This window comes from Pempheris klunzingeri, chromosome 24, assembly GCF_042242105.1.
Source record: "Pempheris klunzingeri isolate RE-2024b chromosome 24, fPemKlu1.hap1, whole genome shotgun sequence".
NCBI classification, from domain to species: domain Eukaryota; kingdom Metazoa; phylum Chordata; class Actinopteri; order Acropomatiformes; family Pempheridae; genus Pempheris; species Pempheris klunzingeri.
Window position 1 is genome coordinate 740,506 of NC_092035.1, and position 126,577 is coordinate 867,082.

The 126,577-nt window shown below is 45.9% G+C and overlaps 2 protein-coding genes across 2 annotated transcripts; one reads left to right on the forward strand and one right to left on the reverse strand.

Annotated features, from left to right (window-relative positions):
- Positions 1 to 3,481: 3,481 nt before the first annotated feature.
- Positions 3,482 to 5,623, forward strand: gbx2 (gastrulation brain homeobox 2). The gene is made up of 2 exons (XM_070855873.1): positions 3,482 to 3,986; positions 5,088 to 5,623. Exons 1-2 carry the CDS (start codon positions 3,482 to 3,484, stop codon positions 5,621 to 5,623), a joined length of 1,041 nt encoding a protein of 346 aa, XP_070711974.1.
- An 8,806-nt stretch (positions 5,624 to 14,429) lies between these two features.
- Positions 14,430 to 120,970, reverse strand: agap1 (ArfGAP with GTPase domain, ankyrin repeat and PH domain 1). Its single transcript, XM_070855667.1, has 19 exons — positions 119,788 to 120,970; positions 94,191 to 94,249; positions 93,876 to 93,963; positions 89,528 to 89,542; positions 85,268 to 85,353; positions 83,735 to 83,876; positions 82,296 to 82,430; positions 73,498 to 73,625; positions 71,263 to 71,418; positions 70,602 to 70,694; positions 56,604 to 56,708; positions 51,868 to 52,036; positions 49,925 to 50,089; positions 46,407 to 46,568; positions 33,716 to 33,870; positions 32,044 to 32,134; positions 31,335 to 31,557; positions 15,330 to 15,585; positions 14,430 to 14,761 (listed from the first exon to the last, which is right to left on the reverse strand). The coding sequence occupies exons 1-19, from the start codon at positions 120,968 to 120,970 to the stop codon at positions 14,552 to 14,554; spliced, it is 3,621 nt and encodes a 1,206-aa protein (XP_070711768.1). The 3' UTR covers positions 14,430 to 14,551.
- Positions 120,971 to 126,577: the final 5,607 nt, after the last annotated feature.

The following is a 126,577-nucleotide window of genomic DNA, read 5'->3' on the forward strand; positions in this document are numbered from 1 at the left end:
ACCCCAACCAGCGTCAATTTACTTTTGTAGACGTTTAACGTATTTCATTAAAACCTTCCTCCAACAGCCTGACAGCTCTGTGCGCTTTCTGTTTCTTTACAAGTGTGTGTGAGTAAATGTGGCCTGGCATTTAGAGGCTGATGAAAAGGTTGATACCGCCACGCCACGCCGCTCTGCTCTGACTGAATCGTGTCGAGCGGCGTTTGGCGCCCGGGGCGACGTCCCCCCCTGCACCCGTCCAGGCCTGCGCTCCTGCCCCGGCTCGGCTCCACAGCTGCAGCAGGCGTCGTGTAATTGCTTTTTCCCGCCACATCCCCTCCACTTTGCGCCCGGCGACGGTAATAGCAGCAAACTCCCAGAGATTGCGCCATTTAGCTTTAGATTTAAACACACAGGGAGGGGGAGGGGGGGCGGCTATTCTTTCTTCTTCTTCTTCTATCAAACTGGTTTATTTCCGTAAACGCTCCTCGGCCATTCGGAGGCCTTTTATCGCCGCTTGTTGCAGCGGCTGATGATCCCACCAGGTAAGCAGCTCCTATTAGAGGAAGCTTCATTTAGTGCAGTGTTACACTCCACCCCCCCCCCCCCCACACACACACACCTCCAGCCCCCCCCCCACACCACCACCACCACCACCTCCTCCGTCCCATAATGGATGAGCGCGGCGCTCGGCTTGCATGCAGGAAAGGTTTAATTAAATCATAGTCCAATCATAATCCATGTTGTTAATTAAACTGGATAATTTATAAGTACAAAAGAGGATATTTATTAGCTGCTCCGTCGAGGTGGCAGCGCTCTCACGTGCACGCTCCCCGTGCACGGACACTTACACTGGTGCGCCCCGCCGCCCCCTCCCCTGCCTTACAACCTTTTACTATTGATGCCCCCGCATGATTGATAATGAGACAGAGACTGCTGTACTATTTGTCTAATGGCCGTGCAATTAAATTCCCTTGTAAATGACCCATGCCTCATTTCATCCTAATCTATGGAATTTTGATTGAATTTGTCAGCCCTAATTGAAAAATACTGCTATTTAATGTCTGCATTGCAGTTGCAGATCAGGCCGCCTTTAATGAGATCGTGTCCCAGTGACCCTGAGGAGGAGGAGGAGGAGGTGAAGAAGAGGGGGGGGGGGGGCATCCATGCATGCCCTTGACTCAGCCCAGGAGGGGGGGGGGGTCCACTGGGAGATCCACGCAGGGTCAGAGGTCACCTGCGTCCTCTTTGGCTACATATGACGGTGTGTTACAGCAGCAGCGCCGGTGGCATCGACGTGGTTTGTATTAATTGATGAGGAAGCCATTACAGGATTCATTAGAACGGAGCTTGATGCCGGCGCAGGAGCAAATATTGTGATTTAAAGCTTGGAGGTTTGGAGGAAGATGAACCGAGGGACGGATAATCGCCTGAAAACGCAAACCAGGCCGCTGAGTCTGACTGCTGCAGCTGCTGATGAAGACTCCGGTGTCGGATCCAGATGTGGACGACTGCAGTTTCTCTGCAGCTGAATTTATCTGAAGTCACAGCTGATGTGAATGAGCATCAGGGTGAAGTGTGGTTTTTAACTCTTAGCTCCTCTGCCAGCGTTGGATCTTAAAAACCTGAACAATTTCTATGAAGTTTGGTGGATCCTCTGATTAAAATCTTAAAAACCTGAAGAATTTCTATGGAGTTTGGTGGATCCTCTGATTAAAATCTTAAAAACCTGAAGAATTTCTATGGAGTTTGGTGGATCCTCAGATGTTTTTAGCTCTTTAGTAACGTCAGACTGCTGATGAGTTACGATTCAGAGGAGTCGTTTTTATCAGAAAGGGGATAAAACGGTAAATTAAGGAGGTTTTACAAACATTGTGAATCACTGCAACTACAAGAAGTCGTTCAGCATCCAGACAGAATAGTGTTCAAGAAATCAGTCATTGAAAAGCAGTGATTGTACCTGGCAGGACAGTGGACTCTGTGTGACTTTGGTGTTTTAACATCCTAGTTTGGATTCAAAATAACTCTTTTAAACACTAAAGTCACGCAGTAACACACCAACAAACTGATGCAGCAGCAGACCTGCAGCTCCTGCGTTCTCTCAGGTAAAATTAGTGGTTTTTTGAATGGAGTCTGGTGGCTTTGAAGGGAGGTCTTTGCATGTATGAGTTCGTCGTGTTTCTGGCATTTAGACATCGTGTGGAGGAAGATTTACAGAAAATATAACAGCTGTTATATTGCCAGAAATATAAAGCCACCAGACTCCATTGACAAAAGCAGTCATTTTACCTTGCACAACAAAGGAGTTGTGGATTTAGTTGCTGCGAGTTTGGTGTCATAACATGTTAGTTTGGATTCAAATTCATCCTTTAAAGCACAATAAGTCACAGCAACAAGACAAACACACTGACTGATGGAGGCAGCAGCAGAGCAGCAGCTCCTGAGTCCTGTTCTCTAAAATCCCTGTTTTAGTGAATGTAGTCTGGTGTGTGTGCTGTTTGTGGTTAAACCAAAAGGATCTTCCAGGTCTCTCTCTGTAGGGATCCTTTCCATGATGCTGTCACACACTTAGAATAACACTCTGAGCCTGTCAGTGGATCAAACAAGCTCTTTTAGTGGACGTGCTCTAAAAAAATGAAGTATTTTGAGTTTAAATCGCTCGTTTAAAGCAGAAGTCAGTGTTTTGTTGTTGGATGTGTCTGGTTGTGTTGAAGATGCTTCACTGAATTAAACGTACAAACTGAAAACAGATCAGTGCGCACACACACACACACACACACACACACACACACACACACACACACACACACACACACACACACACACACACACACACACACACACACACACACACACAGGAGCTGAGGGGGTTCATAGAGCGATTATTTACTGAATATATGCAGCTTATTATTTACGATGATGTGTTTTCACATCCTTAAATGGCCTGTGGTCCCAATTTGTGTAATTGGCATTCATCCAGGAGTCCAGAGGCGACCTGTCACATCATCCCAGCCGGCCAATCAGGGCCCGGAGCGCGGAGAGGGGGCGGGGCCGGCGCAGAGAAGGCAGCGCAATTAAACCGAGGGGAGCGCAATTTAAATCCAAAACACCTCTGGACGCGCGCGGAGCGGGGCAGGAAACACACACCACACACACTTGACACACACACACTCTCTCTCTCTCAGAGCCTCAGCGGGTGAGAGGAGGAGACGCGCCCGCCGCTGTGACACCGGAGTCGGTGAAGTTGAAGCGGAGGCTGCCGGGACGCTCCGGATGGTTTGACTTTTCAGTGGGGGAAGTAAAGAAGAGGAGGAAGACCAGCTGAGTGTTTCCTCTCCTGCCTCTCTCTCCTCCGCAGCACCGATGGAATGCGCTGCTTTAATCGGATTATCGCACCTCTAAACTCCGGTTCCGCCGCGGCTCCGCCGGGGCTCTCTGGTCCCTCTGTAGCCGCACACAGCGCCTCCTCTCCGGGCTCCTCCGGGCTGCAGCGGTCGGTCATATGAGCGCAGCGTTCAGTCCGTCCTTCATGGTGATGCAGCGGCCACTGGGAAGCACCACCGCCTTCAGCATCGACTCTCTGATCGGGGGGCCCCCGCAGCCCAGTCCGGGACACTTTGTCTACACGGGCTACCCGATGTTCATGCCCTACCGGTCGGTGGTGCTCCAGCCGCCGCCCCCTCCGCCCCCGGCCCTGCAGCAGGCGCTCCCCGCCGGACACCACCCGCACCCGCAGATCCCCAGCCTGCAGAGCGGCTTCTGCTCCAGCCTGGCGCAGGGCATGGCGCTCACCTCCACGCTCATGGCGTCGCTGCCCGGCGGCTTCTCCCCGTCCCAGCAGCACCAGGAGGCGGCCCGGAAGTTCGGCTCTCAGGCGCTGCACGCGGTCTTCGACAAGGCGCAGGAGCTGCGGCTGGAGGAGGACGGGAAGGGCTTCCTGCAGGGGAAGGAGCCCGCGGGGCTGCAGGCTTTCCACGACCCGGACGCCGCGGTGCAGACGTCCACAGGTAGGCCGGGAGGGACTGAGACGGTCTGAGCCAGAGACCAACAATGTGGGCCTGAAATCAGCAGATCTGATCCTCTTTTATATCCCAGGAACATTTACATTTAATCACCTTTTCAAATAGCTTTCAAATGTTTGCATTCACATCTGAGGCGGAAACAAGTGTCCACACGGTCAGGACGGTTCTACGGCTTCAGTCATGAAGAAGATTAAAACAGAAAATATCTGCTGCAGCTTTTGTTCGTTTCTCCAAATTAAGTCACGTCTGAATTTTCTAAATAACTTGTGACATCATTTTATTTATAGTTTCATGGAGCTGAAATGTCCTAATTATTTTATTTTACAACTAAAAGACTAAATAAAATTAAAACATCATCCGGATCTCTGATAATTTGATTAAAACAGAATCAGATTTTAATTCTTAAGTTGTCTCATAAATAAATAAGATGATAATTAATCTGTAACAGCAGAAGAGACTTTCAGGCCTCAGGTTACCGGATAAAGAGCTGAATAAAAACTGTTTTCCTTCCTGATTCTGACGTCAATTTTATCTAAATTATTTGATTTATTTATTGGAATAAAACTCTTTGATGGCCGAAGTCAGCTGCAGTTTTCTCTCTGAGAAGCTCGGGCTGTTTACGCGGAGACGCTTGGTGCGTAATTACGCGTGAAAAATACCCAAAAATTCCCCGCAGAGCGCGAGCTGCTCTGATCACTGATCTGATGATGGATATTGACACGAGACAGGACGGACCCCCCCCCTCTCTTCCTCACCCTCCTCCTCCTCCTCCTCACAGATGTCACATTTCCTGTCAAAATAAAACTCTTTCCGCTCCGTTTAAACTGTTTTAATCCTTCAATCTAAACTTTATTTAATTCTTCTGATTTAATTTGACTTTTTTTAATTGTTTTAAATGTTCTCCAGGAGGCCGAGGGCAGCTTCACTCTCCTCTCTAAGTTATTAAATTATCACTTTAGAATTCTGAATCAAATCTGGAGGATTTCCTAAAAAAATAAAATGTTCAAACAACAGTTTTTCTTCTTCTGGACTTTCTGTTTGTGGTGAAGATGAAGGCTGACCTCCTCTTCCTCCTCTTCCTCCCAGTCAGGGCACACAGTAAAGAGGACTCCAAGGAGGAGGACTGCGGCCGCAAGGACGAGACCTTCTCCATGGACAGCGACCTGGACTACAGCTCCGACGACAACCTCACCTCCATGTGCCACAAGGAGGACGGGGACGGCGGCGGGGGGCTGGACGACGGCCCCCACATGCACGGCTCCTCCGGCGGCGGCGGCGGCTCCGGCGGAGGAGGAGGCGGAGGAGGAGGGAAGAACCGGCGGAGGAGGACCGCGTTCACCAGCGAGCAGCTGCTGGAGCTGGAGAAGGAGTTCCACTGCAAGAAGTACCTGTCGCTCACCGAGCGCTCCCAGATCGCGCATGCGCTGAAGCTGAGCGAGGTGCAGGTGAAGATCTGGTTCCAGAACCGGCGCGCCAAGTGGAAACGGGTCAAGGCCGGGAACGTCAACAACAAGTCCGGGGAGCCGTCCCGGAACCCCAAGATAGTGGTCCCCATCCCGGTGCACGTGAGCCGCTTCGCAATAAGGAGTCAGCACCAGCAGATGGAGCAGACCAGACCGTAGAAGAAGAAGGGGCCTGGAGGGGGGGGGGGGGGGGGGGGGGCACGAGCCGCCTGTCCGGGGACTGAAGCCCGTGTTGATGGTTTTATCCGGTTCCACCAGCTTTTAAAATCAGCCAGTTTAAGGAGAAAGAAAAGGTCTTTTCTGGGAACATTCGGCTTCTAAAGTCCAGCTGAAGACTAATTCAACTATTAATGTGACACTATTGATCCACTTGGGCTCAAAGCTTGGTGAGAAAATGTTAAAAGCAAACAGGGAATAATTCAGCAGCGGGCCGCCGAGCTGTCCGGGTTTATTTCTGGGTAATTCGAACCATAATTGGCCGCCGTGTTCCTGCACAGCACTTCTGATTAAAAGAGTCTAAAAAGGAGATTTTACTGTGAAAGAAAATCTGCTGAACTCCTTTGTAATCTTAGTTGTTTTACGGAAACTCTAAAGTTTAAAGTGAGTTCGTTTTTATCAGGAACAAAGAGGAAACATCTCATGAGCATGAAAAGAAAAATCAGAAAATTCCGTGTTAAAGATGGAGCTTTGTGAAAGGTCACATTAGTGAATCCTCTCATTAGATTTTCAGTCTGACGGTGAAACTACCGGAGAGAGTTTAGAAAATACCCCTTTTTCTAAATGAAGTTTGGTTCGATCACTGAAGATGGACGTTTTTGAAAGGTCACATTAACAAATCTTTTAACTATATTTTAGAGTCATTGCGAGCAAAATGTTACAGTGAGTTTATTAAATTCCACTTTTTCCCAACGGAGTTTGGTTTTAATCACTAAAAAAGCCGTTTGGATTCCAGACTCCCATTGAAAATTAATCAGATTTATTTGGTGCGGTGAATCCAGACCTTCTTCTCCTTTACAGGAAATTAAAAAAGGTGAATTTCAAACCTCAACACGCGGCTCAGTGACTCGGTGAGCTGGACTTTCACCTGGAGGACGAACCGCAGAATTAAAACCCCAGTCTTTTTTTTTTTTTTTTTTTTGGAGCGACACCAAAAACTGTGCGTAAAGACGCGCCGCTACAGACTAAAGAGGAGGAGGATGAGGATGAAGAGACAGACTGACACCCACTCCTCCCCCACGTGTAAATACGCCCACGGGACCAAACTGAGGACCTCACGTGTAGATTTGACGGCGCGTTGTTTTAAATTTCTTCTTCTTCACCTCCAGTTTTTGGGGTTTTTGAGCCCCTCGTGTCTGTGCTACTGAAGACTGTGAACACTCTTCCTCTCTGCTTCATCCCATCCTCTTCCTCTCCGTCTGTCCCCCTCTTTTTGGACGAAATGACGCTGCTAATTTATTTATATAAAATTGTGCTAAAGTAACTAACTAACATTCCCTGAAGTGAAGAAGATATAAAGTGTGAATTAAAAGATGAAACTGATCTGCTCCCACACTCAAACACCTCACTGCTTATTTCTACTTCAGCTCCATGCACATCCTCCAGAACACACACACACACACACACACACACACCTCACCTGCACCAGCACACACCTGGCAGGACGCTGTTTCAAGACAATAAAAGCCCAGATTTCTTTGGTTTTATTTTGAAGGCCTGATGTTTTTTTTGTTTTTTAAAAAAAGGCCACAAATCCTAAAATCTGACAGAAATTAAGCACAAAGGTTTAAAAATGTAGAGATTTTTAATCTGTTTTATTTTTAAACTCTAAAATATAAAATATTAAATAATAGGATTCATTTCTTTTATTACTTGTTAATTAATTTTTACCTGAAAACAGCAGAAATGAGACTAAATCAGCTGTTTTATTTCCCCGTCGTCATGATGATGATGTGATGAAGGTCAAAGGTCACATGGGGGGTCAGGGGGGGCGCGCGCACTGCTTAATGAACACTGAGGCCTCAGGTAGGCCGCGTGCGCGTCAGCTGTTTGTCAATAAAGTTTAGAGCCGGATGTTTTTTATTAAAAGTGCTTTTAAAGGTGTGACTGAAGAGATTCAGCTTCCGGTGGGAAAGTTAATTAAAACATTAATTAATCAGGATCATTATTCTTCTCAGCAGGTAAAGTGAATATTTAGGGATGAGGATGAGGATTAAATTGAGCTCCTCTTCATCCTCAGAGGAACCTGACAAACACCTGAGAGTCCGGACCAGCTGTGTCCAGGTGACCGGGCTGACTATTATGGGCTGGTTATTAAGAGTTCACGTGTTTTCATCATCATTAAGGAAAAACAGAAGAGATGCAGAAACTCACCTGGACTCAGGTGGTCTGTAGTGACGTCAGTCGGCGGGTAAAGATTCACCTGAAGGGAGAAAAAGAAGCTGAGAAAAGTCCAGAAAACCTCCAAATTATCTTTAAATGAACCACAAACGTCTTTAAATGAACCACAAACATCTTTAAATGAACCACAAACATCTTTAAATCATCGTTAAATCTGTTACCTGTATCTCGTGCTAATCAAACTCGGCGCGACCGGAAGTGAAACAACCCGTTTTAAACGTCGATTTTCTTCTGTTACAAACAAAATAAGCTTTTCGCTCGTTAAAATCACGCAAACGTCGCACGTTTCGCCCCAAAACGGAACGTTTAAGTCGCTTTTTTAAGGTTTAAACTCGACAGAACATTTAAGCTAGCTGTTAGCTCAGCGCGTTTGTTTTCCTGTGCTCGGACGTCCTGGACGTGATGACGCAGAACGCACACACACAGCACACACACACACACGCAGCACGCACACACACGCAGCACGCACACACGCAACACGCACGCAAGGGACGTTCCGTTGTCATGGCAGCAGCTCTGTCCCAGTTTAAACTTCTTTTTAAACGAAATTAAAACATTTAAAATCTATATTTTCTGGAAGTTTAACTGGATGAGTTGATCGGCAGAAATTAGCTTTTTATAATTGATTAATCTTTTAAATAATTTATGAAGCAAAAACAGTAAAAAAATAAAAGCCTGTTTTAAATGATTTAAAGTAAAAATCTTTGGCCTCTCGGTGGATAAAAACACACATTAGATAAACAACTGATAGATTGATTGGAAAAATAATTGATGAAAATAGTCGCATGTTTCCATTTTCAGGAGAGAGAAATTAGACATTTAGAGTTTTAAAAAAAAATCATTAAAAAAAAAATCCCCTTTAAAAAAAAAAAGTACTTTTTAAATAGAAGATTTGACGGGAGATTAAAGGGGCATTCCCCCCAATTTCACACATTAAAATCAGCTCACTGGGTTTGCAAAAACAGTTGGCTCTAATGAGAGATGCTGTCCACTTGCATCATGGGAAAGGTAGTGTTCCTGCAGTTTGAAATCAATAAATCTGGGCCTCCGCTGCTTCAGTCATACATGATAGAAAAACTCCTTCCTGAGGCCTCCAAATGGTTTCTTCTTCTCCTCCTTCGCTCTGATTAATGCTCCTTTTTAAATGCTGTGTTTTCTGAATGGACGCTGGCTGTGAGTTTACAGCAGAACACATTTAAAACCACAAATGGAGCCAGAAATGAACATTTCCATTTCTTTTTTCATATTAAATGTGTTTTTTCAGCCAATAAAGAATCAGATCTGAGGGACAGAAATCTAAATTTGTGGGCTTTAACCTGCAGTGTGAGCAGAGATGGGGGGGTCAGGGCTGGTCTGTGTGCGGCTCTAATGAATTTTTTTGCAAATTGTAATCAAGCCGGGCCGTCGCACTCGGCTGATAAATGAGACCCGGGGGATCGGCCTCAGCCAGGGCTCTTCACTGCAGCGAACAGCCCCCCCCCCCCCAAGATGAACTCCTGCTGATTAATCCTGACGGAGCCACGACGATGCTGCTGCAGCCAAGTGTGTGTCACCTTCTTCTTCTGTGGTGGTTACCTCTGCTGCTGTCAGGAAGGAGATGGTGCACACGTCAAGTCCTGCTTTTAAAACAAATGTAGTTTTATTAAATCTGGCGTAATTAAAAGGTTTAAATCCCTGAAGTTAAAATCCAAAAATGTCCCAAAGAATTTAAAGTAATTTCTCCCATTCCAAACTCCAATTAAAAAATCATCAATTTTACTTTTCAATCCCACTAAAAGTGACAAACATGAATTTTTGTGCCCTAAAAGCTTCAGAACAAGCTAATAAGTGGACCTTGAGTTATCAAACTATTTAGCAGAAAAAAACCTTTTTATTCATGATGTTTAAGCAGCGCAGCCAAGAAGTCTAAACAGTCCCGACAACGGTCAAAAGCTCAGGAAAAAGCTTTTAATAGATAAAAGGAGAGTTTCGTCTTTTTTTCACTGAAGTTTCAGCTCAAATGTTTTGCAGATTTTGGTCCTCCTGCACCGACCGAAGCAGCTCCATCTGCTGCATCTGGACTCTATTGTTATTTAACACACACACACACACACACACACACACACACACCCTTCCTGTTAAACACGAGGTTCAGGAGGGATTAGCGGAGTATTATCTAATTACCAGACAACAGCAAACACAGCCCGCACACTGACAGACTCAGGGATGAAAACTACTTTCACTCTAAAAACCCTAAAAAAATGAACAGAGTTTGGTTTGTAGAAGGACCAGCAACACTTACCTCAGAGGCAAATAGTTTAGGGAACCAAAACTATTACTCTGCTGTAAAAATCCTAAAAAAATGAACAGAGTTTGGTGGGTATGTTTGTACTCAGAGAAAAAACAGTGCTGTGAACTGGAACTATTAATTTAATTTAGATGTTTGTATCCTAAAAGAATTGTGAAAAGAAAAGCAAAAGGCCAAATGCAAATGTTTTTGATTATTATGACTAAAAAAAGATCGGATCCTCTTTACTGGTAAAATAACAGAAATATCACAAATATAAAGTAAATAATAACTAATAATGACAGTTTAAAGCAAAACTAGTGGACGATGTGCTGTAAAAATAAAGAGCATGAAGACGTGAAGTTATATTAAGAAGCATTATTCTTGTCTTTATTGAAAAGAGACACATTACAGTAGAAGACTCTGTATTAAGTAAAATTTTTCAACAACATACTGTACAGCCAACAGAAGGTCAATAACAATAATAATAATTAGAATAATAATAAGGACGATAGTGTGTCTGGATGAATCATGACAACAATAATAAAATGGGAGAAGTCGGAGGAAAATATACAGAAACGTAGGTTTGACGGGGAGGGTGCGTTTATAAATAATGCGAGGACAGCCCTGGTGGGTGGGGCTTAGGAGGGAACACAACCAGACAAACCAAACGTTGATCATACGGAGTCGTTTTTTTTCTTTATTTTATTGTTTGCAGTCTATGTACAGGTGTGGCGGCGAACGTTGAGCGGGAATGTTAGCGCCGATGCGGTTTCCTCGTTTCCACCAGAGGATATATAGCGCCAAGCTAATGTCTGTTAGCTGAGGTTAGCTAACTGACCGCTAGCTGCGACTGGAAACAACTTCTCATGTTTAGTTTAGAGGATAAAGAGCGAATCTGAACGACTTGAGGAGGGAAGAAGTAGAGTTAGCCATGCTAACGTGCAGCTAGCTTCAGTGGCAGATGACTCAGCAGTTTGTCAAAATTTAGCTAATACGTAGTCGTGCTTTTCCCTGTTAGCTGAGTTTAGCTTATTGATCGCTAGCTGCAGCTTGTAAAAGTACAAACTGTACAGTGCTGCCATGCTAGTTAGCATTAGCGTTATCCCGTTGACAAATTATTTCTGCCAAGTAACATTGAAAAGAAAACATTACCGACTGTTTGAGCTTGTTTAAAAGAATATTTCTGACATTTTCCCAACTTTTCTTGCTCGGTTTAGTCTCAGAATGAAAACATGCTGCTAGCTAGTTCACTGCTAGCAGTTAGCGTCATTATGAAGCGTCACAGGTTATTTTAGTGTCTACGATTAAAGATGTTAGTGAGCTTTCTCTGTTCATGTGAGCTTCAGTCAGTTTAGAGGAAACCGCCAGAAGCCGCCAGCGCTAACGGAAAACGCAAATGTCAGTTCATGCGAATATACGAAAAAAAAGAAAAAGAAAATGTAGTGGAAAGTTTTAAGACGGACTGAATCAGACTTAGTGCATTTCTGTCATAAATAAAAGGACGTCTTTGCCCTGTCCTGACGCGGGCGAGTCAGATAAAAACACAAAACACGCTTTAATACCTCTCGGTTTAACGAGAGATCGGACGCCATCTTTGAGATGACAGGTGGGGGGACGGGGGCGTGGCACGTACAGTAACAAGGTCGGACGAGGTCAGGAAGGCAAGCGCATTAAATAAAAAAAAAAAAGGCAGAAGGATGAAAGGTTTAGATTTAACGGTTTTTCTTTTAGCGTTTTTTTACATTTTTAAAAACAGCGTTTGTGGTTAATGGGAATATTGCAGCGATGTCGGCGAACGAAGTTACGATGTGTTTATGAATATTGCTCGGATACACAGTCGGGTTGGCGGACGATCCTCGACGTCGGCCGCAACCGTAAAAAACTCTGAGGACGAAACGGTAACGAGAGCAGAGACGGACGGTTGGCGCTCAGCGTAGCGTGAGAGGTTAGCGACCATCGCACGCTGAAGTTACGCAGCTTCTTTCCTGATCGGTCTGAGTCAAACCTGTTTGTCTTAGTCTGTCTACATGTGACCACACCTGAAACTAACCTGCAGCGATCAAGTGGACGTTTAGACCAACGGTTCCCTCAAGTCCAAATCAGAAACTTCAGCTCTGGACTCTAAGTTTACCATAACTGGACTCTAAATTTATCACATTCTCGATTTAGTCTGGACTAAATCTTGACCGAATTTAGGACTCAATCTGGAACTGGTCTGGACTCTAAATTTGGATTTAGTCTTGACACAAACTTGACTGGATTTTGGACTCAATCTGGACCAAAAGTCAGGTCTCAAAGCCGACCACATTTGGACTTGATCTCCACTCTAAATGTGGCCTTAGTCTTGACACAAACGTACCCAGATTTTGGACTCAGTCTGGACTCAAAACCAGCATTAATCTGGACTCAATCTGGGCTATATTTTCTAATTTTGGACTCTAATTTGACCTCATAAAGACTCAATCTGGAACTGGTCTGGACTCAAACGTGACCACATTAGGACTTGACTGGATTTTGGACTCGGTCTGGACTCAGGTGAGACCTGGTTTGTCCTGTAAACCTTCAGACTGGACCAGGAACCGCTGGTTTAAATCACCCGCCGAGAAAACACACAAAAGCGACAGTCAGTACTTCCTGTGTTCGCTAATTTACACGTCACCGCTGAAAGAGAGAAAAAGTGAGTTCATTTATTTACAAGAAGAAGAAGAAGAAGAAGAGGAGGAAGAAGAAGAAGAAGAAGAAGAAGCCCTTCTTAGTGATTCGCTGAGCAGTTCAGGGGGACCGTCTGATTGGACGGGACGGGCTTCAAACGTCACAGACAGAACTTCATTCACAGAAAGGCTGTTTTAAGAAACTCTCAACTTATTCATAACGTTCAGTTTTAAAGTTTCAGGTGAAGTGAAAGAATGAAATCGTCTTCACTGTGATTGGTCGGAGCCGACAGCAGGTAGAAGAAGAAGAAGAAGAAGCAGCAGCAGCAGGTGAATTCCCTTTTCGCTCCCTTTGTTTCTTAGCTGCTTCTTTGTCTTTTCCATTTTTTTTAATACAAGTTAAACAATAAAACTGACTTCAGGGACATTTTTAAATTAGGAGTTTTTTGACCAGACTCTGGTTTAAGACGCTCACAGTTCAGTCACTTCAGATAACAGACGCGTTACAAAATCCAACTTATGAAGAAGAAAAATCCCCAAAACAAAAACCTTTTTAACCTTTTTGTCAGTCAGAGCCGGACGATAAACCACATCTGTCACATTACCGACGCCATGAAGCGTCTCCGTGACCCCATTTAACCCTCATTTCACTTCATAATCAATAAATAATCCAATATAGGCAAAGTCAGAGCCGCTTTAAGACGCTCAGTCATCTAAATAATCCAGAATATTTGGGTAGTGACTTTCTAAAACAGTCTGATCGCTAACGCTAATGCTAACGCTAACGCTAACGTGGAACAGGTGAGGAAACATCTCCCTTTTGAGTTTCTGGGTGGTTCGCCGGAGTTCGTTGAACTGAGCGACGCGAGCGCAGGTCAAACCCCGAGTCTGGTCTCTAAGGACGGAGGGAGCAGACGCCATGTTGCCATGACGACATGGCGGACAGTCTCCGGTCCCTGAGCCCGGCAACAGCTTCTGTACATTTAATGACTTTATACACCCGAAAATAACCAACCCAAACAGAACAGACCCCCTCCCCCACGCTGACACGTTTAACGATTGGTCCAGCAACGCACATCGAGATACAACAACACCGTCCAGGAGAAACGGCTTAAATTAAAATCCGAGAAAAGCAGAAAGTGTCTAGGACATGCGATCTATCACTTCTTTTTCACCGCTAACATCTGATTTACTTTCCTCTTAAACATCGAGATATTTTTCACATTTAAAAAAAAAAAAAAAAAAGCGTGAAGGCAGGAAAGTTCACAGGATCAAAGATCAAATAAAACAACGCCAGGCGAAGCTCTGGCGCCGCGGTGACGAGGACGAAGGTGAGGACGAAGGTGAGGACGATGAGTGTACGTGCTACGAAGACGCCCCCCTGGTCTGACGATATGTCTTGGCGAGGCAGATTTCTGGGGATGCTGATTGGCTGTTGGCCGTAGTGTGTGTGTGATGAGGTATGACGTCCGCAGAGCTTCGTGCTGGCCGTCATTGGCTGTCATAAGTCATGTGACTATTTCCCAGAATGCTCTGATGAGCCAGCGGCGATATGGAGGGTGAGCTTGGCCGACTGTGGCCCACATTTCCCACCATGCTTTGGGGTTTTTCCCGTCGAGGGTCCTTCCAAAGAGACACGCGGACACGGCGTCACTGGTCATCAGGTGAGGTGGGCGGAGCTTAGAGTCACAACAGGTAGTGGTTCCCCAAATAAACGGTCAGGATTCTCCCAAAGCGGTGTCCAGAAAGTCTGATGGCGAGGGCTGCTCGTCATATGAGCGCGGCGCTCCCGGCGCTGCTGCAGCTGTTGTTTCGGTTGGTGTTGCGGCGCGACAGGTTGGGCGTGGCCATGAGCGGGTAGCGCTCGTCGGGGCAGCCGTACTGAGCCAGCACGTCCACGCACTCCTGACTGCTGGCCTGCCGGGCGTACGCCATCGCGCTGTTGCCGTGGGCGTCCCTCGCCATCAGGTCCACGCCGTACTGAGGGGGGGAGACAGAGGGAGGGAGGTCAGCTACACACCAGACTCAGCTGTTCTTTAAGTTATCTATCAAACAGTCGATAATAAACTGTAAAGTAATAAAGTGTGTTTTTATTTTTAACATTTTATTGAATCAGAAATCACACACCAGACTACATTCACTAAAACAGTGATTTTAGCTCACAGGACACAGGAGCTGCTGCTCTGCTGCTGCCTCCATCAGTCAGTCTGTTGGTGTTGTTGTGTGACTTTGATGTGTTAAAGGGTTAATTCAGATCCAACACAACATCTGTGTAACACAAACAGACTAACTGATGGAGCAGCAGCAGCCTAGTAACTCTGTGATCTGAGAGGTAAAATGACTGTTTTTGTGAGTGGAGTCTGGTGGCCTTAAAGAGGGCACGGTAACACTATTATATTTCCTATAAATCTTCTTCTTCATGCTGTCTGAATGCCAGAAACACGCCAACTACACGTGCTCCATGCCTTCAGGTGAACCCACTCTGACCCTCGTCCACCTGTCGGCCCACTGATCTCCATGGAAACAGGTGTGACTACCCCGTCCTTACCCAGATGAGGAGCTGCGTGATGACCACGTTGCCCTTGCGGCAGGCCAGGTGCAGCGCGTTGCGTCCGTCTCCTTCCCCGCAGGTCTCGTTGACCTGCTGTCGGGACCCGTGGGCGAGCAGCAGCACGACGGAGCGGAGGTCCTCCTCGGCCGTGGCCCTCAGCAGCTGCTGGCCCAGAGACAGGTCGGCGCCGGGCAGCGACGCCACGAACAGACGCTGCTCGTACTTTGCCCGGATCCAACGCTCTCGCTCCTCCCTGACGGAGAAAACAGGGACTTTTACAACATGGAGGTCACAGCTGGGACTGACAGGAAGCTCCTAAAAGTGAATCTCTGTGGGGTTTGGACTTCTGGTCGAACAAAACAAGGATGTTTGACGTTTAATAGACTAATCTGTACATATTAACCACAAGCAGCCGTTATATCGCTCTCTGCACACACACCAGACTACATTCACTAAAACAGGGATTTTAGCTCACAGGACACAGGAGCTGCTGCTCTGCTGCTGCCTCCATCAGGTAGTCTGTTTGTGTTAGTGTGTGACTTTACTGTTTTAAAGGGTTAGTTTGGATCCAAACTAACATGTTAAAACAGTAAAGCCACAGCAACTACACCATCAGCTCCTGTGTGCTGTGAGGTAAAATGACTGTTTTTGTGAATGTAGTTTGGTGGATTTGAAGAGAGCGACATAACAGCTGTTATATTGTCTGTAAACCTTCATCTATGTGACGTCTAAATGCCAGTAAGTTGGTTCTGTGTCATAATAAATTGAGTATTTCAGGGTTTTGGACGACTTGTCAGACAAACAGACATCTCATGAGGACTGACGGACACTTTCCACTGATTCCTGATGTTTCTGACTCCCCTTTACTTCCTGTGAATCCAGGAAACCGCTCCAGTCCTCCGCCGGCGTCCCCAAACCGCCCGGCCAGAGTAAAATAAGACACAGAGCACGACAGAGGGACAGACGGGGTGAAAGCCGAGGGGACGTGGACACATTGTTGGCCAATCGAGTGTCATTAACTGCTGATCCGTCTGATCCACACATCTGATCGCTCTAATCTCTGCACAAATCCCTCCGTGTAAACAGCGGCTCATTCAGCCCGCCGGGATTAGGCCGGGCTCAGGGGGGACGGGGGAGGACGGCCCGGGGAGGGGGGGGAGATATTGAGCTGTACCCCCCCCCCACCCACCTCTTAACAATAACAACACCTCCTCCAGGGGGTGAGGCCGCAGGAAATGGAGAAGGAGACACAACAGAGGCTTCTCACAGGTCGCTACTTCCACCATGAAATGACTCCAGTGTGTGTGTGTGTGTGTGTGTGTGTGTGTGATTCAGTGACACACACACACACACACACACACACACACACACACACACACACACACACACACACACACACACACACACAGCAGGAGATAAAATGAAACTTCCTACACTGTGCTGCTTATTGAACCTCAGCCCTGTTTTGGGGCCTTAAAGGGACAGTTCAAATTATATTATTAGAATCTACCTACAGTAGAAGGCGGTCAGCACCCCCCCGTTTAAGTGCACACAACATTTAGAACATTTTACCCCCTTTTCATTGTCATTTAACAGCCCTTTTTGATGGGAACTGCAGCCGTTCCCTCTTTCTCTTCATTTGCTTCAAAGCCACCAGACTCCATTCAAAAAAGTAGTAATTTTACCTCACATGACACGGGGGTTTGCTGTGCTACTGCCGCCTCAGTCCATGAGCTGACACCTTAAATTAGATCTGAACTAACAATTTTAAACATTTAAATCACAGAATAAGACACACAAAGAAGCCGACTGAGGCAGCGGTAGACCAGTAACTCCAGTATTCTGTGAGGTAAAATTACTGGTTTTGTCAGTGGAGTCTGGAGCATCTCCAATGTTTGTTTCATTTTCACCCCAAAAAGTTGATTCAACGCTTAAATTTAGAGACTTTTTTCACACAAAGCTTTTCTTTACAAATAAAAAGAGGTAAAATAAAAGCAGGGTGAGGACGACAGTTGGGGTACTGAGGTGCATGATGGGAAAAGAGGATGAAAAAGTGCAAGAGTTAAAGAAATAGTTTTGGGACGGTGTGGGAACCTGGAAGAATCTCATTAACTCTCTTCCTGGAGACCACTGTGTGTGTGTGTGTGTGTGTGTGTGTGTGTGTGTGTGTGTGTGTTGTCGGGGGTGTGGCGGTGGCGGCGGCAGCAGCTAGCATCACGGAATGTCCCGGGGGCTTTCCCTTCCTGCCGCGGCCCAGGGAGAGAGTGTGGAGGCTGGGCACGAGACTACGGCCGACAGCCCCCGGACAAAGCCTGGAGGTGTCACTGAGTGTGTGTCTGTTTGTGTGTGTGTGTGTGTGTGTGCACTCAGCGGGGCTCTGGCCTTCTGTCCTCCAGAGGACGGGGAGGAAATGTGAGGCCACTGGACCCAGGAAACGCATGCCTTCCCCCGCCGCTGGAGTTGCTAAGGGCCTGGATCTAACAGTGTGTGTGTGTGTGTGTGTGTGTGTGTGTGTGTGTGTGTGTGAATATATCAACTTGTAACCTGGTTCTTCTTTGGACCAGAATTGTCAGACAGCATTAAAGATCCTTTTGGTTTAACCACAAACAGCCGTTATATCGCTCTCTGCAAACACACCAGACTCCATTCACTAAAACACTAATTTAACAAGGGAGCTGCTTGTCTACCACTGCCTCTATCAGTTAATTTATGGTGTTACTTTGGTGTTTTAAAGGGTTAGATCAGATCCAACACAATATTTGTATAACACACAACAACACAAACTATTTGATCGTACCGGCAGTGGCACCAGCAGCTCCTGTGTCCTGTTCTCTAAAATCCCTGTTTTAGTGAATGTAGTCTGGTGTGTGTGCAGAGAGCGATATAACGGCTGTTTGTGGTTAAACCAAAAGGATCTTCCAGGTCTCTCTCTGTAGGGATCAGGCTCAGATTGTTATTCTAAGTGTGTGACAGCATTATGGAAAGGGTCCCTACAGAGAGAGACCTGGAAGATCCTTTATTTAAACCAAAACAGCTGTTATATTGCTTTCTTAAAAGTCACCAGACTCCATTGAAGAAAACAGTAATTTTACCTCACAGAGGACAGGAGTTACTTATGCTACTGCTGCTGCCATCAGATAATTTGTTTGAGTTCTTTTGTAACTTTGGTTTTAAAAAGTGAATTCAAATCTAAACTAATGTGTTTAAAACACCAAAGTCACAGAAACTACCCCAGCAGCTCCCTGCTGTTCTGTGAGGTAAAACGGCTGTTTTGTCAATGGAGTCTGGTGGCTTTGCAGGGAAGTGTCACAGGTCAGTCTTTGTCAATAAAGCTTTGAATCACAGGTGTCCACATACTGTTGTCCACATAGACACGACAGACGTCCTTGGTTGCATGTTCGTGTGTGTGTGTGTTGCAGTAAACATCATCACGAGCTAACGAGTCTTGAAAACACACAACGCACACAGCTCTGGACAGTAGAGAGGCTAATTGCACTAATTAACCACACAGTGTGTGTGTGTGTGTGTGTGTGTGTGTGACAGTATGTGTTAACATGTGTCTACTGAGCACACACACTCATATTTAGTGTGTTAATCTGTGTGTGTGTGTGTCCCTTTTCACATCCCATTAGACGAGGAGCTGCGCTCCAGCACCAAAGCATGCTGGGTAGATAATTAAACACGAGTCCCGGTGAGATGGTTTGTGACAGGGAAATACACACCCCACCCACACACACACACACACACACACACACACACACACACACACACAAATATGTCAACAGGAGCCCAGAGGGGTGAGGGTGTGTGTGTGTGTGTGTCAGTTAAATTAAATGATAGAAATTACACCAGCCAGAGGAAACAAACACACTTCACTTTCATTATACACTGATCCTGGTTCTGATTCTGCTGATCCTGGTTCTGTTTCTGCTGATCCTGATTCTACTGATCCTGATTCTGTTTCTACTGATCCTGATCCTGATTCTGTTTCAATTGATCCTGGTTCTGTTTCTGCTGATCTTGATCCTACTGATCCTGATTCTGCTGATCCTGATTCTGTTTCCATTGATCCCGGTTCTGTTTCTGCTGATTCTGGTTCTGTTTCTGCTGATCCTGATCCTACTGATCCTGATTCTGCTGATCCTGATTCTGTTTCCATTGATCCTGGTTCTGTTTCTGCTGATTCTGGTTCTGTTTCTGCTGATCTTGATCCTACTGATCCTGATTCTGCTGATCCTGATTCTGTTTCTACTGATTCAACACAGGTGGATTCATCCGCCACAGAAAATAGTCCCGATCAGATGCACCACTTCCTGTTTAAAAACTTCAGCGAGCCCGTTGATTGACAGCTCTGTTGGTGGTGTTGTGGTGTCCGGTTGTGGTCGCCGTTGGAAACAGCGGCGTGGAATTTGTGATTTTATTTGGGGGGGGGGGGGGTCTGATTTCCTGCCTGTTGTTTGAGGTGTGTGTGTGTGTGTGTGTGTGTGTGTGTGTGTGTTCCCCCCGAACGACTGCTTTGTCCGTGTGTGTTTACACACACACACAGTTTCCTGTTCGTCCAAAGCCTGAAGCTGACTGTGTGTGTGTGTGTGTGTGTGTGTGTGTGTGTGTGTGTGTGTGTGTGTGTGTGTGTGTGTGTGTGTGTTAAGGGGGTCGTGGACGGACGACCCCCAAACAAAGAGCTGAAAGCCGGCACACACACCCCGCTAATCACCCCGGGATAATTACCATAATTACCAAAACCAGGAAGTGGAGACACCGACCTGATGTCACGGCGCCGCGTGAAAACGGCGTCTTACTTTTTTACGTGTTCACGATTTTAGCTTTTCACGTCACGTCATTTTTACGCTGTTTTCATTCCGTGAAAACACAAATATACAACTTCCTGATATTCTTTCAAAATAAAGCTTGCTAATAAAGTCACACTTTCAAAATAAAGCTCTCTGAGAAACAAATTCTAAACACTTTCAAAATAAAGCTTACTGAAAAACAACGTCTGAACACTTGAGGACGTGATTCTGCTAATTACTGACAAGGAAGTCCTTTCAAAATAAAACCCAAGAACAGCGATGTTTGCAAAATAGATTAAAATAAACTAAAATAAAGAAATAAAAGTTTAAAACAGAAAAAAAAACATGGATTCTCCAGTTGAGTTCAGCCTGAAGCGCTGAGCTGAGATCTATGAGCCAACACACTGCTGTTAAAGCCCATCATTAATTACAGTCTGGAGGACGGTGTGTGTGTGAGAGTGTGTGTGAGAGTGTGTGTGAGAGGTAATGAGCGGTAGGAAACGGGGTTAAGAGTGACATGGTGTCAGTGGCTTCTCCTCTGGCCTAATTAGCCCTCTAATTAATAGATTAATAGACAGATAGAGCGTGGATAAGAGCATCAGCTAACTGACCGAGCTAATGTACGCTAAGATGAATCGCCGTCACGCCGTCACACGGTCGCGTCTCAAACAAACGCAGCTGCGATTCTGCTTTAAAAATCACCGGTAAAAGCTAAAAGCTTTGTTTTTTACTCGATCTCACGGCGAAGAGGGGATGAGAAGACAAAAGGAAAGAGGAGGAGAAGAGGCTGAAATCAATTAGCCTTTCCTAGCGGGTCGTTAGCTGCCCTTGGATAGGCACAGATAATTAAAGGGAGGGTGGTGGGGTGAGGACGGTCTGGGTGAGGAGGCGGAGGGGGGGGGTGAAATCAGCCATGAGGCTCCTGGACCGGACAGAGATGGAGGGGTTAAATCGGATAGATTAAATATAAAAAAAGGAGGATGCAAATGAGGAAAGGTGGAGGAGAAAGTGATGGAAACTAAACGCTCCGGCGACGCCACCGACACAGGAAGAGCAGCAAGAGGAGCATCTGAGATCTTTACAGCAACTTTATGATCAATCAGGGAGCCACAGATCTGAGGTCACATTCATACTGAGCTGATAATTAACTGTCGGACCAGGAGAGTCCCAGAGGTCCACAGTCCCTCAGGACGGGATGATGTCACAGCACGCTGCTCAGGACGCCCACACACCTTCATTCACAACATCACCCACAAGAGTAAGGAGCCTGAGAGAGATCAATGGTTTAACCCTCTGATCGTCACACTATAGACCTCCACTACACACTGACTAACACACACACACACTATAGACCTCCACTACACACTGACTAACACACACACACACTATAGACCTCCACTACACACTGACTAACACACACTATAGACCTCCACTACACACTGACTAACACACACACACACACTATAGACCTCCACTACACACTGACTAACACACACACACACACACACACACACACACTATAGACCTCCACTACACACACACACACACACACTATAGACCTCCACTACACACACACACACACACACACACACACACACTATAGACCTCCACTACACACACACACACACACACACTATAGACCTCCACTACACACACACACACACACACACTATAGACCTCCACTACACACACACACACACACACACTATAGACCTCCACTATACACACACACACACACACTATAGACCTCCACTACACACACACACACACACACACTATAGACCTCCACTACACACACACACACACACACACACACACACACACACACACTATAGACCTCCACTACACACTGACTAACACACACACACACACACACACTATAGACCTCCACTAACTTCTGGACCTGGAGCTCAGAGGTCAACGGACCCCTTTGAAAATGTCTCAAGTCATTTGTCTGTTGTCTGATCCATTTAACAGGAGCATGCTAACATGCTAACATGCTAACAACACCTCCCATGGCGAGGCGTGGGGGGGTCAGAACAGCCTCCTGTCACTGATCTGAAGGAGGAAACAGCAGCTGACAGCTCGGGGAGGCAGCCATTGACATTTCCTACCAGATTATCAGGATGCAGATGAGTGGACCTGCCTCAGTGGGGGGGGGGGGGGGGGGGCAGGGTGGTGGTGGGGGGGCAGGGTGGTGGTGGGGGGGTAACACGGTGACAGGGTGAAGAGGTGAAGGCGACAGACGGCCACGTTAATGAGCGACCGGACTGTTGGGTCATCAGCGAACAAGAAAAGTCTGGTTCCAGCTGTGGACTGACAGCGATTAGGGGAGACCGGGTTCTGTTGGTACGCTGTTTACTCTCCTGTGAGTCATCATCATCATCATCATCATCATCATCATCATCATCAGCTGATCAGACGTATAAAGTTATGAACCATCAAACGCTCTAAACAGGGCGAACTGTCCCTTTAATCATCAGCAGGACTGTGATTCTAAAACCACTGGATTCTGTTCTAGTTAACCAGCTGAAGGTTTTTCTGTTTTCAGCAGCAGGTTGTTATCAGACTAGACAGAAATAAAACAGATAGATGTGTCTGACTGGTCTCTACAGACTGGAGCACAACAATAATAAATAATAAAATATAATAAAATATAAATATAATAAAATATAATAAATATAATAATAAATAATAACAGACAATAATAGACAATAGTAATAATAAACAATAATAAAATATAATAATAAATGATAATAAATAGAATAAATAATAATAATCGACTATAAACTGTGAATATTGTCTGTTTTCTGCATCTTATTCTATATTAGATGGGAATAAGCTCAATATTTTAGACTTTCTATAATCTAATCTGATCTTCTATGTTTAACCCTTTAAACATGGAGGTTATTCTAGAAGGAACCCCCCCATCAGACTGAAGTGTTCAGGGCTCGGAGCTGCAGACAGCGGTCCTCCTGCTTCTGTCCGTCTGAAGCCGAACAAACATCTCAGAGCTGTGAAGGCTCAGACGCAGTGGACGGACTGTTTCCTGACTGTTTCCTGACTGTTTCCTGACTGTTTCCTGACTGTTTCCTGACTGTTAAATGTTCACCAGCCGCTCGCCGCTCGCCGTGGACCCATTCAATCCAAACACATTACCGCAGAGCGCCAGGACAGCTCTGTCGGCCACGGCCTCCTCCCCCGTCCTCCATTTTCTTTATTCTATGAGCAATTTGCCGACTGAGCCAATTAGCCGAAGGGCGGGGGCGAGCAGGGCGAGCAGGGCGTTCGGATTCATGTGTGCTCCGGGAGCCGGCCCCCGCTGGAGGAGCTCGGGAGCAGAGCGAGGCCCGGCGAGCGGGAGAGGCCGCACAGAGTCACGCATGTGGGCAGTGTTATTTATTTCTTCATTATTAAAATAAGAGAGGGGGGGGGGGGGGTTAATCTGATGACTCAGGCATAAAGAATGTGCATTTAGTTTGTGCTTTTAGCTCGCATTAGCATAACCTCGCCGCCATGACAAACGATGAATGGCCCAATGATTGGCTCGTGTCAGCCGGCTTAATGTCAATAGTAAATTGGAGGGCTTGTTAGGAGAGTTGGGGGACGCGGTTACGGGCAGCGGCGAGGCAGTCATGTACAAAATAATGTCTATTAGGACTAATTTAATCAAGGCCTCCCTTTTACAGATGAATTAGAATGTAGGGGCCAATTATTTTTCAACGTTTGCACTGGCCCTGCCTGTCAGGAGGCTCTCCTCCTCCTCCTCCTCCTCCTCCTCCTCTCAGTGTGTGTGTGTGTGTGTGTGTGTGTGTGCTGTTTAAAATGCAGGCCGTGGGGCCGGCTCATATCAGCGGGGGCTGCAGATAATGGCGGAGAGATGATGGCAGGCGGGATCAGCTAGTTAAACGACGCAGATGAAACGGAGCTCGGCTCAATCTGCACACACTGGATCACAGGCAACACACACACACACACACACACACACACACACACACACACACACACACACGGATACATACACACACACACGGATACATACACACATGCACATAATCCCACAAAAACACACGTACAGGCAGACAGACAAGACACAAGCACTGTAAACCAGACCTCATTAAAAAATTCAGCAATTTAAGCATTTATTTTAAATCCTCTTCCTGATGTTGTGGGCTGAAGCAGGCCAGTAAAACATGACCACAAACCTCAACCCTGGTGTCTCACAGCTCAGATCTCTGCAGGTGACGCTCCTGTGCCTGTTTCAAAAGTACTTCAAGTAGTAAAAGTACTTTGAGGGTTCAAGTACTAGGCTGTGTACAAATCCTACAAAAGCAGATGGAAGTTCTGTACTGTGCTCAGTCACACTCTGTCTCTCTTAGCTGTATATATTTATCAGTGACACTACCTGGTAAAATAAAGGCTTAAATAAATACACAGGAGATATTTTTAGGTATATTAACTCCTCTCTAAACTGACTTTAAATGACTTTTTGGAGCATTTTTTGTCAAATTTTGCCTTTAAAAGTCCGTATCAGATAATAAACAATCATATCTTGATATTTAATTCAAAAATCTTCAACTAAAATTACATTTTAAGGATAATACAGCGTCAGTCGAGTTTCCAGTCATTCTTAAGGGAAGACAAGGTGTCAGAAAATGAAGGTTTGTGGTGAAAGTTTTACTGATTTTAGAGCAAAAAAGGCTTTTAATAATATTTAGTTTTTAGTAGCTAACCCCATTAGCCTAATTAGCTTAACATGAGGCATAATAATGAAATATGCTAATTTAAATGCTTCAGCTTAAGATGATGAAAATGGAGAAGCAGGTTTGTTTACAGTGGAATTGTGGGTAAAAACAGGTATAAAAGGGAGGCGAGGCCGCTAAAAGGCCTCCACGAGCTCCGCTGGGGCGTCATGGCGGCTGACAAACGCCACTTTAAATCGCTATCTGTTCACGGCGCTCCCTCGGTGCCGGGCGGCGGGCGGCCCGGGTCACGGCGGCCTGATCTGCGTTATGATCACAGTCAGGAGGGGAGGGCGGGTCCTCGCGGCTGACTGATACGAGTTTGGGTTTTTATGGGTTGCGAGGACGGGCCGCCCCCGCCACTGCCTCCGACCCTGGGGGGCAATTATCTTGTAATGTGGGGGCCCCCTTTGCCCGCCCCCCACCCCGGTCGCCCCATCTGGTCCCCTGAGCCCAATCCCGCTGCCGTGTCGGGGCCGCCGCCACACCTGCACCCCCGGCCCAGATTAAAAGCCCCCGGTCTAATTTTAAATCTGTTAGCGCTGGCCTTTTCTGAGGGGGGAACAAGACTAATCTGTTCCCATAAAGGGCCGCGTCCCCCCCGACAGACCTGCTGCTGAATTATTACTGGCCGAGCATTCGTCATGTGGGGCCCGCTGTTAAGTGTGTGGCGGCGGCGGCGATACGTAGCCCGGCGCTCATCCTTTAGCCGCCGAGTCCTGCTCATTTCTCTGCTGTCTCATTAAGGTGCGGCGCCCCGTCGGCGGCGTCCCTCCACCTCGTCCTATTGTTCACCTACGTGAAGATCAGAGCTAAAATCAGCGCCATCACACCTGATTTAGAGTTTTAAAGCTGCTGCAGACGCTTCAGTTCAGCTGCTCTGACAGGAAACAGACCTCTTTCAGGTTTTAGTAAATCTACCTGGTGACAGGAGGCTTCGTCCAATCACAGCTCCCCTCAGAGAGAGGGAGCGCTCCTATTGGCTGCTCTACAAACCTTCAGGCTTCGTTAGCTTCTGTCATGGAGGGAACGTTATTATCAGACTGAGAACATCCACATGGTGGTGGTTCCCCAGGAGAGCAGGAGAGGAGCGGCCATGTTGGATGGTGCTAATAGATTAGCTTCCTGCTAACCGCAACGTTAGCCAAATGCTACAAACAGCCGTTATATGGCTCTCTTCAAACACACCAGACTCCATTGACTAAACCAGTCATTTAACTTCACAGAACGCAGGAGTTGTTCAGTCCAGCTGCTGTGACTTTGGTGTTTTAGCACGTTAGTTCAGGTCTGAACTGAGCTGCTAAAACACCAAAGTCACACATTAACACAAACACACCAACTCATCAAGGCGGCAGCAGACTGGTGTCTGGTGGCTTTGGAGAGAGCCATATAACGGCTGCTTTTAAACCAAACAAACAAAAACGAAATATTCCTTTAAATGACATTCAGTCCACTTTTAGCGGATCCAGCAGAGAAGAAACGGATGAACAAAGGCTGTGGCCGAGGCCGAGACGCTGACCCTCCACGACAGACCGCCAAAGGTCAGTCGCCGGCAGGAGGGACGGGTGGGAGGACGAGGACACAGGAGGCCCTGGGGACGGAGGCACGTGGCCGCCAGTCGCCTCCCCGGCCCGGTGGCCAGGAGGCCGGATTAGCAGCGCTGTCACTCGCTGTCCGCTCAGGCCCGCTAACGCGCTGTGTCAAACCGGCCCGAGCAGGCCTTTGGGTGCTGGTGTTGATGCGCCGCTCGACAGATAATTAAAACAATGAGCCGCGGCGCCAAGAACCAAGCACCCAGGGTGTCGCAGGCCGAGCCAGCGAGCCCCCGTGGGCGCGCCGCGCCGGGCAGCGCGCCCAAACTTAGCAGCCCCTTCAGCGGTGGCATCAGCTGGGCCGCGGCACCGGGCGAGCGCGCCAGCTGAGGTGATGACGGCTGACCGCGGGCGGCCAGAGGTTAATGGGAACGTTTAGAGGATGGCGGCGTCTTTTTGTGGTTCAGGGAGAGAAAACAAAAAAAACACCTCCAACAGGACCCCCCCGGCGCCGCAGAGCTGGCACGGCTGGTGTTCGTCCACGCCGTCACTGCGAGGGACGCAGACCAACAAGTACCCCCCCCACGCCTCCATGATGAAGCACCGTGGTGCTGAGCGGGCGTGGCGAGACGATTAGCGGCGACAGCGCCCTCGTCCTCGCTCAGACTCTGACGGTAACGAGACCTGGACCGGCCGTCGCTGTGGGGAGGGCGGCGATGAAGACGAGAGGGGAAGGGGAAGATAAAGAGATGATGACAACAGTCGGGGGTGGCGGGGCTCGGCCCTGTCACATCTCTCATTGGACGGGGCGGCGCCGTGCGATCTCTCTGAACATAATTCCTCCCCGCGGTCCGACGGGGGAGGAAGACACGGAGGTGTTTCACACCGACGGCCGGACTAACGCACCTCCTCTTCCTCGCCGTCCCTTCATCACATCCATCCTCCACATTTCCGTCTTTTCCCGCTTCCTTCACGCCCCCCTCTTCTGTTTTCCTTCCCTCCTCCTCATCCCTCTCTCTTCCTCTTCCTCTCCCAGTTTCCCTCCCTCTCTCCACCCCCCTCCCAAACCTCCAAACAGGACCTAATTGGGAGGCGGAGTGGGGGGCCAGACCTTGACAGACAGGAGGTCAGCGTAATTGCTGCTGGCCATATTTAACATTAAGATAATCAGGCCATTAATTACCCTTTGGATCATTAAATCAGCCACTTGCAAAATGAAATTTCGGCCTCTATTACTCACTTGAGAGACCACGAGGGGAAGGCATTTTTCCATCCATCAGCCCCCCCCCCCCGGCCTCCCACTCCCATCCCTCCTGCCGCCTGGACAAAGCCCCCCCCCCGGCCTTTCCCCATACCTCAACCTCAACATATTCTTCTTCTTCTCTTCCCTCTTTTCTGCAGGTTTCTGTCGCTGCTCTCTTCAGTAAGGAGGATGTCGTGTCACCGTAGCAGATTACAGTTTGGAGTAATGATGCACAGAAGAGCTCGATTGTGGATGTTTAAACTGCTAAATTATTAAAGGAAAGAACATTTTCTGCAAGTAAATACACAAATCTGTTCATATCCTGGCTGGAAGATACTAAAAGTGTTGGAATTGGTCCGAAAGTAGGTGTGTGACAGCATCACACCTGGAAGATCCTTTTGGTTTAACCACAAACAGCACACACACCAGACTACATTCACTAAAACAGGGATTTTAGAGAACAGGACACAGGAGCTGCTGCTCTGCTTACTTTGACTTTGGTGTGTTAACACATTAGTTTAGATTCAAAATAAGTCTTTAAAACACCAAAGTCACACAATAACACAAACAAACTAACTGATGGAGGCAGCAGCAGAGCAGCAGCTCCTGTGTTCTGTGAGCTAAAATCCCTGTTTTAGTGAATGCAGTCTGGTGTGTGAGCAGAGAGCGATATAACGGCTGTTTGTGGTTCATCTTACAGGTCTGTCTCAGCCCTGCAGAGTCCAGTTCCACTTGTATACCATAAATAAGCTTTGTTAAGTCAGGTTTAAGTCTGGTAGGGTGAGATTAGGACAGCACACTTCAGTCTAGCTAATTCGACTGACGCTAACGTTAGAGCCTGAGTCACAGTTTATCATCTCAAAGGGCTTCACAGGCAAAGAAAACAGGATGGTGGTTCAGGTACACGACGACGTCTTTAGGATCACAAAATCTGGCATTTTTTCCTGCAGCTTTAAGACCAAAAATCCTGATTATTTGATTTGAGGCTTTTTACCGTCTTGCAGAATCCCTGCAGTTGAAAATATAAATGTTTTTCAGCTTTTTTGTGTTTTTGTGTGAAGCTACGCTCAAGTTTTTAACGCACAAAAAGGAAAAATGTGCATGAAAAACAGCTGGACGGAAGCACAGCGACAGACGGCCGGAGAGGGAGGGAGGAAAAGGGAAGGAGAGCAACACAAAGAGGAGACGACAGGCAGAGAGAGAGACAGAGAGGAGGGATTTATGGAGGGGAAACGACAAACAGCGAGCCACTTAAGGAATGGACTGATAAATGCTATCGACAGGACGGGGAGGGGGGGAGAGCGGGGGAGGGACGGGGGAGAGATGGAGCTGCAGTGGAGCGTTGCAGGTTAATTGAGATAATATTGACCTCCTTCTCTAATCTCTTCAGGGGGAAACATGCTTCAGATTCATAAATAAATAGGAACATGAGCAACAATAAAAGCATTAGTGCTCTGACGGAGGAGGGCTAATGGCACGTCGATACTCAAAGATCGCTCTGTGTGTGTGTGTGTATGTGTGTGTGTGTGTTCAGTGTCAGTGTGTGTGGACGGATGGTTTTTACATTTGCATGCATTTTTTTGCACAGTGACTGCAGCCTCTATGTGTTTCTGCTACATGTGCACACGCTCGTGTTTGTGCCATCAGTCAGGAATACAGAGTCGGCTCATTATCGTCATCTAAAAGTGCCTCTTTTCTCCACTGCCAGGCTCAGAGTGTTATTCTAAGTGTGTGACAGCATCATGGAAAGGATCCCTACAGAGAGAGACCTGGAAGATCCTTTTGGTTTAACCACAAACAGCACACACACCAGACTACATTCACTAAAACAGGGATTTTAGCTCACAGAGCACAGGAGCTGCTGGTCTGCTGCTGCCTCCATCAGTCAGTGTGTTTGTCTTGTTGTGTGACTTTGGTGTTTTCAAAATGTTTGTTCAGATCTCAACTAATGTGTTAAAAACACCAAAGTGACAACAACTAGTCTCAACAACTCTTGTGTCCTGCAAAGCAAAATCACTGTTTTTGTGAATGGAGTCTGGTGGGTTTGCAGAGAGCGATATAATGTCTGATCAAAGCCACCAGACTCCCTTCACAAAAACAGTAAATTTACCTCTGTACTTTGAGTGAGTACTTTTAATCTGGATACTTTCCATTTCTCATATTTCAGTACTTTTTAAATGCAGTGTTTGTCAGTGTGGTGTCAGTACATGTACTGCAATATTTACTGTCTTGTAGGGTTAAAATGTGTGTATGTGAGCATATCTGTACACGGTGTGTGTGTGTGTGTGTGTGTGTGTGTGTGTGTGGTGGGGGGGTCATGTGGGGAGTAATTATAAGGTGCTTCTGTTGACTAATGAGCGTTGGGGGGGTGAGTGCAGGGGGGAGGACGGGGAAGTCGATCTTTATGCGGATGGCAGTCAGCTCTAATTTGTTATGATGGCTGCTGGCTTCCCAAAGCAGCAACGGCCGATAATTACACACACACACACACACACACACACACACACACACACACACACACACACACACACACACACACACACACACAGGTACACACTGATCAACACTAGCGTCACGCTAAAGTTCACCGATTTGTTGTTATCCCCTGTAGTCCACAACACACACACACACACACCCTCAGTGTGTGACTCCGCCCCCTCTCTGCAGCGCTGAGTACTGCACCTCAGGACTAATAACTGAGGTACTTGTAGTATTTCCTGCTCTGTACTTGTACTTCACTCCACCGCAGAGGGAAACTGTCAAAGTACAGCTGATCTATTTCACAGAAAACTGATCAGAAACTCCTGCGATCATCATTAAAGGTGATTTTTCTGTAAAAACATGCATCATGTCACACTCAAAACAGACGACAAACCTCCAGGAAGTAGAAGATAATGTTGGTGTGACCTGTAGCTAAGTTAGCCAGCTAGCTAGCAGGCGGTGTGTATCACTCGTGACGAGAGGATTTAGCTGGCTACCACAAACCACACATCAAAGCACCGCTAGCATCATTAGCTAGCGATAGCAGCGTCATGTGACATCAAAGTGCTTTAAATAAAAGAACGGCTACATTTCTCTGGTCTGTAATTTTAAGATGTGTGTGACACTTTGAAATGTCATTTAAGTAGCGTTTGTTTTATATATCTTTGCTAATGTACTCAAAGCTAATGCTAACCTTATTAGCCTTAGCTAACGTGGTTGTTGTTAGCCTACCGTTTTCCACCACAGCCATGACAGTACATTATTTCTGACATGGTTATTAGTAGCTTTACTCACATGATCAGCAGAGACGTCGGGGTTATTTTCTCACTATCAGACAGTGTGTATGTATTGATTACCCCTAGCTAATCATATCTATGTCCGTATAAAGCACCTCAACGTTAAGCTACGGTGAAAGCAACCAGGTACTGATTCATGGTGATAAAAGAATGTTATCTTCTGTTATGGATGCTATGGTGGCTAACGCTAATAACACTGTTAGCTAAGGCTAATCAGGCTAACATTAGCCTTGAGTACGTTGGCAAGAATATATGAAACAAACGTCACTTTACTGACATTTCAAACTACGTCCAAACAGATATGGACGAGAGAAACATACGTAACTTTATTTAAAGATGCATCATGACAAGTAACCAGGAAGTGTTCGTATTGCCATCAAACATAATTCAGACTCTCTCAGGTGTATTTCCTCCTACCTGCTGGCGTCTGGTGCAGGTTTGAGGCGTCCCTGTGCGTTGGCCTCCCACACGCTGTTGGCGAGCTCGTTGCCGATGGCCGACATGACCCTGATGAGCTCCAGCGGCCACTCGTCCAGGTCCAGGGAGCGAACCCTGGACAGGTGGGTGCCCAGGTTCCTGTGGATGCCCGAGCACTCGATGCAGATCAGGGCCCCGAGGTTCAGACTCGCCCAGTCCGGGTCTGAAGAGCGAAGAGGGAGATGTTTGAGATAATTAAAATTTTATCATGTTTTAACTTCACACAGAAATGTAACCAGAAGCAGCCGTTATATCGCTCTCTTCAAGGCCACCAAACTCCATTCACAAAAACAGTGATTTAACCTCACAGAGAACAGGAGCTGCTGGTCTGCTGCTGCCTCCATCAGTTAGTCTGTTTCTGTAATTGTGTGACTTTGATGTTTTAAAGGGTTAGTTTGGATCCAACACAATATTTGTGTAACACAAAATGACACAAACAAACTAGTCGATGGATGCAGCAGCAGAGCAGCAGCTCCTGTGTCCTGTTCTCTAAAATCCCTGTTTTAGTGAATGTAGTCTGGTGTGTGTGCTGTTTGTGGTTAAACCAAAAGGATCTTCCAGGTCTCTCTCTGTAGGGATCCTTTCCATGATGCTGTCAGACGTGGACATCATGGAGATCATGTCTCTTAGTCTTGTGTTTGAAACTCACTCTGTGCTTCACAGTCGACACAGCGGCCATTTCCTCGGATGCCCCTGATGGACTGCAGCGCCATGGCCTCCGTCTGGCTGGTGAGACGAGACTGAAGCAAAGACGACAGACAAGTTCTTTATGTAGACAGGATTGATCAGGATTGATCAGGATTAATCAGGATTGATCAGGATTAATCAGGATTCGTTACCTGAACTCAGCCTGAATATTCACACACAGTTTAGCAACTAATTTAAAGTCGTCTTCAACTCAACATGATGTTCATTTGGTAAATTATAGACAAAAATAGACCAGGAAGGGGGGGCTTTAGGGCGGGACTACCTGACTAACCAATCAGAGGAGGGTCCTGACTGAACCTGACCAATCAGAGGAGGGTCCTGACTGAACCTGACCAATCAGAGGAAGACTTTGTGGAATAAACACCACTTCTGGCTCCAAAAAAACCAAGATGGCGTCGCCCGTAAAGCCGAACTCTAGGCTTCAAAATCATCGGGTTCTGTTATATAGTTCATAGTAATAAAATAACATAAAATAAAATATTTAAAACACAGAATATGAGGAAATATAATAAAAAGGACAAAATGTTTTTAAAAAGGAAAAACTGTGAATGTGCAAAGGTGGCGTTGTTGAGATGTTAATGTAACGTGTAGTGTCTATGGGGGGGGGGGTTGGGTCTGGATCGGGGGGGGTCCAGGTCTGGCTGCCTCTCTGAGACTCACTCACACTCTGGACAGATGAGAGTCTCACCGCCGCAGTCGAGCTGCTGATGTCGGGAAATGAAGTAGAAACATGGCAAAGAAATGGAAGAGGAGAGGGAGGGGGGGGGCGGCCTTTTGGGTGGGACGATATGTGTGTGTGTGTGTGTGTGTGTGTGTGTGTGTGTGTGTGTGTGTGGGGGGGTGAAGCGCTGAGAGCCTGAGGCGTAAACACGGCAGGCCTCGACTGGGAGCCGCTGTAAAATGGCACAGACGAGGCCGAATGTGAGCGGCAGTAATTGGCATTTTGTAATTATGTGAATGAAAGTGTGTTTGTGTGTAAGCAGGTAAGAGTGTGTGTGTGTGTGTGTGTGTTACTGTTTGTCATCATCTTCATCCATTCGTACTGTTTCTGTGATTACAATTGGATTTTAATCGTAATATTTTCATATAAATGCTCATTTCTGTACATATTTAAACAGCTTATAAGACGTTTATTTAATTTTTTTCTTATCGGATCCTGATAATTATCTCAATTTAGAGTCCGTGTTTTAGCATCTCTCATTTCATGATGAAGACAGTGAGATGGACCTAAAAGCTTTAAAAAGACCAGCTACACAGTCTGTAGTAAGTATTTTCTCCTCTGTGTCATACTAACTCTAAAAAATGGTGCTTAAGCTGTTTTAGGACTGTAAGGAGCCTTAGACCAGACTTCAGTCAAAAAACTGCTGATTTAACGAGGGCAGAGAACTCCAGTTTACTGGGTTCACATGAGGTTTATGTTTTTAAACTCATTTAAGTAAGTTCCTCAAATGTAAACTGTCCCTGTTATATATTTTTCCAAATACACATCAGAGTATTTTCTCCTCTCTGTCACTCTAACTTGTACTTTAGATGTTTTGACTATTAGGAACTGTGGACCAGACTTCAGTCAAAAAACTGCTGATTTAAAGAGTGCAGAGTTTGGCACCGCTCACCTTGTTCTTGCTGCTCTCACAGGACTGCAGGCTGGCCAGGATCTGGCTCTCGATGACCTGCACCCAGGCGTCTCGCTCCTCGTACGACGTGGCCTCGAAGTGCCACGTCTGCCCCGTCAGCGACACGATGGTGAACTCAAAGTTCTCCTCTTGTTCTGTTGGGAGAGAAAATACAAAATACATACAAGATTCAGCAGGGGAACTTAAAACTTTACACTCAGCCATGTTTCCTCTCAGCCGTTTGGTTCACGCTGTTCTCCAGAAGCCTGTTTGGCGTCTTGTGTGAGCTAGCTTTAGCACGCTAACTATGACTAGCTAGCGCTGTGTCGTACAGCAGTGAACTTTGGGCGCCATGATCGAAGCCTCTTCCCTTCTGCCGCCATCTCCTCTTTGAAACGACGGGAGGCAGCAAGTTAGCGAGTTAGCATTTAGCTAACGTCTAAACGTTATTGTTAGCTTAAAACGTCGTTAGCGGTGTTACGTCGGGCCGCAGAGCGTCACGTGGTGCCATTCTCCCTGCTACAGAGTCGCTGTGGCTTTGACGTTGAAGTTTTTACCAAGTGTTCGGTTTTTCTGGAACAAACTCACGAAAAGCTCGTAAAAAAGTCGTCAAGTGTTTCTGTTTGCTGCTCAGGTTACATTCAGTGACACCTGTTCGCCTCCACGACCACCGGCGACCTGCGTGACCCCGCCCCCTCAAGCCAGGATGTCACCCAAATTAAGGGGCCCTCAGCCCCCCCCCCGAAAGGTCAGTCATTACAATCAGGGCCTGCTGGAGGGGGGGGGCATATGGATCTATTACCCAGAACCCCATCAGAGGTTAATTGGCCAATCAGGACTCAATTAGACTGTGTGTGTGTGTGTGTGTGACTGAAGCAGCTGATGAAAGTCAAAGTCCAAGTTTGTGGGCGAAAGGTCTGGAAAGTGGTCCAGATTATTTGGTCTAGAATGAGCTTCAGTGCTCCATTTACTGGATTTAAGGGTGAAATGTCCCTTTAAGAGCAGAAATTAACTGTGAAATTAGAGGATTTTAGAGTACAAGTACTTTTACTAGTACTACTACTACTTATACTACTATTACTACTAATACTACTAATACTACTACTGTTACTACTAATAGTACTACTGTTACTACTAGTTATACTCCAACTTCTACTACTACAACCACCACTACAAGTACTCCTACTACTACTATTGCTAGCAGTAGCAGTAGCAGTAGTACTTCTACTGCTGCTGTTACTACAGTGAGAACAATGGCTGTGATTGATCACAGTGTGATCGATCACAGTGTGAGTCGTATAATAATGACGACACCAAACAGAACTTCCTGTTCTGGACTTATTAATAGTTTAATATTTCAGTGAAATGCTGGAATCGGACATTCGGGGCTCCTTCTGTCGGTCGTAATGAGGAAGAGGAGTCCAGCACCGCCAGCTGATGAAGGCAGCAGCGCAATGCATTCTGGTAGTTGTAGGATTTGTACCTTTTGAGCTAAACAGTTGTTAATACCATCGTTCATGCACTTGGAGCACATGATCCAGTGTGGAGGCAGCTCTCAGAGGTCTGGGGGTGTTGGCGGGTAGTTGGCGCTCACATTTGGAAACTGTTAGAGAAAGGATGGGAAGTGGAGGTGAAGCGGGGGCACGGCTGGAGCCGGTATCATCGCGGCGGCAGATCAGACAACAGCCACCTCCTGTTTACAATTAGCCCCCGTGAGGAGGGAGGGGATGAAGAGGGGAGGGGGGGATAATTCCCAGGATTCCTCGGTTTCTGCTGGTCCGACCCTCAACGAAAGCACGTGAAGCGCTGGCACGTCCCAAAAAATGGTGTTGTTAGGAGATAAAGTGTCGTGTACGGGCGTCCGGAGCGAGAGCGAGCTGAAGAGCTGAGCGAGCGGAGGTCGATAATCACTCATGACACTTTTAGGGGAGCGTTTCTGGGAGCAGCAGTTTCATGACGTGTGCCGGGAGTGAAGCAGCGAAAAAGATGAGGGGTTTAATCAGTCGGAGAGCGGTCACGGCCGGCCCGCGAGGGAACGACCATTTGCTCTTCCTCAACTCCAGTCATTTGGCTAATTGGGAGCGTCTCAGAGCACCGGAGCTGAAGTTCCCCTCCGGCTCGGCTCTGGATAATCAATGGCCTTGTCCGAGGAGAGGAAGGACGGGAGGAGAGGAAGGACGGGAGGAGAGGATGGAAGGGAGGAGAGGAAGGACGGGAGGAGAGGATGGAAGGGAGCGCCCCGAGGCCCGGCGAGCGCCTGAGAAACCCTTCCACTTCCAGGATAAAGACACCGAAAACACCTTCACACGCCAAAGCTTCCTTTGCCGAAGACAACGGAGGATCGTGTTCGTCTCTGGGGGGCTCCGGGCTAACGACGGGCCGCCTCTGATTAGTTGATGTTAATTAAAACCACTGTTTACAGGAGCTGGTTCAGGGCTCAAGGTTAAACCAGACTTTGGTTTTAAATTGGCGGCAGAATGAGCCACAAAACAACAAGCCGTCATTTCCCACAAAGAAAACAACTCAATCAAAGGTGAAATCGTTGAAAATCAATCTTATGATGTTGAACCTTTCTGACCCACAGAGAAAACAAGATGAAAACTTTTAAAAACAAAAGCTCGGCTGAAACTGTTTGAATAAAATGTGAGGAGAAACAATTTAAAGATGATAATGACCAAGAAGTTTAGCAGAGAGCATGATGAAAAATAACTTTTACAACAAAACAAACATCTGTAAAAAAAAAAAAAAAAAAAAGACAAAGACGAATAAAACAGCTTGAACTTGTTCCCTTCTTCAGACTCTGTAATATCTCAGTCACTTTATAGGCGTAAAAACATACATGCTTTCAGTTGAAGAGTATCAGTAACTTAAAGAAATGACAATAAGTGGTTTAGTTCAGGAGCATTTATCCAAACACGTTTATTAGTGGAAGTCCTTCATGGTATTAATCACCTGTTCAACAACTTTAACACACCTGAAGGCTCAATCCGCTCCAGTTAACGCTTCAAGCTCCCAAACTAACGCAAAAGAGAATCCACTCAAGTTTTCAAAATAAAAGCCCCCCCTGCAGACTTTCAATGGTATATTCCATCAGTATTTCCCTCAGGAGGAGGTGGAGGAGACCAAAAACGGAGCGAAAAGAGAGAGAATACTGGACTTAACATTCATCAGGTGACACAAGAACGAAGTTTCTTTGTGTTAACAAGCAGCTGTTTGCTGTAGTAACTTTAACAAGTATTATTCTCACCTAACACCTGAACTGAAATGATCAACATCTGTCTACATGAAAGGAAACCAGGCTTTGGTTTATTCTCCTCCACCATGACTTCCTTCTCTTCCAGCACACCTGCCGGCGTTGCTAAAAACACCCGATCAGCTCCGAGTCATATGATTCCAGTGGTTCTCGACCTCCAGTGTGACAAATATGCCGATCGGCGACCAGAAATGATCAGAGTCAGAGTGTAAGAGAAGCACCTGCTGCAGCCTGTGGTTTTTTAGGAGTTTGGGTTTTACGGGTCACGTGGCGTCCTGCCTCCAGACCGAAGGATAACGGCAGAAATGAAAGCTGAGTGTTAAGATGTGATTACTGAAGGGCGGACTGGAGATAATTTAGTGTGTTTGGAGGCTCCTGGGTCTACACGGGGTGCGTCTTCGCCCTCAACGACAGCCCACCCATCAAGCGCCGGTTGAGCCCTGCAGGGTCAAGAGCAGGGATCCCATCATAATTAAATTCCCATGATTCTCTGTTTTCAGGGGGGGTTGGCTGCTTGACAATTATGGAAACCAACAATCCAGAAAGGCCCGGCCTCTCAGCGACATAAATTAAATGCCGTTTCTGGATTTAAATGCTGCACGCTGACCCACTGCGCAGCGGCGGCGGCGGCTAATGAATAAAATGAGGGGGGCATCAGGCTGTGCAGCTGGAGAACCACTCCCACCTCCCAGAAAGAGTCTGGAGGCCTCCAGATGCTCCTGACGGGCAGCAACAGTAAACTATCGTGACGTTTAAAGCTGTATCATTACATCAACAGCAGCTAACATGACAAAGAGAACTTAGAGAGCCAGATGTTTCCCTCAGGAGGAGGTGGAGGAGACCAAAGATGGAGCAAAAACAGAGAGAATACTGGACTACTGCTGTAGTAACCTTAAAAAGTTGGATTATTGCACTATTATTTTCTAATTTATTATTTTGTAGGACGACCAGAGGATCATCTGGGATGGAGAAACACTCTGACTGTGACTTTAGCTGCTGTCTGTAGCTGCAGCACAACAAAGCAGGAAGTACATCCAAGAGACACATTTAAAGCAGCAGAAGAAGAAACGCAGCCGTTTGATCCCGTTAGAAACACATTTAAAGCAGCAGAAGAAGAAACGCAGCCGTTTGATCCAGTTAGAAACACATTTAAAGCAGCAGAAGAAGAAACGCGGCCTGTTTGATCCTGTTAGAAACACATTTAAAGCAGCAGAAGAAGAAACGCGGCCTGTTTGATCCCGTTAGAGACACATTTAAAGCAGCAGAAGAAGAAACGCGGCCTGTTTGATCCTTTTAGAAACACATTTAAAGCAGCAGAAGAAGAAACGCGGCCTGTTTGATCCCGTTAGAGACACATTTAAAGCAGCAGAAGAAGAAACGCGGCCTGTTTGATCCTTTTAGAAACACATTTAAAGCAGCAGAAGAAGAAACGCGGCCTGTTTGATCCCGTTAGAAACACATTTAAAGCAGCAGAAGAAGAAACGCGGCCTGTTTGATCCCGTTAGAAACACATTTAAAGCAGCAGAAGAAGAAACGCGGCCTGTTTGATCCCGTTAGAAACACATTTAAAGCAGCAGAAGAAGAAACGCGGCCCGTTTGATCCCGTTAGAAACACATTTAAAGCAGCAGAAGAAGAAACGCGGCCCGTTTGATCCCGTTAGAAACACATTTAAAGCAGCAGAAGAAGAAACGCGGCCCGTTTGATCCCGTTAGAGACACATTTAAAGCAGCAGAAGAAGAAACGCGGCCCGTTTGATCCCGTTAGAAACACATTTAAAGCAGCAGAAGAAGAAACGCGGCCCGTTTGATCCTGTTAGAAGCTCCAGCATCAGTTTGAGTCTGATCTGAACTCTGATCGGAGGTTTAGACGTGAATTAAAAACTCTTCTATCCTCTGGAAGTTTGTCGGGACATTCTAGTCCGAACAAAGTGAGCGTCGTACATTTACATGATTTTTGTTTCTAAATGAATCAAAAATGTCCTGAATGTTTTCTAAAGGTCCTTTCAGATCCACAGAAGTCTGTAGGACGGGACAAACGTATGCACGGGAGCACAAACGCTCACAAACACAGGCCGACGGCGAGTCAGCCGCCCCGTATTGGTAATTACCGCCACCGCTCTCGGCTACTGTGGGCGACATTCGCACACAGAGAGGTGGCGCCGAGGCAATTTGTGAACTCTGACACCGGTAACCTTTAGCGGCAGAAACAGAACAAACCAAATATACAGCATTTACAAGACGCGGCGAGGGAGGAGGGGGGCAGGACATGCATACGAGCCTATCATCCGGGGCGGGAGGTGTCGGGGAGGGGGTGTGTGTGTGTGTGTGTGTGTGTGTGTGTGTGTGTGTGACAAGCAGGACGGTAGGTGCAATGAGAGGGGAGGCGTGAGGGAGACAAAGGGGGGCCTGGGGAAACCCAAATTAAAAGCCTTAAATGTCACCGCACACAGTATTGCTTTGCGACACAGGTCATTACTCCCCATATTATTCGCAGCCTTTTACAACATTAATAACCTGGAAAATATTGCAGCCGATTGTTCTGAAGTCTCTGAAAAAGAAATATGTAGGTGTGTTTTTTTTTTAAAAGGTTGGAGACTGATTGAGATGATTTACCCCGTTTTGTCGCCTCCATGCAGACAAGACGGAGAAACCGACACTTAAGAACACAGTTTGGCCGCCGTGGTGGATTTTAAGGATATTCAGGTTCAGTAAAACAGGAGACACATCAAAAGATGCATCCGAACAACATCCGACACTCACTGGACGTCACGGTTCAACACCACCTGCACAACGCATGCTTCCACACAGGTCAGGTGACTCCTCCGTCACACAGGTGAACCACACACACACTGACATCACACTGGTTTGGTGATTTGCAGGTCAAAAGCAGTTTTGGCTAAAAATGGGCAAAAAATGGCTGAAAATTACATTTTGATTTTAGACTTTTAGCTTAAATCAAACTGTTTGAACGTGTTTCCATGTTGGGATACTGTTGAAGTGAAGCTGTGACGCCGGAGCTGCTTCAGGAAGTCAAATCTATCCTGTTGATGTTACGTCACCGTCAGTTGGAGCTTTTGTTCCGTTATTGATTTGTTATAAAACTCTCCTGGTTGATTCATCAGCCCAATACGGTGAATTATGAGACATCTGAGCCGATTTCAAAGCAGTTTAATGCTTTTAATAAATCAGATCTGACCAGTAATACCAAACTTTAGCACCAGTTATTTCCTGTGATTAGCATCTAGACTGCTAAACTTAAACTTTCTTCTTCTTACATATTAAAAAAAGTGAAAACTAAAGTAAATTTTGGCAGCTGAGCTCTGTTTGTAACATCAGAGGCTAACATTGCTAATGTTAGCATGTTAGTCTCATCCGGTAAGATGTAACCAAATAAAACCTCGTACAGAACTCCATCTCTCCGTCTTGTTTGCTTCTTTAACTTTGAGGTTTTATCTGGTGACATTAACTGTTGAGACCCGACCAGACTTTAGACGCTGCGTGTGCATGCTAACGTTAGCGTGTTTAGCTCCCGAGGCTAAAGCTGACACCAGCTGCTAAAATCCACGTTCTTCACGACGTAGTTGAACAGAATTGTTTTTAAACTTTTAGGTTAAACTGCAGAAGAAGAAGAAAATTGTGTTTCAGCTTCTGGATTCCATGCGACACACGACAGACGCTAAAGATAAAGGTTAAAGTAGTTTCACTCAGGCACTGGTGTGGCCTAGAACATAATATTCTGTTAATCACATGTCACATTGTAAAGTTAAGACTCGTCAGTGCAGGTCGTCGACTTATTAATTAGCTAGAACGTCTCATAATGATAACTGCCAGTTAGCATAAAATCAATAAATGAAAACTGAGAAGTCAACTACGACTCCCAGAGTGCATTTCAGCAACAAGCATCCAATCACAGAGCTTAAAATCCCTCGACATGCTAAAGGATGGTTATCAGCCAGATGTAGCCCAGTTTTAAGCTCGATGTTCGGACGTATTTTGACGCTAAAAATCACCAAACGTCTCCATCCCTGCAGCGGGTGGGGTCAGGGTGGGGTCGCCGGGTGTCCACCTGTCCCCCACAGGTACACCTCAGCAGTGTTTTTACCTTCCGAGTTGAGCAGACTGTTGGTGTAAATGCTGCGAAGGCTACCGACACGACTAAGTTTCCACGCTTTACGTTTGGCTGCGTCCCCCGACGGCAGGAAGAGAGAAAAAAAAGGCGGGAACGAAAGAGGAAAAGACAAAAAAACAGAGGACGGAGCGAAGGAGAGAGGAGGAGGAGGAGGAGACGACACGGACGGGAGGAAACAGAAGAAGAAGAAGAAGAAGAAGAAGAAGAAACAGGAAAGGGAAGAGAGACAGGCGTCAAAAACAGCAGCGCTGACAAGGATTGGTCCATAAGCGAGGGGGCGTGGCTTAGTGAGGAAGTGGGAGGGGCCAGTGAGCACCATGAGGGGATGAAACAAACTCACCACAGCACACCAGACCTCACACATCTGGTACAAACAGGGTAAAACATCAATAACAGGCAAATAAAAGCTGCTCCCTCATCAAAATAAATAAATAAATACAGAGTTTATAATCTCAACACTTCCTGCTCATTTTTCACATTAAAGGCCGGAAAGGAGAGCTTTTAATGTGAAACAGTTTTATCTGTTCTTAATTAAACAATCATGCTATTTAAATATTTAAAAAAATATTATTTCTTCTTCTGGTGCAAATTTTTAATTGATATTTATGGTCCTTTATTAAACATCTCTAATAATTTGAATAAATAAATAAATGTAATAATTTTGATTATTTAATTTGATTTAATTTTAATATCGTCACCTTTTTTAATGTTTGACTCATATTTAATCTATCGGGTGAGTCAAAGGGAATAGAAGTAAAACAAAGATGTTGACTAATTAAATTAAAAACCTCTCCTGATCAGACCACCTGGACTCTCCGCCACACTGGCCCCTTTGTCTCCCACCTGCTTGACCCCCGCTGACCCAAATTGACCCGTGATGGCGAGCGGAGCCCATCTTCCTCATTAACCCCGACTTTAAAGGAATTCACGCTCACAAAGAACCAGTCAGAGGCGGTGGCGTGCTGCAGGTGCTCCGCCGAGCGCCATCGACACACAGAGTGAGTGAAGCTCTTCAGCTGACACACACACACACACACACACACACACACACACACACACACACACACACACACACACACTCTCCACCTGTTGTCAGAGTTTGCTGGTTGAGGAATCAAAGCCGCTGAAAACACAAAAACTCTCTTCGCAAACAAGGAATGTGTCCAGCAGCGTTCCTGCTGTTACCTGTGAGAGGCCACTTCAAATATCCCAGAGAGTGTGTGTGTGTGTGTGTGAGTGTGTGTGTGTGTGTGTGTGTGAGTGTGTGTGTGAGTGTGTGTGTGTGTGTGTGTGTGTGTGTGTGTGTGTGTGTGTGTGTGTGTGTGTGTGTGTGTGTGTGTGTGTGTGTGTGTGTGTGTGTGTGTGTGTGTGTGTGTGTGTGTGTGAAGGTATTTTGCAGGTCAGCTTTCAAAGCTCCAGGATGAAGGGAGGGTATCAAACAGCAGCTAGTTAATGAGAACTGGAGCTGATGTCGAGGCTGTGATCAGCAGGGGTTCACCTGACACAGGTAGGTGTGTGTGTGTGTGTGTGTGTGTGTGTGTGTGTGTGTGTGTGTGTGTGTGTGTGTGTGTGTGTGTGTGTGTGTGTGTAGTTACAAGAACAAGGTCTGGTTTTACACCTGTGTTGTGAGGACTACTTGTCTGGTCCTGGTTTTACAGTGAAGGTAAAGGTTAGGCTATTAGTGATGGTTAAGGTTATGGTGAAGGACTGCAGAGAGGATAGAAAGGTCCTCACAACTGTACAAAGAAAAGAGTGTGTGTGTTTCACTTTACACCTGATGAGGACTTCCTGTCTGATGAGGACCTCCTGTCTGATGAGGACTTCCTGTCTGATGAGGACTTCCTGTCTGATGAGGACTTCCTGTCTGATGAGGACCTCCTGTCTGATGAGGACTTCCTGTCTGATGAGGACCTCCTGTCTGATGAGGACCTCCTGTCTGATGAGGACTTCCTGTCTGATGAGGACCTCCTGTCTGATGAGGACTTCCTGTCTGATGAGGACTTCCTGTCTGATGAGGACCTCCTGTCTGATGAGGACTTCCTGTCTGATGAGGACCTCCTGTCTGATGAGGACTTCCTGTCTGATGAGGACCTCCTGTCTGATGAGGACCTCCTGTCTGATGAGGACTTCCTGTCTGATGAGGACCTCCTGTCTGATGAGGACTTCCTGTCTGATGAGGACTTCCTGTCTTATGAGGACCTCCAGTCTTATGAGGACTTCCTGTCTGATGAGGACTTCCTGTCTGATGAGGACCTCCTGTCTGATGAGGACTTCCTGTCTGATGAGGACCTCCTGTCTGATGAGGACTTCCTGTCTGATGAGGACTTCCTGTCTCATGAGGACCTTCAGTCTTATGAGGACCTCCTGTCTGATGAGGACTTCCTGTCTGATGAGGACCTCCTGTCTTATGAGGACCTCCTGTCTGATGAGGACTTCCTGTCTGATGAGGACCTCCTGTCTTATGAGGACCTCCTGTCTTATGAGGACCTCCTGTCTGATGAGGACCTCCTGTCTGATGAGGACCTCCTGTCTGATGAGGACTTCCTGTCTGATGAGGACTTCCTGTCTTATGAGGACCTCCAGTCTTATGAGGACTTCCTGTCTGATGAGGACTTCCTGTCTGATGAGGACTTCCTGTCTGATGAGGACCTCCTGTCTGATGAGGACTTCCTGTCTGATGAGGACCTCCTGTCTGATGAGGACCTCCTGTCTTATGAGGACCTCCTGTCTTATGAGGACCTTCAGTCTGATGAGGACTTCCTGTCTGATGAGGACCTCCTGTCTGATGAGGACCTTCAGTCTGATGAGGACCTCCTGTCTTATGAGGACCTCCTGTCTTATGAGGACCTCCTGTCTTATGAGGACCTCCTGTCTGATGAGGACCTCCTGTCTGATGAGGACCTTCAGTCTGATGAGGACTTCCTGTCTGATGAGGACCTCCTGTCTGATGAGGACCTTCAGTCTGATGAGGACTTCCTGTCTGATGAGGACCTCCTGTCTGATGAGGACCTTCAGTCTGATGAGGACCTCCTGTCTTATGAGGACCTCCTGTCTCATGAGGACCTCCTGTCTGATGAGGACCTCCTGTCTCATGAGGACCTCCTGTCTGATGAGGACCTCCTGTCTGATGAGGACCTCCTGTCTCATGAGGACCTCCTGTCTGATGAGGACCTCCTGTCTGATGAGGACCTCCTGTCTGATGAGGACCTCCTGTCTGATGAGGACTTCCTGTCTGATGAGGACCTCCTGTCTGATGAGGACCTCCTGTCTGATGAGGACTTCCTGTCTGGTGTAGCTGGTGTGTGACCACGCCACATGTTTGATACCGACGTGATGAGCAGTGTCACCCCCCCCCCGCTGTGGGAGCAGACCTCGTTGGTGTGTGTCGGCTACCTGGGGGAGCTCGGCCTCAGAGGGCGGTCCCCCCTCATGAATTACGCCGAGCCTCGCGCTGACACGGAGATACTTCACCTGCCCGCCCGGCGTGACAGGCCGGCGAGGCGGCGGCCGGCCGAGCGCTCGGTGCTTAATGGCTAAATTGGGAAGACTGTTACTAATCGCTTATTGAATAATGAAAGTGACACAGCTGATAAAAGATTTCAATACGGTGGATTATTTATAATATTTCACTTAAGCCTCTCCGGCTGAGTAATAACGGGGCGAGACGGAGGATCAGGGGAGGAAGAGGAGACGGTCCTGACGGAGGAGGGAGAGAAAAATGAAGAGGGGGGAGAGAGAAGGAGGGAGGAGGAGGAGGGAGGAGGAGGAGGGAGGAGGAGGGAGGAGGAACATTAAAGACAGAAGAGAGTAAGAGAAGGAAAAGGAGACAAAAGGAGGGAGAGAAAATAAAACAGGAGGAAAAAAGAAGATGGAAGACGGGAAAAACAAGGAGGAAGAGGAGGAGGAGGAGGAGGAGGAGGAAGAGCAGGCGGAGCGTCCATCAGTCACTCGTTCCTTCTCAGCTGCTTGATGGAGACGAACATTAAACATCTGCTGCTCCAACCAGCTGTTCAACCAGCTGGAGACAGTTAACTAGTCTGTGTTCACTAGTCTGTTAACTAGTCTGTGTTCACTAGTCTGTGTTCACTAGTCTGTTCACTAGTCTGTTCACTAGTCTGTGTTCACTAGTCTGTTCACTAGTCTGTTCACTAGTCTGTGTTCACTAGTCTGTGTTCACTAGTCTGTTCACTAGTCTGTTCACTAGTCTGTGTTCACTAGTCTGTTCACTAGTCTGTGTTCACTAGTCTGTTCACTAGTCTGTGTTCACTAGTCTGTGTTCACTAGTCTGTTCACTAGTCTGTTCACTAGTCTGTGTTCACTAGTCTGTGTTAACTAGTCAGTTCACTAGTCTGTGTTCACTAGTCTGTGTGTTAACTAGTCTGTGTTCACTAGTGTGTTAACTAGTCAGTTAACTAGTCTGTGTTCACTAGTCTGTGTTCACTAGTCAGTTAACTAGTCTGTGTTCACTAGTCTGTGTTAACTAGTCTGTGTTCACTAGTCTGTGTTCACTAGTGTGTTAACTAGTCTGTTAACTAGTCTGTTAACTAGTCTGTGTTCACTAGTCTGTGTTCACTAGTCTGTGTTCACTAGTGTGTTAACTAGTCTGTTAACTAGTCTGTTAACTAGTCTGTGTTCACTAGTCTGTGTTCACTAGTGTGTTAACTAGTCTGTTAACTAGTCTGTTAACTAGTCTGTGTTCACTAGTCTGTGTTCACTAGTCTGTGTGTTAACTAGTCTGTGTTAACTAGTCTGTGTTAACCAGGTTCTACTGACGGCTGACTGGTAACCAGGTGAATCAGTGCTCCTCCTGTGACTGCAGGTATTTCTTCTGATTGATTGATTGATTGTTAATCAGGTCAAAAACAAACACTGAAGCTTCGCTGTTGGCTCCTCCCACCAACCAGGTTCTGTTATCTGATCAACAGGAGGAGGAAGAGGAGGAGGAGGAGAGAGAGGAGGAGGAGGAGGAGGAGGAAGAGGAGGAGGAGGAGGAAGAAGAGGAGGCAGACCGACGGGATGAAGGATGAAGACAGAATGAGAGGATGAGGAGCTCCGTCCCCACAGGGGGGGGTCAGGACTCTGTGACATCACATGACTGCGTTTCCCCTCCCCGGCCCCCTGGTTACCAACGGCAACCGGCTCAGACGCCACAGACAGTTATTCAGAAGGACTCCAGTCCACACCTGGAAGGATTCACCCAGGTACAGGAAGTACTTCAACTGTGCCGCTGGACTTGTTTTGGGGGGGGGCAGGTTTGGCGGTCGGACCGGGGCGGGGAAAGTGTGAGGTGGGGGGGTTGATGGCGTTACCTTCCGCAGTACCAGAGAGGCCGTCGGCTTTGAAGTTGCTGGTGCTCTTCTTCCTGCGGTGCTTCTTGCGGTTGGCGTGCGGCGACGGCGGCGGCTCCATCTTGGGGCTGGTGGTGCTGGAGATGCTGGGGCTGGAGCACACCGAGTCGCCCAGACCCGTATCTGCACATTCACAGCATATATCAGTACATAGATACTTGACGTTATGTTGCTTTCTTCAAATGCACCAGACTCCATTGAAAAAAACAGTAATTTTACCTCATGGAACACAGGAGCGTGTATGAATTTGGTGATGTGAGGTAAAGTCACTGTTTTTGTCAATGGAGTCTGGTGGCTTTAAAAACCACAGCTGTGTTTACACCTTCAACTCCTGTGGCCCAAATCAGATTTCCACCTGAGAGCGACCCAGACCTGATGACATGGAATTAAATTAACTAACTAGTCGGTACAAAAACTCATTCTGAAAGCTACCAGACTCCAGTCACAAAAACAGTAATTTTACCTTAGACCAGCATCTCATGTGTCCAATGAAGTAAAACAGTTTTTGTCAATGGAGTCTGGTGTGTTTGAAGAGAGTGACATCCTCAAAGCTTTTTGTCTCCATGGGGACGCCATGACAGATTCACCACGGAGCTTTGGACAGGAAATAAAGTCCTGTTTACACCCAGCTGCTGCCGAGTTCGTAGCTGTGAATGGATATAATTTATACCCTTGAACAAACCAATCTTATTTTCTGAATAAACTAATTTTACTTTACAGAACACAGGATGCATTATGGAGAAGATCTTTACAGAGATAAACCTGGAAGATCCTTTTGTTTTAACCACAAACAGCGGTTATATGGCTCTCTTCAAACACACCAGACTACTTTCACAAAAACAGGGATTTTACGTAATGAAACACAGGACTTGCTGGTCTACTGCTGCCTCCGTCAGTTAGTATGTTTGTGTTATTGTGTTACACAACTACTGTGTTGGATCTGAACTAACCCTTTAAAACACCAAAGTCACAAAATAACACAAACAAGCTACCTGACTGAGGCAGAACTAGACGGGTGGCTACTATGTTAAATTAGTGTTTTTGTCAATGGAGTCTGGTGTGTACCACAAATCAGAACCAGCACCTGAAAAGGACCTGTACCTGTCCCTGTTCTGGTGCAAGTATGCGTCTTGAGGATGAGGATGTGAGGCTGGGGGGGGGGGGGCAGGGTGAGCGGGTCTATCAGCAGAGGGAGTGGAGTCTCTCTCTCTGCCCGCCACTCTTCACGGCGGCCTCTGACAGCTGTGACTAGCGGCGGAATAAAATAACATTCAGCTTCCATCAATATCACAGCGTGGCGGTGACACTGACACGAACGCCGGTGTGTGTGTGTGTGTGTGAGAGTGTGTGGAGATGGAAACACATAACACACGTGTACACACAAGCGCTCACTGGCCGCCGCCGCCGCCACTCGCCCCCCCCAAACGGCAGACAGCCCCAAGGACGGCCATAACTTATTTTACAATCGTTTAGTCTCAGCTCAAGTGGAAAATGTGACAACTTATCTCTGCTGACAAGATGCCATCCCCGAGAGTGCAATTAACCGCCGTGGATTAACGGCCCTCCCATCTGCAGGCCGCACTCCTTCCACGCCACCCCCACCCTCACCCCCACCCTCACCCCGAGCCCCAAGACGTCCCCCTGCCTCACTTTCTCCCCGTCCCTCCCTCTGATCGTCGTCTCTGTTGGGTTTTCCATCAACTCTGAAACTCATCAACAGTTTGGACGCTGCTGTCACCGCTCCGACCACTTCTGACTTCCTGTTCGCCGTCAGGTGACGCACAGTGGCCTCTTTCATTGGAGGCCACCGTGTGAGCCTTGAAGGGAAACCCCTCTTTCATCTAAGTCTCATATTTCAGTCCGTCACACAGCTGATCCTCGTCCAGATCTTTGGGTTTAAACTCTGCTGGTCTATTTTTTCCTCCTACTTGCAGCTATGTGGCTCCCAAACAGGTAAAAACTACATCAAACTGATTAACAAAAGAGTGAAATCTGTTTAAAAGTGATTCAAAATAAATGCTTCATGGTTTCAGAGCGGCCTTGTGGTTGTTTTGACGTGGCACATTTAAATAAATCAGTGGTTGACTGATTCAGTACCAGTTTTACAAACAAACAGTCTTATTAATTAGCACCTGACAGAGCAGAGAGAGCATGAATCCTCCTCAAAGCCACCAGACTCCATTGACAAAAACACTAATTTTACATCTGAGTTCCTGGTCTACTGTTGCCTCGATCAGTTAGGCTGTTTGTGTTATTGTGTGACTTTGGTGTTTTAAAGGGTTAATTCAGGTCAAACCAAATACTGATGTAACAAACAAACTGACTAATCGAGGCAGCAGAAGACCAGCAACTCCTGTCTTCTATGCGGTAAAATCACTGTTTTTATGAATGGAGTCTGGTGTGATTGAAGACACTGAGGGCCCAGGTTTAAACATGCAGAAGAACCCTTTAAACATGGACCTCCTGGTCTTCAGGTCTGGGTCTCTTTCAGGTTCAAATCTTATCTGGGCTTCACCAGCTGAAGGTGTAAACAGAGCTGCTATAAGACGGAACAAAGTGTAACTGAACTGACTTGTTTAAACTCTGTGTGTGTGTGTGTGTGTGTGTGTGTGTGTGAGTGTGTGTGGTGTGTGAGTGTGTGTGTGTGTGTGTGGCCCCTTAGGAGTCCATTGAAAGCATTTCACAGCTTTAAACGTTATTTCAGGAAAGCTGGGGGGCACAACACTGACGAGAGAGCTGTCAGTCAAGCTTATCGTCACAGCAACACACACACACACACACACACACACACACACACACACACACACGGCCCGACAGCTGTCAGTCTTCTCGCTGTGTGTATGTGTGTGTGTGTTTATAAGCTGTTGGATAGGGAAAACTGGCACCTAACACTCAACTTATAACACACACACACTCACACTCTCACACACACACACACACACTCTCACACACACTCTCACACACACTCTCACACTCACACACACACACACACACACACTCTCACACACACTCTCACACACACTCTCACACACACTCTCACACACACACACACACACACTCTCACACTCTCACACTCTCACACACACTCTCACACACACTCTCACACTCTCACACTCACACACACACACACACACACACACACACTCAGTGCCCATTAGCTTGACAAACAGTTAAGGCTGCATTAGAGGTCTGGCAGGTGGATCAATGGGAGACAAATGATAGACTCTCCCACGGAGCTGCGCACTGGGACCCTGTGAGCCCCACCAAGCAGGCTCCCTGTAGCGGAGCTGCGCAGTGGGGCCCTGTGAGGCCCAACAAGCAGGCTCCCTGTAGCGGAGCTGCGTGTGTGGACCCGATCAGTCGGAGGCAGCTGCATCCAGACTCTTAAATAAAAACATCAGGACCGAAAGGTGGCTGGCCGTGGAGCTTCACAGGAAGCTGCTGCACAGAACTTTTATTTTGTCTGGGTGGTTTTTTACCGGTGCTAACTCCGGAGTTGGCGATGACGGTGGCGTCGGTCCACTGGTCTGCGCTGGAGACGGAGTAGGAGCGCTGGTGCATCCCCTCCAGGCCGCGGCTGTTAAACGACACCAGGCTGACGCCGCTCGCCATCTGAGACACCGACGAGCTGCTGGTCACCGAACCTGATGGGGAGAAGGAAATGTTATACAGGCTTTTATTTTGGCGTGAAGCATTTTTCACAGATACGCTGACAGCCTGCAGAGGAACTCCTGTACCTCTGCCCAACTCAACGTTGGACAGGATTTACAGTATTGTTTGTGTTCTTGTGTTAAACTGTTGGTTTTATAATCTATGTAATATCTTTGTAACAGAACATTTGGCAAAACAGGAAGTAAAGAGGAAGAAATCAGGAAGTGAACAGGAAGTACACAGACAAAATAGGAAGTAAATAGGAAGTAAACAAACAAAACAGGAAGAAAAACAGGAAGTGAACAAACAAAATTGGGCGTAAACAGGAAGTAAAAAGACAAAACAGGAAGTCGACAGGAAGTACACAAACAAAACTGAAGAAAAACAGGAAGTGCACAAACAAAACAGGAAGTGAAGAGGAAGTAAAAAGACAAAACAGGAAACAAGGAAACGAAACAGGCTGTGGACCGGATCATTATTAAGAACAGGGACTTGGCTTCAGCCAAAATGTCTCCTGAAAACAGAGATTTAAATAAGAAGGAGCTGGATGGAGGTTTTGTTCACAGGCTCTCACACAGGAACATGAGGGGACCCATAAAAGGCAGCTTCTTACAAGCTGGCTGCTTAAATCAAACCCTTGAGTTGGTAAGAGGCCGCGTGGTCCAACAGACGGGTGAATCATCCTCCCTCGCTCCCTCCTCTTCCTCCCCCCTCCTCCTCTCCCTCATTCTCTCATTACAGCTCATTTCTTGGTGCTGGCTGAGTGGAGCCAGGACTCTGATTGCATTAATATTCATGACAATAATTAGTACATGGAGTACGGCTCACTGAATATTCATGCTATTAGCTCGGGCCTCCTGGATCCCTGTGTGTGTGTGTGTGTGTGTGTGTGTGTGTGTGTGTGTGTGTGTGTGTGTGTGTGTGTGTGTGTGTGTTCAAGCAGCCGCCTCATAAGAGCTGCTTTTATGTGTGCCAGTGTGTGTTTTACGACATCTTCCTTCAGGTGGAAACAAGCGTTTTGTGCGTTTCAAGGCCTGTTTTTTTTTTTTTCTTTATTCAAACCCCTCTTTGAATATTCAACCTTTATTGATTCACGAAGGACAAAAGATGCTTGTGTTTATGATGAGGCATCAAGGGGAGCAATTAGTGGCACGATTAAAAAACAAATGCACTCACGTGGGTGTAATTGCCGGTTATTCATCAACATCTTTAAAGGGTAATTCCACTATTTTTAAACTTACGCCCTATTTGTATATATTTTGCTGTCTAAATGACTGGTAGGTACAAATTCTTCAGAGTGTTATTCTAAGTGTGTGACAGCATTATGGAAAGGATCCCTACAGCCGTTATATCGCTCTCTGCACACACACCAGACTCCATTGAGAAAAACAGGGATTTTACAGTGTAGCTTCTGGTCTCGATCGGTCAGTTAGTCTGTGTTGTTGTGTGACTTTGGTGTTTATTTAAAGGGTTAATTTGGATCCAACACAATATCTGTTTAACACACAATAAGACAAACTAACTGATCCAGACAGCAGTATATCAGCAATGTCTGACTTTCAGTGAGGTTAAATTAATGTTTTTTTCAATGGAGTCTGGTTGCTTTGACGAGAGCGATATAATGAATGTTTATAGTCATTTCTAAAATATGTAAAAAAATTATTTAATGGTTTGATCCATATGTGATGTAATTATGTGATTATTGATCTTAAAGCACAAATCAGGCCTTTACGATGATAATATCATGGACCAGGTGAACCCCCCCCCTCACCTGGAGCCTGTCCGAGCTGCAGGCTGCTCATGTCCTTCGTCAGGCCGTTGGTTTTGGGACTCGGCACGGCGGCGCAGGTGGACACGGCACGCGGCGGCCTCTTCCCCGGCACCTTCACCGTGGTCCTCAGCAGGTCGATCTCCTTCCCGTGGACATTCTGCATGTAGTCCTGAGAGGGGAGGGGGGACGGAGGGGTGAGACAGAGAGGTGAGAGACTGACCCGAGGACGCCCGATCTTTGAAACACGGTTAGAGAATAAAGAAATCTTTGGCGTTTGGTCTCCAGAGGAAAAAACAACATGGCAGCCTAAAATTGTGCATAAAATAAACAGGGTCTGGTGTGGTTCAGTGATGTGTGAGAACTGTTTGGATTTAAACTGACGCTTTGGGTGTTTTAGAGCGTAAAGATCATAGAGAATGAAAACTGAGAGAACAAGGAAGTAAAAGCAGCTATTGACCAATCAGGAGGCAGACTGCATGATTAGATATATTTCTGAGCAGACTTTTAAAAAGTGAATTTAAAGGGTAATGCTGGTGTTTTCACACCTATTTTTACATAATTAGGTTTTGAAATGACTGGTAGGAACAAAAAGCTTTCTTTGAAAACCCACCAGACTCCATTGACAAAAACAGTAATTCTACCTCACAGAACACAGGAGTCGCAGGTCTACTGCTGCTCTGATCAGTTAAACTGTTTGCGTTATTTTGGGTTACAGAAATGTTCTGATATGTGTGAACTGACCCTTTAAAACACTACAGTCGTCCAACAACACAGACACACTGACTGATGGAGGCAGCAGCAGAGCAGCAGCTCCTGTGTCCTGTTCTCTAAAATCCCTGTTTTAGTGAATGGAGTCTGGTGTGTGTGCAGAGAGCGATATAACGGCTGTTTGTGGTTAAACCAAAAGGATCTTCCAGGTCTCTCTCTGAAGGGATTTAGAGCTTAAGATTCAGAGAACATTGTTTTTTGTTGTGATTGTATAAAATCACCACAGACTGAATACAAAACAGGGAAAAAGAGAAGAACAGACTGAGCTGCTGCTCTTCACCATGAGTGTGTTGCTCTTCGGTGAAAAGGATTAATCCGGATAATAAAGCAGCTAAATCCCTAAATCGCACAACGGAAACAAAGCCTCGCTGATCCCTCAAAGGGGCGCTGAAGTGGCGGACCACGCCGCCTCTGATTGGCTCCGCCCGTTCACCTACACACCCGAAAAACACGTCAGAGCGCCGTCGGACGCCTCGGCGCTCCGAAAGAGGCGGATCAGAGGAGCGACTGAAAAGACAAGTAGAGGCGTTAATGACGGACGAGAGGCGCTTGTTAAATCTGCCCCCCCTTCCCTCTGAGTGTCGGCGCTGACCCGAGCGGGGCACGGCATTGTGGGAGGTCGGCCTCCTCTTCAACATGAAGGAGAAACAAAGCTCGCACGCCCCGCTGGGCCGGATTAAAGCGTGTGCTGCTGCCTCTGTGAGGACCGCCGCTTCTTTGACAAGACGGCGAGGACGTTTGGGACACTTTCAAAGAGCCAGAGGACATTTGTGAGGGGTGACACTCGTCGGACACGGCGCCTGCGACCCAAACACCCGTTTAGAAACACCTGTTTACCTGTTCGGATCACCTGAGCGTTACTTTAAGATCAACCCAACCACAGGCTTCAAGCTGAAGCAGCTCAGAGAACAAGTCCTCATCCTGCTGCTCTGACACTCTAATTGGTCCTCACAAGGATGGAGCAACACACACACACACAGAAACACACACACACACACACACAGAAACACACACACACACACAGAAACACACACACACACACACACACACACACACACACACACACACACACACTCTCAGTGTTTCCCGCCTCCCTCTGGCAGCTCGGCTGACAAAAGGCCAATTCAAAGCCAAGTGCTCTCGACGGCGTCTTAACAAGCCACCGGAGAGCCCTCGAGCCAGGGGCCCGCTGGGTAAACCCTCCACACACACACACACACTCCCACACACACACACACACACACACACACACACACACACACACACTCCCCTCCGACAGATTGACCGCGGTAATTGAGTCTCCATTTGCATCGGGGAGCTTTCATCAACGGCCCGATCGTCCACGCCACGCTGCGACGTCCAGGACGGATGTGTGTATCGACCAAACACACCGACAGCAGGTGGTGTGTGTGTGTGTGTGTGTGTGTGTGTGTGAGAAACTGTATCTGCATTTGTTAGTTTATAAGTGTCGAATAAAGGGAGTGTGTTTAGAGCTGAGTGAGTTTAAGAGAGTGTGTGTGTGTGTGTGTGTGTGTGTGTGTGTGTGTGTTAATGGATGCACACGCGGCGGCGTCAGTGTGAAAAATGCAACATGAACAGAGAGCTGAATACTGCTGACACGGAGGGAAACGTGAATCCATAAAGAGCGAGCTCGCCCAAAACACGATCGATGGAGGACGAGACGACAGCAGATAAAGGAGGAGAAGAAGAAGAAGAAGAAGAGGCTCTGCCGTCAGACAGGAAACATTAAAGGGACAGTTTGGATTATTTAAAGTGTATGAAGAGACTTATCCACAGTCACTGTATTACCTACAGTGAGGGTTGTTCTCTCTTTCGCTTTGAGGGCACCAGACTCCATTCACAAAAACACTCATTTTACCTCACAGAACACAGGAGTTGCTGGTAAACCGCTTACAAGGCAAATGATTGATTCCTTTCAATAAGCAGCCACGTGCCGCATCACTCTGTCGGGGTTTGTTTTGTTTTGCATTATCCCTTAAAAGACACAAACACAAACAGATCTAATGACTGGAAACAGCCGTTATATCGCTCTCTTCAGAGCCACCAGACTCCATTGACAAAAACAGTGATTTTACATTGGCAGAACAGAGGAGTTGCTGGTGTACTGCTGCCTCCATCTGTTAGTTTATGTCTGTTAATGTCTGACTTTGGTGTTTTTAAGAGCTACTTTGGATCTAAACTCGTGTCTTAAAACACTAAAGTCACAGCAATGAGACCAGCAACTCCTGCATCCTGCCAGGTTAAATCACTGTTTTTGTCAATGGAGTCTGGTAGCCTTAAAATGAACAGAGAGAGAGAACAGCTCCAGTTCAGGTCTGATGGAGGGAAAATATTAAAATACTGTACTGTCCCTTTAAGAAGGACGTTATAATGGTGAGAAAATGAATAAAAGAGAAGTTGGAAAAGTTGGAACGTTTTGAGTCGCTGTTGATCGTTAGTGTCCAGTTTATTAGGAACGCCTCTCAACCGGCCCCCATGAACCGGATCCAGCTCTCCTGGTCTTCCTCTTCGGAGGAGCCTCGTCTTCACGGCGAGACGGCGTCTGACGCCTTCGTCTTAATTAGCGGCATTAATGTGATTTCTTTGCACATAGTCGGGCAATTAGAGGCGCTGATTGAGTTTCATCCGATTAGCCTCCGCTAACAGGCTAATTGACGGCTGAGCTGCAGATGCAGCGCGTTCAGGAGGACCTGGTTCCTCAGGCTGGAGGGTGTGTGTGTGAGAGTGTGTGTGTGTGTGTGTGTGTGTGTGTGTTGATGTGTGTGTGAGTGTTTGTGTGTGTGTGTGTGTGTGTGTTGATGTGTTAAGTGATGAGTTTTAGCACTAATTTACTGCATCAGCTGCTCTAATCAGTGATGGACGTGTGCAGTTTGGTGAAGAGAGGAAACATCCAGAGGGAATCAAACCAACAACCCACCGACCCGCCGCCCGCCCCGCGGCATGCTGGGCCTGCTGGGCCTGTTTGAGCCGATCAGGAGCAGCAGATATTGATTAGTTTATCAGTTTATCAGTTTATCAGAGAAACAACTGGCAACGACGTTAAAGGTCCCACATTCTGCTGGTCTGAAAGGAAACAGGACTTCTTTTTCTGAAGGTCTAACAGTTTGGTGGTGCAGTAGTTTGGTGGTGCAGTAGTTTGGTGGTGCAGTAGTTTGCGGTCTCTCAAACCTTCAGGTCTAAATGATGAATCAGAAGATGATAACTGATTATTGATTATGCTGTGGATTGATTCACTGATTAACAGACTAATAACTGACTCCTTAGTTTGGGAACATGTTCTAAAGCTGGACTCTTATTGTGAAAATCTCTGCTGCACGTCTCCACAGCTGAATTAATTTAATATTATTCATCTTGTTATTATTGATTTGTTTTAAGGTGATTAAACACCCGATCAGGTGACCGGAGACGTTATTGATCAGCTGAATTTACTGAAAAAACTGAACCAAAAAACGACTGGAGCTCAGATTAGAAGCAGGAAGACAGAGCGTGTGTGTGTGTGTGTGTGTGAGTGTGAGAGCGTGTGTGTGTGTGTGTGTGTGTGAGTGTGTGTGTGAGCGTGTGTGTGTGTGTGTGGTAATAAAGCAGTGTCGGGGCAGGATATTGTGCCAACAGGGCAGCGAGCCGGGGCAATTAGCAGAGACATTACAGCTGATATTCACATCATCAACGCAGACGTGGGCAAACAGATGACGAGTCCTAATTAATACACAAGCCATCAACACTGAGAGACTGTGTGTGTGTGTGTGTGTGTGTGTGTGTGTGTGTGAGTGTGAGTGTGTGAGTGTGTGAGTGTGTGAGTGAGTGTGTGTGTTATGAGATCACACACACACACAAATAGATGTCAGTGCAGGCTGGCAGAGAGCTGCAGCCTCATAAGTAATCAGAGAGGGTTTCTGATGAGTGAGTGTGTGTGTGTGTGTGTGTGTGTGTGTGTGTGTGAGGCTCACATGCAGGCTGGGGTGGTAGGTCAGCAGTCCGTTGTCACACAGCGTCACGTACTTCTTCTTCCACTCCTTGTTGAGGGATTTGCCGCTTCGCTTCAGCAGCATGCCCTGACCACAGAAGAAGAAGAAGGAGGAGGAGAAGAAGAAGAGTTCAATAACAGTTCAATAATAATTTAATAATAATTCAATAATAACAGGCGTGGAACATGAGAGAACCTGCCCCCAACACATTAATAAGATAAATACAAAATAAACTACATAAAAAGAATCAAACGTTGAAAAACAGATAAAACTGAAAAGATGAATAAAATCAAACATACAACAGAAATAATACAAATAATGATGTTAATAAATATATTGAGTAAAACAAAATAAATATATAGAAAATATAAAAATTAACAAAATAAAAAATGTTTAACTAAGTAAAAACAATAATAAAATATCAATCAAATCAGTCAATTCAATGAAAACATAATAATAATAAATCAATTAAAAACTAAATACATTAATAATCTAAAAACGATATAAAATAAAGTAATAACATCAGTGAGTATTAGTAATACTAATAATTAATAATAATAATGAATAAATCAATAAAGATAAAATAAAAAAACACATGAATAAATTAATAGATGAATTTAAACACTTTGAATAAATAAAATAAATAAATACATATGATGTGGTTCCTGTGTGTGTGTGTGTGTGTGTGTGTGTGTGTGTGTGTGTGTGTGTGTGTGTGTGTGTGTGTGTGTGTGTGTGTGTGTGTCTGAGCACTTTAGGATAACGAGGAGCAGAGAAGATGAAACAGCCCAACCAGCTCTCTGCAGCAAAGATGGAGGCTGAGCTCTGATCTAACTGTCCCCTCTTCCTTCCCTTTCTCTCTCCTACGCACATCAGCTGCGGCTGACTGACCGTTTAGGCCGCCCGCTCGCCGCTCGCCGCCCGCCCACACTTCATTTGAGCCGGATTCATTAGGCTGGAGAGAGAGAGAGGGAGCACGAAGGTCACAGAGGAGGCGAGAGAGAGGGGGAGACATGGGAGATAAAAGAGAGAGGGGAAGGGGGGAGAGGTGGCGGCGGGGGATAAAACTGTCCACTGATTAGCAATTACAGCCGTGCTGCCACGCGTGTCACTTCACTGGACCTCTACAACATTAACACTCCGACAGAGGATATTAATAGAGTCCAGCCGTGAAGGGAGGAAGAGGAGGAGGAGGAGGAGGAGGAGGAGGGGAGGAGGGGGAGAGATGGACAGGCCGGCTGATGGACAGAAGCCTGCTCTCCGCTCAGCTTTCATTAAGCCGCTCGGTGGCGGTGGGACACGGCGGCGGGCCCCGGGTCACCCTCGCCGCCAGTGACGGCACATTGGGTGTAATTGGCGGTGACATGACGCCAGAAAAAGGGAACGCCTCACGGTGACAGAGAGGGGAGGACGGACGCCGGCAGTGGTGGCGAGCCGTGGAACAAATGAGACGAGTCTGTCAGCGGCTGAAGTCTCCTCCTGGAGAGGCTCCAGAGTGAGACGCTTGGTGGGAAACCAGCCGGTGATGAGCAGGGAGACAGGACGGGGAGTAAAAAGAGCAGTTACACTGTTTCTGAAGAAACACCAAAACATGCTAGAAACAGGAGGTTAAATCAGTGTTTTTCTGAATGGAGTCTGGTGTGTGACAGCATCATGGAGAGGATCCCTACAGAGAGAGACCTGGAAGATCCTTTTGGTTTAACCACAAACAGCACACACACCAGACTACATTCACTAAAACAGGGATTTCACAATGTAGCTTCTGGTCTCGATCGGTTAGTTAGTTTGTGTTGTTGCGTGACTTTGGTGTTTTAAAGGTTTAATGTGGATCAACACAATATTTGTGTGACACACAATAACACAAATAAACTAACCAATAGAGGCAGCAGCAGACCAGCAGCTCCTGTTCTCTGTGAGGTAAAATTAGTGTTTTTCTGAATGGAGTTTGGTGGCTTTAAAGAGCGATGTAAAGGCTGTACACAGATCCTCTCCATAATGTTTTCAGACACTCAATCTGAGTCTGATCCCTACAGAGATGGACCTGTAGGATCCTTTAGGTTTAACCACAAACAGCCGTTAGATCGCTCTCTTGGAAGCCACCAGACTCCATTCACAAAAACACTAATTCTACCTCACAGAACACAGGAGCTGCTGGTCTACTGCTGATTCCATTGGTTAGTTTGTTGGTGTTTTTATGTGTTACACAAATATTGTGTTGGATCTGACCCAACCCTTCAAAACACCAACATCACAAAATAGCACAAATAAACTGACTGATGGAGGCAGCAGCAGAGCAGCAGCTCCTGTGTCCTGTTCTCTAAAATCCCTGTTTTAGTGAATGTAGTCTGGTGTGTGTGCTGTTTGTGGTTAAACCAAAAGGATCTTCCAGGTCTCTCTCTGTAGGGATCCTTTCCATGATGCTGTCACACACTTAGAATAACACTCTGAGCCTGTCAGTGGACCTACTGTGATATCCTTCAGACAGGACTCAGGTTTAGACGTGTTGGGATCAATTACAGCCAGATTATATGAATATAATCAGGGTTTTATCAGATTAGAGATGCTGCAGCGTTTCCAGTGATTTCACTGATGTCAGCTCATCACACGGAGCTGTGTGTGTGTTTCTTCAACAACAGGGGTTCCCCACGGTGCGCTAAACGCGACTTGACGAGCTTCCTGCTGCCGTGAAGTGAAAGCAGCCGGCAGCCGTGCAGCTGTCAGGCCAGCTGATCATCCATTACCGCCTGTTAGTGAGCGAGCGGCAGCATGTTCCCGGGCGGCGAGGACGGGCGAGGACGAGATGTGTGTTTACATTACCGCTGTCATCGGTTCACGTCTTTGTAGGTCAGCGCCGGCTCACGGGATTTGATCAATTTTAATCAATCAAAAGGCCAGTTTTCATCACGGGGGGATGATACGGTGTCTAATGATCATGAGGAGCGTCAGACAGAGAAACCATGACTCAGACCTTTTAGTCTGTATCTACAGCTATTGATCAAGGTCAACAGCTCTGTCTCTCTAATCGCTCCTGTTGCTTTATTTGTTCATTTATTGTCCAACTGAATCCAAAACTAAAAGCATTCGCACATTTTAAGTCTCCCAGATCTGAATCTAACAAGAAATAAGAGAGCAGGCAGGTGGAGGCAGGTGGAGGCAGGTGGAGGCAGGTAAACATGGCCGACCGGCGTTCTGCTCTTCGGTTCTTTTATCTCTGACAGAGTTGGAATAAAAAAAACGATTCCTCAAAGGACGAGATGCCAGCGAGCACAGACAGAAACAAGAGCTAGTGTTTCTATGGCAACGTGGTCAAAGCTGCATCTTCGTTTTTACACCGTAAGAAAATGGTGGTTTGGTGGTTTGGTGGATTTTCTTGCCGTAACAAAGCAGCTCGGCAGGTGTGAAGGCTGCTAAACATGGCCGACCTGTCTTCCTATTAGCCCACTATGAAGAACAGGACAGAGAAGAACAGGCTCTTTAGAGCAGAGAACGTGTTGTTCCACCGTTAATGACTAGAGGACAGTCAAACGAGGGGTTTGTGGATTCTGAAGGTTTTAATGACTCCATGAGACGTAACCAGCAGCTTTTAACATCCCTCGCTGGAGAGGAACACCATTCTACAGAGTTCTGTGAGGATGTGAAGTGACGATATTTGACACTTTGTGATCAGCTGGAGTTTCGGGGGGGCTCCTGTGTGACACTTAGATGAAGTGTCTACTGTTATCTGCACAGGGTTAAAGAGTTTAAGACAAAAAAACCTCAACTTTAAGCTTCTGTGTTTAAATTTCAGGCATTTTTGGCAAAGCAAAGCTCGGAGATGAAGAATAAAAGGCTCTTTAGGCTGAGCGGGGAGGTCAGCGGGATGTTGTGGTGGACGCCGGCAGGCCTGAACTAAACTGAGGGGAGAGCCGATATTTCTCACACTTCTCCATCCAAACCGGGTATTTAGGGGAGGGAGACGTCAGCAAATTAATTTTGGCCATCCATCCCGGGGATGACAAGCGATCAGTTTGCTTGAGGGGAAGGCTAATTGAACGCCGCGTCGAAGCCCTCCTGATGGGTAATATCTTTCATTATTCACCTCCCCGGGCCTCATGACACACACACGTCGCCTCTTATTTTACCTTCGGGAGGAGGGGTGGCAGCCATGACAGCTCACAAGGTCTCCACATGGGAAAATAGATGTGGGGAGATAAATACATCCTCGGATGTGCTCTCCCCTCGCCGCGCCGAGGCACTTCTCCGCCCCGGTGAAGTATTGTGGGGTAGTGCTCAGGAAAAGGTCGCTAGCTTGGAGGGGGTTTGGGCGGAGAGGAGATGAAGTCATTTGTTAGGCATCCGAAAACGTCCAAGGGCGTCTCGGAGATTCACAACTGTAAGGAAGTAAAGGAAGAGGCCACGAGGAGCGCGGGAGAGGACGGAGGCCAGAGTTTTCTCTTACATTTGACTTTAAATGCTAGTTATAGATCCCAAATAAACACACAGAACTCCCCCGGAGACGCTCCTTCGCCTCGGTGAAGTATCGTGGCGCAGTGCTTAAGAAAAGGTCGCTCGCTCGCTCGGGGGAAGCCGAAAGATGGAGTCATTCGTTAGACGCCGCGTCCGAAAACCACACCTGAGGGGCTCTGATTAAAGAGCACGGCAGTCAGATGTCGGACATGTGAGAGGAGGGAAATGTTGGATGGAGCGGTGATGTTATCAGGAGGCAGAAAAATGATTAACGAGCGAGAAAGGTTTGCTCAAAAGAGGCAACTTTCTCCTTCATCTTAGTTTAAAGGGACAGTTCGGATAGTTTGAAGCGGGGTTGTATGAGGTACTTATGGTGGTGTGACCTTTCCCAACATGGCAGTGAATCCATTGTATCGCTTCATCCTGTCTTCGAAGCCACCAAACTCCATTCATAAAGAGAGTGATTTTACCTTATAGATCACGGCAGTTTGCTGAGCTACCGCCACCTCGATCGATGACCTAACATGTTATTCTGGGATCATACTAATCATTTAAAAGCACCAAAGTTACTCCATAACACTGACAAACTAACCAAGGGAAGCAGCGGTAGACCAGCAGCTCCTGTTTTCTGTGAGGTAAAACTACTGTTTTTGTGAATGGAGTCTGGTGGGTTTGAAAAAGAGCATTTTTGCAAAACAACTGCAATAAAAACAACAACTGTAATCTACTGTAAGCAACACACTCACTGTGGACGAGGACCAAGTACATATATGTACTTCAAACAATCCAAATAATTACCCCTTTAAGTTTGTGGACTGTACAACAGCGTAAAATCATTAAAAAAGCCAAAAAGAAACCAGGAAATTAAACCTAATTCCTCCCTGCAAACAACGATTACCTCCTATTGTGTGAATCTAAGCGCCACAAGACAGAAACCATCTGATAAAGGACCTTTTCCCGGAGGCTTGTGTCCTCCTGGAGGCTGCCCGTCCATTGATACACACTAATCTACTCTCTAATCACTCAATCACCCCCCTATTTTCCCCAGACAATGGACTCTCCCCGGGCCTCTTCAAGGGAGTGACAGCGGATCGGAGAGGAGATACGGGGGAGGCGCTATCAGTGGAAGAGACGAGGACGATCCCTCCAGAGGCCGGCTGATCTCCAAGGGGGCCGCGGCCCTTTTGTTCTTCGCTGTCCCGGGAGAGCGGGAGGCTAAATTAGAGGTGTCACCCCCCGCCGACAGCAGAGTGGGGGGGTGACGGCTGGTGGGAGGGAAGCCGGACGCTCCCCGCTCCTATCGCGGCGGCCATCTGATCCGGCCCGAGTGGCGAGCGCAGGTCATCCATCATCCTCTCAGACGGAGGGGAGGAAAGAAAGGAAGACTGTGACTCGCTGCAGGTAAACATCACCTTGTGGGGGGGCCTGGAGGGGGGGGGGGGGGGGGCATGAGAGCTTCTACACACGAGTGAAGTTTCTAATTTTGAGGAAAATCAAAGCAGATTAAAGGTGCGATGCTCATCAGCATAAACACATTTTGGTGAATTAACTCAAGAGGAAGTTTCCAAACGAGCCGCCATGTTGGAGCAGAGCGGCCAATCAGACGCAGGCAGGAAGTGTTTGGAAAAAACAAAACAAAACCAAAAGATGAACACGCTTTTTACGACACTTTGGTCAGTAACAGAAAAACATCAGTGATGGTTCACAGAAACGTTTGGTTTTTAATCACAGAAGCTCCTGAAACATGGCGGTAAACACCAGCACCGATCTTCTCTGCGTATAAATCAGGTTCACTGTGAATCAGTTAAACAGCTTCTGACAGAACTCCTGTGATTTAAATCAAAACTAAGAAAAGCAACTGAAGTGTGAACAGTGGTGATGTGTGTCTCTCTCTGCTTGCCGTACTGAGACACTGACCAACCCTTAGATTTAAGTCTTCCGACGGTTTTTCCTTCTCGGATTGTTTCATTTAAAAGATGTTTGGAGGCTTAAAGACGTAAACTAATTATTTCCTGATCTGACCTCGTTCTTTTGTCCCCGATGCTTCAGACAGTCAAGTTATGTTGGTTATTTTCTATTAGTTGATTTCTGAGTGTTTCATGTCGTCTAATCAGGGACTGCAGAGCGTTCTTATGACCCGGTACGAGTCCCAGCGTCTGAGCGCTTCTGTCATTAAAGGCTGACGTTCGGAGGCTCGTGCAGCTTTGGCGGCGCTCCGTCTTCTCTGTTTTCTACTTTAAAGGGTCGTTTCTCTCTCGCTGTAAAACATTTAAAAAACAAAAAGAACCAAACACATCAGAACACAGAGCAGCGGCGTCGGTCTCCACGACAAGGTCGGCGTTGATGAGGCAAGGACGGCGAAGGGCAGGCCCAGGGGAGCGGGACGCAGACCAGATCAAATAAAACACCACCGAAGAAGAGGGGGGTCGAAGAGGAGCTGATTTATCTGATAAGAGTTCTGGGTAATTAATTAGAAACTCAATTATCCAAACCTTACTTCAGCAGTCTCAATTCATTAGCGGGCACAGAACCTCGCCCCTCGCTCACTCTGGAGACCAGAGAGAGGAAGACGCCACTCCTCTTCCTCTGTGACAGACCCTCGGGTCACCGCTGGTCGCTTTTGTCCAGCTTATCATTAGTGCAGTCACACACACACACACACACACACACACGGTGTGAGGAAAACAAACAAAGCCACCGTGGGGACTCTCCTCGGCGAGCTCGGAGCCAAGCGGAGAGCTGAGCGAGCGCTCCGCGGAGAGCGCCGCGCCGAGGCGTAATGAGCGCGCTCTTTGATTGACGCCTGTGTTCCTTGTTTTAATTATTTCTCAAACTAAGAAAAAAGAGAAGAAGGGAGAGACATCCCCCCCGTCACCTTCCCACCCTCCGAAAAATCTCATTTCCAGGGGTTAGTGTGCATGACAAAAATGTCATCACGGCCAAAATGGCTCCGAGCGGTGACAACCTTTCCCTGGGAAATGATATTTTTCCAATCCGGCGGAAGGCGGATCGTGTCGCCCTCGTTAAAGCCTTGATAGCAGGTCTTTAATATTCACCGTCTTAATTAGGGCCGCAGTTAATTTCATTAAATTCTTTGGCTGCTAAATGAAGCAGATTATGAGACATCTTTTATTGCGAAGCGTGAAATTACAGCCTGCCCGCTGCCAATGGCGGGGCCACGCTAATGAATTACAGGGTAAATAACACCCGAATTAACCATCCAATTTAACTCCGTACAAAGCGCCCGGCACACGGGGGGGACGAGTACACTTGTCAAAACCAGCCAGCCCCGCGCTCGTCTGCAATTACAACCAATCAGCTCCTCACGGGAACAAGACGGAGACGGCCGGGATGATGGAGACGGTGGAGACGGTGGAGACGGTGGAGTGTTGAGAGTCTGACTCAGAGAGGAAGTGTTGGTTTGCAGCGGGGGGGGGGGCACCGGGGGGGTCAGGGGATCGATTAACTGCACAAAGGAGACTCATGGAAGCTCAGAGACACGATCACAGACACTAATTCAGGCCTCCGGCTCTAAAATCCTAAAGAAAAGTGATTCTCTGGTGTTAAATCTGGTTCAATCTAAATCTGCTGCTTCTTCTTCTGGTGACGTCGTCTCTTGGAGGACCTTCTTCTTCTTCATGTCCCTAAAATGTGTCCAACCTCAGCTAGAAGGTTCCAGAAGTCACTAAATCCAGGAATCAGACATGTTGTTCATCAGAGGAGACTAAAGAAAGACAGAGAACATGTTGATCCAGAACAACAGTGGATCTAAAGATCTGTGATCCTCCAGAGGAGATCAGGTTCTACTTTCTGAGCGACGCTCATGTTTGCATCTCCTGAAAATATATTAACGTAGTTCCTCATGTATGGAACAGCTGTAAACCATCAAACCTGGACGGTCGCCGTAGGGTTTGTGGATCTGACGTGTGGTGAAAACCATGAAACTACCAGGTGAGTCGCTGACAGACTGGGAGGTGGATCACAGCTCGGGGCCCAACATGGCGCCCGGCGGCTCTAATGGCTGCCCGTGCTGGGACGTGGCTAAACGCTGAGCTCCTGTGCTTGGAGGTGCAGACCAGGTAAACTGAACCGTCTCCTTTGAGCCTGTGAGCACCTCCTCCTCTCGTTAACCATCACCGGTTGGCCTTGAGCGCCCACAGGGCTCCAGTGGAGCCGCTCGCTGGGCCCCAGTAAAAGGTTGTGTTTGCACTGGGCAGCTCCCCGGTGACGGCGCCGCGCTCAGCCATCCTTCACCGAGTAAATACGGGCTTAGAGGAAATAAAAAAAGCCTCTCTGGCGGGCCGGAGGTCCCAGCGGCTCGGCTGCTGTGTCGGAGGAAATTAATTTGTTAGATTTGTTGGTTTTCAAAGCGCCTCGGTCAGCCGCTCGACAGAGACACGAGCGAGCCGCTCCCTCTCTCTCCGGTAATTAGCGGCTAATTAGCGGCGCGGAGCAGATGTCGGAGGAGCCCTGCGCCGTCAACAGCCTCTGTAAACAAAGCTGGACGCATCCGCTCACTTCAAGAGAAGAAGAAGAAGAAGAAGAGGAGGAAGAAGAGGAGGAGGAGGAGGAGGAGTGCGGCCAATCGGCTGCCGGTGCAGCCAGCGTTTCCTCTGCGGAGCATCTTAGCGGGAGGTTTCAGCGCCGACGCCACGTGTTTCCTGGTTTAGATCCTCGCTCAGGTCGCTCAGATAAACGACGCCTCCGACAGTTAATTATAATAAACATGTTAATTCAGCCGCCTTTAAAGGGGGAGTTCACTCAACTCTGCTGCTGCTGTGGAAACATTCAGTCTTTTTCCACTAATGTTCATCTGTCACACACACACACACACACACACACACACACACACACACACACACACAGACACACACAGACACACACACAGACACACACACACACACACACACACACACACAGACACACACAGACACACACACACACACACACACACACACACACACACACACACACACAGTGTAAATGTAAACGTTTATGTGTCTTAATGTCGTGCTGTGTATCAGTAGAAACACTTCTCTACATGATATGTGCGTTTGTGTGGATCTGTGCAGCCTAATTGCCTCTGAGAGGAAGCCCGCCCCCTCCTCATTACAGCCAGCAGAGCCAGAGAGTGTGTGTGTGTGTTTAAGTGTGTGTGTGTGTGTGTGTGTGTGTGTGGTTTTAATGAGCGCTGCAGCCTCTTAACGAAGGCGGACTCCTTCGACAAAAGGCGGACTGAACCTCCGTCACCTCCAGTCGTCCAGAGTCGCGCTGAGAGTCGCTCTAATGAGATCAGGAGCGGCGAACAAGTGGCTTTAACACACACACACTTAAACACACACACACACACACTTAAACACACACACACACACACTCAGGTAAGTATAAATAGAAAAGGGAGAGTCGCCTTCAGGAAAAACATCACGGTCCCGCCCCCCCCAGTTTGATTGACAGCTCATTTGTCCTGAACTTCCTGTTGTCGACGGCTCACAGCAGTAAATTAGAAGCGGCGTGCGGTCGGCGGTGTGCTGTTGTGTTGTGGCGAGGAACGTGACGCCGCTAATCTCTCTGGCAGGTGTCGGACCCTGTTAGGTCATCGATCTCGACCGCCGCCGCCGCCGCCCTCTGAGGTACGGCGGGAAATCGGCGGTCAGTTAATGACGGTGACTCCTGAACCATCAGCTCAATTAAAGAGTTTCTCCTGAACACAAGTTTGAGCGTCTTCATTCCAGCTTCATCACGACTTCATTTATTTATTTATTTATCACGACTTCATTTATTTATTTATTTATCACGACTTCATTTATTTATTTATTTATCACGACTTTATTTATTTATCACGACTTCATTTATTTATTTATTTATTTATCACGACTTTATTTATTTATCACGACTTCATTTATTTATTTATTTATCACGACTTCATTTATTTATTTATTTATCACGACTTTATTTATTTATCACGACTTCATTTATTTATTTATTTATCACGACTTTATTTATTTATTTATTTATCACGACTTCATTTATTTATTTATTTATCACGACTTTATTTATTTATTTATTTATCACGACGTCATTTATTTATCACGACTTTATTTATTTATCACGACTTTATTTATTTATTTATTTATTTATCACGACTTTATTTATTTATTTATTTATCACGACTTTATTTATTTATCCCGACTTTATTTATTTATTTATTTATCCCGACTTTATTTATTTATTTATTTATTTATCACGACTTCATTTATTTATCACGACTTTATTTATTTATTTATCACGACTTTATTTATTTATTTATTTATCACGACTTTATTTATTTATTTATCACGACTTCATGGCGGTGGGGACGGCGACCGATATGACTGCTGACTGGTTTCATGTTTCATCGCCACGTTCTGAGAAATCTGAGGATTAAAACTAAACTTGTCCTCAACAGTGAACGTGAAAGTGGACTTTTGGTGAAACTTAAACCAAAATCTGGCTTTTACAAATGAGTCATTTCACAAATTACAAAAAGCTGCAGCCATTTGATACAAAAAGATAAAACAGGTCAAACAAAAAAGTTTAGTCAAAGAAAGAAAGTTTAGTCAACAATGTATAAATGTGGGTGATTTTCTACAAACTGGCCAAACTTAATGGCCCTGGTTAATTATTATTGGTTAAATGAGCTGCTCTCTGTGGGGTTTAATAGATAAATAGGTCCCTCAGGGATCAATACTAAGCTGCTGTTGCTGAACTGTTGTTTGCTGCTGTTATTTTCCAGCTTGGTGCTGTAATGTCTGTTTTTACGCAGATGATACCATCTTGTGTGCAGTAAGCAGGTGTTCTCCAGGTTAAAGTCTGTTTAAAGTTTACAGCTTTTTCTAAACTAACTAAAAATAACTGCATGTTTATTTCACAAGAGCATGAACCTTTAAAGATTGATTGATTGATTGATTATGTTCTAAACCAATAGAGAGCTATTACAGCATGATAAATCCTTAATACACAACTGATATTCCTTCAAAGCTAAACAAGATGATTCTTTTGAGTTTTATGAAGCAAAGTCATCGCTGACATTTAAACTGCATCTGTGACTTCGTCATCAAAGCCTTAAAGGAGAACTTCTGTATTATCAAACCTGAGACCTGTTTTCACATACTGTGGTGTCTATATGACTAATAGGTAAGAAGAAGTAGATCCCCTCAGCTCTTCAGAGAGAGACCTGGAAGATCCTTTTGGTTTAACCACAAACAGCACACACACCAGACTATATTCACTAAAACAGGGATTTAAGATCACAGAACACAGGAGCTGCTGGTCTGCTGCTGCCTTGATTGTGTTATTGCGTGCTTCAAAAATATTGTGTTTAATCCAAACTAACCCGCTAAAAACACTAAAGTAACACAATAACAGAAAGAAATGAAGTGATTGACACAGCAGCGGACTAGAAACGCATGTCTAAAATCCCTGTTTTAGTGAATGTAGTCTGGTGTGTGTGCTGTTTGTGGTTAAACCAAAAGGATCTTCCAGGTCTCTCTCTGTAGGGATCCTTTCCATGATGCTGTCACACACTTACAATAACACTCTGAGCCTGGCAGTTGAACCTAAAATACGTAAAAATGGTTCCCAGGTTTAAAAGTGTATATTATTATAGTCCTTCAGCTATTAGTGAATATCAGAGGTGCAGTATTGTATTATGATATCTTACTTACATGCAGTACAGGTGGACACAGCACGACAAAAACACCTGCACGATAAGATACCAGGCAGCACGAGTACACGTTTGGTGAGACGGGGGAGTCAGAAGTGGCTGATCAGGCTTCTGGCCGGCGACTCGGTGATTTAAATGTCTGGTTGAGTTCATTTTGGGAGACGAAAAGGTGACGGAGGGAGAGTCAGAGCAGCGTCTCATTAAAAACAAGTGTGAACACTGTGCTAATGGGAGCGCACACACACACACACACACACACACACACACACACACACACACACACACACACACAGAAAGTAAAGTGGAGTGCAAATGGAGCGTTAATGGGGAAAAGGTAGTTGAAGCTGGAACGTGAAGTGTAATCTCTCTTCTACCTCACATGCAGTCTTTATAAAACACACACACACACACACACACACAGGGTCTAATTAGGGAGCAGGTCTGCGGTGTGTTGAGCCCGTCGTCGGCGCTGAGGAGCAGGCGGGGAGACGAGGCGAGAGCGACCACAGGGAACCATCAAATCAATTAACGTCCACTTCCAAAAAAAAAAAAAACACACCACAACAGGAGGAAGCTCGGCGCTCTGCCTCACAGCGCTGCCGCTTCTGCTTTATTCTGCCCTGGATGGGGGGGGGGGGGGGGGGGGGGGCGGGGGGGTTACCATGTCTGCCATGTCATGCCACGCCAGGCTAAGGCGGTGTCCGCCTTTATTAGCATGATTTCATCAGTTGACTTAATAAATAAGCTTCTAATGAGCAAGTTTCGGACAACCATGATGACTTCCTGTCCGTTAATGTGGGCTTTAAAGGACAACGCCGCGGTTTTTAAAGCTATTTGTGAACATCCTGGTTATTCTGAGTGTGTGACAGCATCATGGAAAGGATCCCTACAGAGAGAGACCTGGAAGATCCTTTTGGTTTAACCACAAACAGCACACACACCAGACTACATTCACTAAAACAGGGATTTTAGAGAACAAGCAGCAGCAGAGGAAGCAGGAGAAGAAGAAGAAGCAGCAGCAGAAGAAGAAGTAGAAGAAGAAGAAGAAGCAGAAGAAGCAGCAGCAGAAGAAGAAGAAGCAGCAGCAGAAGAAGAAGCAGCAGGGCCTCGATGTAATTACCGTCCGACGGCACGGCGAGGTCGCCTCTTAAACGGCTTCAAACACAAACAGCAGCACATGCCTCTCCTGCCTCTCCCCCCTCTCCTGCCTCTCCCCCCTCTCCTGCCTCTCCCCCTCTCTCTCTCTCTCTCTCTCTCTCCCCCGTCTCCATGTCTCCCCCCGCTCCCCCCCGGAGTGGCGGCCCCTCATCAGAGATGCGATTTGTTCATTAGGTGATTACAAACGAGGCCGTGGCGACGACACGAGAAGCCGCGATAAGTGCTGGCTAATTGCCTCACCCCCCTCCCCGTCTCACCCACTGGGGGGGGGGGGCTGTTTGCAACAAATTAGGCGCCGTTTCAGGTGCTCTCCTCGCCATCGCAGCAGGGATAAGTGTGTGTGTGTGTGTGTGTGTGTGTGAGGCTGTGGAGATGTTCGCCCTCCCCTTCTTCTTCTTCTTCTTCTTTTTCTCCGCCAACGCTCCGATCAAAGAGCTCAGGATGGAGACGGAGAAGAGGAGTCTTTGAGAGGGAGAGGAGGAGAAGAAGAAGTGCAGGGCGAAGGAAGGAGCGGCGGTGACATCCCTTCCCTCGCCGCCTCCTAATGATCCGGTTGGAGGACCCGGGAGAGCCCCTCGCTCTAATTGATGTTAAGTGTGTGATTTCTCTGTTAATCAAGGCCGAGGCATCAAACACAGAGAGAGAGAGGGAGGGGGGAGGACAGGAAGCCTCACCTGTTTGATGGGGATGGCTCGCCCGCTGCCGATGCTGTCGGCTCGAGCCTCCAGGCCTTTTTTGTCCTTGTCCGTCTCGTTCGCCTTCCTCGACTGTGGGCCGCAGAAAAGACCCATTATTATTACCAACGTCTCTCCGTCTGACGCTGATGTTCCAACAAAAATCACCTCCTCACGACTCCATTGTGGGAAATCTTAACGGGTCCCTTCAAAGCCACACCAGACTCCATTCACAAAAACAGTGATTTTTACCTCACGTGACAGAGGAGTTACTGATCTTGTTGCTGTGACTTCAAGGATTTAACCAATTACTTAGGATGTGAAATTACCCTTTAAAACACCAGAGTCACACCAAAACAGAAACAAACCAACTAATCGAGGCAGCAGCAGACCAGCATCTCCTCTGTTCTAGCTAAAATTAGTATTTTTTTCAATGGAGTCTGGTTGATGGAGAAAAACCTGCTCTCTTAAAACAGAACTATTGTGTTGCAGGTAAAATTACTGTTTTTTTCAATGGAGTCTGGTGGCTGTGAAGAGAGCGATATAACAGCCTTTTGTGGTTATTAACTTATTTAACCAAACAAAATATTTAACAAACATTTAGCAGAACAACGTCCAAACTGGACCATCTTGTGTTTTGTGTTTCTGGGAAAAGACTCACGGTGAAGAGGTTGGAGCGGCGCTTCGACTGCTTTCTGACGGGCGTCGGCGTGTTGGTGGTCTGCGGGACGTCGATGCGCAGCTCCTTCTGGCTGGTGCTGGGCGTGGACGGCACCGACGACGAATAGTCGCTCAAACTGCCGCCGCCATTACTCGTCTGGAAGGACAAGGAAAAGGTTCAGATCCAAAACAACATTTGAGCAACACAAAATATGAAAATATGACTCAGTTGCAGGTTTTTCTCCATTAACCAGACTCCATTTAATAAAACACTCATTTTACTTTGCAAAACACAGGAGCTGCTGGTCTCCTGCTGCCTCAGCCAGTTAGTTAGTTTGTGTTACTGTGTGACTTTGGTGTTTTAAAGGGTTAATTCAGATTTGTGTAACACACAATAACACAAACAAACTCACTGATGGAGGCAGCAGCAGACCAGAAGCTCCTGTGTTAAATTAGTGTTTTTATGAATGGAGTCTGGTTCTTACAACTTTTTTTTAATTAGCTAATTAATTAATATTAATTAATATTTATCTCCCCTTTAGTCTGATAATGAGGGAATAATCACTGCAGCAGACAGCAGCAGTGTAACGTAGCACAACGCACGGCTCACAACACAAAATATGACTCAGCTGCAGCTTTTTCTCCGTCAACCAGACTCCATTTAAAAAAACAGCAATTTAACCTCACAGAACTCAGGAGCTGCTGATCTGCTGCTGCCTTGATCAGTTAGTTAGTTTGTGTTATTGTGTGACTTTGGTATTTAAAATAGTTTATTCAGACATAATATAATATTTGTGCAACACACAATAACACAAACAAACTAACCATCAGAGGCAGCAGTAAACCAGCAACTCCAGTGTTCTTTGAAGTAAACTGACTGTTTTTTTCAATGGAGTCTGGTGTCGTTGAAAAGAGTGATCTAATAATATTTCTCTGACTCAGCTGCAGGTGTTTTCTCCCAAATTCATGAAAATCCTTTTAATCAACATTCAGATCAGATGACGGCGGCCTGAAGTCTGAATGTCGGAGCTGCTGCAGAGGTCGGATAAAGTTTTCTGCCGCTCTGATGCGATTAAACCACCGCGGCCGACACTGGGCAGTAATCAGCCAGAGCTGAAGAAGCAGCGCGGGCCGATCAGTGGAGGCGGCGGGGAGATAAACGCGGCTCTCCGGGGACGCGGCGGCGCTCAGACACGCTGAGCGATGGCTTTTTAATGAGAAATCGATGGAGGGGTGAAGGATGAGGATCGAAGAGCGTTAACGGCCTGAAGCTGCAGACACACACCGACTCTGAGGGAGCTTCACTCGCTAGTAAATCTTCTATAAGCAGCCACTTTTTTAAAGCTTCTCCCAGAGCTTTCAACCACCTCTCACACTCTTCATCAGCAGGTGGAGTTCACTCAGCTGTTGAGGGTCATGAGACGCAGTAGAAAGCTCCAGAAGTAGACGCAAAAGTGGACTTTGAGTTGAGATTAAGATGAAAAAGTTTATTCTTCAGGTCCATTTAGTAGCTGCAGGGAGCTTTCTATCCTATCACATGGTCTTCATCAGCAGATGTGTTTATTTGGGGACTTTCTGTCTGGTGAAGACCATGTGGTATGACTGAAAGCTCCAGAACAGCTGCTAACTGGACCTTAAAGCGTCTTTATTGTGTCACCAGTGGAAGAAACACTAAAGATTGATGTTTAAAATAATTACAGAATATATTTGTATATTTGTGATAATAATTATTATTAATTTATTATTATTTATCATTATAATCCCAAATATCTTCATTTCTTTCTCGTAAAATTACGACTTTATAATCTCAGAGAATAAGAAGCTTTTTTTATTGTGAATTTTTAATTTTCACAGAATATCTGAGTTTATTTAATCATAAATCTACGACTTTATAATCATGGAATATTTTAACTTGTTCTCTTGTGAATTACGACTTTGTAATCTCAGAATATTACACATTTTTCCCCCATAAATTTACAACTATATCGTTTTTATAATCTCACAGAATAATCAGGTTTTTTCTTTAATTATCAGCTAATGTCAAAGTTTTTTTCTCATAAATTTTTTCCCGTAATCTTATTGATTTATTTATTTATTCTAATTTCTAATCTACAGCAGCTCTTGTGCATCATCAGAGATCTTAAAATAATCCAAACAAAGAATAAAAACTGTAAGAAACAGAAAATCCAGGTCACGTATAAAAGTCGTGTGTGAGTGTGTGTGTGTGACCTCTGACCTGGCTGATGTGGACGGCCGACACTTGTGTGGTGCAGACGGACGAGTGACTCGGTGAGTTCGGCAGCGACTTGCACGGCCCGATGGAGAGCTGCTGCTTCTTCCTGGTGGCCACGATCTTCTGGGCGACTGTGAGACACACACACACACACACACACACACACACACAGATAAACCTGTAAGATGCTTTTTGTATAACTAGAAACAGTCATAATACGTACACCAGACTACATTCACAAAAACAGTGATTTTAGCTCACAGAACACAGGAGCTGCTGGTCTGCTGCTGCCTCCATCAGTCTGTGTGTTTGTGTTTTTGGTGTTTTATCAGGTTGGTTCAGATCCAAGAGAATATTTGTTTCACACATAATAACACAAGCAAACTAACCAGGTAAGGCAGCGGGTCGACCAGCAACTCCTGTGTTCTGTGAGGTAAAATTAGTGTTTTTGTGAATGGAGTCTGGTGGCTTTGATACAGCGTCACAGATTCACCTCACGACACTGTTGGTGTCTCTTTACTTCATTCTTCTTCTTCTATATTCTACAATTTCATGAATTCAATCATACTTGAAACACCTGAACTTACTGTTTGAGTCAATAAGGATGCACACACACATCCTCTCCCCTGATTGGCTGTTTGTAAAGGGAGGGAGGGGTGAGATGGGTCCCTATCTCCCCCTTTTGGGTCTGATAATGGGAGAATAATCCCCACTGCAGACAGCATCTCTATGAATCTACTTTAACTCTCAGTGACACCATTTTACAAGAAAAATGACTAATTACACATTTCTTATGTTTCCTTCCTGTCGTAGTTGGTCACATGACACCTAATGGCCTTAAAAAGAGGTTTTTTTAATCATTTGCAGCCTATTTTTATAATCTGGAGATCTTAACACAGTCCAGGTCTGATCTCTGGAGGAAACAAAGATATTTTAGTCCAATTAGAAGAGAAGATCAGCACCAAAAACAGGTAGAAGTTAGAATAATCAGTGTCAGACTGAGGCCCAGCAGGTGAACTAATTACCAAGTGGAGTAACTTCCTTTTGTTTCCTGCTTCCAAACCCCCTCAGAGTCGCTTCCCCCTGCGGTCGCTGCCCTTGGCTCGGCCCTGCGTCACCTGGAGGTAAATGTTTACGACTGGCTCCTCATTAACGAAGCCGGGGGCTTTAACGAGCCCAATTAAAACAATGGCTTCATCTGCGGGCGCATGAAACGGGCCCGTGTTTATTGGAACAGAGATAATGGAGTCACTAAAGTCTTAACTCTCTCCTGACTCCTCGCCGCCGCCACACAAACAGCACCTTCTTCTTCTCTGGGCGCTATTTTAGTGGATTTATGAATGGAGTGTGGTGGGAGAGGCCGGGGCGAGGACGTGAGCGTCCCACATACATGTGTGCACCTGGCAGGCTGTATATTACCTTAAGTGTTAAGAACAGTTATGATAAGGCCGCGCTAAATATTTAAACTGCTCCGTTAATGCTGTTTAACTTTATCCATCAATCTCGGTTCTGCTCTGAGGAGCTGCCATTCCTTCTAATGGAAACGTCTCCCCTTTGATCAGATTTATGACGGGGCCGCACCACCGGGTGAGACATAACGAGGAGGGGGAGGGGAGGGAGAGAGGGGGAGGCTGACTCTGCAGTGCTTCACTCTTTTCACTTTAAAGTCAAAGAGCGAAGCTGCAGGCCGACTGTCTCCTCCATCCAGTTAGTCTGACAAACTCTAAATATTCACTTCATATCCTCAGAAAGTCCTGAAAAACAGCTGATTGTCACATCTGAGCACCTGAATCCATCCACTTTTGGAGGATTTGTGTTTAAAAGAAGGATTAAAATGACCAGCGTGCAGCGATCGATGTGCCGCTACACACTCCTGGACAGCAGGTGGCGCTACACATCCTTCAGGTGTGGATCCGCCTTTTAAAGTGACAGAACGCTGTGATGTCACCGACGCTTTTGTGTCAAAACTGTCAGGGAGGCGGTTGCCGAGGTGGTTGTCAGGGCGGTTGTCGGGACGTATGTTCAAATCCCATAACTTTCCATGACGTTTACTTTAATGACCTATAAACATCACATGACCTGCCTCTTTCCAGGCCTGTTTAACGGGGTCGACCAATCAGAGCGCACGAGGAACAGGAAATGAACCCAAAGAGGAAACAGCAGAAAAACTAGTTAGTTAACTAGTTAATTAGTTTGGGTAGAAAGTTCCCTGATTTTCCAGGACCCAATAATTCATTGATGTATTAATTCCCTGCCTGGAAAAGACTTCCAGGACTTCACTTCCCCCCCAACATTCAAGATGGCCGCCAGAGAAGTAAAAGCCTCTCAGACTGGTTTGGACGCTGAAGGTCTCGTTAATATTTTTATGTTCTTTAAGTGAAGACGAATCCTTGGTGGTTGAGTGTGTGTGTGTGTGTGTGTGTGTGTGTGTGTGTGTGTGTATGTGTGTGTCACACCTGTGTTTGTGTGTGTGTGTGTGTGTGTGTGTGTGCGGTCATCTCGGCTCGTTAGCGTTAGCGCTAACGAAGCGCTCTGCATCTGCACTCTGACACAGATTAGAAAAGAGAAGAAGAAGAAGAAGAAGGGCAGCGTGTGTGTGTGTGTGTGTGTGTGTGTGTGTGTGTGTGTGTGTGTGTGTGTGTGCGCGCTGGGTGTTCATGTCGGTGTAATTAGGCTAATTAAATTAGCGCTCTGATGGACGAGGGAGCACAGCGCTGTCACCCTCCTCCTCCTCCTCCTCTTCCTCCATCCCTCACTCAGAGGTCACTCCCCCCGACTGGACCAGGCTTCACTTCCCATTACAGCAAATTACACGTTAAACACACACACACACACACACACACACACACACACTCTCTCTCTCACACACACACACACACACACACACACACACACACACACACACTCTCTCTCTCACACACACACACACACACACACACACACACACACACACACACACACACACACACACACACACACACACTCTGAGTGTTAAACAAAGAAAATGACTGAAACAGAAAAAGATTAAAACATGAACCTGATTCTTCGTCGTTTCGGATCAAAGACAGAATTTTACAAGAAATGAAGTCGTAAACTCAAAGTGCTGCGGCTCCAATGTGACGAGGCACAGAGGGACTATTTCTTCTGTTCCTGTAGGATCTAATCTCCCACGTTTCTGTCCTGCAAATCACAGATGAAACCTGTGATTTCATGAGGAAAAGTCTTTGATTTGATTTGATTTGACGAAGAAGCGGCAAAAAAAATGTGAGTTTTGTTTTTCTTTTAATTTAAAGATTTAAGTCAGAATTTTATAAATTTGACAAAACTGCATTGTTTTCCTTGTAAATGTTTTTTTTCTTGCAAATTTCAGATTAAAGTTATAATTTTATGAAACAAAGTGAATGAATTTGTAAAAACAACCTGTAAACCAGAGGAAAGAACTAATGAAGACTATTATTATTATTCTGATCTGTTTGGTGGACAAACTGTGAAACTAAACTTTATTCAAATGAGCTGATGGACAGGAAGACAGTCAGCGACCACTCTGATGATTTAGAAGACCTGTGACATCACTGATCAATATATTGATCCTGTCACGTTTGAAACTCTTAAAGTTCACTTTCTTTGTCTCTTCTGTGGGTTTAAGTCGTTCAAACATCGACGAGCTGCACTTAAGGGAAGACCCTCCTCTTCCTCTTCCTCTTCCTCACCCCCGGACACCAAACTTGTCACCACAACAACGAGCAGGCCAATTAATTTTAACACTAAACGCTGTGGTCACTTCCTCTTCCTCTTCCTCTTCCTCTTCCAACTCATCAAGACCTTCATCACATTTACGACGCTCACCACGGACACTTTAATGCACCACACACACACACACACTGTCACACACACACACTGTCACACTCTCTCTCACACACACACACACACACACACACACTGTCACACACACACACACACACTGTCACACACACACACTGTCACACACTCTCTCTCACACTGTCACACACACACACACACACACACACACACTCACAGCAGGGAGCCTCTGCTTGTCAGCTGATTATGAAGCTGAATATGAGAACTGTAATTAAAGCCCCCCCCCCCGGGCCAACCAGCCCCACCCGCCACGATCGATGCAGAAGGTCACACAAATATGCCTGAGATCAATACACACACAGTCTCACACACACACACACACACACACACACACACACACACACACACACACACACACACACACACACACACACACACACACACACACACACACACACACACACAGTCATCAATTGTGATTTTGCTCCTGATCGACCGATGAGACCGTGTTTGCAAATGTCATTTAAATGGGAGAGATCCGTCAGGGGGGGGCCGGGGGGGTCCGGGAGCGGCGGCGAGGAGGTGAACCTCTGAGACGAGGAGAGACGAGAGCAGGAACACATCTGTTCATTCTCTAAATAAATACACCATCAGTCACTCTGATCTCCGCCTCCACGTGACGCAGTCAGCCACCACGGGAGGAACACCAGCGGAAAGCTGACGGAGGGAAATTAATGTGTAAGGAGGTCCATGAGTACAGATGTGGTTTAAAAAGTCAGAGTTACAGCTTGAGGAATAAAAAAAGAGGATCGTAGGTGGGTTTTTTTCCCACAATTCCCCACATTCTGCCACCAACCAAACTCTGTTCAAATATTTGTGTATTTAAGAAAAACTACAAAACAGTCTGAATGAATTAAAACCATTTTAATGTGATTTAATGTAATTTCTCCTGTTGTCTGTCAGAGGAAATATTCCTTCACACTTTTAAGACTTTTTATTTAATAAAATAAAGGGAGATTTGATGATAAACTGAGCTCATATTTACATTCATCAATATTCTCAGGCTGAAATATGTAAAACACAATTCATCAATTAAAGAGCCTGAAAGGCAAATGATCTGTTTTTAATTTGTATTTTTAATTTTCACTCAAATTACAGATTTTTTTTATTTTTCATTGTGTATTAATGTAACATCCTCGTTAACCATCTGTAGGAACTATCACAGTAATTAAACTTTAATTAACTGATCTTTAGCTATTCAGCAAGCTTTTATTTTGAAAATCCCAAACTGTTTTTGATGTCTTCCTGTTTGTACTTAATGTGGTGTGACACTCCATTATATTTAATACAGTGTGTGTGTGTGTGTGTGTGTGTGTGTGTGTGATGATGCTTCTGACCAATTAGAGGCGGCGAGTGTTTTAAGTGGCTGAAGGCCGAGAGCCGAGCGGCGCCATTACAGAAGTCCTCGCCGCAAATTAAGGTCACGCCAAGAAGTAATTAAAGAGAAACAGAGTGTGTGTGTGTGTGTAGGTGTGTATTCTGCCAAAACACACACACACACACTTCTAGATACAGTAACAGACGCACACACTCCCAAAAACACACACATATGAGATAACACACACAAACTGTCTCTCACACACACACAGATAGTGTGGATACACACTATGTCACACAAGCAAATAGACATACTGTTGTGCGCACACACACACACACACACACACACACACACACACACACACACTCATGCAAACTTAAAAACACACACACAAAATAACACACAACCAGAGATACACACCTGTGCTGCAAATACACACAAACACACACACCTACAATAAATAAATAATAATAAAACAGTAGAGACACTCACACACAGACACACACACACACAGACACACACACACACACACACACACACACACACACACACACACACACACACACACACACACACACACACACACACACACACACACACACACACACAGCTGCAGGCTGCTGTCGTGTTTCGGGCGTCGACAGAAAACATTAAACTCGTCGTTCTGCTGGATGATTAAAAAACTGATTAATTTGTGATAATGACGAGAAAAACACAAGGAGACAGTGTGTCAGAGACAATAACACACACACACACTCACTCTAACACACACACACACACTCACTCTAACACACACACTCACACTCACACTCACACACGCGCGGTGGAATAATTAAGAGGATAATAAGGCAGCGTTTAGTGTGGAAAGCTTCCTCCTGGGCCGACAGCACTGAGAGCAGGGAACACACACACACACACACACACACACACACACACACACACACACACACACACACACACACACACACACACACACACACACAGATCTAGTGCCAGAACCGGAGCGCTGCGGCTCGTCTTCTTCTGTGGTTTCACCCCCTCTCCCCCCGCTCTTCTTCTCCCATCCCATCGTTTGTGGGATAATTAATCAGCGTCCCAGGACGTGATTCACACATCTGATGGAAACTGATCGACGCTCCTACAACCTGGAAACGATCACTTCCTGTGTGTGTGTGTGTGTGTGTGTGTGTGTGTGTGTGTGTGGACTGTCTCTGTTCCTGTGCTGCCCCCTTCAGGACAAACGCCTCATTTCTCCCTTTACGATAAATCCTGTGCTGTTGCATGTTCATATTCTTTGTTTGGCCTTTATTCTGTTAAAGGGAACATCTGTATTTTTAACCTGGGCTTTATTTTTATTACATATTGATTTGTTCCCCAAGTGTGTGACAGCTTTATGGAAAGGATCCCTACAGAGATCAACCTGGAAGATCCTTTTGGTTTAACCACAAACGCTCTCTTTAAGCACACCAGACTCCATTGAAAAAAACAGTAATTTAATAAGACAGGTGCTAGTCTCCTTCTGCCAAACTCAATTACCAATTTTTGTGTTTTTGTCTTACTGTGGTGTATTAAAGGATTAGTTTGGGACAAACATAATAGTTGAGTAACACACAAGAACCCAAAAAAATAATAATATGTGGCAGCAGCAGACCAGTGACTCTTGTGTCCTGTTCTCTAAAATCCCTGTTTTAGTGAATGTAGTCTGGTGTGTGTGCTGTTTGTGGTTAAACCAAAAGGATCTTCCAGGTCTCTCTCTGTAGGGATCCTTTCCATGATGCTGTCACACACTTAGAAATAGATCCTCTTTAAAAGAACAGGTTTCCTCTTCTGCTGAAGATCAACAAGCTGATCGAGACTAAAAAAAAAAAAGAACAACCTGTGAGCCGCTGCCTGTTAAACTCAGGTGGGTGCAGACGGAGCCAGAGGCCGGCAGACTCACTGCGGCTCTGCTAATTAACCGCAGAGTCCGTGTCATCCATTTCTCTCTAATTACAGCCGTTAACCCTGCGCCTGCCGAGCGGCCGCTTCATTACCTCTCTCCTCACTAATGTGCTCTCAGAAGGTAAAAAATGAGCCGCGGGGGCGACTCTATTTGCAAAGATACTTCAGCACAATAATAGAAAAAGACCCTTTTCTCCTGAACATCTCTGCCTCTGACTTCTTCTCTCACCTACACAGAACTCTGCTCATTTTAACGGCACTTTTAAACGGCATCATTGCATTCAAATACTATTGATTTACATCATGTGCACCACTAAAGTGATAGGGAGCTAAAATTAGTCCGTTTTTCTATTGAACCCTGGTCAGGTTTACTTCAATTAACTGCATTCAGGTAGAGACGAGAGAAGTTTGTAACGAGGTTTGGTACAAAATAAATAATTTAAATCAGATTAGAGACTTTCCTTTGTTTCCTCTTTTAGGTTCAGTCCACCTAAAACTAAATTATACCATTAAATTACACAAATTAACAGATTAATCAACAATTTTGATGGTTTAACAGATGTTTTAAGTCATTCTTTCAGCTAAAATGTCATGAATATTATTATCTAAGGCCTTATGAGGGCAACTTTTCACTATTTTCTGACATTAAAGATGAGAAAACAGTCGTCAGATTGATAACTAACAAGAATATTGATCTTTTACCTTTGAAAGGTAGAGCCACCAAAGTATTTATTAGGCCGTAACAAGCGTCACCACAGGTAAGTTCAGTCTGAACTATTCATCACAACAATAAAATGAGACGTACAAACAGACCACAAACAGCCGTTATATCGCTCTCTGCACACACACCAGACTACATTCACTAAAACAGGGATTTAACAAAGCAGCTGCTGGTCTACTGCTGCTGTTTGTTTGTGTTATTGTGTAACTTTTGTGTTTTAAAAGGTTAATTCAGATCCAACACAATATTTGTGGGACACACAATAACACAAACAAAGTAACTGATCAAGGCAGCAGCAGAGCAGCAGCTCCTGTGTTCTGCACTGTAAAATTAGTGGGTTTTTTCAATGGAGTCTGGTGTGTTTGCAGAGAGCGCACCAGACTCCATTCACAAAAACACTAATTTAACACAGGAGCTGCTGGTCTGGTTGATCAGTTACTTTGTTTGTGTTACTGTGTGACTCTGGTGTTTTGGAGGGTTAGTTAGATTCTAAAGTGAACTCCCTCTGACTTCCTGAGTCGGGCCGAAGCTGCGCTCCTGCAAACTTTGAAGGTCAGACTTCGTCTCCACACAGTCGCCTAATAGGACCTGACAATATGGCCGCCGTGTGTCCCGGTCAGTCAGGACCTTGACGACTCCGGACACCCTCCTCCTCCTCCTCCTCACCTCCTCACCTTCCTCCTCCTATAATGTCTGATTCTTTTATTAATCCCACCGGGGAATCGGCTCTTTTTCCGGCCGGCCTTCCTCTCCTCGCTATGATAAAACTTAATTGCTGTTCGGTTTGAGCTAAATAGCTGAGCGGGTCCATTTAATTCTTAATTGACGTGCGATTAAGAGCGGCCGAATGGCTGCGGCCGGGGACTAGATGGAGGGGGGGGTAATGTCACCTTCCCGGAGGACCGGACGCCCTGGCAGGGGACGGGAGGGGGGGGCTCTTACCGTCCTGGAAGACACGCTCCACGTTGAGGCCGTAGGTGGCGCAGGTCTCATAGTAGGTGCAGCGTTTGAGGTCGTTGGAGAGCTTCCTGGCCCGGCTGTCGTCGATCACCCGCGGGTTGGCTGAGCTGATGGCGTCTGGGGGGGGGGGAGATCCAGTCATCAGAGATTAAAAGACTCAAATATCTGATCAAAGATGCAAAACTTCATTTCCTTCCTTCTTTAAACTCTTTTATTCATCTCCCATGTTTGGCTCCTGCACAGTTATTATGTCATGTAGATGTTTAACTGGTGTTTGGCTTAAAAGAGGAAAACTGGAGGAGGAACAACAGGAGAGCATCGATTAAAAGGAAGAGCTCTAGAAATGTAGGTGATGCTGTGGCGCCACCTGCTGTCCACACAGAGGTCTGAAGGTCTGTCATGACAGTTCACATGAGGAAGAAATCAGATTTTAAGACCTGGAGGATCTGTTTTATTTAACCTCAAACAGCCGCCTTCTTCAAACACACCAGACTCCATTCACAAAAACCACAATTTAACAAAGGAGCTGGTTGTGTACTGCGGCCTCGTTTGGTTAGTTTGTTTGTGTTGCTGTGTGACTTTAGTGGTTTAGAGAGTTAGTTCAGATCCAACAGAATACTTGTTTAACACACAATAACATAAAACAAACTAATGGATGAAGCAGCAGCAGACCAGCAGCTCCTGTGTTCAGTGAGGTAAAACTCCTGTTTTTGTGAATGGAGTCTGGTGTGTTTGCAGAGAGCGATTTAACGGCTGGTTAATAGTGCAGAGTCTGAAACGTTTCTTCTTCATTTGTAGATTTTAAGACTTTACTGATCACTTCCACAGACGGGGGCTCCTCTTAAAGATAGAGCTCTGCTTTCAAGAATCTTTTCTTTTTTAAGGAGAAAGTTAAGAGATAACATAAGAACTTCACTCTCAGCTTCCATAACATTATTTTCCTTCACTTTGTCTCTCTGCGTCTGTAGATTTCTAATAAATTCAGATCTTTAAAAGCCGTTTTCTCTAAATGAGTTTTTCTTCCTCAGTCTGAGCCAGAAATCTAAACTTCAGCAGACACCAGACTCTCCAGTTTAAGTTCTCTCTATAATCTGTCGTTTTCACACTGGGGTTTGGTCCTGTATCAGCCAGAGCCTGGTTTATAAAACATTTTATCCCAAAAAACAAGTCAGAAATTGTTTTTATGGCTGCTGGCAGTATTTTCTGAGTTATGGAGGGAGGAATAAACATTTCTTCAGTAAAAACCTTTCACTGCACCAATGAGAAGACACCACTGGGTGGCAGCAGCGCCTCAAAGAACACACACTTTGTCCAGAAGGAGAAAGTGTGTGTGTGTGTGTGTGTGTGTGTGTGTGTGTGTGTGTGTGTGTGTGTGTGTGTGTGTGTGTGTGTGTGTGTGTGTGTGTGTGTGTGTGTCGGACCTTGCGTGCCGACCAGGACCAGCGGCAGGTCGGCGGCGTTCCTGTAGTTGCCGAGGCGGCAGAAGTAGTGATAAACCGTCTGGAAGCTGATCTCGTCCTCCAGGCTGAAGACGAAGATCACGGCGTCCACCCACTGGGCAAACTGCAGACAGGGAGGTTAAATACAGCATTTTTTAAATGGAGTTCTGCTGACGGGGTTCATGCAGCTTTTTAACAGGGGAACTCAAGCACTTTTCAAGGACTTTCAAGGCACCTCCACCAAAGATTTCCAGATTTTGAACATCACATTAATATAAATACAAAAAGTTAACAGAATTCCTTTACACCTACAGTACTCACTGCATATATTACACACCAGACTGTGTTTAAAAATCAACCATTTTTCATGCACATTCCTAATCTTGAACAGAACAGTTAAAATTAATCATTTTCCAACCTTTTAAGACATGAAAATAGTCCCCAGTAAGTGCACAATGTCTCTTAAATGCAATATAGATCAGTGAGGTGTTTTTATTTTAATTTACAACTAATCTTCATGGGCACTGGAGCTAAAAGATGCACACAGGAAGTCAAAAAGAAGAAAAACCCCAGACTGACCCTTTAAAGAGAGTAGGGCACTCTGAATGATGTTAACAGGGATGGAGGGATGGATGGGGAGACACCATGAGAGTGAAAGCAGGTGAATTATTCATACACATTCTGTCTAGACTGGCTCACATTAAAAACTCCATTTGGTCAGTTCAAACCCGACCTGACCCACTTTCACCCTGGATGGATCCTCCACCATCACACACCCCAAATTCTCTTTTTTTTCACCCTCTGTGTCCACATCCTGGTGTCTGAGTGACTGGTAGGTACTAAAAGTGTTGGAACTGGTCCAGTAGATCACCTCAGCCACAATGGCTGCAACACCACCAGGCTCCATTGAAAAAAACAGTAATTTTAGCTCACAGAGCACAGGAGCTGCTGCCTCCATCTGTCAGTTTGTCTGTGTTATTGTGTGTTTTAAAGGGGTAGTTCAGACATAATATAATATCTATGTCACACACAATAACACAAGTGAACCAACTAATTGAGGCAGCATTAGACCTGCAACTGCTGTGTTCTGCGAGGTAAAATGACTGTTTTTGTGAATAGAGTCTGGTGTTTTTGAGGGGGCAACTTCTTCAAACACACCAGACTCCATTCACAAAAACGGTAATTTTACACAGGAGCTATCGGTCTTTCACCGCTTCAATCTGTTAGCTTGTTGGTGTTGGTTGGTGTTTTAAGGCTTAGTTCAATCCAACACTGTATTTGTGTGACACAATAACACAAACAAACTAACTGATGGAGGCAGCAGCAGAGCAGCAGCTCCTGAGTCCTGTTCTCTAAAATCCCTGTTTTAGTGAATGTAGTCTGGTGTGTGTGCTGTTTGTGGTTAAACCAAAAGGATCTTCCAGGTCTCTCTCTGTAGGGATCCTTTCCATGATGCTGTCACACACTCAGAATAACAATCAGGTGAAAGTCATTCAGTGCCGGCGCCGTACTCACCTGAACCTCTGGGGGGCCTCCTTCATCCCTGATGAGCAGCAGGTGACTCTGACCGTCCACCACGATCTCCTTCTTGAAGCGACCGCCTGCAGGAAACAACATCGGGCATCAGGAGGGAGAGCAACAAACACAGCTCCTAACCTGTCCGTCAGGTGATCAATGACACGGCGATGATTGGGGCGTTTATTGATCGATTGATCAAGTGAGAGGTGACAGGTGGTGGATATCTACTGGGGTTAGGATGGATGGAGAAAAATGACGTTGTGGGGGAGGAACTGGGGCACAAAATGGACGACCACCTGCGGCTGAATATGAGGAATGAAGCTCTGCAGGTGAAGCACACACCTCGATGATGACTGTGTGTGTGTGTGTCCTGATCATTCTTTGAATTTTTCTCCACATTTGTCTGGTTGTGACTTTGACTTTCAGTCGAGTCAGCTCAGTGTCTCTTCTTCAGTTTGCTGCAGTAGCTTTAAATCAAACTGCCGATCACTGACACAAATCCTTTAAAAACTAGATTATTTCTCATTGTGAAGAGGAGGAATTGCTCCAGTGGATCGACGGTTTCACCAGCTGTGAAACAGGCTACAATGGCTGCAACGTGATCCTTTGGGACGACTGCAGAAACAGCCACTATATCACTTTCTTCAAGGCCACCAGACTCCATTCACAAAAATGGCAATTTAACACAGGAGACGCTGCTCTTCTGCTGCTTCAGTCACTCACTTTGTTTGTGATATTGTGTGATTTTTACAATTCTGGCCCAACAAAATATTTGTGTAACACACAACAACACAAACAAACTAAGTAATGGAGGCAGCAGCAGACCAGAAACCCCTGTGTTCTGCGCTGTAAAAATACTGTTTTTGTGAATAGAGTCTGGTGCGTGCTGTCAGACACTTAGAATAACAATCTGAGCCAGTCAGTGGCTAAACAAGCACTTTTAGTGGACCTACTGTGATCTACTGGACCAATTAAAAGTGTTTTAATCCTGGTTCAGCCATGTAGAGCATGTGTGCTGTACAAATAAAGCTGAATATTATTTGAATTGATGTCCTGGATGCTGTGCGTGGAGGCCGAGCTCCTCCGGGGAACATTTTGAGGTTAAACTCGGGTCGGAGCATCAACTCTGAAGTGGGTCTTTCCCACGACATTTTCATTTCAGGCTCGAGGGAACAACAGGCGACTCATTAATCAGCATTAAAAGCACTAAGGAGGCAAAAATTAGACTCTGTGGACCAAAACTTTAGATTTATTTACCAGTTCTTTTACTTCTAGATATCATTTATAGTAGTTTAAACAGTTTAAACAGTTTATTTCTCATCTGTTGCCTCAATCATGAACCAACTGTGTTCATCTTCTTTTAATAAACATAACTTTATACTTAGATAAATAAATTCTGTATTCATATTGGTGTAACTAATGATTTTAGTGATTACTCTGTTATTATGTTATTGTATTGTCTACCTCTGTGTTTTAGTTTTATTCCTTAAAAAGCAACTAAAGGACTTTTGTTTTTACACAATAAAGAACTAAAAAATTAAGTTAATATTATTATTATTGTGTGTAAGTGTGTGACAGCATCATGGAAAGGATCCCTTCAGAGAGAGACCTGGAAGATCCTTTTGGTTTAACCACAAACAGCACACACACCAGACTACATTCACTAAAACAGGGATTTTAGAGAACAGGACACAGGAGCTGCTGGTCTAGTTGCTGTGACTTTGGTGTTTTAACACACTGGTTTGGATCTGAAATAACCCTTTAAAACACCAAAGTCACACAACAACACAAACACACTGACTGATGGAGGCAGCAGCAGAGCAGCAGCTCCTGTGTCCTGTTCTCTAAAATCCCTGTTTTAGTGAATGTAGTCTGGTGTGTGTGCTGTTTGTGGTTAAACCAAAAGGATCTTCCAGGTCTCTCTCTGTAGGGATCCTTTCCATGATGCTGTCACACACTTAGAATATAGATATTTATCAAAAACAGCAGGTTGATGATGATTCAGCTCTTATTTCCAGATTGGTGTGGGAACAAACGACTCTTCCCGACGATTTACAGGAAGTCAGTGAAACTAAAAATGGACGTCCAGACGTTATTTTGGGACCCTTCATCAGGATCAGCTGATCTCTGTAGACCAGTCTCAGCATAATCATACACTGGATGTTTACACGGCGGCGAGGACGGGAAGAGGCTCACACACACTGAGCTGGAGGTATTTTGAGATGAGACCTCTCGAACAGAAAAAGCTCTGAAATACATTCACATTCTCTTGGCTCTTTTCAAAGCCACCAGACTCCATTCACAAAAACACTAATTTTACCTGGTAGAACACAGGAATTCACTGTGCAACCGCTGCTTCAACCAATGAACTATTACGTTAGTTTAGATCTGAACTAACGCTTTTAGACACTAAAGTCACATAATTACACAAGCAAATTATCAAACTGAAGCAGCAGTAGACCAGCAACTTCTGTTTTCTGTGAGGTTAAAATGACTAGTTTTGCCAATGGAGTCTGGTGGCTTTGAAGTGAAAATTTTTTTAGGTGGGTCTTTTTTAGGAGGCTGAAATCTGAATGTTTTGTGTCATTAAAGCCCGAAAAACTCTTGTGGACGTATATAATTATCTATATTTACTGTAGATTCAGACTAATTTAATATTTAAAGACGTGTATTCAAACAGTTTCTCCTGCTGCCACTGACATATTCTTATTACATACATTTTTTTGTTTAAACCTTCTAAAGGGAAATTGGAGCAAAATGTAAGTTTTCCATCATTAATGAGCTGATTTACACTAAACTCCTGCAGGTTAAATCATATAAAATAATAAATAATAGTCATAATAAAGACATTTTAACTATCAGATCAGTTATTGCTGCTGTTAAAGACTCCTGCAGTCAAGGTTGTTTAAAACTGGTTCTTTCTTTAGTGTAACGGCTCCTGAAGTAAAGATAAATCTGATATTTAATCTGCTGTCGTCACACTTTAATTTTAGAGGAGAAAACCCAGAACTGGACGTGAAGCTTCCTGTGAGCAGACGCCATGTTGTGAGCGGCAGCAGCAGCAGATGGCGCCGCTTGATGCTGAGTCAGCAGAGTGTGTTTGTTTATATACAGTGAGTGAGTGTGTGTGTGTGTGTGTGTGTGTGTGTGTGTGTGTGTGTGTGTGTGTGTGTGTGTGTGTGTGTGTGTGTGTGTGTGTGTGTGTGTGTGTGTGTGTGTGTGTGTTTGCTGTACATGCACACAGCTGCAGTGGATGAACACGACGAGGGAGGAAGAAAAATGAATCCAACAACAAACTGAGCTAAGATTGGAGGGGCGGAGCTACGTGTTCGGACACGGCGGGCGGTCGGGTCCAGCTCAGGGTTCAGCTCCGGGTCCAGGACCCCCAGACGGACCCTCAGCAGGTCCACGTTAACCTCTGGGGAGGATTTCCTACGACGTCTGATTCCTGTGTCTCAACCACAAACTCACTCAGTGTCTGAACACACGCGTCAGGCCCCAGTCATGTGATCTGAGGACTTCCTGGTCTTCCTCGTGATGTCACACACGTGGGGGTGTGGCCAACAGAGCACGCCGTCTGTCTGTGGAGCTCAGAGGTCAACGGACCCCTTTGACAATGACTGCAGAAAGACTGAGTCTTCTCTGTTCCAGCTTTTCCTTCAGATCCATTTAAACAGGAGCATGCTAACATGCTAACATGCTAACAGCTCCTCCTGTTTGATTCTTCTTCTGCTGATGAATTTACTGCTGACTCATGTGAATTAACACATCAGTTCAAACATTTCTTTCCCTCAATGCTGTATTTTGAACAGACAGACGTGTGCACCTGTTGGCCACGCCCCCACAGGTAAGCCGCTGTGACGCTCTAATTCCCACTAACATCCTATAAATTGTCCTGAAAGGAATTTAGTTCAAATTTCAGGGGAAATAAGGAGTTCCTTTAACAGAAAACCCGTTTAAACCACAGTAAACATTCATATCTCATTAATTTATTGCTATTACTCTCATATATTCCTCCACAGCCTGTTTCTGAGGAGAGAAATCAGACATGTTTGCACGTTTATCTGATGAAAAGTTGATTCTAATCTTCCTCTAATTGGCATCAAACCACACGACTCTCTAACCAAACTCCACTGACGTTTCGGGGCGCTGAACCCGAGCTGTCCTCGACTCGCCGCCGTCCAAACGGGAGGCGAAGGATCGATGGACGGACGGGAGGGAGAGCGAGGAAGAGGAGGAGAGAGAGGAGATAGTTACCTGCGTCCACGTCAGCTAGTTTACAAGAGCAGAGCCCAGAAAGACCAAAGAGGGGAAACAAAAAGCAGATGCAGCCACAGTTAATTCATGCACAGTCGAACCCAGAGAGTTTATCAGGGAGAAAAACCTCCTGCACAAACAACGTCAGATGTTTTAGAGGCAAAACACAGGAAGTGACGACACCAGAGAGTCAAAGAGAGGAAACACGAGAGGAAAGACAAGAGACAAAGTAAACATGTGGGGCAAAAAGTAAGGAAAAACCTAAATTATGAGGGAAACAAGGGAAAAAAATTAAATTAGGGGGCAAAAAGTAAGGAAAAAACAATAATGGGGCAAACAAATAGAAGGAAACAAGGGTAAATAAGCAGGAAGAAGAGCAGCTGGAGGTCAGAGCAGTGAACACAAGCAACATTAAAAACTGCTGCAGAAGAAGAAGAGCAGCTGGAGGTCAGAGCAGTGAACACAAGCAACATTAAAAACTGCTGCAGAAGAAGAAGAGCAGCTGGAGGTCAGAGCAGTGAACACAAGCAACATTAAAAACTGCTGCAGAAGAAGAAGAGCAGCTGGAGGTCAGAGCAGTGAACACAAGCAACATTAAAAACTGCTGCAGAAGAAGAACAGCGGTTAGAACCATCGTGGCTGGACCCGTTTTCTACGTTCAGTTTCACCGACTTCTTGATTTAATGGTATTCTAATGATTTCTGGTCTCTGTAGCCAACAGGAAGTTTCCAGATCAGACGTAATAATCAATAATGATCAATAACTACACCTCTTTTTTATTGGTATCTTTATAGTGAGTGTTGTTAGCATGTTTGTAGTTAGCGCTATTAACATGTTTATAGTTAGCGTTGTTAGCATGTTTATAGTTAGCGCTATTAGCATGTTTATAGTTAGTGTTGTTAGCATGTTTATAGTTAGCACTATTAGCATGTTTATAGTTAGCGTTAATAGCATGTTTACTGTTAGTGTTATAAGTATCTTTATAGTTAGCATGGTTAGCATGTTTATAGTTAGCTTTAATAGCATGTTTATAGTTAGCGTTAATAGCATGTTTACTGTTAGTGTTATAAGTATCTTTATAGTTAGCATGGTTAGCATGTTTATAGTTAGCTTTAATAGCATGTTTATAGTTAGCGTTAATAGCATGTTTACTGTTAGTGTTATAAGTATCTTTATAGTTAGCATGGTTAGCATGTTTATAGTTAGCATGGTTAGCATGTTTATAGTTAGCGTTAATAGCATGTTTATAGTTAGTGTTATAAGTATCTTTATAGTTAGCATTAAAGCTAACATAATCGCTATCTTTACAGTTACCTTTAAAGTCAGTGGTATAGTTAGCATCATAAATATCTTTGTAGTGATCGTTATAAGTACAGTTTTGGTATATTCCTAGTTAGCGCTGTAGTTACAGTTATCAAGGTGTGGGGAACTCTGAAAGTCTTGTTTCCTGCTTGTCCTTGTCCCGTTAACAGAGAAATAAAAGGTGTTTCTAAAAACAACAGAATCTGACTGGAGTCTGGCAGCAGCTCCACCATCAGACATCAGCATCAGTTTAGCGGGTGTTTTCCCAACCAGAGCTCCTTCCTGCTTTAATGGACTCCATGTGCTGCTGCTTCAGCGCCTCTTTTTTACTGCCACATGGTTATTGTTGCCGTAACAGAGCCTCACCGCTGGTTTCACTGCAGACTGCAGAGGTGTTTCTCTTTTTTTAACGCTGCTGCTGATCGATTCCCAAAGTGGTTTCTCAGACTGATTGATCCTTTCAGAGCAGACGGTGGTTTCAGTTAATTTCAGCTGTGCTCTGAGAATCAGTCCCCGGACACGAGAGACCCCATCGATCACTGTGAACATTTAGTGAACTGTACTGTCGTGTACGCTCGGTGCATTCAGGGACACTCAGACATCTGAACTTTGGACAGGAGCTGAAACAATTACTAGCAAAGTGACAGAAACTTCACCGACTATTCGTGTTAAAATCACCTTTTGAAGCATAAATGGTGAAGACTTCCTTATTCTGACTTCTGTTTGTGTCACATGTGATGATCACTTTATTCCTAATAGACATTTAATAGGAGACACAATTAATCAATGAAGTTTGTAAATGAATTCATAAGTTAAAATGTTCAGCTTTTAATGTGTCATTAATGTTTTTCTTTACTTTAAAATGTACTTGTATTATTATTATTATTCATTTACAGTGAATAATTTAACAAACCAGTTTTTGCAGAATGTTTTTAGCCAGAAAACATGAGAACCAGGAGGTCTGAGGTCCTTGAATGCAGCACAAAGGTGGGTTTTGAAGAGCAGAGTTTTGGACAAGAGCTCAAAACGTGACCCGAGTGTTCAGCGCGACGCCGGACCCTGAACACGACGTCAGCCGAGGCTCCAGTCTGCAGCCTCAGAATAGTTCTGGTTGGTGGTTTCGTGGCGCTGCGGTCTCCTCGCCGCTCGCAAGCCGCCGACTACGCTCCCAATCAACCGCCATGGGAATCCAGGCTGCCGCTTATTTTTAGATCCCAGGAATTTCAAAACAACACAGCAGCTTCCAGAGTCCCCCCGAAGCTGCTTCTATTCCCCCGCGGTTATGCAACGATATCAAAGAGGTTTTGTTGTTTCATTTCCTCGACGGGAGGCGGCGCTGAGTAATTAGATCAAAGATGTTTGGGGCTGGCTCGGCTACGGTATGTGGGGCTGCCTGAAAAGCCGCGTCGTGTTGCTTTTGGCAGAGCGGTGCTGTAATTAAGGCCGAGCGGTGGAAACGGGCCGCCGGGCATCTAGCAGGCGGACGCTGGCGGCCACAGAGGGCATTTTAAGGGGACGTACGTCACCGCCGGAGGAGATCTTCTCATTTTTCTGAGCGAACACCTCCGGGATCATCTGCTCTGGGGATCCCCCGTCACCGACAGACGTCCGAGTCTGTGATAAACGCCTCCACAGACGGACTTATGAAATAAAGATGTTATCCTTTAACCCACCGGAGGCCTCGCTTGTCCGCCGGAGCTAAACGTGGCTCGTGGGCCGATCCCGGGTGGGTCCCCACATGACTAAGTTTGCTTCCAAATAAACTTTGTTTGATGGTTTTCAAGGCTCCAAACACACAGAAAGGTCGAGGGGGGGTTAATTGGCTGCAGTTCCACGGCGAGGGGTTAAACACGGCGGCCATTAGGGAACTTTCGGGGGGGTTTTCTGGCTTTTATGATTTCTAGAAGAGTCCTGAGAGGATATGATACAATCTGTGGTGTAATCTGCTGGGATCTAGTGGCTAATGCACACTTTCACAGCACTAATGATGATAATGATCCCTACTGGAAAGCTTCTCTCTTCTACTTTGCTGTTTTCTCGACCGCTGGATCAAAAAACAGCAACAACAACAAACTGCTACGAATATAAAACACTAAAGAAATGAGCAGAATATCTAATAAATCAATAAATATACATAAAGATACAAAATAAAATCATGTAGATGTTCTAAAATAAAAGTGTGGGAAGAACGGGAGGGATTACTCGAAGGCTTTTAATGTGAAATGCCACTAGCTACCAGAATAAAAGTCATTTTATACTCATTGTTAAAACTTTGCTGTTTTTTCAGCGAGTAAACTCAGCACTTTAATGCAGGGGTTTCAAAATAAAAGCGTGTTAGGGACAGCGGGGATTAATCAAAGGCTTTTATTGTGAAACATCTATGCAGGAAGTGCCCAAGTATCAAGCGTCATTGACGGTTATTAACCTGCAGCATGCAATTATTGATTATTAACACATCCAGTATTCAATTATTGAACGGCAGATCTTAAACTTTTAGTTTATAGGATATAAAAACAGTATCATTAACATATTTATTTAAAAAACAAACAAATAAAGTAGAATATTTAATAAATAGATAAATATACCTCGCTACCAGAACAAAAGTCTAGATCCCTGTTTGTTTTAATCCTAACCCTTTCACAATAAAGGTCTTTTATTCGGACACAAAAAGTGACCTCAGGCTGGATAAATTATTGAAACGTGTGATAAAAACCTCCTTAAGTGGAAACGGCTTTTCTCTCACGATGACTTTCTGTGCGTGAGGAAGCTTCTCCGACCGAAAGCTCAGGTGGTGAAATATTAAAGGGACGTGGGGGTTTAGCAGAAGAAGAAGAAGAAGAAGAAGTGGGTCTCTGCCCGGGGAGGCTGCTGTACGGTGCAGCTTTAATATTGGATGAGGAACATGGCCGCCTCCGCAGACACACTACAGGAAGCTGCTCCTCACCCTCTATCTGTTCACAACGGACAGGATTAAACATTCAGGAGGGAGGGAGGGAGAGAGAGAGACAGACAGACAGACAGACAGGAGGACAGACAGCTGTCTCACCTTCAGGTGACTCCTCCTGGACGTACGTCCCCGTCAGGTACCTGTGCACCAGCGCAGACTTCCCGCTGGCCAGGTTACCCACAATGCCCTGGTGGGGGAGGGATGGGTCAGTGACAGGTGGTACAGTCATGTGACTACAGCTGTTTTATCAGGGCGGTACCTCCCTCCACCAGGAAACATTCACTGTCACCTGTTTTTATCTTCTAGTTCTCTTTAACTGTCCTCCATGTTTCACACATCTATCATGTAACGCCTCATTAACATATCTCACCACAAACGATCAGACAGGTGCTAAGGTGGGTAACAGACACTCACCACTTTGAGCTCCGGCACCGTCCGGCTCAGCGTCCACTCCTGACTGTTCACAAACGCATCTGGAAGAGAAACAAGCCAAGTCAGGTGAGGGGACTCGTGGTGCCTTCAGGTGCGGTCGCTTTCAGCACGTTAACAAGAGAACTCCTGAGTGATGCTGTCATGGCCTCCTGCTTTAACCTCCATTTTCAGTCGCTTAGCAACAGCATTCACATGGCGTGAAGAGCTCGAACAGCGAGCGAGTCGTGTACTCGACTCATAGAGACAGGTAGAGACAACAGGTAGACAGGTAGAAACAGGTAGAGACAACAGGTAGACACAGGTAGAGACAACAGGTAGACACAGGTAGAGACAGGTAGAGACAGGTAGAGACAACAGGTAGACACAGGTAGACACAGGTAGAGACAACAGGTAGACACAGGTAGAGACAACAGGTAGAAACAGGTAGACACAGGTAGAGACAGGTAGAGACAACAGGTAGACAGGTAGAAACAGGTAGAGACAACAGGTAGACAGGTAGAAACAGGTAGACACAGGTAGAGACAGGTAGAGACAGGTAGAGACAACAGGTAGACAGGTAGAAACAGGTAGAGACAACAGGTAGAGACAACAGGTAGACAGGTAGAAACAGGTAGAGACAACAGGTAGAGACAACAGGTAGACAGGTAGGCACAGGTAGAGACAACAGGTAGAGACAACAGGTAGACAGGTAGGCACAGGTAGAGACAGGTAGAGACAACAGGTAGACACAGGTAGAGACAACAGGTAGACAGGTAGAAACAACAGGTAGAGACAGGTAGAGACAACAGGTAGACAGGTAGAAACAGGTAGAGACAACAGGTAGACACAGGTAGAGACAACAGGTAGACACAGGTAGAGACAGGTAGAGACAGGTAGAGACAACAGGTAGACACAGGTAGACACAGGTAGAGACAACAGGTAGACACAGGTAGAGACAACAGGTAGAAACAGGTAGACACAGGTAGAGACAGGTAGAGACAACAGGTAGACAGGTAGAAACAGGTAGAGACAACAGGTAGACAGGTAGAAACAGGTAGACACAGGTAGAGACAGGTAGAGACAGGTAGAGACAACAGGTAGACAGGTAGAAACAGGTAGAGACAACAGGTAGAGACAGGTAGAAACAGGTAGACACAGGTAGAGACAACAGGTAGACAGGTAGAAACAGGTAGAGACAACAGGTAGACACAGGTAGAGACAGGTAGAGACAACAGGTAGACACAGGTAGAGACAACAGGTAGAAACAGGTAGAGACAGGTAGAGACAACAGGTAGACACAGGTAGAATAAACAGGTAGAAACAGGTAGAGACAGGTAGAGACAGGTAGAATAAACAGGTAGACACAGGTAGAATAAACAGGTAGAAACAGGTAGAGACAGGTAGAGACAGGTAGAATAAACAGGTAGAGACAGGTAGAATAAACAGGTAGAGACAGGTAGAGACAGGTAGAATAAACAGGTAGAAACAGGTAGAGACAGGTAGAGACAGGTAGAATAAACAGGTAGACACAGGTAGAATAAACAGGTAGAAACAGGTAGAGACAGGTAGAGACAGGTAGAATAAACAGGTAGAAACAGGTAGAGACAGGTAGAGACAGGTAGAATAAACAGGTAGAAACAGGTAGAGACAGGTAGAGACAGGTAGAATAAACAGGTAGAGACAGGTAGAATAAACAGGTAGAGACAGGTAGAATAAACAGGTAGAGACAGGTAGAATAAACAGGTAGAGACAGGTAGACACAGCAGGTAGAAAAAGCAGGTAGACACAGGTAGAACCAGTCTGTCTGAACAGCCTGTCTGGGCCTTGCTGACTGAATGTGGGAGTGTGTTCAGATCCAGAGTGAGGCAGTGAGGCTCAGAGGTCATGGGAAATGAGGGGTGATGGTGGTGGAGGCCAAATGATTCTCCTCCCACACACACACACACACACACACACAGACACACACACACAAACACACACACACACACACACACACACACACACACACACACACACACACACACACACACACACACACACACACACACACACACACACAGACACAGCTGTTATCAGGGAGGTGTCGTCCTTCTCCACTCTTTACTCAACACAAACACAAACTCCACACTGAAGCTGCCACTTTAGCTTAATGTGATCAAACCGGATCATTGTGGATCTACGGAGGTAAAATACCTGCTGTGCAACAGAAATAGATCAATAAGATCCTTTAGGTTTAACCACAAACAGCACACACACCAGACTACATTCACTAAAACAGGGATTTTAGCTCACAGATTACAGGAGCTGCTGCTCTGCTGCTGCCTTGATTGATAAGCTTGTCTTTGTTATTAGGTGACTTTGGTGTTTTAAATGGTTATTTCTGATCAAACTTAATATCTGTGTAACACAGATAGTCAGGAGTAAACCAGCAACACCTGAGCTCTGTGATGTAAAAAGACTGTTTTTGTAAATGGAGTCTGGTTGATGGAGAAATACCTCACAGAACACAGGAGCTGCTGCCTCCATCAGTCAGTGTGTTTGGGTCACATAAATATTAATATGATTCCAAAATCACAAATTAACACAAACTAACCAACTGCGGCAGCAGCAGACCAGCAGCTCCGCCATTTTCTTGTAATCACATGGTCTGTCATGGTGGTATTGGTGGCGGTGAAATGTTCATGGGAACATAATCTAGTGTGAAAACTACAGCCATTTTATCGCTCTCTTCAAAGCCACCAGACTCCATTGACAAAAACAGTGATTTTACAGAGGGGTTGCTGGTCCACCGCTGCCTTGATCTGTCAGTGTGTTTGTGTTATTGTGTGACTTTGGTGTTCTAAAGGGTCAGTTCAGATCCAACACAATATCTGTGTAACACATAATAACACAAACAAACTAAACGATGGAGGCAGCAGTAGACCAGCAGCTCCCATGTGCCGTGAGGTAAAAGATTACCGTTTTTTGAATGGAGTTTGGTGTAATTGAGGACAGCGATACAACGGCTGTTTGTGGTTAAACCAAAAGGATCTTCCAGGTCTCTCTCTGTAGGGATCCTTTCCATGATGCTGTCACACACTCAGAATAACACTCTGAGCCTGTCAGTGGATCAAACAAGCTCTTAATAGTTCGTTCTTACAGTCATTTCGACCCCAAAACATGAAAAACACCAGAGTTCTCCTTAAAAGGACAAATTAAAACCACCTAAATGACTTCAAAACCCCGTTCAAGGACCACTACACCCTCCTCAAGGATCCCCAGAACCGCCTTGAGGTCACGAGCGCCCACTTTAACGTGATCACGGTCATCCTCGGCTGTACAGACACCATTAACCCTGACACCTCTGCCCTGTGTTAAGTAGGCCAGTGGGCCACGTCCACTTAGAGCCTTCAGTCCCCTTTTATTAATTCATCAGCAGCAATCTGTGTCAGCCTATAGACCCACAATGCATCTCCAGAGAGTCCTAAAAGCCTCCGACAACAACGACGTCTGCATTAAAGCAGAAAGACACGACAATATTCTTTATGTGCACGACCGTGTTCCCCACGTTCAAGACTTTTCCAGGATGTACAAGCGCTCTTCTTCTCTGATATTAAAAAGGGTCTATGTGACGTCTAAAAAAAGCTGTTTTTCCAGTACCAGCAGGGGTTAAGTTTATGTTTATATATTCCAGGAATTCCAGAGGGAGCAGTGACACATTTGATTTTTGTGTTTTAAACGTGTTTCCCCTGTTTTTTCTGTGATATTTTGCCTCGATCAAAGTGGGTTTCTCTTGAGCCACAGTGTGACGTCACCGCACACTAAATCAGCTGAAATATGAACAGAGTCTGGTTAGGATTCAGATTTTTGGAGTTTTTAATAAAACAGATGTAGAAATGAAAAGTAACAAACCAAACAACTTGTTCAGTGCTGCTATCAAACTATTAGTACTACTATTAATTATTCTTTTAAGATTTCTTACTACTCTGAATTGCTTTAAAAGGCCTTGGGCCCAGAAACATGTCAGAAAAGCTCTACTACTGTTGTTTCCCACAGCTGTTGTGTTTTTCTCCAGATGTTGCTAAGATACCGTGCGAATCAGGAAGTAACACTTGACTCTTTCATAGTAAAAGCCCTTAATTTGGATCCTGGTGCTCTCTGCTGCTGCCCCGTGTGTGTGGTTAGTATCCGCCTGGAAAGAATCCAGAGAGAAGCGTCCCTATTGGCCGGCGGACGCACACAGGGGGACATTGTTGAGGTTTTTACAAACGCCGGCCTGTGTCGGAGCGACCCCTCCCTCTCTGCCAGGCAGGATGTTGATCCAGCTGCTTCCTGTTTTCTGGGGCCCTCCAGTTCCCCTCTGCTGGGTCCCAGTTCGACCCACCGACGAGGGCAGCCATTGGCCGCCTCGCCAGGTGACCGAACTACCCGAACGAACCCTGATTTAAATTACATAAGCATCCTTAAAGGGGGTAACTGCAGTACTTTTTAACCTGGGTCCTATTTGAACATGACTGACAACATTACATAAAGGATCCCTGTTATATCGCTTTCTTCAAAGCCACCAGACTCCATTGACAAAAACAGTCATTTTACCTCGCACAACGCAGGAGCTGCTCAGTGTAGTTGCTGTGGTTTTGGTGTTTTACCATATTAGTTAAGATCCAAACAAACTGTTTAAAAGACAAAAGTCACACAATAACACACACAAACAGACAGATTGAGGCAGCAGTAGATCAGCTACTTCTGTGTTCTGTGAGGTAAAACTGCTGTTTTTGTCAATGGAGTCTGGTACTGAAGACGGCCTTATAATGGCTGTTTCAGGTTAAGTTGTGCCACTGACGGGCTCAGAGTGTTATTCTAAGTGTGTGACAGCATCATGGAAAGGATCCCTACAGAGAGAGACCTGGTTTAACCACAAACAGCACACACACCAGACTACATTCACTAAAACAGGGATTTTAGAGAACAGGACACAGGAGCTGCTGCTCTGCTGCTGCCTTGATCGGTTAGTTTGTCTTTGTTATCATGTGATTTTGGTGTTTTAAATGTTTATTTCTGATCAAACTTAATATTTGTGTAACACAGATAGAGGCAGGAGTAAACCAGCAACACCTGAGCTCTGCGAGGTAAAATTACTGTTTTTGTAAATGGAGTCTGGTTGATGGAGAAAAAGTTGTTATATTTTCATATTTTGAGTTGCAGAAATATTTTGTTGGATTTGAACTAATCATTTAAAACACCAGAGTCACGCGGTCAGCTGACTGGATCAACCAATCACAGGATGAGCACCAGGCAGGCGACAGGGAGATAAAAGAGGAAAGCTGATCGGACAAAACTGTGCTGAGTTGGCAGGTTTCACAGGGGCTTCTGGGTAAAAAGGTGACACACAAACATCTGGGAATCTGTGGGCAGCACACCTGAACTCCATCAATCCATCAGTCAGGAAGAGGAGGAAGAAGGGGAAGAGGAGGAGGAGGAGGAGGAGGAGGTGTTTCTATGAGTGATTACATTATAATAAATAAAGAACAAAAACCACAAAAGGTTTTCTGGATAAAAAAAACAAACAACCTGCTTCACCTCCTGAATGACGGAGCGAATGATGAAGAGGGAGATGATGGAGAAAGAGGAAGAGGAGGAAAACAGATGGAGTGAAGCAGATGGACGGAGATGAAGAGAAGCAGAGCTCCTCCACTTCATCGTCGCTCAGGGAGGAAAAACTTAGAAATGAGAGCGAGCGTCAAGGGACTGACAACACTCCTCCATCACTCCTCCATCACTCCTCCATCACTCCTCCATCACTCCTCCATCACTCCTCCATCATCTCTCCCTCCATCTCTCTATACCTCCATCCATCAAAACATGGATTACAGTTATGACTTTCATGTCAAAATTCTCATTTTGTTTAATCTCAAGGGTCTGACTTTAATCTCTAGAATCTGACTAATCTCTAAAATCTGACTCTAATCTCTGTATCTTGACTCTAATCTCTGTATCCTGACTCTAATCTCTGTATCCTGACTCTAATCTCTGTATCTTGACTCTAATCTCTGCATCCTGACTCTAATCTCTAAAGTCTAACTCTAATCTCTGCATCCTGACTCTAATCTCTGTATCCTGACTCTAATCTCTAAAATCTAACTCTAATCTCTGCATCCTGACTCTAATCTCTGTATCTTGACTCTAATCTCTGTATCCTGACTCTAATCTCTAAAGTCTAACTCTAATCTCTAAAGTCTAACTCTAATCTCTAAAGTCTAACTCTAATCTCTAAAGTCTAACTCTAATCTCTAAAGTCTAACTCTAATCTCTGCATCCTGACTCTAATCTCTGTATCCTGACTCTAATCTCTAAAATCTAACTCTAATCTCTGTATCCTGACTCTAGTCTCTGCATCCTGACTCTAATCTCTGCATCCTGACTCTAATCTCTAAAATCTAACTCTAATCTCTGTATCCTGACTCTAGTCTCTGCATCCTGACTCTAATCTCTGTATCCTGACTCTAATCTCTAAAATCTAACTCTAATCTCTGTATCCTGACTCTAGTCTCTGCATCCTGACTCTAATCTCTGCATCCTGACTCTAATCTCTGTATCCTGACTCTAATCTCTGTATCCTGACTCTAATCTCTAAAGTCTAACTCTAATCTCTAAAGTCTAACTCTAATCTCTGTATCCTGACTCTAATCTCTAAAATCTAACTCTAATCTCTGTATCCTGACTCTAATCTCTGCATCCTGACTCTAATCTCTGCATCCTGACTCTAATCTCTGCATCCTGACTCTAATCTCTAAATCTGGAGCGAGCCTCTTGGGACTGAAAACCCTCGTCCTTCCCTCTGCGCTGCAGAAACACCTCAGAGGAAGCCTTCAAAGTGAAGCGCTCCCAGAATAATCTCTTTCATTTCACTCCTCTGGTTCTATTTCTACGCTCGGTTCTCCCTCAGCGAGCAGGAGAACACGTGAGCTGACATCCTGATTCACAGTCAAAGAAGAAGAAGAATTTAATATATATATTTATATTTAAGGTTTAATTCTATCACAAATAAAATAAAGGAGCTTTTTACATCAACGTTTTTAGAGCAAACCCACAAAAACTGATTCAAACACCATTTAAACCAAAACCTAAACCACTGGAGTCCTTAAACTCTCAGCAGGATCAAACTTGAGGTCCTTAAACCCTAAATAATGAAGCCCGTCAAGATGACCAGGACCATAAAAACCACCAGGCCTCCCCCCATAAAACCTGTGAAACCTAAGACCTGGATCCAGACTCTAAATCTCCCAGCAAACCAGGACCTTTAACCTCTGGACACAAACGTCCCAAAACCTTTGAAGGAAACTTAAGAAGCCTGAACTTTTAGCCCCGAACTTAAAGTTCAGAGTGAGGCAGGATTTTACAACACGACCGGAACGTTTAACGTCAAAAACCTGAAGACTTTGACTCTGACTTTAATCTACAGAATGTGACTTTAATCTAAAGAATGTGACTTTAATAAGGCTAACAGGTAGGATGAGGACTTTAGCGTGATGCTAACGACGGCCTCACCTGTTAGAATGAGGACTTTAGCGTGATGCTAACGACGGCCTCACCTGTTAGAATGAGGACTTTAGCGTGATGCTAACGACGGCCTCACCTGTTAGAATGAGGACTTTAGCGTGATGCTAACGACGGCCTCACCTGTTAGAATGAGGACTTTAGCGTGATGCTAACGACGGCCTCACCTGTTAGAATGAGGACTTTAGCGTCATGCTAACGACGGCCTCACCTGTTAGGATGAGGACTTTAGCGTCATGCTAACGACGGCCTCACCTGTTAGGATGAGGACTTTAGCGTGATGCTAACGACGGCTGCACCTGTTAGAATGAGGACTTTAGCGTGATGCTAACGACGGCCTCACCTGTTAGAATGAGGACTTTAGCGTGATGCTAACGACAGCCTCACCTGTTAGAATGAGGACTTTAGCGTGATGCTAACGACAGCCTCACCTGTTAGAATGAGGACTTTAGCGTGATGCTAACGACGGCCTCACCTGTTAGGATGAGGACTTTAGCGTGATGCTAACGACGGCTCTGTGTTGGCAGATTATGGAGACTTATTACTGTTTGCTATCATCCCACCCAAAGATCTTTTATCTATAAACTGAGACTCAATTTCTAACCAGAACACAAAACCTAAAAAAGCCTGAGTACTGACAGAAATGAGCTTGAGAGAAAACTACTTTTACTTGAAAACGACATGTCTGTGTTACGTAAGAGCTCCACAAAGGCCGAGTGTTTACGTGAAGGCAGCTGGAGGACAGGAACAAACGGGACAACAAAGAACCTCGAGGACCCAAAATCTGCTCTAACGAGGTCTGAACCGTTACCGTCCGGTTCGATTAGCCTCAAAGCCTCTGGGGGGGAGACGGGGGGGAGGAGGAAGAGCGACAGAACAAGATGAAGATCAGAACATGCAAATAGAGGAACAGTTTCATTCCCCTGCTGGGACCCAACATGTCGGACATGGAAGTTAACGATCAGTTCGATAAGAACACTCCACTGTAGCTGATAAGAACCAGACTGAAAACATTTTACTGACACGCTCAAAGCTGGACAAACTGGACCGGACTGACCTGAGCGCTGACTCCTGACTTTACTCTTTACCGTGGTTAGGTTTTTATGGGGAATAACCTCAGATCCCTGACTTTAATCTCTAAATCCTGACTTTAATCTGGGAATTCTTACATTATTTCTAATCAGAATTATGTTTTTATGGACAATAAACTCAATTTAAACTTTAAGCTCTGAGTTCTGAGACTGAAGTCAGACTTTAGAGGACTTTAGAGGAAGAGTCAGAGGAAAACGTGGACGGACGGATGGGAGCAGATCGAGATCCCAAATAAGAAACTGAGATGAGACCCAAACGGTGACGGTCAGAGGACGTGGACTCTGATGGACTCTGATGGACTCTGATGGACTCTGATGTCAGCAGCAGGAAGATGTGAGCTCACATCAGACTGGTGTTTAAAGTCACCTGGATCCCAGCCGGACCAGGACTGAACTCCCAACACGGTGGCAGCGATCCACATGAGGAGCTGGGGGGGGGGGGGCAGACGGCCGGAGGATAAATGAGGTGATTCTGGGATGTTGATCCCAGGAGAAGAGCTGCTGGCTTCACTCGGCCAAACAGTCACAGCTTTGGAATCAGTGACGCAGCCAATAGAAAGGTTTGTTTTCTGTTCCCGGCAGAAGAACCTTTATTTACACGACGGACAGACGGTTCTCTTTTCTGGGACGAAGCTACTGATCGATCTGATCGTTTGGTCCACACAGTTTGACAAAACCAACAAATATTTACATCTCAGAGAGCAAAACTGTTCAGACGATCCCAAACAACCTCCTGGACACACGTCAGGTCCCTTTAGTGAGAACGAGTTACTCACCTGACTTTATTTCTGGGAGAACTGACTGTCACTGACAATAAACTCACCATTCAGACTTTAATCTCTACATTTTAACGATTTTAGGAATTCTTGTTATTGACAATAAGATAAGATGCTGTTTTCTTTTAGGGACATAAACCACCTGAGGACACTAGAGCGGGAACAGGTAGTCGATTAGTCGATTAGTCGCCGACTACTTTGACAATCAAATAATCGTTTGGTGTGTTGGTTAAAGTGAGTTTCTTCCTCCTCTCCCTCAGAGTCAAAATCAGCTAAATTTTGAACAGAGTCTGGTTGAGAGTTTTCAGTAACACTGATGTACAGACCGTCACACTGGTACTTCACTGTAAACTATTTCTGAGGGTTGTGGACAAACAAGACGTTTGAGGACGTCGTCTTTGGGCTTCAGGAACTCTGCTCGACATTTTCTGGACCAAACAACTGATGGATTCATCTACTAGGAATAACTGTGAGCTGCAGCCCAACAGAAAATCATAAAACAACCAACAGCGGTCTACAAACGAAGAAATCAGGAGCCGTTTCAGCTCCAACTGCAGCCAAGAGTCCTTAAAAACAAAGGCAGCGGCCGAGAGCTGGAGGGAAGAGGAGAGCGGAGGGAGGGATGAAGAGGACGGGAGGGGAAGTCAGAGATAAAAGACTGGTGGAGAGAGAGAAACAGCATCAGAGACAATGAAGAATAGATGGCAGCCGGCCAACACACCACACACACACACCACACACACACACACACACACTGCTCCTCTGTGGTTTGTTGTGTGTTATAACATGCGGCCCTGCTGCGGCACAACGCCGGCTGCCGGCCTGCCGTGTGCCGAGGCAGACGGTGAAGCCAGGAAACGTCGTCCTCTGATCGTTTCTTTTCTAAATAAACTGCTTTGCTCTGTTTTTTCCTGCAGCTGCTTTGATGGAAAACGGTCGGCCGCGACGTCCTCGCTGATATGAAAACAATCATCTCATTAGAGCAGCAGGCATCAGAGAACATCTGATATTTTTGCATCAGAGGTGAATGGATGTGTTGATTAATTGATGGTTTGTGTTGTTATCCTGAGGATCCCTACAGAGACAGACCTGTAAGAGCCTTTAATATCGCTTTCTTCAAACACACCAGACTCCATTGAAAAAAACAGTCATTTTACACGGGCGCTGCTGGTCAACTCCTGCCTTGATCAGATAGCTTGTTTCTGTTATTCTGTGATTTTGGTGTTTTAAAGGGTTCATTTAGATCCAATGAAAAAATGCTGTGTAACAAACAATAACACAAACTAACTAACTGATGGAGGCAGCGGTAGATTAGCAGCTCCTGTGTTCTGGGAGGTAAAATTACTGTTTTTGTCAATGGAGTCTGGTGTGTTAGAGGAGAGAGAATGAGAAATAACTGAACATGATTAACTGATGGTTTGTGCACTAGATCTTTGTGTTTGTTCAAGGTGTCAGAGGTGAATTATGGAGGTGGCTCTTCACATAAACCTTTAAATGTCGGTCAGACCTGCAGACGGAGATCATCTCAGATATCTGACGGGCCAACATGACGTCAGACGTGTAAATAATAGAAAGCAGAAGCAGCAGCTGCGCCATATGTAAAATAAAACTCATTGTTTTTGCCAGCAGCCTCAGAGTCAGAGCCGACCTTTGAGTGACCGCTGGCTGCTTTCTGCCTCAGCGGCTGGTCATCCGCCGCAGCCAAACCTGGCCTCCGTTGGCTGGTAGCTGCTGGTAATTACGGCACGCCGCTGCCAAACGCACGCCAACATCCTGCAGGGTTTGGCCCGGGTCGACCTCTCCGCCCTGGAGCTCTGCCAAGGAGCATCTGTGAGGCAGGAGGGGAGCAGTCGGGGCCCAGGTCCTGGCGATTTACAGCCGACTGACGGGCTTAAAGGTGCGTCGGCGAGGGGCTTTATAACCACGAGGAGGCGAGAGCGAGGTGGTGGTCAACGGTTCAAGGAGAATCAAACCACTAAAACTATGGTTATTATTGATTATTAGGAAACTGTAATATATACAGTATATGGAGGAACATATTTGATGTAAGCGTGCACTGAAAACATCCAATAAAATCACCAGACTCCATTGAAAAAAACAGTAATTTTAACCTCGCAGAACACAGGAGCTGCTGGTCTCCTGCTGCCTTGATTGGTTAGTTAGTTTGTGTTATTGCGTGACTTTGTGTTTAAATGGTCAGTTTGGCCCAAAATAACATGTTAGTTCACTGATTGAAGCAGCAGTCCACCAGCGAACTCCTGTGTTCTACGACGCAAAATTGCTGATTTTGTGAATGAAGTCTGGTGGCATTGAAGGGGCCAAAGAGGGAAGACTCCCTCCACATTCACAGCAGACACAGGTATGTACACCTGACATCATGAAGACATCACAGGCCTGTCGTGTGTCCTGAGGCATCCTGAGAATCCCACAATGCAGCGTGACGCACGGCGGTCATCTAACTGGTTCTTACTAAAGTTAGCAGGTAAACATGAAGAGCAGGTGACACCTCAGGACTGTAACAACACACCTGGGATGGACACACCCCGATGACACACACACACACACCTCAGCTTCTTTTCCTCTGTAGGATAAAAATACCAGAATACAATTTTTAAAAATACATAAATATATTCTGAAAATCAGATTCAGGAAAGTAGAACAATTTAAAAAATAAAGTAAAATAAACGAGCAGCCCCACAAGTCCCCCCAAAATGTTCTAAATAACAATAAAAATAATAAGCGTGAGTCGTTTTAGTCAAAAATCTAAATATTTGCTGCCTCCAGATTCTCCAGTTTGACGACTTCCTGTTTTATTTCACCGTAAACTGAACATCTTTGTTTTGTGGGAACTATTCTCTGACGCCACGTGTTTCCTCGCTGGACCTCCGAGCCGGCGTGATGAAAGTGTGTCAACGCTCGGCCCGATAAACAGACCTCATGTCTGCTTTGTTTACCAGCGCTGGTGGGCCGGTGGGCCGGTGGGCACCGCAGAGCCAAACAAACTGAGCGTAGGAATGCAGCACCGTCAGCTTTTCCACTGGAGGTCAGAGGAGCTGGTTCAAGGTCCTCTTTCTACCCAGCTGTCACTCAACACTCAAAATATGTAAAAAATAGCTTTAAAATCAGAGGACCAATACAACAAGACAAGTGGAAAGATTAGGAACCATCGCTCTCTTCAGAGCCACCAGACTCCATTCACAAAAACACTCATTTTATCTCATCCAACAAAGGAGTTACTGGTCTACTGCTGCTTCCATCAGTGAGCAAAGACGTTGGTTCAGCTCTGAAAAAACCCTTTAAAACACCAAAATCACACAATAACACAACCAAACTACCGGATGGAGGCAGCAGCAGAGCAGCAGCTCCTGTGTCCGGCAAGCTAAAATGACTGTTTTAGTGAATGTAGTCTGGTGTGTTTGAAGAGAGCGATATAACGGCTGTAGCAGTGTTTTGCTGAGCTGCAAGGAAGCAAAACACTTCTGTTCCTGTTATTTCCAATCAGGGACACACACACACACACACACACCTGCAGGGCGAAGCAGGCTGGCAGGTTTGAATTGATGATCTCTGGTACAAACACACTCGGATCTAATGGTGCCATTGTCTTAACACACACACACACACACACACTCAGTAGGATCATGGGTGGAGTGTGGCTGTTTGTCGCCTCAGGGCAGGGTGTATATATGTGTGTGTGTGTGTGTGTCTGTGTTGGGGGTTAACCCGCTGTCTGACTGTGACAAATCAGAGTGGCGCTGCCTCATCAGTCACATGTGGCATCATCATCATCATCATCAACAACAACATCATATTATCTCGGCCTTTCGCCCTTCACCCCATTTTTCTGCCTCTTCACACATCATCAGGACACGTCTGTCTGCTTCCTCCTCTCTCTGTCTTCACCTGGTGTTCAGATGCCAATAATATAACATCATGCTTTAACCACTTTTTCAAACACACCAGACTCCATTAAAAAAAACAGCAATTTTACCTCACCAAACAGAGGAGCTGCTCTTCTACTACTGACCTCGATCAGTTAATTTGTTTGTGTTATTGTGTGAATTTGGTGATTTAAAGGGCTCATTTGTATCTGAACTGATGTGATAAATCCCCACAACTAGACTCAGCAGCTCCTGTGTCCTGCCAGGTAAAAATGACGGGTTTTGTCAATGGAGTCTGGTGACTTTGAAGAAGGCGATATTCCTGCTTCTGTAGGGATCCATTGCCCTTTGTGTATTTAAAATCTCTTAGTTTCTTGTTATCTTCGTAATCTCAGAGCTCGTGTTTTCTTTCTGTCGCCTGTTTTTATGTTCTAATCGATAAAATGTGAACTTCTCAGGTAGATTTACAGCCAGCTGTGGCTGCTTTAAAGACTCCTGGACTGGATTTAGACGTCTAAATATTACTGTTATCGTGTTTTATGGATTCAATTTATCTCTTGTTTTTCTTCTCTCCTGCTGGTTTGTTTTGATGAGTAAAAAAGAGACGAAAGAAGCTTCATTTGAATTTGGCAGTCAGGCCGTCCAGTGTGTGTGTGTGTGTGTGTGAGTGTGTCTGTGTGTGAGTGTGTCTGTGCTTCTGCCTGGCAATTTCCCCCGTCACCATTAATTAAACCTGTCCGACAGGTAACGACACACACACACACACACACCTGCTCCCTCATGAACAACTTGTTCTCTTTTCAGGACAAACGTAGTTAATGAACTTCTTCTTTGTTAAAATCTCTTTCTTTTGGTTGAATACTTATTAAAGACGTCAGAGTGACACTGATTATTATTATCACTGTAATTATTATGGTTAATAAGAGCATCATAAACATCTTTCATTAGATTAGAAGACATTTGATAGCACTTCTAATTGTTTATAATTGCATTACTAACTAATTTATTGAGTTATAACAATTGTTAAACCTTTACTGCTTTATTAAGATATTGTATTTATTAGCAGTCTTCTCTTGTGAGGACTCCTGTCTGATTTATCCTGTATTTGTGGGCATTTATACCTGTACAAAGGTCACTTTTAATGGCAATACCATATATTCACACACACACACACACACACACACACACACACACACACACACACACACACACACACACACACACACACACACACACACACACACACACACACACACACACACACACACACACACACACACACACACACACACACACACACACGAAACAGTGTGTTTCTGATGTAAATCACCAAGTTACGTCTGTATATTCAGCTAAAGACAACAGAGACGCTGCAGAACCTGCCTGAGAATCGTCACATTTTTCACTTTTCTTCAGTATAAAACTCATCCAGTGACATCTGTCCGTACGTCCACGGCTGCGTTACAAACAGGAAGTGCTGCAAGCCAAAACGGCTAAAACATAAACATGTATCGGCTAAAAGACGGGACTCAAACCAACGTGACGCTACAAGAACCTGCCTGGAGCTGACATTTGCTACAACAGAGCAGAGAGGCTAAAAATGGCCGAAATATGAGTGAGATCAGGACTGGAGAGAAATCAGCGCCAAGCTAGCTGATGCTAGCTGATGGAGCAATCACAGTTGGAGGCTTTATGAGCACCATATTTCCTTTTTTATGTAAGACTGTAGTACAAAAACATCACAACATCACTTTTTCCAAATGAAGACACAGCTGAAAAAAATAAATATCCCCAAAATGTGCCTAAGTAAGACAATTCTTCTTGGTTATTCGAAGATAAGACAGTTTCATAAGAGACGCTGCAGTATTTCCTCATTTTTCATTTTAATTCAATATCCCCTGACAGTGTGTGTGTGTGTGTGTGTGAGACAGTTGTTCATTAGGTCTCCAGCCTGCAGCAGAACAATCAGACGCAGGAGAGAAGAGGAGGATCCACCAGCAGGAGTACATTTACACAAGCGCACCAGACTCCATTAAAAAAAACAGCGATTTTACACAGGAGGTGCTGGTTTACAGCGAGTTGACAGCAAGTGGTAGTTTTACTTCTGGTTATAAAAGTACATTTTGATGCTAATAAGTAGGATTTTGAACGCAGTACTTCTACACTTTAGTATTAGTACTTTTACTGAAAGGAGTATCGTAGCGTCTTGTAGCCACACACACACACACACACACACCACTGATTGATGACTGTGGGTTTTTATTAAAAAACAAATCTCCTGGTATTGCCGCTATTTCCTCCAGATGTGTGTTCACGCTACACACACAAACACACACACACACACGCCTGAGGGAAAACCAGGAAATGTTGGAGTGGAGTTTTAAAGAGTGAGTTCGGATCTGAACGCGTTACAGAAGCCACAGCAGCTCCTGTGTCCTGTTCTCTAAAATCCCTGTTTTAGTGAATGTAGTCTGGTGTGTGTGCTGTTTGTGGTTAAACCAAAAGGATCTTCCAGGTCTCTCTCTGTAGGGATCCTTTCCATGATGCTGTCACACACTTAGAATAACACTCTGAGCCTGGCAGGGGCAAACCTACACCAGAAAACAGTCGTTATAGCGCTCTCTTCAAAGCCACCAAACTCCATTAACAAAAACAGTGATTTTACTCCACAGGACACAGAGGGTGCTGGTCCAGTTTCTAGGTTAGTAAGTTTGAATTATTGTGTGATTTTGATGGTTTAAAGTTAGTTTGGATCCAACACAATATTTGTATCACACACAATAACACAAACAAACAAACCAATCAAGGCAGCAGCAGAGCAGCAGCTCCTGTGTTCTTTGAGCTAAAATCACTGTTTTTGTGAATGTAGTCTGGTGTGTCCAGGTCTCTCTCTGTAGGGGTCAATAATGGTGTGACACACTAATAATACTAGAATTACCCTTCAGTAATTGTATTTAAACATTTTTTAAACTTTAACCTCTGTGAGTCTCAGGAGCAGTGAGAACCACGTTTCTACTCAGCGTACCCAGACGGTGCTGACCTCTGACCCCGGCCGCCGCCACCGCCGTGCGTCTGGCCTGCTCAGTATTCATATCAGGCCTCACGTCACACACACATTGTGTCAGGTTGAATAAGAACACACACACACACACAGAGGGGGGGGGGGCAGCAGGCCTGGGTTGAGGTCAGCACATGACCTGTGGCCACCCTGAGCACAAAGCACTCTGGGTAATAACAGCTGAAATTCACACCTTCACACATTCATTACCACTGCTTGTTATTTAACTCTAAAGTTTCTTTTTTCCTCATTGGCAGACGTGGTGATGATTCTGCTTCAGCGTCTTTATAATTCAGGGAAAAACTTCACAGATATAAAAATAGTTCCCTGAAAGCTGCTGCAGACCGTCAGCGTGACACATTCAGACTAAAAAGTGATATTTAAAGCTGGATGTGAGCGGAGGAAGGCGGTCGGCAGCAGGGTGGAAACATGCTGACGGGTGAGCACGGTGTCCTCTAACATTAGCATTATCCCTCCTCTGACCTCAGATCTGTCACAGCGATGTCCAGGCTGTAAGCTGACGGAGGCCTACTGTACCCACTGCTGTACACACCGAGTCTGTGTGTGTGGGTGTGAAATGAGGGGGAGGGTCCTCAGACTGTCAACAAGAGAATAAACCATATCTGCAGAACACTCAGGGTCACTGAGCGCCTACAACATCTGGAAATCTGAACTTTGTGGACGATTATTTCCTGTTTATTCAGATGTTATTAGCCTTTATTTCCTTTTTTTAACATGTAAAGCAAATATTTGATTTCATAAGCAAAGGTTAACATTTGATTTGTCCATTTTTTGAAGCTTAAGGTCCTTTTATTGTTGCAGAGCTGTCACTTTCTCCTCACTGCTGCTGTACTAAAGCGATAAAACCAGCATCCCTGTATTATTGAATATGATATCATTCAATAAAGTGTGTTTAAATAGTCTTGTTATAAGTATTAGAACATTTTTAAACACATCTATTTACTGATGGGTACAGAAAGTGTTGAGTGGATCGCCTCAGTTGGCAGCCACCAGACCCCATTTATAAATATACTCATTTTACCTCACAGACCACAGGAGTCGCTGGTCGACTGCTGCTGTATCTGGTTTCTTCTGTTTGTGTTATTTCGTGTTGCACAAATATTCAGCTGTGTCAGAACTAACCCTTTAAGACAATAAAGTCACACAATAGCACAAACAAACTGATCGATCAAGGCAGCAGCAAGCCAGCAACTCCTGTGTAAAATTAGTGTTTTTGTGAATGGAGTTTGGTGCGTGTGAAGAGCGTGCTATAACAGCTGGATCTCACAGGTGTGTATATGCTGTCAGACGTGCACCTGCGTTAACGTGGAGTTTCCTAAAAGGTATTTTTAAGTCGTATCAGCTCAGAGCCTCATCGCTTCAGCAGCTTCGCCTTCCCATCGCACAGACAGGGCCTTGTGCAGAGCGCTCGCAGGCGGCCCAGCTGGTCCCGGGGCCCGGGGCCAGGGGACGTAAAGGGGACGGCGGCAAAGAGGACGCGACCGAGATCGGACTGAAACAACCCTCAGTGACAGGACGGCAGCAGGTGTGAGAGAGAGAGGCTGACTGTGTGGGAGAGAGTGAATACTAAGAGGATACAGAGAGGATGTGGCTGCCTCATATATCGCTCTCTGCAAACACACCAGACTACATTCACAAAAACAGGGATTTTACACAGGAGTTGCTGGTCTACTGCTGCCTCATATTGTCAGTTAATCTGTGTTATTCTGTTTTGAAAAGTTAATTTGGACACAACACAAAATTTGTGTAACACAATTAACACAAACAACCAACAGGTCAAGGCACCAGTAGACCAACAACTCCTGTATTCTGTGAGGTAAAATTACTGGTTTTTTTTAAATGGAGTCTGGTGGCTTTAAAGAGAGTGCTGTTTCTGGTTTTAGTTTGCCACTGACAGGCTCTAGTTGTTATTCTAAGTGTGTGACAGCATCATGGAAAGGATCCCTACAGAGAGAGACCTGGAAGATCCTTTTGGTTTAACCACAAACAGCACACACACCAGACTACATTCACTAAAACAGGGATTTTACACAGGAGTTACCAGTCAACCGCTGCCTCAATCGTCAGTTAATTTGTGTTATTGTGCTTTAAAAAGTTAATTTGGATCCAACAAATTATCTGTGTGACACATTATAACACAAAAAAACTGACCAATCAAACCAGCAGCAGACCAGCAGCTGCTGCGTTCTGTGAGGTAAAATTTGTGTTTTTGCCAATGGAGTCTGGTGTGTGTGAGGAGACACTTTCTGTGCCTACCAGTCATTTAGACACCAGGATATGTACAAACAGAGCCCAGGTTTAAAAACAGCAAACTTCATATCAAGTTAAATCCTCCCTGTAGTTTAAGTAGGATCATTATTGGGAACGAGTCATTGATCAGCCACAAATGTCAATATCCAGAGCTGATATGTGACACACATTCCAGCAGATACACACACACACACACTATCACTGGATTAATACACACACACACTGACCTAAATATCAGCCTTTTAATCAGTGAGGCTGAACCATCCCCCCCACACACACACCACACACACACACACACACACACACACACACACACACACACAGTCAGTTGGTTGGCAGCACGCCGATCACTTTCATCTTCATCCCAAATCAAATAAAACCACCGTCACACCACCAGCTACAAACTGCTTCATCATCCACACACACACACACACACACACACACACACACACAGACACACACACACACAGACACACACACGTCCATTTAATCACTGAGCTTATCGGACCGTCCAGGAGTCGTGTCGAACAGAATTAGACGCCGCTTGTAACCTACACGGGGTTTCATTAACCTGTGTGTGTGTGTGTGTGTGTGTGTGTGTGTGTGTGTGTGTGTGTGTGGATTCTGACATCAAAGCTTTGAGCCGTTGGCGTCAAAAACTGAGATTTTGGTGAGATTTTAATTAGCGTTGCTTTGAGTAAATTAAATACTGAACCCAAACAAAGGGAGGATTTGTAAAATGTTTTAGATCTTATGACTCTGTCGACCCGTCAGGACACTTTGAACGCTCTAATAACGATAATAACTAAGTCCTAAAGTGGTAAAAACAGAACTTAAAAACATTTCAGACCCCCAAGATAATAGAAAATAAAGAATAAGAGCAATAACAGTGATGGCAGCACTCAGTGGTACATATATAATAATATTAACCACGCTGACTGACCAGGTGAGTCTTAGGTTTATCTGAGCAGCCGAAGGGGAAACGGCCTTCAGCTGTTTTTCATCCGCCGCATCCAGTTGTAACTTTAATCCCACGAGGTCATCAAACTACAAAACCAAAGCTCTGCTGTTTGTTTATTCCTGCTGCGAGCGGCTCGGTTAGAAACCTGGAAGAGCTGTCAGCACTCTGACATGTTTACACGTGTGGGAGCGTGGACACGCTGCTTTACAGCGCCGTCACACAGTCCTTTCTGACAGGGAACTGAAGCTGCTCTCTTTCTCTTTGCTTTAGACAAAGCCACCAGACTCCATTCAAAAAAACACTAATTTTACGTCATGGAACACAGGGGTTCACTGTGCTACCGCTGCCTTCATCAATCAACTAACACATTACCTTGGAGCTGAACTAGACATTTAAAACACCAAAGTCACACAATAACACAAACAAACTAACCAAACGAGGTATCGGTAGACCGGCGAGTCCTGTGTTCTGCAAGGTAAAATCGCTGTTTTTTTATAATGGAGTCTGGTGGTGGTAAAATATTCTAAATGTTGCCTTCACTTGTCTGACCTTTAAAGTTTAAACACTAACTGGTTTTCAGGGTCTTCACTGATTAATCGTGTTTTTACTCTTATTGACAGCAGTCCGCATTTAAAGGGTTATTCCATGCGTTTTGTTGGACACACACATCAGGTAACACCCAGCGAGTGTGTGTGTGTGTGTGTGTGTGTGTGCCAGCTGCAGACCACATCCCATAATCCACCACTGTCCGAGCAGCGTTGGCATGCTGATGAGCGTCACAGCGATCTGCCCCCCCCCGCTGGTTAAAGCTCTTACATAAGGCTCAAATCCATCGGAGGGCAGAAGACAAGGACACAACACACACACACACACACACACACACACACACACACACACACACACACACACACACAAACACACACTCTCTGGTGGGCTCACGGCAGCTGTCCTGACAGTCCGGATTCAGGGTTAAACTGACAGATTAAACCTTTAAAACACTGTCAGGGCCACGGGGGGGGGGTCATAGTCTGATAAAAAACTTTCTATTTTTTAGAATAAAATCCGAAATTTACAAGAAAAAACTAATTTAGGAGGAAAAAAGCTGTAATCTCTGAGATTAAATTGGCAAATCTGCAAGAAAAACCTGAAAAGTTTACGAGTTTTCTCAGAAATTAAAGTAGTAATTAACGAGAAAAAATTTGAGATTAAAGTGGCAAGTTTACGAGACAAAACATTACACATATTTGGGGGGAAAACTTGGATATTCTCTGAGGACACAGTCGCACATTTACAAGAAAACAGTCACTTGACTGGTAAAAGATTAGGAGAAAGAAGACTGAGATTAAAGCAGCAAATTTACGAGACTAAAACTCAGCTAATCTGAGATTAAAGAGGTAATTTAACAAGGAAAAACTGAGAAAACTGATATTCTTCCTTCTGCCTTTTTTCCAGACACATCTGGACAACAATAAACCTGAATCATAAGAGACAACGACAGTAAGGACACACACACACACACACACACACACACACAGCGCAGCAGGAGTGTGTGTGTGTGTGTGTGTGTGTGTGTGTGTGTGTGTGTGTGTGTGTGTGTGTGTGTGTGTGTGTGGAATGTGCTACTTCACTGCTTCCAACGGCTTGTTCAAATAAGGAGCACGTCCCTCTAAACCACACACACACACACACACACACACACACCACAAGGTCCAATTTAGGCTGAAGAGGAAGTAGGGAGGAGGAGGAGGAGGAGGAGGAGGAGGGTGAAGACGAAGGGCACACATGCTCTTTGACCCCAGAACAACCTCTGCCACCGGGGCGTCACAGCAGCCGGCTAATAAGCTCAGAGAGAGGCTGCACCAGCGTGTGTGTGTGTGTGTGTGTGTGTGTGTGTGTGTGTGTGTGTGTGTGTGTGTGTGTGTGTGTGTGTGTGTGTGTTAAAGAAACAGCAGTAAGTGAAGGGAGAGAAATCACTCAGATGTGGAGGAGGCAGCCGAGGCAAGTTTGATTTATATTCAGACACACCAGACTCCATTCACGAAAACTGCAATTTTACTTGAAGAGCACGAGAGCTGCTGAGTTTATTTGCTGTGATGTTGGTGCTTCATCATGTTAGTTCAGATCCAGATGAACTCTGTAAAAACACCAAAGTCACACAATAACACAAAACTAACTGACTGATGGAGGCAGCAGCAGACCAGCAGCTCCTGTGTTCTGTGAGATAAAATCAGTGTTTTTATGAATGGAGTCTGGTGGCTTTTGAAGCGAGCAATAAAACAGTGACAGGTTGTCAAACAGTAACACTAACAATCTGAGCCTGTTTTCTGTCTATTTTAACTTTGTATTTTTACCTTTAAAGGCACAAACGTGTCTGTTTTCTTTCTGAACTCTGGTACACTGAAGCATGTTTGTTAAATTCGCCGTTTTCCTCAGAGTTTGGTGCAAAAGCTCAAGTTTTCTGGTTTTCGTCAGTCAGCTGTTTCCAGGCTGCGGCTCAAATTCACACTCTGGTTCAGTTATTTTAACACACAGCAGCTTGGCTCGGCACGCACACACACACACACACACACACACACACACACACACACACACAGCATGCTCCACTGGCCTGACCCGCCTGTGGTAATGATCCAGTCAGAACAGAGCATTTAAGGTGGACGGACAGAAATAAAGTCCCAGCCGGAGACTCGGAGAACAGGGACAGTCCTTGGCCCAGTTTGCTTTCCCACAATCCTCGGTTCCTCGCCTCTGCAACCCTTCTAACCAAACTGCAGTGAAGCAACACACTCCAAAAAAAAAGCCCTCATCTCTTTAGCTAGGCTACGTTAGCATGGACCGTGTTAGCTTGACAGCTTCCATGCTAACACGTTAGCTCAAAACCGTAGATGATGATGCTAGTTTCCACGGCAACGCATTAGCATTTACTCTGTTGGGTGAGAGCAGGCTTCATGCTAACACTTTAGCGCACATCATGCTAACTCACTGGCTAGCATTTAGCATACGTTGACTCAAAGCTAACAGTTAGCGGGAAAACTGGAACTGAGATCACTTTTAAAGATAAATGGTGAACTGGATGGATTGTGAGTCATGTGACTTCTGTTTTACGTGACAGGGCGTGGCGGGGCGGGGCTGAGGGACGCCGAGACGAGCCCAAACACACGGTTGAGACAGCCAACAGCAAAACAGGAAGTAATGTTTGGTCACATGATCACACACACAGGACACGTGCAGAAAGTGTCACATGTGCAATGAGAGGTGGATGAAAAGGAGTGAAGGAGAAGGGAAGAGGGGAGAAGGAAGGGAGGAAGGACAGGAGTAAACAAGAAGGAGGAGGAGGAGGAGGAGGAGGAGGGGGGGGGGGGAGGAGGAGGAGGAGGGTCATCTCTCCATCATCCCTCCATCTCCGTGCTCCCTGCAGCATCTCTCCTAATAGGATTTTCTCCCTATTATACCCATTGTAGAGGAGACTCCCAGAGAGAGAGAGTGTGTGTGTGAGTGTGTGTGTGTGTGTGTGTGTGTGTGTGAGAGTGTGTGAGTGTGTGAGAGTGTGCGTGTGTGTGTGTGTTGTGTGTGTGAGTGAAGGGAAAGCAGACGAGGATCAAAGTCGCTCTAACTAAGAAACAGCTTCGCTTCATCTGAAGGAGCTGCAAGTCGAACCAATTGATGAGTGTGTGTGTGTGTGTGTGTGTGTTACAGTGTGTGTGTGCTACTGTGTGTGTATTTCTCAGAGAAAGATGAGTTAACTGGATGCAAAAGTAGACGCAGTAATTGGCAACCGTGTGTGTGTGTGTGTGTGGCTTTTGACACACATGTAGCACACATTACTTCTGCATGGCTGCGGAAATAGGTCACACACACACACACATACACACACAGACGCTCCACCCTGAATACACACCCACATCCACACCCTTTTACACACACACATTCCCTTACATTTACTCCCTATAGAACACTGCTCACACACACACACACACACACACACACCAGTAGACTCCATTAAGACACTGTGAGGTCGGGGGGGGGGATGGGTGTGGCCGGCTGGTGTGTGTGTGTGTGTGTGTGTTTTCTCCGACTGCTCTGAGAGTCTTCCTCCAAACAACCTTGTGTTCGCGTGCTTCCAACCCACCAAACTCCATTAACAAAATGAGTGATTTTACCCTCACAGGACACTGGGGGTTCTGATGTTCAGCTGCTGTGATTAGTTAGCTAGTTTGAGTTAACGTGTGACTGTCGTGTGTTTTAAACAGCTACTTTAGCGCCATACTAACGTGTGGGCTCACTGACCGAGGTAGCGGTAGACCACAAGCTCCTGTCTCCCATGATGTAAAATTACCATTTTTGTCAATGGAATCTGGTGGAGTGTGAATCTTCTATCACTGCATGTACTCAGAATGATACACGATAAACCATCAGCACACCAAAGATCATTTGATCATTTAACTCTTTAAGCTGTAGAAACACACTACCTGCCACAAGCCGCTATCAGTAACCTGCAGCCACAACTCAGGAATCCCAAATATGTGGAGGCTGTGCCCCTTCAATCCCCCCACACCTAACACACACCCCCACCTTGTGTGTGGGCCGCGCACAAGGTGCGGACACACTGCTCAACCTGTTAGTCCACCTCCAAGGCCGGGATCAGGGACCTGGAGAATCCCAGTTTACACCCTAACAATCCAAAACACACTTCAAGCCATGAAAGAGACCCAAAATCAACCCTGTTCCACTGGAAGACCACAGCGCTTAGGATGAAATATCCTGACGTGACGCTCGGCTGTCACTTCTAAGGATAGAAATAGTTTGCTGAAGGAAATTAAGACCAGCTCTGCTGTTTGAACGCTTCTAAAAATGGAATTTTACTGGTGAGTTACTCCACAATGGGCACACATATTAACAGGAAGGTAGCAGAGGGCTAACAGGAAGTTAGCAGAGGGCTAACAGGAAGTTAGCAGAAGGCTTACAGGAAGTTAGCAGAGGGCTTACAGTAAGTTAGCACAAGGCTAACAGGAAGTTAGCAGAGGGCTTACAGTAAGTTAGCACAAGGTTAACAGGAAGTTAGCAGAAGGCTAACAGGAAGTTAGCTAGTTCGGCAGGCCCAGGACAGTAGCACGCCAGGATCTATGGGTTGAGCTTCGTTCAACACCATATCCAGATGCTAAGCTAGCGTTAGCCTCTGAGGCTAAACCCAAACGCCAGCGTCACCTGACCGGCCGCCACACGGACGAGCCATCAGACTAAAAAACATCAGAGTAGAACATCTGGCAGGAAGACGCACATCTGTCCGTCCATCCGCCTCTTCCTCTCTCTCTCCCCGTCATGTTTTCCACTCTGAGCGGAAAGAGGATGCTGAGTGTGTGAATGTGTGTGGATAAAGAGAGAGCGGTCACATGACACCACGGTTCTTCTTCTCTACAGAAAATAAAGGTTCAAAGTCAAACTACTTCCCCTGCTGCTATTTTAACCCCGTTTCCCCTCCTCTCTTCTGCTTTCCTGCATCTTCTTCTTCACGTTTCAGCTGGAAACAGTGTAATAGTCCTCCTGCTCACTGCCGGGGTCACCTGCTCCCCAGGTGAGGATGACTGCTCTGCTCAGTCCTGACGCTGCTTTAATACATACTGAGAGGAATGAAAGACAAACAGGACCAAACATCACCCTGCTGTCCAAAACAAACACACACACACACTCACACACACACACACAGAGACACACACACACACACACACACACACACACACACACACACACACACACACCTCCCCCCTGCTGCAGCCTGTACAAACACACACTCTTTGTGAATATCTCCACTTTAAGGCCACATTAGGTTTCAGACTCAGTGTTTACGCTCCTGAAGCCTCAGAGAGACCTGAGAGGTCCAACATGTGGTGTGGGACCCCCCAGAGGGCCCCGAGATGACAGAGCGGGTCAGGAAGTAAAACCAGGACACAAGCTAAACCCTCTGAAACGAGACACACATCAGTGCAGACTGAAGCCGCCAGGTGAGCCCAGGGGGGGGGCCGTGTTACCTTCAGAGCTCCCTCCGTTGACGCTCTCGGTGCTGGACTGGGACACCACCCTCCTCTTGCTGCGCTGGAGGGACCGCTGGGCGCCGGGGCTGCCCGCCGGGCTGGAGGCCCCCTCCCTCCTGGTGAAGATCCCGCTGAAGAAGCGGACCAGGCGCCTCTCGCTGGAGCGGGCGCCGCCCCCCCGCAGCAGGAACCCCCCTCCTGCGGCGTCCTTCTCAGCCGCCAGCCGCTGCAGGTCGCTGTTGTCCAGCGTGCGGTTCTTGTTGCCGCGCGCTCTCTCCCAGCGGCTCAGCTCCGACATGGAGTCCGTCTTGTTCAGGACGGCGCCCACCTCCAGAGTCCTGCTCTTCACCCTGGTGGGGTCGGCGAGGCGGGGGGCCGGGGGCGCGGCCGGAGCCTCGGACTCCTTCTCGCCGTCCGGCGCGGCTTCGTGGCCGATGCAGCCGGAGCTGCTGTGGTGTTTGTCTTTGGAGAGCGCCCGCAGGCGCAGCAGCTCGCCGCCGCTCCAGTGTCTGAAGCTGAAGCTGCGGCGCAGGAGACCGGGAGGCCGCTTCAGGGGGGGGGTGTCCGGGGAGGGGGCTTTGGCCGGTTTGCCGTTGCTCCCGTTGAGGGGAGCCTCAGAGCTCCTCTCCTCCACGCTCTTGGCCTTCAGGAGTCTCTTCCTGAGCGCGCCGCCGTTCTCCACGCCGGCCGTCTGTGGACTCTCCCTGCAGGGCTCCTCGGCGAGCCGCTCCGAGGCCCCCGTTTCCTGCTCCGCGCCCCCTCCCTGAGGGTCCTCCGGGCCGGCGGGACCGCCCCTGCCGCGCTCTGCCGCCGGGCTGGAGGCCTTGAGCTCCTTCTGCAGCAGCTGCTTCCTGGACAGCTTGAGGCGGCCGAGCTCCAGCTGCCCGGTGCTGAACGTCCTGAAGCTCCTCATGTAGCCGTGAGACGCCGACAGGTCGTCCGACTCGTCCTCCACCTCCTGCAGCTGCTCCAGCAGCCCGCTGCGCTGCACCTCCACCGAGCCCTCTCGCCGGAAGGCGCCCACCTTGGGGTCGTCGGCCCCGTGGGGGCCCGGCCCCCCGCCCTCCTCGCCGTCTAGGCTCTCCCTCTTGACCAGCGTGAGGGAGATGCGGTAGACGGTCTTCCTCTGAGGCGTGCCCCGCTCCATCCTCTCAGGGCAGCCGCTGTCCAGAAGGTACATCCCTGATGAAGACCAGCAGCTCTTCCTCAGCTCTGACCGCTCCAGGAGGAGCCTGAAGTCTGGATCCTGGACCACTTCTCTCCTGGTGACCCAACACCAAGTCCACTGGAGTCGCTTCTCCTCTGACCTGCTAGAAACGCCGCGGGGCACAAACACACTTTTCCCTCCAGATGTGCAAACAGCGCGGACTTTGACGCAGGAAACACATTCCGTGCGGATCCCAGCGGGACTGAAGCCGGAGCTCAGCGCAGCGCACAGGCGCGTCCTCCGGGCCACAGCAGCGCCCCGTCCGGAGCACCGAGCGGCCAAAAACACTCCTGGTAGCGGCCGGAGGAGGAGCTCAGCACCGGGACAGCTCTGGATCCCGCTCCGGTGTCCGCGTCTCGGCTGCAAACACACCGGGGGGGTTACTCTCCTACCGCCGCGTCCCGGACGGTGCCAGTGCGTCGTCTCCCATTGTGTGCGCACATCCCCCGCAGCGCGGCCGGCAGAGCCCCTCTCCCCTCACACTCTCTCTCTGGTCCCGTCTCTGGCGGGCTGAGAGCCGCGGACCGGCCCGGCTGCCTCCCGTCCTCCCTCACTCCGGATCAACCCTCCCTGACGGCGACACCAGGCTCGGCAGCCTCGGTCCCAGTCCCTCCGCGCTCCGCTGCTCTGCGCTCGGCACACACTCCGCTCCACACACACACACACACACACACACCACCCGGCAGCAGCAAGGGACGACGGGAAAACACGGAGCGGAGTCCGTGCAGAGGCTGGACCTGGGTCTGCAGCGGACATTAAAGGAAGAGTCCGCAGAAAAACACGTCTGGGGCCGTTTTACTGACGGGTGAACTTCATCCTTTATGTCTCCTTCCGCCGTGCGCAGTTACACACCTGAGCAAGTAATCCTGATGTCTTACAGTTCTCCATAAAAACTCAATAAAACAGGAAAATAGAGTCGAAACTTGCACACTCTTACAGTGTACAAGTGTATTTTTCACGTGTTTCAGAGGCTATTTTTCTGTTTTTCTTATTTATTCTGAACAGTGTCTCAGATTTGCTGTTGTTTTTTAAAATTCTTTTACAGCTGTTATATCGCTCTCTTCAAAGCAACCAGACTCCATTGACAAAACAGTGATTTTACACAAAAGCTGCCTTGATCAGTTAGCGTGTTTGTGTTATTGTGTGACTTTGGTGTATTAAAGGGTCAGTATGGATCCAACATAGTATTTAAGTAACACACAATAACACAAGTACACTAACAGGTGGAGGCAGCAGTAGTCATTTAAAACTCCTGTGTCCTGTTCTCTAAAATCCCTGTTTTAGTGAATGTAGTCTGGTGTGTGTGCTGTTTGTGGTTAAACCAAAAGGATCTTCCAGGTCTCTCTCTGTAGGGATCCTTTCTAAATGCTGTTGCTACACCAGACTTCATGTCAGAAAATGCCTTTTTTCCTGCAGCTGTGTCCAGAGGGGTTTAACATGTGTAGAGGTGCTGAATGTTCACCAGCTCTGTGTTCGGCAGCGTAGGAGGTGTACCTGAGCTTTTTTAGCCACGTACTGCACATTATTGTCGTCTATGTCGACTTCACTGCTAAAATTCTTCTCTAAAATGGAGACTTTTTCAGATGGAGAACTGAACAGCTGGATTTAACTGTTAAATATCTACAGATCCACCCAGAGAGAAGCTCCGGCTCGTGTCTTCCAGGCTGCTCTGGTCTCTATGAGCAGGGTGGAGCCTCCTCTTCCTCCTCTTCCTCCCCTCTGCCCATCAGGCTCTTTAAAGCCCCCCCCCCCCCCCCCCCCCCAAGCCATGGAGGCACAAACACTGTATGGCAGATCAAGCCTGACACTTTTCTTACATCTGAGGGGTTTAATTACCTGTGGGAAGCATCTACAGGTGAGACTTCCCCTCCTGACAGCTTCCTCTGTTCCCAACAACAAAAACAGCATCTGAGGCTGACTTTTACTTTGAAAAACATGTTTCCTGTTCATCACTACAAATTAGATTTTGATTTTGTTTTTTTTTTACCATGTGTACTTGAACACATCACGAGTGACATGGATTCAGTGTCTCCCCTCGGACAGGTACGGCAAGCGAAAAGTGCCAAATATCAGTTTGTCAGCTTGTTTTATTTTGAAAGTTCAACTGGATGTTGTTTGTCAGCATGCTTTATTTTGAAAATGTAACCGAATGTTATGTATTTTTTATTGCTAGCTAGAAATAATGAACAATTACACTTTCAAAATAAAGCTTGCTGAGAAATAACGTCCAGATACACTTTCAAAATAAAGCGTGCTGAGAAACAATGTCCAGATACACTTTCAAAATAAAGTGTGCTGAGAAACATCCGGTTAAGCTTTCAAAATAAAGCTTGCTGAGAAACAACGTCCAGATACACTTTCAAAATAAAGCTTGCTGAGAAACAACGTCCAGATACACTTTCAAAATAAAGCGTGCTGAGAAACGTCCGGTTAAACAACATCCAGATACACTTTCAAAATAAAGCGTGCTGAGAAACAACGTCCAGATACACTTTCAAAATAAAGCGTGCTGAGAAACAGCGTCCAGATACACTTTCAAAATAAAGCTTGCTGAGACATTGTCCGGTTAAACTTTCAAAATAAAGCTTGGTAATAAACAACAGTTTGGCGATCCTGTTCCAGACAGAATCAATAAAAATTTAAATTTTATTACTCAAAATGAATTTCTATTCATATTTTCATGATTTAAAGTCACTGCATCAAATAAAATGAATTTCAGATAACCATGTGAACGTACGATTCTTTGACTTCCGATCAACTCTGATTGATTTCCATCAGCGTTTGAATAGTTTTCTCTCATCTGACTTAATGATCAGGAAGTTGCAGCCTTAAAATATTTAAGGTGGAATTACCCCCGTCTCTTTGATCATTCCCCGAAATTGAAATGTGTCTTTAAAGTCGAACCCTGAGTGGAAACTCAGCGATTTCTTTCATCCTCCACTCGTCCACCGAAGAGGAGGAAGATTAACTCCTCCCTCCTCCTCACCCAAACCTCCACCTCCACCCCACCATCACTCGGCTTCTGACGCCTTCTGGATTATTACTGGGATTAATCAAGATTAGAGCCGCCGCCGCTGACGGGAACTTTCTCCTTTCACCTCACCACTGTTTTTGGATGTAACCCACCTCTCATCTTTCCCTCTGTACATTCAATTTACTCCCACTCTCCCCTCCCCCGTCTTTTTGAGTGTGTGACACCGAACATCAAACGCACCTTCAAAAGGCGCCCCACCTGACAGGAGACATGAAAGCAGGCGTGCGTCGCTTCCTCGTTTGTGAGCGCGGCGGCCGAACACGAGAGAAAAGCGGCAGTTAAGTGTCAGAGATGTCACACGGGGGGGGAGGGCAGCCAATAGTGAACCACCGAGCCGCCACACGGACTGATGGAGGCAGCAGCAGCAGACCAGAAACTCCTGTGTTCTGTGAGGTAAAATTAGTGTTTTTGTGAATGGAGTCTGGTCAGACACTTGGAATAACAGACAGAAACAAACACTTTGCTCAAAGAAACCAGACTCCATTGACAAAATCACTAATTTTACCTCACAGAGCACAGGAGCTGCTGGTCTGCTGCTGCCGCCACCAGTTTGTGTTACTGTGTGTTAGACAAACATTGCGTTGTAAATGAAGTAAGCTTTTAAAGCAGCAAAGACAAGCTAACTGACTGAAGCAGCGATAGACCAGAAACTCCTGTGCCCTGCAAGGTAAAAATCCCTACTTTTGTTAACAGAGTCTGGTGTGTTTGCACTTGGAATAACAATCCGAGCCTGTCGATCACCAGACTCCATTGAGAAAAACAGTAATTTTACCTCACAGAACACAGAGGTTGCTGATCTGCTGCTGCCTCCATCAGTCAGTTCATCTGTGTTTTTGGGTGACTTTGGCGTCTTTGAGAGTTAGTTTGGATCTGAATTATCATTTTAAAAATACCAAAGTCACAGCAGCTACACTTAGTAGCTCCTGTGTCCTGTTCTCTAAAATCCCTGTTTTAGTGAATGTAGTCTGGTGTGTGTGCTGTTTGTGGTTAAACCAAAAGGATCTTCCAGGTCTCTCTCTGTAGGGATCCTTTCCATGATGCTGTCACACACTTAGAATAACAACCTGGGCTTGTCAGTGGCTAAAATAAGCTCTTTTAGTGGACCTACTGTGATCTACTGGACCAGTTCCAACACTTTTACTACCTCCCAGTCAGGTTGGAAACAGTGTAGTTCCCCCTTAAAGAGTCACATCTACTGTATACACACACACAGACATGGCGGAGGGTTGTTCCTTCATCTTACTGTGACTTTAAGCCACCTGCTGCTCGCTGTCACACACTGTTATTAGGTGTTTTGATCGGGTGTCTCAGTGCTCATCTTATCTGCCACAAAAAGGCCGCCTGCACGCCCCGTCTCCCAGGAGGGGGCGTAAAGTTTGAGTCACAGTGAGGCGAATTGGACGAGCGCAGAGGCTTGCAGGCTTTAATCTGTCCGCTGGTCTCTGGAGACGCTGGGGGCCTTATCAGGGCCTGCAGCTATACAGGAAAATAAAGGCCCAGACCCCCCCACACAGCAGCCCCTGTGGTGATGTTTATAGAGGGGTTAACCAGGGTCGGACACACACCCCAGGCTGGGGCGGGACACCAGCGGGGATTTAAACGGATGCTTTGAGCCTTTAAAAAGTCAAATCTGTGCCGTCCAGGTGGAGTCTGGTCGTCCTGACCCGTCAACCGTGCTGCTATTACTGCGACTCATCGATTACTCATCAAACATTCAGCTCATCGCCAACAAGTCTGGTAACAGACAACATTCTTCTGATTCCAGCGTCTCACATGTGGACAGAATCAGCTTCTGACTGTGAGTCCAGCATGTTCACATTAGTGTTCAGGTGTTTTCTGGTTCAGAAAAGTCCATTTATTTGGCTTTTCTCTGTTTTTCAGCCTCAACTTTTTAAATAAATGTTGTTTTTATGATAAATTCAAATTAAATTTCACTGTAACGACTCCAGACGTTTACTTTTCATCTTGTCAGGTGGATCTCACGCTGAGTCTGAATATCCTCACACGTGGCTCCAACGCTGCATCCTGACACCGGTTTCATTATTGATCAGTCGATCAGCTACCAATCGACCGTCACGGCCTCACAGACAGACGGACAGATGGAGGAAAACTATTCTGTTTGTTAAGATTTAGAGCAAAGAAGAAGAAAATCTGCAGGAAAATCTCGACTCTCACTTTGAGCTCTAACTGGAGTTTAGTATTCACGTCAAAAAAAGGCTCTCAAACACACACACTCAGAGACACACACACACACACACACTCAGAGACACACACACACACACTCAGACACACACACACACACACACACAGTGACAGACACACACACACACACACACACACAGTGACAGACACACACACACACACACACACACACACAGTGACAGACACACACACACACACACACACACACACACACACAGTGACAGACACACACACACACACACACACACAGTGACAGACACACACACACACACACACACACACACACAGTGACAGACACACACACACACACACACACACAGTGACAGACACACACACACACACAC

Coding starts and splice junctions, on each gene's coding strand:
- gbx2 (XM_070855873.1), top strand. CDS start 3,482: ATGAGCGCAGCGTTCAGTCCGTCCTTCATGGTGATGCAGCGGCCACTG. Junction 3,987..5,087: donor CGCGGTGCAGACGTCCACAG/GTAGGCCGGGAG, acceptor TCTTCCTCCCAG/TCAGGGCACACAGTAAAGAG.
- agap1 (XM_070855667.1), bottom strand. CDS start 120,970: ATGTACCTTCTGGACAGCGGCTGCCCTGAGAGGATGGAGCGGGGCACG. Junction 52,037..56,603: donor CCTACCACCCCAGCCTGCAT/GTGAGCCTCACA, acceptor CTCCCCTCTCAG/GACTACATGCAGAATGTCCA. Junction 50,090..51,867: donor GCAGCTCGGACAGGCTCCAG/GTGAGGGGGGGG, acceptor TCTCCCCATCAG/GTTCGGTGACCAGCAGCTCG.